Genomic DNA, 129447 nt, shown 5'->3' with positions numbered 1-129447 from the left:
AGAGATGCTTATAGCAAAATAAGTGTGGGACTGATAATCTGGAGTCTAAATTAGAAAGCACTCCTTAATGCAAATATTTTCTGGTTAGAAATAGTCTATCCATTCATCCAAGTGCAAGAACTGTGACTGACTTCACAGTAAGACTTATACCTCTATGAAATCATATATATAAGTCAGTAATTAAAGGATTCATGGAAGAAGCACTTCCCATTGTAAACCAGAGACTGAATTTGGGGAACTACTCCCGAACACCCTTGTCGAGACAGAAAAAAAAATGCATCCAGATAACTTATTTCTAATATGCTTGCTGTAGATAATCTGGTGGTAAACATATAGTTAAAATTTCAGAGCTCAAACCAAGCAAATCCAAAGCAATGTACAGGCAAGAGGTTTTGATTAGAGTAGCACTATGGCTAAGAGTTGACTTCACTAGTAACACCGTGTGAATCACTATGAGAGAAAGAGGACAGGCAGAAGAGAACAGGAGGCCAGCTGAAACCATCCCAGGAAGGAGCTCTACATTACAGAGTGAATCTAATAAAAGGATGAGTGGATATTCGCAGATCTTCCAGAAGATCTCTGCGTATTAGCGCTCCAGAAGGGAGGCTGGAAGTTATAGCTTTGACATGGCATTTGACATTTGCCAGGAGAGACCAATAAAGGCACTGCAAGAAGCAAAGGATACTTCTCTTCCATAACACACCTACAAGGCACATGGTCTAAGAACAGAGACGTTTTTTGCATAGCCCTATTTATAAGTCAGGGTTCATCAAATTATCACTTGAAGAATGGAAAAGATACTAGCGAGAAGCTGCGTGACAAAGTTCACTGTCCCACACATGAATCCTTCTGCTTCAGTCTCACCAAAGACCACTGAGGGGAAACTGAGCTTCCTAAATCATCACGGGAGGCTACACGCAGATGCACTATTTCTCATGTCCTCCAGGATGATGGGACCAAATCAATCATCACTAAAGGCACAGAAGCCTTGTACAGTGCCTTGGATTCAGCAGTGCTGTACTGCACTGGAGTATTGGAAAACTGCTGCTGCTTTCTTGGTTTTTTTTCTGAAACACAGTCCTGGGCAAGATTCACTGACAATAATAATAATAATGCATATTCCGTGATGAGTGGCTTTTGGGATGAGACACAGCTCATAAGTGTTTCTGCAGGCAGCACAGCGTCAGGAGCCCTGCTATTTACAGACTTTTTGCAGGCTTGAATAATCATGGGGCTTCCCACCAGGAACTGTGGGATTCCCGTGTCGCAGCACAAAGTGCAGTGGCTGGTGCCACTGGGCGCTGCTAGACACTCGCCTGTGCCAAATGCGGATGCGGGGAGAGCCAGGAGATAGGAATTAACTCCAGCCATTTATTACTACGCAACAGCTACCACCACTCAGCATGCCTTGAACGGGTGCTCGGAAGTGGGAACTGGAGAGGGTCCCTGGGATGGGACCGGCTCTGCTGGGTCCAGCCAGTGCTGGCTGGATCCTTGAGGGACATGCAGGCAATGCGAACCCTGTGCGACAGGCTCACCACAAACCAAAGCCACCCTCAGGCTGGTGAGATGGGGTAGTAACTGATGGTCGTGGACACCTTAGCAAACAGACCAAACTGCACCAAGCTGTGCAAGACGTCAGTCCAGCCCAGCCCAAAGGCTTATGATAAACAGTTGTATAGCGTGTGCGCTAATTAATTTCAGGGGAGATTTGAAGAAGAAAAATTACAGTGTTGCTTGAACTATGCATCTTGTGTCATTGAAGTCCCTTGCAGTATACATTACGGGCTCTCACCAAGGGAGAATAATATTTCATTTGCTTATGGTGCATTTAAACAACGAATATAGTTACTTGTATTAAAATTTTCTCTTTTAACTATAAGTATTTGAAGTTTAAGCATTATTGCACCAAATACATTTGTCACTGATGGGAGGCTGTCACCATAAAAAAAATTAATTACTAATAAACTACTACAAAGAGAAGGTTATCATATCTAAACCAAGCCTGAAAACATACATGTATCCAAAAAAGCATCTTTAGAATTTGCTGCCTTTAGTGGTACCAAGAGTTGAAATTTCCAAACTCGTCTCTTTGCACGACCCGTAAAGCGTAAAAGCAGCAGCATGTTCTGGCTTTGCTGTTATTGCATTACTATCTCAACAGAATTTCATAAAGAGACACTTTTGCCCTTGTTAAAATTGACAGTATCCTCAAAACATGAAACAGAAAAAAATAAAGGAATACATGGCAAGATATTAAAATCAGCAGCTCTTCAGTACTGGAATAAGTGTCGCTGAAAGATTTTCTTCCCCAGTGACTGAACAAAGTCTCGGCAAATTCATAAAATGTGAAGCAGTCCAATTACTTGAGCAATTAGAACATCTGAAAAATACCTTCTGAGGTTTTTAAGTTAGAGGAAAGGAGTGGGTACTCCTTCCTTTTTTTAATAATTTAAATGCAGACAGGTACCAGTGAAGGTTCTACAGCAAATAAATCACAAATATGAAATATTGACTTCCCACATTTTTAAATGAGTTCCATTCTTTATCAGAAGTGCTTGGCACAAATTAGTATCAAATTAATTTTCTTTTTTACTGACATTATATCACTCAGTACCTTAAGAATATAAAAATCAAGTATTTGGATAATGTATGTTAAAGCAGGTAATTATTTTGGTAAGTGTATATACAGATTCTGTTTGCAAGAAAGAAGTATGAAGTAGTGTAAAACTATATATGATTGCAAAATGACCTATTTTAATAACTTTAATGCAATAATAATCAACTTCTCCAAATGAAAAGGGCAAAAAGATGGAGGACAAAAAAAGATTAAGATTGATTGTATAAATCAGTGAATATCCAACTATGCCTTAAATCATGATTGAAATGACTATGGCTTCAAAACAGAATAATTGAGTACCACAGTTTCCAATCTATGAAAAACCTTTGCCTATAAAAAAGGGCTTTTTCCTCATACAGAATTTGACATGGGCATATTTCTTGCAGCAGAGCTTTTAAAACACTAACTGTTGAAATGCTAAAGATAGGATACAGACACGTACACATACACCTGAATATATGCAGGTACATTTTGCCTGGCTCGCAGCTCCCCAGTTACTCTTTGAAACGGAAAAAGTATGTAGGCTGGGGATGAGCAAACCGCATCCCCCACCTCGCACGCAGGCAGCCCAGGCAGCCTCTCACCTGCAGGCTGTAAAACACAGCCCAGGGAGCCCGCCGCGGCCCAGGAACGAAGGCTCGGGTGCACGGGTAGCACAACAGCCTGCGCGCCGGCTGCGGTGTGCTGCAGGGAGCCACGGCCTCGCCCAAGGCTGCCCGCTCTGGTCGGGTTTGCATCACACACCTGGGGAAAACAGGTTGGACAAAGCCAGAGAGAAACTAGTCAAAACAAGCCATCTACCGCAACCTCTTGTGCCTTCCACCCGGCTGAGCAGTTTCAAGTCATGGCTTGAGTTGAAATTGAGTTGAAAACAAACTCACAAGTTGAGCTATGTGCCCTGGCTCCTGGTGCACTGAAAGGTCATCTTAGAGGTGCAGTGCTGTGATGCCATCGGCTTTTCCCAACTTATTTAAGTGGCAGTAAAACACGAGGGAGAAACAAATCCTTCTGGTTTGGATCCTGAAACAAAAAATCGGTGTCCTAATGTCGTATATCAACCTGCTTTTGTTTCACGTGTGCACAGACCAGCTTTCCAGTCGTAGGACTAACTGTTGAAAGTACTAAGAAGGTAGAGAGTAAAAGTTAATATCCTGATTTTCTTTTTTCAGATCAACAAGATATTAATTCCTTACAATATATTCCACCATGCAGTTTACAGAACAAGTACTGATGATTAGAGTGTTTCATAAAACAGTCTGAACATGGGGTTTTGGGAAAAACAGTAGAAGTTGCCATTTCCAACTGGGAGACAGCTCATTAAAAGGCATGAGATCAGCTCAAATTCTGCCAAGAGGGAGAAACAAGAAGGCAAAAAGATCCCAAGGTAGGCTGTTACTGGTATGGGTTATTTGCCTTGCTTTAAATTTAAGACATATTTAACAAAGAGGATGTTTTCAGCTGCTCTTCGGAGACTTTAAAAGGAAATCTACTCTGCTTTCTGTAATTTTTCCTTGGGTTTAATTGCTCAGGACTCCTGGGTTCTGCTGTGATAGCAGTCATTAAATCAGTGGATGATGCACACCGACATCTCAATGTTTATTTACCTACCTCTGAACTTCGCATGGTCTTCCTAGTTTTTTTAGTGGGCGTTAATTATTTGATTGTAAAGTACAGTGGGACACCTGTGCCTGAAAAATGCCTCCTGTGCCATTTGATTGCCTTTTAAGTAAATTCTCCCGAGCCTCCCCAGTGTGGCAGCTAAATGGAAAGTTAAATGGAAAGGCAATCCTAAATTCACTCAAGGATGTTCAATGTACTGAACCTACCCTTCCTTAGCTGCTGGTAACTGGCTTGTCTCACCGAGCAGTGCTCTACAGCCTTGGCCCTGTCGCCAGCCCGTGCAGACAGTCCTTGCTTATTGGGGCGGGGGGATACAGACACCTTCTCACAGTGGATATCTGCATGGAGGTGTTTTTTACCTTGCTGCATGGAGGTGCTTTTTACCCAAACTTGCTCCCTGTGAGCCTGATTCAACACCAATTAAAGCAATAGGAACCTTTGCATTGACCATGATTAGGAGGTGCAGCAGGCTTGGGCTGCTTGGGTTTGGGTTGTCAATAGGTTCTCAAAGCTTCACCGGCAATGCTGGACTATCAAGTGCTGTACCTGTGTAGGGATTTTCTGGCTGTCAGCGTGGGATGACACAGAAGAGAGGAGTTTTGCTTAAGTTTCGCTTTGAAATGTCACTGAGATAAGAGGAAATATCTGCAATCTTGAATTAAAGACTTTCTAGGCTCACTGCCTGAAGATCATATGCATTTATGATCATAATGTATAGATATACCTAACTATTCCCTTAACAGCGTTAAGTTTCATGGCTGTTGTTTTACAAAACCTGCTGTTCAAAGTAGTCTGAAATTATTAAGTCAGGAGTTTAAGGGCAGCTTCTCTCAGAAAAAAAACCAAACCCAGCAACACAGACAAATCTACTGGAGAAAACCAGAAACAATTAAGAGAGGTCTTAAGAAAGATTAATTCAGTGTAATTGCCTTGTCAGAAAGAGGAAGGGAATGTCATGTTCATGTCATTTTCTTTTCCCCTAAATCAAGAAATGGAATTAAGTGAAACTGATGCAATCACGGCTCCAATTTGGCCATGATCTTGCGGCTGTGCCAAACAGTGACAGCTGTAATCTCCGCCATGCATACGGCCACAGCACAGCGCAGGGAGTGCGGGAGGCAGCTCGGAGGAGCCCTGTATTACAGCTCTCTTCAAAGAAAATACCTTCATTTTCCCTCTTGTCCACTTGTCCCTTTCTTTCTTTTCCATTTTGTGTACACTAAGCATTTTGCATGGTAGTGTTATATTCTATAATGTGTCAGAAAATATGCACAAATACAGTAAATGCACACAGTATATGGCAGTTTTGTTTGCCATTTGCCTGGATTCATCCGCTAGTTAAAATTAAGATAAAGTTCATATTAAATTGAAGGGCAAAAGATGCTTTCTGAACACCGCTGGCATCCCAAATTCAAGGCACAAAGGAACATATTGTGGAGAGAGGAGGGCAAGGAGGTGGTCTTGGCAGCCAAGGGGACGAAGCGGTGTTTTGTGCGGTGGGGTGAACAGAGGCCCACAAGCTGCGGGAAGATGGTCTGGGGAATTCTGCACAGCCAGAAGTCATTATTAGGAAGCAAGTAATAACTGATGAGACACTTCATCAAAGACAGTGGAGAGTGGTATGGGATAAAATTGCCGACGATTGCTCAACAGAAACCATGAAATAGTCAAGTCTGCCTTCAAAATGGCAATCCGGCTACCCAAGAAAGACAGGCAATACTTGTTGGGAAGTTCACTCTAAGAAAAAGGAAACCAACATCCTGCCCAAGGCAAACACAGAGACCACAGAAGTAGTGCTCTTCTTCTCTTGGGGCTGAGCCTCGTGATGTAACTCAGATCATACGGCCTTCCAAACTTAATAAGCCATTCATTTGTAATGGTGCACACCAGCATTAGCATCACAGCCTCACGTGACACGTAACAAATTTTAGGACTTTTGGGGCATTTGGAGGCTACTGAAAGAAAATAATTTCTGAATTAGGAACAGGATCGTGGACAGGCAATGGCTCTGCAAGTGAGGCAAGTCACCTAGCAAGTGTGACGTGGGCTGAGGGATTCAGTTTTGATGCTCCAACTTGTATGTAGGCAGAAACCTGTGCAGTCAGGGTGGCCTCATTGCAGCAGAAGGAGGACCTGTCCTCCGAGGAAGTAAACCTGACCAAATCATTCAGGAGGGCAACATGGTAACAACTAATGGGAAAGAAGAAGAACAAAGTAAGCATTGGTTTAGCACAAAATCACGCCTGAAGACAAATTTAATCAAGACACCACAGACATGACAAGAAGAACGTCTTTGGTTTCCTATTCATCAGCTCTTGATGACTTGGTAATAAATAAGATTTGGGATTTCTGAAGTAGCTCACGCTATTTAGCTTAATAAGGAAAGAGTGATCATTTGATCATAGGCTGTAAATATCTATCTACATGGAAACAGGAATCTGATCAGTAAAGGCTCTTCAAACAAAGAAGTCCAACGGACTAGCTGAAGCTATAAACTCAAACTAAAAACGACATGAAAAATCTGAAATGTGAGGATAGATAACCATTACCAAGCTGTGCTAATGTTGGATTTCCTGTTTCTGGCAATCCATTAGAAGGCTGTACCAATGGCTATGGTGGATTTCCTACTTCTGACAATCTTAAAATTGAAAAGAAAAGCTGTGTTTGGGGTTTTTCTTGAGTGGGTTTCCCCCCAAAAGACATGGTTCTAACACGGTTTTTGGGAAGGTGGATTGTGTTGTAGAGATGCTCACCCTACATCATCACAATTCCATGTGGTTTATAATGTGCAAATCCCTCTGTTGTGCAAACTCATCCGTTCAAGGTGCTTAACAGGGTCTGTCACAGGTTAAAGGGGTAAATTTCTGTCGGAACTGCTTCTAGGATGCCCTCACTAAGGCACCCTCATTAAATATAGCTCCCTTTGAAGTCACAAATGGGTGTGAGAAAGACCCAGAACTATGCAGACCATCGCTAGTAAAATTACGATGTTCTGCAGAGATTTTTCTCAAGTATATATAAACAGAAAGAAACTTAAATCGTTCAAAAGACAAAGGGGAAGGTCTGCAGTTGAAATTAACTTTCACATCCATCGAATCTGTGGATGTAAACCTGGTAGTTTACACTAACCAAGAATTGCTCCCAAATTCTCACCTGTCACAAATAGATAGGCTGGGCTAACAAGAGAATAGATGAAGTTGGACAAAGGGTGAAGGGAAGGCTAAAAGCTTGATAATTGGTGTTTTAGAAAAAGAAGAAAAGTTTCAGCAGAGACTAGCCAGTAGCTTAATCCAGTCCCAGTATGAGTGAATACATCTCTAGCCTCCTGCAGTGAGTAATGTGGATGATGCAGTGGCACAGTAAGATGGACTAATAGCACTGCCCGGTCGTGCAAAGTGTGAACATGTCTGGGATCTGCCTTAATTTGCAAAATATCAGGACAGAGATCCAATAAAAAGGAGAAGTTTTCTGCCCTTATGCTCCCTCCCCATCCGAGGCACGTAGAAACACATTGCTACAGAGTCTAGAGCCCAAGGGTTTGGGCAAACGTGCATGACCGTCACTGGCATATGAAGTATATGTCCACATATAAGAATAGACTACCTTGTAGGACTACCAAGACATGGAGTGCACTCCTTGGGTTATTTCTACACCTTATTTTTGCAGCTTTTCAGAACAGTACCAGAGTTTGGCTTCTTTTCTTATGACTAGAATACATAGCCCTCTTCTTAATATGGATTTGGTCAAAAGCAAACCACTCTTGTTTTTTTGGGAAAGGGATTTCACATCTGAATTTTAGGCATACTGGTCTGAAATGTCACATTGAAGTCACTTTCCATGAGATTTGCTTCCAGACTTGAGACATTATTGATTGCGCAGCAAGGTTCAAAATCAAATTAAATGCACTGATTTGCTCCCAGAAAAATCGTGTACAAAAGAAACTGTTTCTCTAAGTGAGTGTCCTAAAATTAAAACAAAACAAAACAAACTCCCATTGCTTAATAAAAACTCTTCGTATCTGACAGAGTCTTTGTCTCTTTAGAGAGAATTATTTTTAGCTTTGATTGTGAAGAATACTAGTGGAACAGCTCTCATGTGAGTCACAGCAGGTAAGCAGCAATGCTAAAAATGTAGCTAGGATTTTGCTAGGTTGCTGGGACAATAGCAAAGGTGATGTGTCACCTAGGAAGATAAAAATTATGCACTTTTTACAAATTCAGACAAAAATGTGATAGCAGTCAGATTTTGAGAAGGAACATTTCCACCCATTGTATCAAACTGAAGCTAATTTTCTACTCTAGTACAGTCTGATATATTTTGGGATATTTTCTTACCGATCTTTTTTCTCCTCTCCTAGGAATATAACAAACCAGTCAGCTTACAGCATTATTCATCAGCAGCCAAGAAGAGAACAGGGAATAAGACATTTTTACCAGCTCCATTTGCAAAACTCATACTAATCAAAATCAAGCACTGTGGTACTTTCAAGCAGCCATGGCTGCTGAACCCTGGAGCTTTAACTTGTCATTTAAACAGTGGGGTTACTGTTTGTGTAAGCAGTCCTGTCTCAGCTCTCTGTAATTTGGGAAAACAAAAATGTGAAGTCAAACTCCCCTTTTATTTCCCTTATTCTGTCTCAATTAGAAGGGCTGTGATTCCCAGGGTGAGACCCTGCTGAGCAATACCGTCATGGTATTTGCTTTTCATTCAGCACAATTAATAGATGGTTTGCAGCAATCCATGGTGGTGAGGGTGAGTCCCCCCCCTCACTGCCCAAAACCTTGTCCCAGGCACCAACCCTGTATCTGGGAGCAGAGTGTGGGTCCTGAGCCCTTAAAGCATGCTGGTGTTAGGGTCAGAGCAATACCTCCCTAGGGATATGGAACCTCTGCCCTGGCTGCCACAAAATCCCGGCTGGAAGGAGCTCTGGTGGGAAAGGGGTCAGCTGGGGAGGGTTCCCACTGTGGGCAAGGGACAGAGTCTCGTTTGGAGGAGGCCTCGGTAGGAGAGCATGCCTTTGGGAGCTGAGCATACGTATCAAGAGAAAGAAAGGTTTATCAATGAACACGTGTGGGGTAGCTGGAGAAGGGCGGTTCAAAGTGGACACAGAGGAACGGGTGGATGAGGTGGGATGACATAGCTGTGACAGATAAAGAGGAAGGGGAAAATGCACGCGGCTTGTGCGTACAACCAGCCCAAGCCCTTGGTGTTTATCTGCCTTTGAGTCCCAGCTCCTTTGAGCTGTACCCTCAGCTGGGGTAATGCAACGCACCCAGGCAGAAGTCAATTAAACTTCCCTACACCAGCAGGGACTCTCTTTTTCGCTTTGGAAGGCACGCTCCCCAGGGCCTAAATTGAACTTTAATCTACAATTGAGCAGCACTATAGGGGTTCTGCTCTCAACTGGCGTATCTGGGAATTACTGCAATGTAAACAATAATTTAATAACATTAATGTAAGCCTGTTGTTAGATTGCAGAGTCACATATTGCCGTTTAACATTCCTGGCGTAAGGTTGCTTATGCACAGTCATGAAGAGGGTTTAATTGGGAGGGCTGGAGAGCTACGAAGGGGTTACTCTGACGTTTCTTCTGAGAGTAATATGGGTTACACTGTCTACAACCCAATAGATCCATATGGAGGATTCTGCATTGAAATTGGCTATTATTCAAGACTCTTCAGAGAATTTCCCTGCTTTGCTTTTTAAATATGGACACAAGAGAAAAGGAAAAATATGTCTGAAAAATTTCACTGTTGTCACTTATGGGAGTATTTTTTCTTTCATTTTGCTATTGCTGCACACTATTTTCCTCCTTTGTAAAGTAGTTTTAAAATACACAGGCTAAAAAGGGCAGAGAGTGTATTTTTATTAAGTATTACTAGTTACTGCAGAGAACTTATGATTTGGATAAATTTCGCAGGTGAAACCTTGACCTCACAGCGGTCAGTAATAACTCTCCGCTGACTTTGTGGGGCTGTGTGGAGGGAAAACAATTCGATGGCGTGATATTGTTGGTGTGTCCTCTTTTCCAGAGCTACTATTTCAACACAACCCACATTGAGCAAAAATCTAAGCAAACCTTACCTTGACTTTTGGTCTTACACTTGAAGGTCACAAGTCTCAGTTTTGTTTAATCTGCACATGAACCTACTTCTAAAAACAGTGGACTCTTCCCACAAGCTCGTCTGGTGTCTTCTCTCTGATGTCCAGGAAACAAGCCTCCCCACTACTGTCATACTATCTTAGGAAGGAGGTTTTGTAAGATACTGAGAGTGAAAAGCCATACATGACTTTGTTAATTAAAAAAAAATCTTACACTGTGTCTATAAATAAAAAAAACCCCAAGAAGGTAGCATAGGTCATCCTCATGCCAAGAGATACTGAAGGGCTGTTGAAATCAGAGGACTCCAGAGGGCACCAAAGCTATCATACTGTAAAACTGATGGATGTCAGGATTATGTACATTGACCTTTTGCTTACCTGTTATGATGACTTTCTGTTGTCACCTATCACAGTGTTGCAGATATTCCCAAATTTGAGTAACAAACTAGTAATTCATGCTGAACTGCAAGGACTGCAGCAGTAATCAGTAAGATTCTATTTCCACACTTGGCCTGTTTTGCATTAAAGTCATTTTGCATTGATGTAATTTCTGTGGCAAGTTAATTACTTTTTTTCTTTTTCTAATGAGTTAGTTCAACTAGCTTGGTAAATTATATGTGTGCGTTCCAAATTCTGCTTATTTACAGCACTGAACGGACAACTCCATAAATGTCTAGCTTAATTTTGTGGTGAGTTATGGTTGGTGGAGACCACCCATGTTGTCCTTTATTAGCCTCGACTCAAAAGCTGTGACAGTGATTGCTGTAAGGCTCTAAAGATTGAGCAGGATGTCTTAAAAACACAACAGTGGCAATAAGAAATGTAAGTATTTTTGATGCCTGGAGACCAGATAGTCTGTGCAGGCACTGAATCGTGTTATGTACATTTGTAATATTTAGAATCGTAGAACCATAGAATAGTTTGGGTTGGAAGGGACCTCTACAGGTCATCTAGTCCAACCCCCCTGCCGTGGGCAGGGACATCTTCAACTAGATCAGGTTGCTCAGAGCCCCGTCCAACCTGACCTTGGATGTTTCCAGGGATGGGGCATCCACCACCTCTCTGGGCAACCTGGGCCAGTGCTTCACCACCCTCAGCGTAACAAATTTCTTCCTCATATCTAGCCTAAATCTACCCCCCTTTAGTTTAAAGCCATTCCCCCTTGTCCTGTCACAACAGGACCTGCTAAAAAGTTTGCCACCATCTTTTTTATAAGCCCCCTTTAAGTACTGATAGGCTGCAATAAGGTCTCCCCGAAGCCTTCTCTTCTCCAGGCTGAACAACCCCAACTCTCTCAGCTTTTCTTCATAGGAGAGGTGTTCCATCCCCCTGATCATCTTTGTGCCCCTCTTCTGGACCCGCTCCAACAGGTCCGTGTCTTTCCTGTGCTGAGGGCTCCAGAGCTGGACGCAGTACTCCAGGTGGGGTCTCACCAGAGCAGAGTAGAGGGGCAGAATCACCTCCCTCGACCTACTGGCCATGCTGCTTTTGGCGCAGCCCAGGATACGGTTGGCCTTCTGGGCTGCAAGCACACGTTGCTGGCTCATGTCCAGCTTTTCATCCCCCAGTACCCCCAAGTCCTTCTTGGCAGGGCTGCTCTCAATCCCTTCATCCCCCAGCCTGTATTGATACTGGGGGTTGCCCCGACCCAGGTGCAGGACCTTGCACTTGGCCTTGTTAAACCTCATGAGGTTCACACAGGCCCACTTCTCGAGCTTGTCCAGGTCCCTCTGGATGGCATCCTGTCCCGCTGGCGTGTCAACCGCACCACTCAGCTTGGTGTCATCTGCAAACTTGCTGAGGGTGCACTCGATCCCACTGTCTATGTCATTGATGAAGATATTAAACAGTACCGGTCCCAAGACGGACCCCTGCGGGACGCCACTCGCCACTGATCTCCATTCGGACATTGAGCTGTTGACTACTACCCTCTGGATGCGACCATCTAACCAATTCCTCACCCACCAGACAGTCCACCCATCAAATCCATACCTCTCCAGTTTAGAGAGAAGGATGTTGTGGGGAACTGTGTCAAAGGCCTTACAGAGGTCCAGAGAGACGACACCTGTAGCCCTTCCCGTGTCCACTGACGTAGTCACTCCATCACAGAAGGCCAGGAGGTTAGTCAGGCAGGACTTGCCCTTGGTGAAGCCATGCTGGCTGTCTCGAATCACCTCCCCGTCCTCCATGTGCCTTAGCATAGCTTCCAGGAGGATCTGTTCCATGATCTTCCCAGGCACAGATGTGAGACTGACTGGCCTGTAGTTCCCCGGGTCTTCCTTTTTTCCCTTTTTAAAAATGGGGGTTATGTTTCCCCTTTTCCAGTCAGTGGGAGCTTCACCAGACTGCCACAATTTCTCAAATATGATGGATAGTGGCTTAGCAACTTCACCCGCCAGTTCCTTCAGGACCCGCGGATGGATCTCGTCGGGTCCCATGGACTTGTGCACCTTCAGGTGCCTTAGATGGTCTCGAACCTGATGTTCTCCCACAGTGGGTGGCTCTTCATTGTCCCTGCCTTTGCCTTCTGCAGCTTGGGCGGTGAGGCTCAAGCACTTGCCAGTGAAGACCGAGGCAAAAAAGTCATTGAGTACCTCTGCCTTCTCCGTATCCCGGGTAACCAGGTCTCCCATTTCATTCCAGAGAGGGCCCACATTTTCCCTCATCTTCCTTTTATCCCCGGCGTACCTGTAGAATCTTTTCTTGATACCCTTGATGTCCCTGGCCAGATTTAATTCTATCAGGGCTTTAGCTTTCCTAACCTGATTCCTGGCTGCTCAGACAATTTCTCTGTATTCCTCCCAGGCTACCTGTCCTTGCTTCCACCCTCTGGAGGCTTCCTTTCTGTGTTTGAGTTTGTCCAGGAGCTCCTTGTTCATCCATGCAGGCCTCCTGGCATTTTTGCCGGACTTCCTCTTTGTTGGGATGCATTGCTCCTGAGCTTGAGGGAGGTGATCCTTGAATTAATATTCAAGCTTTCTTGGGCCCCTCTTCCCTCCAGGGCTTTGTCCCATGGCACTCTACCAAGCAGTTCCCTGAAGAGGCCAAAGTCTGCTCTCCTGAAGTCCAGGGGAGTGAGCTTGCTGTGCACCCTCCTCGGTGCCCTAAGGATCTTGAAATCCACCATTTCATGGTCACCGCAGCCCAGGCTGCCCTTGAGCTTCACATTCCCCACCAGCCCCTCTTTGTTGGTGAGAACAAGGTCCAGCATACAAGGTCCAGCATGGCACCTCTCCTTTTTGGCTCCTCTAACACTTGGAGAAGGAAGTTATCATTGATGCATTCCAGGAACCTCCCAGATTGCTTATGCCCTGCCGTGTTGTCCCTCCAACAGATGTCAGGGTGGTTGAAGTCCCCCATGAGGACCAGGGCTTGTGAGCGTGAGGCTGCTCCTATCTGTCTATAGAGGACCTCATCCGCTCGGTCTTCCTGGTCAGGTGGCCTGTAGCAGACCCCCACCGTAATGTCACCCGTCCCTGCCTTCCTTTTAATTCTGACCCATAAGCTCTCGGTGGGCTCCTCATCCCTCCCCAGGCAGAGCTCCATGCACTCCAGCTGGTCATTGACATAGAGGGCGACAGCCCCTCCTCGTCTCCCCTGCCTGTCCTTCCTAAAGAGCCTGTATCCCTCCATCCCAACACTCCAGTCATAGGAGCCACCCCACCACGTCTCCGTGATGCCAATAAGGTCACAGCCCTGCAGGCGTGCGCATGTCTCTGACTCCTCTTGTTTATTCCCCATGCTACGTGCATTTGCATAGAGGCATTTAAGTTGGGCCCCCGCTGAAGCTGTCTTACTGGCTGGAGTTCCTTTGTGCTGCTCTTCAGGCGTGCTCCTGCTGACCTGTGTTCCTTCTCCAGGCTCTGGGCATCTATTGCTGGCCCTGGCATCAGATTTCTCTCTGTGCATCCTGTTGGCTGCAGGAAACTTAAGACTACAGAAAACTTGACTTTAACTCCTAGTAGGTCACTGCTCCCCAAAACTGCAGCATTAATTTGTACTGCTAATAGTGAATAACTCATTGAAGACAGTAAGTATTAACAGTGGAAATGTTTGAGTGGGGGCTGGGTAACAACCCACAGCAATGGTCATAGTCTTTGCAAAGAACTTGCCTATTTACTATGTTAAAAATATGTGAATGCCTCATTTCTTATGCTCTCTTCCTAAGCATCTACTATTGTCCAGAGCTAGAGACAGGGTATTAGGCTAGGCAGACCTTTGGTCTGACTCACGTATGTGTGCTTACACACAAGCACCAAAGACACACAAACCATTCCTCCCTGCTTCCCGCTTGCACATCCCTCGCTCCCTTCCCACCTTGTTTACAACCCCCTCACACTCACTAGCTCTCGCTCCCCCCAAGTATACACGCCTTTGATGGAGTAAACGGTTAACTGTGGTTAGAAAATTGTCTTTCGAGAGGTTTTCCCATCCAAGAAGGGGGCAACTAGACTAGGAGCTTACAGTCAACAGTGAACAGGACATCGAGGAGCTTGACAAGATACCAAGCAGACCAGAAGTCAGGCGTAATAATCCCGAGAGTCTACGCATGCTACGTGACGAGTGAATAAAACTGAAGTCAGTGTGAGCGAGAAGTCAGGATCTGAAGCCACAGGGCTACGAAAGGGACCGCATCAGGGGGAGGCTGGGGGGACGAGGCAGGGCCGGAGCAGGGCAGGAGCAGGAGCCAGGCCAGTGGTTCAGGCGCAGATGCAGTTAGGTGCCAGGCCGAGCAGCAGCACGCTGGGGCAGTCACCCCAACTGGCAGCTGAGCAAGCAGCCTAAAAGCAAAACCCCCAGGCAGCCCTCAGAAACCTCACTGTACACTGTTCACCTGGACAAGGCTTGACAGAGGCTGGTGGCTTTTATGTAGAGGGAGCCTGTCTCCCACCAGCTCCAAGGGCAAGTTTGTTGTCTGTAGAGGGAAAGGGGGCAGGAGGCTGGTAACAGCCCTCTAAGCCCAGCCCTGCTCTCACAGCCCAGCATACCCCCTGGAGAAGAGCCCATCAACACCATTAGCCATCCCAGATAGCACCATTAGCTGTCTGGGGAGTGACAATTCTCCTGCTGCCCACCCCCTGCTCTGAATATAAAGGTGGTCATATAACCTTCACCATCTTCTTCTATCTCAGCAGAGCTTTGACAAGGGAAATCAATCTTTCTCTGGCTATCACTGGACAGTCCCTGCCCCGCAAGCAAAGGGGGCAGAGGAATCCAGCTCCCCATTTATCTTGACCTTCCCTGCAGCCACTGAACAGGAGGAGTGCTTCTCCTCAGAGCATGTAGCTTACATCATGGAGAGGTTTGCAAACAGGAGTTTGGCAACACCAATCCAACAGCCCCTGGTGAAGGTAGAAGTGCCTTCAGCACAGAGGAGACAATTCCACTGCTCTCTGTCCCAGCAAGAAGAGCAGCAGAGAGAAGGGGTATCCAGAGAACAAAGCTGAGGAGTGCCTTGTACGCAGGCACCAGGGCTTTGACTGTGTCTAGTCCCATCTCCTCTGAGGGGCCAAAGGAAAAATATCACGGTATAAATGCTTTGCCCACTCATCAGTTGAAAAGGGCAATGTGAGCTGAATAGCTAGGAAGACTCTGGAAAGAAGACCAGGAAAAAAATTGATATCATTGTGCTCTTCAAAAAGAGCCAGAATCTCATCGCTCCTGTCTTGTGTGATAGGTGTTAGTAGTAGATCTATAGCCACGCTGTCCTGCACAAGCCTCTGAAAGTCAGTCTCTTTTTCCTAATGTAGCAAGTCTCCTAAGAAAGATGAAAATGCAGTAACTTGTATCTAGCTCCAAACCTGCTATCCTACTGCAAGCAAGACAAGCATTACTCTGCAAGAGCTAGAATGGTGCCTCTGCACACGTAGACAAAACTCAGCAATGTTAGAGACCAAACACCTCAATTTTGCTACACCTCTGAGTCATAATCCTTAATGAGGCACAGGCTGTGTAGCTGCAGATCCCTGAGCTGCCATTAAGGAAAATAAACATTGCTCTGTGAGAAGCAGAGCTGAGGAAGCTTGGTTTTCTGCGGTCTTGCATCCTACAACCCTACTCTCTGCTCTTCACACAATATGCCCTTCTTCCTTCCTTATGGCCCCTGCGATTCACCCTTTCCCTCTTATTTCTCCAACCCTCCTCACATCTACTAATTGCTGAATCCCATGGATGTGCACATCCTACCTTCAACCTCTTCCCATGTGCCCACGTACTGTCTAAGTCAGAGGCAGTTTCTGTTGTGGCCAGTCCCAAGCCACGGATGCGCTGATTGCGTGGGCAGGATGCATCTGCCGACTGACTGCTCCACAGGTCAAACAAAACCAGTGACTGCCAGTGCAGACTGCAATCTTTCCCAAAGGGGAACACACATGGGAACTTCACTATCTCTGTGTCTTCAACTCATCCCTCAAATGTGGATGAAACTGGTCAGTATTGAGGGGGGAAGTGACAGACAGTGTGATCTCATGAGCTTTAGGAGACCTGTCTGGAAAGCACAAGAGGTTTTGCAGTTTTGGTCATGCAGCTGCGCGATGCCAAGGCCCAAGCCTGCATCTAGCCAATCTCTCTGGCTTTCTTTTGCCTGCCTTCTTTAAAGCTTCTGTGTCCATATCAAAACCCCTAGACCTCTGAGGCTGTGGTTGCACTGTCACTAGCAGCACTGCTTTACGCTGGCTTAGTACTCCCCAGTAGAGTTGCGCTCATCCACCTCTTGTAATGTCTGTCCTCTTGTAACAGCCCCTCAGGCAGGGCTGACTCAAGTGTCTGTGCAGTTGTGTGAGGGACTGAACCTGGAAGCTGATCTGACTGCAGCAAAAAAACAAAAGGCAAAATGGGGTAGGCACAAGCAGCCCGGGAGCAACAGAGTACGTGGCAGTAATTGCTTAAGCCAGCACCACTGCCAAGGAGTTGTTCATCAGATATGCCCTGAATGCAGGAAGGCGCCCAATACTCAGAGCTCAGGGAGGTAAAAGCTGGCCTAATACTGGCATCGGTCATTTGCCCAAAATAAGAAAGGATGAGCTGCAAGCATCCCTGCCCTCCTACAAGTCCCTTGGCTGTGACAGGCAGGGGGCAAAGCAGCACGATGCAGAAGCAGCTGTCTGAGCCCATCTGCCCCCTCTGTATGCAACGATAGCAAAGGGAAAGAAACAACACTACCACATCTCAGTGACTGAAAAGATATATGAAAATTCAGCATGTTAGTTGTTCTAATGCAAACTCTGTATTCTCCCTTAGGGGAGAGAAAAGTGGCTGCATGCCTGCCTGTTTTTCCACCCAGGGTTTTGTGCACAGAGGCAAGCAAGCAAGCAACAAGACACTGCAGAGCCTTCGTTAGCGTTGTGTTGTGCCCAAGCCAATAAGCCTGACTGAGAGACTGAGGTTGACCTTAGGCTTATTGCTGCAGCTCAGAGCATGAGTGAACTCAGCTCACATCAGTCTGCAAAAAAGGCTGCATGGACACACTCAGGCTAGAGAGCTTGACTTGCAGAGCAGCTGCAATCACTGCTTAAAATGGAGGTGATTATCCTCAACCAGATGAAAAAAAAATAAACCAAGGAACCAACAAAAAATTCCACAAAAAGCCCAGGGACATCTTAAAACATCTGTTGGGAAGCGGTGAGGAAACCAAATGCACACAGCATGTCCATCACCAAGCAAAAGTTACTCCTCTGTGGAGGTTTGTAACAGAAATAAGTCTGCTCTGAATGAAGTATGAATGGAAATGAGTGTGTGAAAACACCAGAAAAAACAGCAAAACAAAGGTTAAAAGGGTAGCCTCTACCAAGGACAAACTGACAGCAATAATATACTAACAAAGGTGGTGTTTATGCCAAGACCAGAAGACCTGTGCTCAGATAAAACCACAGCTGGGATGGTTTGTCAACAGCAGATCCCACAGGAGGAAGGCAACAAATTTACAGGATGTTGCATAGGCCATTCCTCTTGGCGGTACCTCTAAGATACCCCAAACAGGAAGCACAGACAAAGCACATGCCAACGTTCATGGAGGAATAAGCAAAATTCTGAGGCAAAAGGGTCATACCGTAACTGTTGGCTTCCAACGGGTATAAAAGGCCTGTCCAAACCCAGTTTGCAATCACCAATGAAGAGGCACTGCTAGCCTCTGTCTCCTGTTCTTCACGTTACACGCAAGTGGTCCTTGGCCAGACCACTTGAGCGCACGCATCTACCTCACTGTGCATGACTGTAACAGGGTATGAGTGTAGTGGGTGAAATCTGGCCAAGAATGAGTGTGAGTGAAATCAGTTTTGTTTAGTATAAAATCCCTTACATTTCCCTAAGACCTCACTTTGAGGTCTACACTGGTTTCCTACACCTGAAGGTGTAAAGACAAACAAATAAAAAGGTTCATAACTCTCAGCCCTGATCTATTCACCAGCTAGTCCCCTCGCTCATACTTCTATGCTCTCCTAAATGATTTCACTTACCAGCTGATCTTTATGTTAGCACTTCTCTTTATCTATATCTGGAGCATCTGAAGAGGTGGAAAGGGTTTAAAAATGGAATGCGTTTAAAAGTTGGCATCTTTCCAAGTCCATCTCTTTCATCTCCCAGGTCTTCTCTTCCTCTTCCTTCTGCTGCTTTACTGGAAAGGGTGAGCCATGTCCCATGTTCCTCATTCTCCTCCCTAATCTCAACTATAGACCACTGTGTTTGGGAACCGTCACAGTGATGAGGTAAACGATAATTTTCTCCTAAGAGTTTCTCATTTCTGCTTTCATCTGGTGACAGCAGCAAAAAACAGAGCTGCAAGAAGCCAGATTTCCATCAAGATGACTGAAGCATCAGGCTGTGACCTGTCAAATCCCTCTGAAACCTTCTTTTAATTGCCTTTCAAAACAAGCACTTCCTGCAGAGTCCCTTCTTATGTTCAGTGCCTACTCTGTTTTGACCTGAGTCTTCCTAATGCTTAATGTAATCTCCAATACCCCGTGATAATTATATACAAGACACTAACCCCATTTCTTGGGTTATCGGTCATTTTTCTCCACTTAACAGGTACAGAGTAATCCTAGATTCAGTGGCTCTTCCCTGTTCTGCAGGAAGTTGACATTCAGGGTCATTAGAGAACAACTACCATCTTGCTGGGCATCTTACCATCTTTTAATGTGAGGCGTGAAAGGGCTTTTACTATGAAGCGGTTAAAGCAGAGACATGGCCTAGCTGGAGTGGGACAAAGGCATTTAGCCAGCGTCAGAACTGACTGAGCCGAAGTGGAAGATCTCCCCACCTAGGACCCACTGTGCTGTGCCCAGCTGCTCACCAGAGCAACCCACAGCTCCCCGGGCTCTCCACTGTTCTTCCCCTCTCTCCTCGCACCTTAGGGCGATCCAGAATTAACCACCTCTTTCCTCTTTTTGAAAGAACTGTGCTGTCTCCCCATTCCTCCCCGTCCTCTTGAAGACCTCCACAACCAGCTTGAGACCCTGCACAGTTTCCTGCCCTCTTATCTGTACACCTAAGCTAAGGGTTTTTCTTGTTGCCCGGTGGAGTACAATAGCGAGAAGCCGAGCCAAAGTCTAGGCAGAAAATCACCTATGTGAATCCTCATTTGTATGCCTGCTGGGGGATTTTAAGCTTTATATCTGTGCTGCAGCTTCTTGTAAATAAAAATAGTGGGAGCAGGGAAAAAGCCTCTCGATTTGATCCCACCTTTTTCACAGACTTGCTTTGTGACTCGAACCCATCATCTGTGCCCCCCTTTACCTACTGGTAAGAAGACACAAATAATATGTGCGCTATGCGGTTTGCAGCCAGCATGAGCTTGCAGAAGTGTGAGCAGTCTGGTTAAGGAAAAGGTTGTGTAAGTGCAAACTTACGGTTCACAGTAGTCAGCGAGAATTGGTTTACGGCTTTACTTGCCTGGTACTTTGTAGAAACAAGTTCTGGCTTTGAAAATTGCTGTCTCTGCTCAGTAAAAGTGGAGTATTTCTATCACAACAATGATAGGCCTTCCAGAAAGAATGGCAACTTTCACATTTCATCTTCAGCATTTATGTGTGCATGATAGTACATCACTTCAGAAGAAAATGTTGATACGTATCATTAAATAAGGGTACAGCCAGGGCTCAACTTGGCCAAGGCATTAAAGCTAATGCCTCCACCAGCTGAATGCAGTTCTACCTACTTTCATCTGAACCTGTGTAAATTATGGAATAGTTCAGCTCTACAATAGTGTTACTGAGTTCTCATAATCCATATTACCACTCTGGACCACAGAGTCATCTGTGGTAGCTATCGTACTTCTGGCTAAACAGAGATCTTTTTCCCTCCCATATTATTCATGTTATATGGAAGGAAAAAAATAACTTTGCACTTCTCAGTGCAAAAAAAAAAAATTTTCAGAAGGTGAGAACTCCTCTGAGCCACAAAAGACAGAATCATCTTTTCAGCACTCACATTTCTGGAATAATAGGAAGAATAAATTATTTCTTGCAACTGTTTTATACCATGTGTTAGCAAACCCACGCAAAAGGAAGTTGCTTATTCAAAATACAAGACACATGATGTAGGCTTGCTGATACATTGAGAGGCATGTCTTCTATGTGTGAGGGGTTGTTTTTTGTTTCATTTTTTTAGCTGCCGAGTAACGTTTGGATGCTAAATGGCAGAGGTCTGGACAGAGTGTTTTCTGCAGCTGAGTTGTTGATAGCTTTGCTATTGTAGAAATCACAGTTGATCTGCAGCAAATCTGTACAGCCAGTGACTTAGAAGAGCCAGAACACGAACATGCTTTGCCTCATTCCTCTGCATGTGCTACGAAGAGCAACAAGGTGTCCCACATGACTTTGCAACCCATCTGAGATTTCTCTCATTGGACACTCACACATGTTCTTTCTCAATACTTTTTATTTTAAAGGCTTCTTCACTCTTTAGGAAGGAAAAAAAAAAGTACCTGGACAGGATCGCTACAAGGACTTTCATTTCTAGCAAAACTAACATGCATCTATTTCCCTTTCTCCCCCACTTCTTTTTGCCACTTACTTGAACACATTGGTGCGTGCATGCTGTATTTTACTTAAAATAAACCCAAACCTTTCAGTTATTTTTTGTACCACCTTGACACATTTTAGCATCAGCCAATGGCCTGGTCTGAAACCACTGATTTATACAATTTGGCCGTTTCATGGTTCGGACATTAAGACTACTTGGCTGCATGAGTACTTGGCTGCCCCAGCTCTCATCAGCATCACAGGAAACTTTCCCTTAGACCAGCTGGGTTTCATTTGTGATCGATTGAACTGGCACCTCATTATTCTCTTACCACAGAAAAACCATTCTTCTTTGTATAATTATATTCTCTGTAGAGAAGATGAGCATGTTTTCAGGTAAGAAAAATTAAGAGAGAACCATTATATAATCTCAGAGTGTTTTCTCCATTAAAGACAATTTTGTCTTCTTTAAAATGCATCAGGAAGTAATTAAAGCCTAGAAAATGAGCATCTTTGGCATGGGGCAGGGGGACTAGTCTTATCATTTAGATTTAAAAAAAACATCGACAGAGCAGAGGCAAATCATATGTGGTATTGCTGCCTATTATGGAAAACCAGAGACATTTCTGCAAGCCTCAAGATCCTGCTGAGCTGGATAATGCCAAGCAACAGAGACATCAGGCAGGAACTTTCAGACCCAGCAGGATCGGCCGCTCTGCTGTCCTATATAGTCAGGGGGTTGAAACGCTAGGACTGCTTTCTTCCCTTCTGGAAAAGGAAAAAGCTGTGTTGTCACATTTGCCAACATGTGAATGCGAACCATAAAACTCCACACTGTAAGTGCTCTTACGGATTGATGATGGCCTCTGTGGTATGCACCCTGTTCTGACAGCTATTTATTCTCCAGAGCTGTCTCAAAACTGATGAAAAGAAGTCAAATGTGAAACAACGGTAAAATGTTTCTGCAAAGTTTTAAGACTCTTGCATAAAGGATTCCTGAAGCACAATGCCCTCAAAACCTAGGGTTCTCAGAAGAAATCCTTCTAGCCTTCTAAAACTGCTTCTATGGGAGAAGGGAAGAAAAAAAGACATATTTAAAATATCCTTGAATGGAAATTCTGCCAACCCTCAGCTAGGGTCCAAGAGCAAAACCATGTGAATGAGATACTAATGGGACTTAGGTGCCCAAATGTAGGAGTCACCTGTGACCACAGGACTTACCTTCCACAGTCCCACCTCGCTTTTGCCCACCTGCAAGGCACAGCACCTCTCTCTTTTCTGGGTGTACCAGTGTCACAGAGAGATCTGTCCTGGGTAGATTTGTGGGAATTCTTAGGATGGACACCTAGGAATTACTAGGAATTAGGAAAGCATCCCAGTTCCCCCTTCAACCCAGCCCATTGCCTCCTCCCAGATGGTCACCGGCTGCCCTGGCAACTCTCGTTCAGCTCCAAAGCTGCAGTTTTCCGTCTAACGCAGCATCATACCCTGCAGCACTCCAGGTAGGTCTGCTGCATTACCCTTGGCTGGGGAAAACAGCCGTCTTCCCAAGGCGGCTGTCAGGGTAGCGTGCGATCGTGTAACCGTGATGAAGGAGTGTTGAGCTTTGCTATAATACTGTTATGTCTCTCATCATGCTTATCCTTAAAACAAAACAAAACAAACCGCCTAAAGTCTTGTGCACTGTAAGGTCAGATCAATAGATCCTTTCTTTTTGTTTTGCCTTTGCCCTGAGGTGGGATGTTCAGAGCTTGTGTGCCATTTCTTCATCCACCTCAGACACCACCGTTCCCAACATTTCTTGGAAATAAGCATGCTGAGCAACTTCTAATTTGCTTTCATCTGAGAAATGATAGTCTTCTGCTCCCATTCCCACTAGTCACCCTGCTTTTTCCTTGTTTGTATTCCTCACTGGTTCTGCTGAGAACAAAAGCAAAATATTCATTTCATTTTGGTGACAAACTGGCTGCATTTATTTCCATCCTGCCCTCACCACGTGACAGCCCCACTTCTTCACTTTCCTGACGTCTGAAGTTTTTTATATTGTTTTTGCTGGGGTTTGGTTGTTAGGTTTTTTTACTGTTTCTATTAATGTCCTCTGCAACATCTATCTCAGCTTGATTCTTGGCAATTTTTACTTTCTTCCTGCACTTTGTTAATCTCAAGCCATCAGTCTTGCCGTAGGCTGGCTGTTTACTCTTAATGTCTATCCTGTGGCTGTTATTCTCCTCTGGTGACCTTAGCCTTTTCCTAAACATCTTTCCCCATTTACTCGGATCCAAACTCCACATTGTCATTAAATCAAAGATGCAAAAACTTTCAAAGCCCACTCTTCAATTAAGCTTTTAAGCACACCACAACAGCCAACTTCACAAAGATTGGCCCTTTAAAATCAAAAGCATTGTTTATATGCCTGTTATCGCTTTCATTTAGTTTGAAGAAATCACTTCATCCAAAGTTAATTTCTAAAACCAGCGCATTATATATTTTTTTACCAAATCAAAATTTTAATGTATCCACACATTTAATTTGTTCAGTGGCTGTGTGGGAAAGAAAAGGTCGATTTTCACTTCCCAGAATATCTGGATCCTACTATAATAACCAGCATGTACTTTAATCTGGCAGGTTAACAACAGTTCTTAGTAGTATTAATCCAGAAACTGCTAGAGAGACCATTAGCTGCATCCAGGTCTAAACCTGGTGATAATTATCCCTTGAGCCTTCTCTAGTGAAGTCCCAAAAGTTATTCTGACACTTTCCTGCATCCCTAGGGTAACTTTGCTTCATGCATAGCATAATCTCTCGCTTCTGTACTTTCTGCCCTATTGCAGAGTATATATTACCTTCCTGTGCTCACTTTGGAAAGCAATGACAGCACCTACATAGACAGCAGCATCCTAGTTGTTCTTTTTTCAAGCAACCCTAATTCCTGCCTCACATACAGAGATTTTTTTCAGGTTCAGGTCAGACCCTTGCCAGGCCTATGAGGGCATCTTCTGAGGGTCACTGAGACTGGAAACAGTCCTGCTTGCTCAAGATTCATGTTTTGGTCAGCCTCTGAAGGTGGAACAGAGGGACAGAAAGGTTACTGTAGGATGGTAGGAACAGAAACAATTCCACCTTTGGTCTGTAGTCCTCTTGTAATGAACTGTAGTGAAAAAAAGGGGTTTACTATCTGTGAGTTTTGCAAAGATGTAAAGATTCTTGTTGCACATCATAAGCATTCTAAAGAGATTTTCTACACTGTTATAATTGTGCTGGTATTTGCTGAAAAAAAAAAAAAAAATCTGGGCTAGATAAAGCTCTGAATAATGGCTCTAACCCTCATCTGAAACTGAACTGTTTCTCTCTTCACTTTACAACTGCTTTTCTTTGAGTGTTCTCTATGGTTTTGCATATTAGATTTAAGTTCCTCTAGTTCTCATTGCATACAAGCTTTGCTGATTTCTTATCATATTAGTACAACTACATCAGTTCCATAACTGCTTTGGGAAGAAAAACCAAAAATCACTGTGACTGCAAGCACTCACAGAGCTGCTGGAGGAAAGTCTCCTTGTCAGACTTATTTTTGTTTCTGGGCATCCCACAGTTTTTGCCCTGGATACATCTGGAGTCACAGAGCTCTTAAGAGGCAGCACTGAAATTTAAGAATTCAAACCAAAATTTGTTAAAATGATAACCTGCAGTGTGGCTTGGGAACCCATCTGTTTCTGACTGCTCTTTACTCCTGCCATCATGCTGGCGTGTTACGTGCCCAAGATTAGCCTCGTTAGAAAGCATGAGCACCAGTCAACACCTGAAAATTTATGTTTGGACCTGGACATGTCACAGAAATTACTTCTAAATGCTTTCAGTACTGAATGGCTCAAGTCTACCTTTCCTTGAGCTGAAGAGCGTCTCACTCCCCACAGAGTTGTGCTGAAATGAGTAGAGTACTGAACGAGTAAGGCACTTTTTAGAGTAAGAGAAATGAGGACAGTGGGGGGATGGATGTTGGGGGCCTCTCTCCTCCAGCACTGTTTGATCAGTCATACTTCAATACTGAAAATACCCTCCCATCACTGATTTTCATATGGTTAAATACTTGTCCACATACCCTAATTATATCACTCTCCTTGTAGGCACTTCTTTCTGAATGGAAATACAAGATTTCCTGCAGTAGACAACCCCTGAGCTAGCATGCTTGTTGGATGTAAACAACAAAAGTCACCCTTTTTTCTCCCACCAGACTTTTTTCTAGAAGAAGGAAAGGTGGTGGTTTTTATGTTTCCCTTGTAAAACCAGCAGCAGATTACAAGCCTGCGAGCCAGGGAGAGCCCCGAGTGACTTGTCAGTATCACAGAGCGGTACCTGCCTCACTTGCGTGACTGCCCACGTGGCGGGGTTGGCTCTCCGGTGGGATGTCCCATCCTGACACAGGTGACAGTCCCAGCCTTGCTTCAGGACACACTTAACTCAGCAGAGAGAGCAGGGTAGTGAAGCCCTGTAACAGCCACAGGTCATGCAGCTTTATCAGACGTAGGTCAGAAGAGCCTGCAAGACGGGAAGAGGGTTCGGAGGAACAGGATGTGAAAGACGGATTGAGTGCTGCCTTGTGCCAGGAGAGAGATTAGTGAAACCTTTCTGCCTGGTCAAGGAAATCCACTGCTCCCCTGCAACAGGTTCAAGCCAATATCCTCTGCTACCCAGGATGCAGGACACCACCCTAGCCATAAAACCTCCTTGTTCTTCTTGGGCACCTCCAAAGGGGGCCCTCCCCAAAATTCAGCTAGCCACAGGACCTGATTGTCAGATAATTTTGCTCATTTTTTACAGATGGCAAAGTGGATTTATGTAATTGGGATCCACAATGTCTCTGTAGAAAATAAGGCTTTCAACCCTATGGACGTATGAACGCTGCACGTTTCAGTGCAGTATAGATGTATACAACCTATTTTTACACTAGATAATGTGCCCACTCACAGCACAGAGACTTGCACAGGCTGGTATACCCCGCTTTCCACAAGAAGTTAGCTTGTGCTGCGCTCTGTGCCTCCAGGGTGTTAGATGTCTTCTGGCATGAGCTGCTTGGGTATGACCAGATCACACTGCAGTGGGCAGCGAAGACTCACTAGCTGAACCTTTTTTTCCCCTCGCTTTTTTTCTCTCTCCGACCCTTTCTGTGAACTATCAATGAAAAGTGACACACAACACACAGTCCTTGCAGAGGAACAGACTTTGCAAACACAGGTCCCCCAGCATCAGCTGGAACATCCACTCCAAAATACTTAAAGCAACATTTTTGTTAAGTATGCAATAAAGCAAAAGTGTTAGGAATAAATGTTGTTATAAAGCCAATAAGCATCCTAGTCACCTGCTCAGTATCATTCCCTCTGCAGCATATGACCCCTCGCCCCTTCGCTTCTGCCCAGTTTTGAATTTATATGTATCCACACACTCAGAGAAGCACAAAGTTTAGCTTTGGATCAAAATCATGAGTTCAGACCCAAAATTTTTCATAAAGATTCACTGGCAAGAGGAAGAGCTCAAGCCCTGAATTCAGGATTCAGAGCTGCATTTGGCTCTGGCCAAGGCATGAGACGGGGTTTGATTTTTGCTGTTCTTGTCCTCATCCAACTTGCAAGTCAGGCCAACCTCACTGTTGTTCAGGATTCCCGACCAATTTGCATGTATGCCACTATTTTATTTCGAAAGTCTCAGTACTGCACACAAAAATCCTAATTTAGGGATGTGGGAAATGACATATAGACAGATTAAGTGGCTGTTTCTGCCATAGTTTCACTGTGTGGTCTTGAACAGGACTGTGTCTCAACCTCTTCAAAAATCTCTGTTTTGTTTACATGACAATGCTTCATCCCTTCCAAATCTTCATCTGATTTCAGGAGACTGAAGCAGCCCAGATAAAATGTTACTAAGTGGAAAAAAACCTGCAGCACGAAAAAAAACCCCAAACCACCAAAAAAGAAACATCAATTTCATGACTACACAAGATAGCATCTAATGACCACAAATGCTATCAGACACTCTGCTTTACACGTGATGTCAGATTAGTGTTCTTGCTTAATAAGAGTCGTAAGCCACTGAAACTTAACAGAACAATCAAAATTATCTCCTATTCTGGGGACATTCATCAGCAAATATGTAAATGGAAATACTTTGGGCAGTATGAGGCTGCTCATACTTGTTCGGAGCAAAGGGCTGACTAACTAACTCATGTCTCTGTGAAGGGCCAGCAGCAGGAGACTGCATCTGAGTGATTCGGCAGCTGCTGAATATGGGCAGAGCAAGTAATACACTTCCTCCATGGTGTGTTTGGTTTTACATAGCCCTGTCATATCTTCTCTCTCTAGCTGTCTCTATCAGACTGAACTGTCCCTGTCTTTTTCATTTCTACGCACACAGCAATTGCTCCACAGCTCTCACCAGCTTTGCCACCTTTTTCTCTGTCTTTTCTGGTTCTTCTTACATCTTCCCTGAGATGACATGAGCAGGGCAACATGAACCTTTCAAGATGATAGCGCATTTTGGGTCTACAGAATGGCAAAACATCCCGCTTTATTCCCTCGTTTCTTTTCTGCTGGTTTTTAATTACCAATTTACCTTTTTGACAACTGCTGTGAGTTTAGCTGAAACTTTGAGGAACACTAAGATAGTTTTCCTCAGTGGTAATTCTTCCGGACCCACCACTGTGCAAGTGAAGTTATGTGCACTAAAATTAAGTCTACTCCTCTGCACTTGATAACATTGACTGTCATCCGCTATTTTATTCTCAAGCTATCCAGTACCATGAGATCTTTCTGTAATTCTTCACAATCAGTTTTGATTTTGATTACTCCAAGTCACTGAATGTTGTGGGCAAATTTTGTCACCTCCAATGAAAATAATTTTTCACGCCACTCATGAGTATATTGAGCTGCCCTGTGGTCACCACACATCCCTGTATGACCTTGAGTGGTGACCTTGCCCTGTCGTGCAGACTGACAGATATTCCTGCCCTTAGTTTCTTGTCTTTAAACTAGTTGCTAATCTTTACAACAGCCTTCACCCTTATGACAACTTGGTTTATTTAAGGAAGAGACTTCACCACAAGCTTGAGGAATCCAAGTACACTGTGTCTACTGGATCAGCTTCATCTACGTGTTTGCTGATTCTCGCAAAAAAAAAATAACAACAGATTTATGAGCCATGGTTTCCAAGCTGTGCCGACTCTTCTCCATTATTTTGCATTTCTCCATATGTCTACTAATTCTCTTCTTTATAGTGCCTTTCACAAATGCCCCTCAAATGAAAATCAGATTTATGAGTATGTAGTTCCTTGGGTTCTTCTAGGGACCTTTTCAGAAGTGGGCATCACATGTCCCACTTCCTCTAACCTCGAGGCTAATTTAAGCAAAGCCAATTTAAGCAGTGGGTTATTCGCCACAGTTAATAGTTTGGCAATTTCATATCAGAGCTGCTCTGAAACTCCTGCGTGAGTGCCATCTGGTCCTGTTGATCTGTTGTTATCCATTTTATTGGTTTGCTTTAAAAAGGCTTTTAATGTCACTTCACTTTGAGACTTGCCCAATTAAAGTTTTCAGTATGGCAACTCCGCTGAACTCCTAAATTGGAATGAACGCCAATGCAAATAATCCGTTTGGCTTTGCTGCTATTGCTTTGCCTTTCTTTTACACTTTGATCATTTATCAGCTGTGCTGAGTTTCTGCCAGTGACCTTCTGTTTCTGACATGTTTGAAAATTTTCTTATTATTAGTTACTTAGCCTTTAGTGGGCTGCTACCAAGAACCTTTTTATTACCTGTTGCTTTGTTATGGTTTTACATTTCCTTTCCCAGAATGTGTATTCTCTTCTATTTTTCTCATTTGTACCTTCCCCTCTATTCTGCAAGATATCTTTTTTCTTCTGGTTTCCTTTACTTTGCTCTTTACCTGTGCCAACTTTGAAAGTCTTTTTTCAACACATAATATAACCCTACTCTGAATTTTCAATATGTCTTTAAATGCGTCCATGACATCTGCAAGCATTTTACTTTTTTAACTGTTAATTTCTAAGAAGTTTTCTCATTTGTACATTTTTGTCCTTTCTGAAGCTCTACACTGTGGTCTTTGTGGGGTTTTTTTGTTCCTGTGGACTTGCTGAATTTGGGTGCGCTGTGGTCACCGTGCTAAAATGCTTGGGTGATACCTGCGTCCACAGCAATGTTCTTCTCATGGCTCAGGCCAAAACCAGGCACTGTTTTTCCTCAGTTGTGTTCTCTGCCTAGCTGCTGCAACAAGCAGTTATTTATGGCATCTGCAAATATAAACTCTGCCTCATACTTTCTCATAACATTTACCCAGGCTGCAGGACATCACCAAGACCTCCAATCTCCTTTGTTTTCTGCCATTTCATGCTTTCTCATTACCCTTCCCATTTCTCAGTCAAGGTCACCACCCTGGTCAGGTGGCTGAGAGCATCCCTCTGTTCGCTATTCTTCCCTTTTAGGAACAGTATTTCAAATCGCAGGGATTCTCCATTACCTGTATGCCACAGATGACTTATTTACCTGGTTTGACTCCAAGCTTTTTTTAAACACAGAGTAGCGCAACGTAATCTGCAATTCCTTTATCAGTCACAGCCTACAACTATGCTATCCCGTGGCTCAGCTTATTTTCCGAGTTTCTGGTACGTGCGTTGCATCGATATCATCATTTAAAAGTCAACCCATTTTAATTTTTAGCCTCTACCCATTTAAATTTTGGACTTCCAGCTTTTATAGAAAAGCCAGCACATATCTGTTCTTGGCTTTGATGATCAAGGTTTGGGTTTTTTTATTCATGACTGCTCCTTGCTGTCTCCCTCATTAAATTAATCAGCTTCAGCCCTATCTTTTTTTGTTGCTGTTGTTATTTTTCCCAAGTAGGGATGAAATTGAGCACTGTATATGGTCAGGAAAGATCCTAAAGTAAATCAAGAGAGCTACAGGATGTTTGCTCACTGATGTCTAAAAAAAGCTGGAGAGCGCGCTGCCAGTCCCTGGTTCCTGCAGTGTGAGCTGTTACAGTTTTGTGCTATTACTTATTAATTAGTAGCACAGAACTGGGCAAAATTAGTCACATCGAGAAGCAAACCAAGCAGGATAGCTTTTAAAATGCTCATGCTGTACCCTCAAAATGGACTACTAATGAAAAACAGCTAACAAAGTATAAACGTATCCCCGATGTCTGGGCTCCCAGCAGCAGAGCCTAAGAAAACCTGCAGCTGCGTGACAGGGACACAAGCAGAGCCAGCGAGCTGATGGCTTGACAGGTCGTCGTGCTAAACAGGAGTCACAGTGCTTGCTCTGTCAGAAAATCTCCCGGAAGTTGGGTCACCAAAAAGTAAAAAAGATTCAACATTCAAGAAACCCCATTAAACACCAGAGACATGATCACACAGCACTTGCTATCCTGCCAGATCTCATTGCCCCAGGGTAGAAACATATTATTTACCCTTACATGACAAAGCCTACAGATTTTAACAGATTACTTTCACTACGGCAGCAGGAACTAGCTTTGTTCACCATCTGTCGCATCTCCGCCTGTGTGTCAGCCTGCTGCAAGCCATCATGAACGTGTTATCATCATTATTCACCTTTCACGTAAGAACAGCAGCGATGACCCTCCCACTGACCAGCAGCCCACTACGATGGGGGCTGTATAAACACAAAATTATAATGCCCTCCCCCCCAAAAGTCTGCGAACTGTGAGAAGTGCAGGCCTTTTTATGGGTCAGTGTACTGCAAGCATATAACGCTCTTTAAATTATCTAGCTTGCTAGCTAGCCTTGACCACATTCAGCGTGGGATGCAAAAGGCCCTGAGAAACTCGTTGAGCGCTCAGGGTGGTTGGACCACATGAGTGCTGCTGTGGTTATTCTGCTCCGGAGGAGCAGCACCAGCTAGCTCAGAGCTGGCCTTGGTGTGGTTACATTGCACCCAGCTGAGTGCACACGGACTCTCCAGCCAGGTGACGCTCGATGGTCATATACAGAAGGGGGATGAGAGAGGGTCAGCAAACACGACTGACAGTCGTCTCGGCAGACCAACGATCTACTTGTTGTCCAGTTCATTTTTGGCAAAAGAGACTTTGCAGAACATGGGACGGATTCCTATATATTTGCTGGGAACTGTTCCTCATTGTGAGGAGACGTATGGGGGAAAACACATGAAAGGATGTGTTTTTACAAACTACTGAGATTAGATAAAGTCCACCAGCAAGTATCACGACTTAAAAAAATCCATTAAAAAACTCAAAAGGTGGAAATAAGACAGTTTTCTATGGAGAGAGAAGAGCTGAACCTGCACCTTAACACTTTTTTTGCCCTCCAGTAATGAAGCGATTCCTCCTTCAGGGTCAGACACTTGTGTGAGCTCCACAGCTTGTGAAATTATTGTCTTTTATAGGGTAAAAAAAGACAGAGGAGGAAGAGGGAGGAGGGGGAAGAAATAAAGGAGCTGTGCTGAGGTCTTCTCATCCCACCCATCCATGATAGAAATACCTCTGTGAAGAAAAAAACACTCCCTGGGAGGATCCCGGCACAGAGCTCTTCTGGTGTCGTGTTGCCCACAGCACAGTCATGGTTTCGGGTATGGAGGGACAGGCTGGACCTTTCCATCAGAAAAGGACATGAGAAATCTGCTAAGGGACCTCCTGGAGACCTTGAGAAGCAGCACTTGCTCCAGGCTTTTGGGCTGCCCTCTCTTCCGTGGTGAAATTTCAACACCAGAGAGGGACTCTCCCAGGTCCGGCACTGAGCGGGTGTTTTAATGGTAGGAAGGTATTTCACTTCCCTTCCCAAACCACCCTCCTCCCAAGTGCCTTGTAAAGAGACTCCTTTGCATCTTCTGTTTTATGGCCAGACTTGAGTACAGCTAATTTAGTCTTCCAGTTATTATTTCTCATTAGTTTTTAATTCAAGAGAAGCAGCTTACAGTCTGTTAAATGCTTTACTCGCTGCCTTGCTGAGACTCTCATCTGATCTACTGATGGGTTGTGAAGACTTTCTTACTGATTTTCCTTTGCCCTTTTATTGTATTACTCTAGTAAAATAGTAAAAAGATTAACTGCGATCAAGTGGCTAACACAATAAACGTGCTAGCAGAGGAAAGAGAAGCCTGGCTAGAATAAGACAAAGCAGTTCCGGAGCCACCAAAGGAGCTGGTTGAGGCACCGTTACGGCTATTAGCACTTAACTTTTGATACTCCATCAATGACAGGCGGGAGACACCACGAAGCCTGGAAGAGGACAAAACACAGAAGAGGAAAAGAGAGAAGCCAGGGACTGGCCAAAGCTTCACTTTACTGTAAGGAGTGATGAAAGCCTGGAAAAATGTTACAACCCTTTAAAGATACAAAAATCAGGAGGCTGACAATAAAAAAAAAGCATATACATTTTTAAATCTCAGAGTTTTGTATCATAGCTGTGGTTGTGGAGGGAGTGTAAACCAAAAGTTTCTTAATACCTGGGTGAGTCAATACTGCCGACACCGAGGGACAAGGTAACCTCACGTTCGCTATGTGCCTGGGGAGAGGTGGGCTACCGGGCTGTTTCTTTACCTCTGAGACACCAGTGTAACCATCTCCTGTTGCTTAGTGAAGTCCTTTCCCATGCAGACCCTGCACAGAGAACACGGTCAGTCTATAAATTGATTCCCAGTTCTATTTTTTTTTTCATTAAAATCTCCCCAAACACCACACAGCTCTTGTTCCATGCAGAACACAAAGGAAAAGGCAAGGGGACATCCCATTTGGGACAAAGGAGACAAATCTGGGGCAATTAAAATAGACACCTTCCTCCACCTGGAAGCCTAGGCAGCTAAAGCATACCAGCAAAGCTGGAATCAGGGAAAAGAGACTTTTAGAGGGAGGCAAATAAAAAATAAAGCGGCATACTGCAATTATTGAACTATCTGAGCAAATAATATTGTTTTTCCCAGACTAATTAGTATTCTGTTCACCTCAAGTAGCAGTAAAAAAACCCCAACTCTGACATCCCCTCCACTTCAAGCTCCGTTTGGCTATTTATAGCATCTCCGTTTTCAAGAGTGCACCAATTACAACAGTTCTGCCAGGGCCTTCGTATTTCAGCAAAGCCCCGAAGAAGGGAGGCTGGCCAAAACGGAGCGTCACAAATCCTGCATCTTTTGCTCTGCTTGGCCTCGTTAGTGGCGGGTGTATTTCATACTGGTCCTTTTCTGAGATGAAGGATGCTTTGTCCAAAACCTGCAATGCAAAGGAGAAGAAGACCTGTCCACTTTGTTTTGGCTCAGACCCTGCTCTCCAGCTCTTGCTGTCCGTAGCTAAGCCCATCTGAAGGCTGCCAAGCGCAGCTGGTGGGAAGCCACGCCAAGGCAGCTGCTCTAGAAATCTCCTCGCCTCCCCGTTTTGCTTTTCACTTCCTTGCACGATCCCCCCAGCGCAGCCCCAGAGATGGTGCGTGGGGCCAGGGCAGCTGCTGTGAGGCAGTGGTTGAAGCTTCTTTGTTAAAATAAAACTAAAGAGAGCTCTGAGAAAGGCGGGAATTTCTTTCTTATCCATATCCCCAGGCCAAGAGCTGGAAAGTGTCTCAAGAACGTAACTGAAACAGTACAGAGTTTTATGAATGAAAGCATGGTGTATGGCTTCGTTCTATGAGCATCCTTGTTCCTCAGAGAAAAGCAGCAGATATTGATTAGGGGCAGTAACAGTTTCCAAGAAGAAGCATAACTTCTGCTTTTTCTGACTTTTGCATGTTTAGAACTGAATTCTGTAACTCAAAGGCAATGAGCCTTGCTGTAGGACTGTGTGATTTGGGGTATATTCACTTTTTTTGTAATGTTCCTTTTTGCTAGGGTGGGAAACGTGGACATGAACACCTACACTCTGCAGACCTGTGAAAACCAGTTGCTCAGCAGCACCGTGTCCTGCACACCTTGGGGGACAAAAAGGATTGCAACAACAGTATTGTGACGATGAGGACAACTGCTGTTTCCCTCCTACTTACAGGGCCCAGAGCACCCCCAAAACCTGACTGTGAGCATTGTAGTTCATCTTCTTTTTAAAGTCAGTTTTGGGGCTAGCATCCCAGTCTTCACACCAGGAGGCAGCTCTCCCAGGGAACCTTAGTAGTATGAAAACCTGTAAAGATCACCACAAAATATGCAGCAGCAGTTCTGCAGATGTAATATTTGGCAACAGACTTTTTTAACATTTCAGCTCACTTCAGCCCAGAAAAATCGTATTCCTTTCACCAAATAATTGTTGATTTGATAGAGATTCTTATGCTCACTTCATTCAGCATTTTGTGTGCTATTCATTTTAGAAAGACATTCTTCTGCTCTTGGCAGATGGAGAATCCTGTAGCCGAACAGTTCTGGATGTTATCCCAGGCCTTTTTTTCTCCCTTTCTCATTCCTCTTCTTTCCTGCATCTTCCCCAGATTGAAGCAGGCTTTGCACAGATTTGGAGGATTTTTAATTTCACAGTGTGTTTGAAAAATAAGAGTGACTCAGGGGATACAAAACATATGAAATGAAGCGATGACTCCAACTATAAAATTCTGAAAGCCAATGCTGCCTTATGCAGCGCCTGCATTAATTTGGTTCAACAAGTTACCGGTGTTTTCTGTATTCTAGCTATTCCTACAGATGCCTTCCTATCACAGTTCCCAAGAAAGAGCATAAGTAAATGCATAAATTTTCAATTATTTCCTCTTCTGCATTTCCTGAGATGTCCTGTTGTCCCCCATCTCTTACCTTCACCCCAGTAATGGCTAACAAGACTACCCCTGGGCTCAGAGCTAAGCCTGCAGACAAGGGTTTGCCAGACTTCAGTCTCTAGTCTGGTGTTAATTTAGAGACGTGTAGAACACACTGCAGACACACAGGGGCAGTGAATTTAAAATAACTGCTGTAGTTTTAGTCTTGCTACAGTGACAATGGCTCTAACTTCTTCGTTTAATATCTTTTGCATTAGGAGCCAGCTTCTCATCTCTTGCAGAGGGACATGTCTGTAAGGCACTCAGTGGAAAGAGTCTGAATTATCCCGACTAAGCAGCTATGCCTGTATTTTATGGATCAGAGAAACAGCATTTTCTTCAGCTATTTCCCCCCCTGTTTTGTTTCTGTAAATTTCCTTCTGGCAAACATTCCCTCTGCCCACATTTTTAGAGCAACTGAATATCTCACACACACACACATATTATTGAATGTACCTGTGCCCATCTCAAATTTCCCAAGATCATTTCCTGCGACATTCCTTCTGCATGTTTGTATTCCATGTGCATTGTAACATTTAAAAAGAAAAAAAAGTAAGAAACCGTTTACCCATCACCCCCACATACCTCACTTAATGCCCTTCTCACTCAGTTCACTGAATATTGTCTTCAAACTTCCTAAAGATGAGGGACAAACAATTTTTTTGTCCAGTTAACTGACTCTGAAACTAACAGCTTTTGCTGTCACCTTTTGTTACAGAGAAAAGCCATGGCAAATCAACCCATCTAGAAAAAAAAATAAAACAAAATGGGGGGGAATGTCCCAGAAGGACAAAGAGCCAAGAAAATACCTTTTACTTGAACACATGATTTTTAGCAATGTGTTACTGCCGTTCAGGAGCTCTGGCTGGAGAGCCGTCACTGAGGGCCTGCATTGTGCAAAGGCTGATGACCCAGCAGTGTCCATGTAATGCTCCTCCAGTGTCTCAGTGTCTTCTCCCTGCCTTGAATGTCATCTATTTCTCCAGCCCCGCGAGGGGAAGTCCCACAAGCTGACCACAGGCATCAAACTGAATACCAGAAGCCTCCCAAAAGTTCCTTTAGTGACGATCAATTCTTCGCCCCTCATAGTGGTTGACCAGATCTGACTGCAGGCTGAGTTTTGACTATCTTGCTTGCATGACATGACTGTAATGTTGTCCTTAGCCATTAAAAATCATACTGCGCAGATATTGAAAACCATCCTATCAGCACACGCAATACACTCTGCAGGGGCTGTGTGGTTACCACCAGAAACCTCCTCCTCCTACCTTCCACATCCCCCAAAATTCCTAAAAATAAAAGGTTTGTCAAGTGAAATGAGTACTCTGATACCCTTTTGCAGGTAGGCACTCCCACACACCTGCGCAGTTTCCCCCTTCAGAAACAGGCTTCCTCTGAAAGGACGTTCCCAGGTGCCCCACAGCCCGGGACAGCCAAAGCCCCAGCCTGTGCTTTCCTTCTTTTCCTTGTTCCCTTATTTTCTCCCACAGGATAAATTCCTTTCCTTTTCCTCTATCTTGTCCATTACGAATGCACTGTCATGAAGCCATGGTACGAACAGCAAGGGATGGCTATTGCATGTGACTGGTCCCCTGTCCTGGGCCCTCTGTGCCTTTCTGGAGTTGCACCAGGAGGTAGAAGAAAGGACAGAAGGAAAAGAAAGAAAAAGCAATGATTTGGAAGTTACCGGTGAGCACCATCTGAGGAAGAACAGGGAAATGCAGACAAGCATGTCGCTCTTTGGACGCATACTTGTTAAGTACATTGCAGTGGGAGCCCTGCCTAAATGCCTACAAAAGCTGGACAGGAGAGAGAGGACCTGGGAGGAGGTCACCACCAGGGCAAGCAATCACTAGGCATTGTGAGGACAAAAAAAATAATACCCGCATGTTTTTCTCTCTATTTTTAAACCTTGTATTCAGTATTCTGTAATTTAAAAAAGAGGGTGTGCTACAACATAAGGCCATTGGCTGGCAGTGTGTGCCAGACACACGCTGCCGCTGGGCTTTAAGTGTCGAGGATGGCTTCAGTTGTGTCTGACTTACTAGCCAGAAGAGTCACAGTAAGGAAGAGTTGTGGAGTTGTAGGAAACATATTGGTAACATATGCTTCTTAAAACAAGATATCGTTTACCGAAGAAGCCTATTCAGGAATCCAGCCAAAACCTGGCAGTCAAAGATGAATAAAAGGGCCTGTCCTGGTTTCGGCAGGGATAGAGTTAATTTCCTTCCTAATAGCTGGTACAGTGCTGTGTGTTGGATTTAGGATGAGAACAATGTTGATAACACACCGATGGTTTAGTTGTTGCTGAGCAGTGCTTACACTAGTCAAGGGCTTTCCAGCTTCCCATGCTCTACCGACTGAGAAGGCTGGAGGTGCACAAGAAGCCGGGAGGGGGCACAGCCAGGACAGCTGACCCAAACTGGCCCCAGGGACATTCCATACCATGTGACGTCATGCTCAGTACATAAACTGGGGGAAAGCTGGCCGGGGGGGCCACTGCTTGGGGACTGGCTGGGCATCGGTCGGCAGGTGGTGAGCAATTGCATCATGCATCACTTGCTTTGTATATTCTTATTATTACTATTATTAGTAGCAGTATTTTATTTTATTTCAATTATTAAACTGTTTTTATCTCAACCCATGAGTTTTCTCACTTTCACTCTTCCAATTCTCTCCCCCATCCCACCGGGGGCTGGGAAGTGAGCGAGTGGCTGTGTGGTGCTCAGTTGCCAACTGAGGTTAAACCACGACAGGGCACATGACCTGACTCCCCATGCGCAGCCGTGGTGTGCTGGTGCAGAACAGAGAGAATAATTGGTTCGGTTATAGAAAGCCAGTGTGGGTCCAAGACTGGGGAAAGGGTGTGTAGGAAATAAGTTGCAGCTATTTTAAACTTAATGCTTGGTTCCCCACTTGCTGAGCAGTATGCTGGTGAAAACGACCTTACTCCTGCTGCATGCTGCCCACTGAGAAGCACAGCAGGGAAACCTTTGAAACCAAATAATTGTTTCCTTGAGCTCAACGTTTCATGTCAAAAAGCAGCAACTTTAAAAACATTATATAACCCTCCTGTTTATTCCTGCCTTTTAAATTTCTCCAGGCATCTTCATCTGCAGCTACTCCATTGATTTTAATGCTGGGAAAAGGTGTCAGAAGAATTGTTCTAGAGAATGACATCCCTTATACGATGGGGGAGCGGTACCTGTGTAGCCTTCTGTCATGGTTTAAGCTCAGTCAGCAACTGAGGACCACACAGCCGCTCGCTCACTCTCCCCCCACCCCCAGTGGGATGGGGGAGAGAATTAGAAGAGTAGAAGTGAGAAAAACTCATGGGTTGAGATAAAAACAGTTTAATAATTGAAATAAAACAATAATAATAATGTAATAATAATAATAATAATACACAAAGCAAGTGATGCACGATGCAGTTGCTCACCACCCGCCGACCGATGCCCAGCCAGTCCCCGAGCAGCGGCCCCCCCGGCCAGCTTTCCCCCAGTTTATGTACTGAGCGTGACGTCACATGGTATGGAATGTCCCTGGGGCCAGTTTGGGTCAGCTGTCCTGGCTGTGACCCTCCCGGCTTCTTGTGCACCTCCAGCCTTCTCAGTCGGTAGAGCATGGGAAGCTGGAAAGCCCTTGACTAGTGTAAGCACTGCTCAGCCACAACTAAAACATGGGTGTGTTATCAACATTGTTCTCACCCTAAATCCAAAACACAGCACTGTACCAGCTACTAGGAAGGAAATTAACTCTATCCCTGCCGAAACCAGGACAGGTATCCACCCCTTATTCTATACCATCTACGTCATGCCCAAGTCCCACACCTTCAAATATGTTTCCATTAGTCACCACCCCTTTTCCTGTTTTTTTATATATATATATATATATACACACACAGATACCATTCCCTCAGTCTATGGGCCATCCCTCTAAAATGTTCGGTGAGTTCATTTAGTCCATGACTTTGGGCTCCATCTGTCATAATAATCTTCCAGGGCAGGAAAGATGGAGGTGGTATGTGGTGTTGCATTGTTTCATGTTGAAGTCAGTTCTGGTACCATCATCACTGTGCTTTGCTTGGTTTCATCAAAGCTTATTCTTCATTAATCTGGGTGATTCTTATTGTAATATCATTAGTATGGCATATAATATTATGTAGCACTTAATATCACATAATTCAGATCATTGGCTATTCTCACCCAAAATCAAATCCCCTTGAGGTACACATCGGACTTCCCCATCCTTCCGCATCACCCACGTCCTTGAGCAAAAGCAATCCCACAGATGGGTTTGCCTTTGCCTGAGGCAGGAATAACCCAGACTGTCTTGCCCAGCATATTTTTCATGTGCCCTACAGGGACTTTATTCCCATCTACAGTACGTAAAAGCTTTGACTGGGCAGGGCCTGCTCGATTGGCAGATCCCCTCGTGTTGACTAACCAGGTGGCCTTTGCTAAACGTGTGTCCCAATATTTGAATGTCCCACCACCCATTGCTCTCAGTGTAGTCTTTAACAGTCCATTGTATCATTCAATTTTCCCAAAGGCTGGTGCATGATAGGGGATGTGATGTACCCACTCAGTGCCGTGCTCTTTGGCCCAGGTGTCTATGAGGTTGTTTCGGAAATGAGTCCCATTGTCTGACTCAATTCTTTCTGGGGTGCCATGTCGCCATAGGACTTGCTTTTCAAGGCCCAGGATAGTGTTCCAGGTGGTGGCATGGGGCACGGGATGTGTTTCCAGCCATCCACTGGTTGCTTCCACCATTGTGAGCATGTGGCGCTTGCCTTGGCGGGTTTGTGGGAGTGTGATAGAATCAATCTGCCAGGCCTCCCCATATTTATATTTCAACCATCATCCTCCATAGCAGAGGGGCTTTAACCGCTTGGCTTGCTTGATCGCAGCGCATGTTTCACCTTCATGGATAACCTGTGCAATAGTGTCCGTGGTCAAGTCTGCCCCTTGATCACGAGCCCATCTCTATGTTGCATCTCTTCCTTGATGGCCTGAGGTGTCATGGGCCCACTGAGCTATAAATAATTCACCCTTATATTGCCAGCCCAGATCCACCTGAACCACTTCAACCTTAGCAGCCTGATCCACCTGATGATTGTTTTGATGTTCTTCAGCGGCCCGACTATTGGGTACGTGAGCATCTATGTGACGGACTTTTACAACCAGGTTCTTTACCCAGGCAGCAATATCTTGCCACAGTGCAGCAGCCCAGATGGGTTTGCCTCTGCGCTGCCAGTTGCTCCGCTTCCATTGCTGCAACCACCCCCACAGGGCATTTGCCACCATCCATGAGTCAGTGCAGAGATAGAGCACTGGCCACTTTTCTCGGTCAGCAATGTCTAAAGCCAGCTGGATGGCCTTTACTTCTGCAAACTGGCTCGATTCACCTTCTCCTTCAGCAGTTTCTACAACTTGTCGCATGGGACTCCGTACAGCAGCTTTCCACCTCCGATGCTTTCCCACAAGACAACAGGACCCATCAGTGAACAGAGCACATTGCTTCTCATTTACTGGTAGTTTATTATACAGTGGGGCCTCCTCAGCACGCGACACCTCCTCCTCTGGCGATATTCCAAAATCTTTGCCTTCTGGCCAGGCCACGATCACTTCCAAGATTCCTGGGCGACTGGGGTTTCCTATTCGAGCCCGTTGTGTGATCAGTGCGACCCACTTACTCCACGTAGCATCAGTTACATGATGTGTACAGGGGACCCTCCCTTAGAACATCCAGCCCAGCACCAGCAGTCGGGGTGCCAGGAGGAGCTGTGCTTCAGCGCCGATCACTTCCGAAGCAGCTCGAACCCCTTCATATGCTGCTAATATCTCTTCTTCAGTTGGAGTATAGCGGGCCTCGGATCCTCTATGTCCCCGACTCCAAAACCCTAGGGGTCGACCTCGAGTCTGCCCTGGTGCTTTCTGCCAGAGGCTCCAGGTAGGGCCGTTCTCCCCGGCTGCGGTGTAGAGCACATTTTTTACATCTTGCCCTGCCCGGACTGGCCCCAGGGCTACTGCATGAACTATCTCCTCTTTAATTTGTTCAAAAGCTTGCTCGTTGCCCCATTTGAAATCGTTCTTCTTCCGGGTCACTTGATAGAGAGGGCTTACAATCAGACTGTAATTTGGAATATGCATTCTCCAAAAACCCACAACACCTAAGAAAGCTTGTGTTTCCTTTTTGCTAGTTGGTAGAGACATGGCTGTTATTTTGTTGATGACATCCATTGGGATCTGACAACGCCCATCTTGCCATTTTATTCCTAAAAACTGGATCTCCTGTGCAGGTCCCTTGACTTTACTCTGGTTTATGGCAAAACTGGCCTTCAGCAGGATTTGGACTATTTTCTTCCCTTTTCCAAAAACTTCTCCTGCTGTGTTGCCCCACACGATGATGTCATCAATGTATTGCAGGTGTTCTGGAGCTCCACCCTGTTCCAGTGCAGTCTGGATCACTCCATGGCAAATGGTGGGGCTGTGTTTCCGCCCCTGGGGCAGTTGGTTCCAGGTGGACTGGACGCCCCTCCAAGGGAAAGCAAACTGTGGCCTGCACTCTGCTGCCAAAGGGATTGAGAAAAACACATTAGCGATATCAATGGTGGCATACCACTTGGCTGCCTTTGACTCCAGTTCGTATTGAAGTTCTAGCATGTCTGGCACGGCAGCACTCAGCGGTGGCGTGACTTCATTCGGGCCACGATAGTCTACTGTTAGTCTTCACTCTCCATTAGACTTTCACACTGGCCATATGGGACTGTGAAAGGGTGAGCGAGTCTTGTTGATCACTCCTTGGCTTTCCAGTCATCAAATCAGCTCATGAATGGGAATCAGGGAGTCTCAGTTGGTGCGATATTGCCACCTGTGCACCGTTGTGGTAGTGATTGGCACCTGTTGGTCTTCGACCTTCAGCAACCCCACAACAGAGGGGTCCTCTGAGAGACCAGGCAAGGTAGACAGCTGTTTAATTTCTGTCGTCTCCAAGGCAGCTATACCAAAAGCCCACCCGTACCCTTTCGAGTCCTTGAAATACCCTCTCCGGAGGCAGTCTATGCCAAGGATGCACGGAGCCTCTGGGCCAGTTGCAATGGGGTGCTTCTGCCACCCATTCCCAGTTAGGCTCACTTCAGCCTCCAATACAGTTAGCTGTTGGGATCCCCCCGACACTCCAGAAATAGAGATGGGTTCTGCCCCTTTATAGCTTGATGGCATTAGGGTACACTGTGCACCGGTGTCCACTAGAGCCTTGTACTCCTGCGGGTCTGATGTGCCAGGCCACCGACTCCACACAGTCCAGTAAACCTGGTTGTCCCTTTCCTCCCCCTGGCTGGAGGCAGGGCCCCTCTAGTCCTCGTCATAGTATTTGTTTCTCATTTCCTGTACATATGAGTCAGAACTCTCTTCATTAAGATCAGAAGTAAGATTGGCCCTTCTGCTCTGTCTGGGGAACTGCCCGCTGGAAGCTGGAGCAGCAATTTTCCTGGAAGAACCCCCTTGTGTGGTTGTTTTTCCTTGCAACTCACATACCCGTGCCTCTAGGGCTGAGGTAGGTTTTCCATCCCACTTCCTCATGACCTCTCCGTGGTCACACAGGTAAAACCACAGGGTGCCCCGTGGTGTGTACCCTTTATATCCTCTCTCTTGAGCAAAAGAACGCTGACTCCTAATCGCCGAGATACTGGTCCGTACATGTGGGGAGTAGGACCTATCCTCTCCGAGTTGCTGGACCTCCCGGGACAGTTTCTCCACAGCCGAGACGAGGGAGGAAGAGAGACTTTCTTCGTATTGCCGGAGTTGACCAGCCAATTCATCCACCGTTTGTCCCTCTCCATCTTTCCAGGTCATCACTGCCAATGAGTTGGCATATGACGATGGTGCGCTCCGTATAAACTTCCACCACATGGGTCGTGTGCACTTGGCTTCATCTGGACCTTTGAATAGCTGCTCATTGTTCAGGTCACCATAAATCACCTCCAGCATGGCTAATTCCCTCAGGTACCGGATACCTCTCTCCATGGTGGTCCACTTGCCTGGGTGACATATAACATCTTCCTTGAAGGGATACCTTTCTTTCACGCTTGACAGGAGTTGCCGCCAGATGCTGAGGACTCGTGTCCTTTTTCCAATTGCTTTGTCAATGCCCCCTTCCCTAGAAAGGGATCCCAGCTGCTTTTTTACCCTCTAATTCCAGGCTACTGGCCCCATTATCCCAGCATCGGAGCAGCCAGGTGACAATATGCTCGCCTGGATGACGGCTGAAATCTTTTTGCATATCTCGCAGCTCACTCAGGGATAGGGATTGGGTGGTTACTGCCTCGTTTATGAGTTCTGCCTCTTCTTCCTCCCCAGGCAGTTGCTGGCCCTCCTCCTCCTGTTCTTGTGATGGCCCTACTCCAGGGTAGCCTGCCTCATCCACTTCTTCCTCGGGCTCCCTCTTAGAAGAAGCTTCTTCCTCCCTTACTAAACGAGCCGACTTCCACTTCCAAGATTTCTTCTTGTGTACAGGGGCGACTGATACCGGCACGGGTTGGTTCTTTGGTTCAGCCGCAGGGCCTGTTGCCGGGGTTGGAGTGGCCGCAGGGCCTGTCATTCTATTGTCAGATCCAGAGACCTTCTCTTCCCCTTGAGGGTACTGAATAGTGTTGAACAGGGCTCGGTAGGCACGGGCCAGGCCCCAGCACGTTGCAGTGATCTGTGTCCCTCTGGAGCTGCCAGGGTGACAGCATACTTCTTCCAAATATTCTACTAACTTTTCAGGATTCTGCACTTGTTCAGGGGTGAAGTTCCAAAACACTGGGGGTGCCCACTGGCCTAGGTACTTGCCCGTGCTATCCCACACACCCTCCCACCCATAACTATCCAGCCTTGGGGCAGATCTCTGGATGATATTCTTAAATTGCTTATTAACCTTAGACAAAACCGAAACAATATTCCCAAGAGATAGCAATAGAAGTATCTTAACTACCCAAGGATGTTCAAGACACTGAAAAGTTACTGTAATGAAGGAGGAAACACCATAGAAGAAGGTAGCGGCGCTGCCATTCTGTATTTCCTCCGTAGAAAAACTCTCAGAGGAAGAACTGTAGTTGCTAGTTGTCTCCACAAAGTGGTATCCGAAGTACAGTAATGGCTTCAGCACAACATTCAGATACCAACTTACGCCCAAGGTCAGTGTGTTAAAAATAAACCTCCCAAGCGGAACATCACCAATCACTGCAGGCCACAGCAAACTGCAAAAACCAACACTAATCTCTAACATATACAGCAAAAAAAGAGCACGATGCAGATTAGACAAATCAATATCAAGAGCAGAGGAACCAACATTGTGTCCCACAGCTGTTAACAGATATAAATTCCTTAATGCTCTCTGGTTAACCTGTTATTATCTCAAACCCTTCACGCCCCACGTTGGGCACTAAAAAGGACTGTTGTGGTTTAACCTCAGTCGGCAACTGAGCACCATGCAGCCGCTCGCTCACTCCCCCTCCGCCCTGGTGGGATGGGGGAGAGAATTGGAAGAGTGAAAGTGAGAAAAACTTGTGGGTTGAGATAAAAACAGTTTAATAATTGAAATAAAGTAATAATAATAGCAATAATAATAATAATGTAATAATAATAATAATAATAATAAAATAATAGTAATATACAAAGCAAGTGATGCACGATGCAATTCCTCACCACCCGCCAACCGATGCCCAGCCAGTCCCCGAGCAGCGGCCCCCCCAGCCAGCTTTCCCCAGTTTATGTACAGAGCATGACGTCACATGGTATGGAATGTCCCTGTGGCCGGTTTGGGTCAGCTGTCCTGGCTGTGCCCCCTCCCAGCTTCTTGTGCCCCTCCAGCCTTCTCAGTCAGCAGAGCATGGGAAGCTGGAAAGCCCTTGACTAGTGTAAGCACTGCTCAGCAACAACTAAACCATCGGTGTGTTATCAACATTGTTCTCATCCTAAATCCAACACACAGCACTGTACCAGCTACTAGGAAGGAAATTAACTGTATCCCTGCCGAAACCAGGACACCTTTCTTTCAGTGCATGATCAATGAGCTTCCCCAAAGACAGATGAGAACCACCAGGGCTAATGAGGGTGGCTCACTCCCTCTGCTCACACACTCCTTAACTTCTTGCCTGAGATTAAAAAGAAGAATCACACAGAAACTCTGATAAACGGGGTTTTTTCATGCTGCCTTGTTTGCTGATGGCTAAATGGACATCAGCTGCTGGAGCTTGCTGTTGTTCCAGGGAGCCAGACCATGGGTTTGCTTTTGGCTCTCAGGGCAGCCCTAGGTTTTTTTTTCCGATGACAGCGTGGGAACTTTCTGGGAGCCGCTTGAAATGCACATAGCTTCCACTTCACCTTGCTAAATATTTTAGTAATGGGAAGGAGTATCAACAAATAGCTCATTCTCACATTTTTTAGAATCTTCTCAGTTACTTCTTCAAAGATTCCTGTACCTGATCAGTCAGTCTTGATCTTTCGTTGCTTAGACCAGCATGCATTGAAACAAGTCAGTTATGTGGGAACACCACCAAAGCTGTGCCTTTGCCTGGAGCTGAGGTTATGGACGCTCATGCAGACTTTTGTGACCAAGTCACTAGAGAAATTGTCTCCTATGGAAAACAAGGAAGTGCTGCTATTGAATCAGAAATTAGGAAATGTTTTTGAAAGGGTAATTTGATTTTCCATTTTGAGTTTTGACATTCGTTTTTTTTTAAAAAAAGTACTGCAAAAGTCTCTCCTGATATATATTTTTTAATCTTAGAAGTACAGTTACCTTTTGTTTTGGTTATCGCTTACCAGGGCTGAAGCTGAATTTGTAAGAATAGGATACAACATTTGATATCAGCTTATAGTTGCAGTACATTTGAAAGACCAGCTGCCCAATATGCACCACATACGCACACATGATCAGTTCACATTTTAAAGTACATGTGAAATGTAATGTATATGTTTCACAATTATTTTGCACATTGCATAGTTCTTTAACATGCTTTGCATTGTATTAACAGGACCTGGATAATAGTCATGTCTGACTTGACAAAAGGTAACTGGTTCAGTATTAAAATTACCTAGACAGTATTTTACAGTAAGCATACTTACCCACTTTCTGCTTGGTAGCGAGAACATTTGTTTTTCCAGAGAAAATTTTTCTTTATGGAAATAATAACATTTCCTATCAAATGCTTTGAGTTACAAGTTTCATTTCATAGAAATGTGCACATACTGAAAATAAACACATTAAAATGAATACAAGTGTTAAGGTGAATATGGCAAGAATCAAGAGTCATCTAGAGACCCGCACACAGACACCATCCTAGGAAATACGAGTGGCAGTTACACAAGTGACTTAAAGCTTACAGAACTTTGTAGAGAATAATACAGGTTTTGTACCTCTCCTTAACCAGCCAAAAGCCGCAGGGATGTAGTGAGCAATCAGTAAATGTCATAGGCATTTCTGGTGGTGGCAAACTTCGTTTTGTTTCATTTAGTTAGCTCTCCTCCTAAAGAAAAATAATTTTGTAGATTAAAATACCTCAACAGTATTAAAATATAGCTCAGCATTCCGGCCTCGCTAAATCCAATGGCAGATTTCCAAGCCAGATTATAATAGGACCGATATTTCATTTCCAGATAGAAAATAAAATCCATCCAGCCTTTAGCGAGCTAAAAGCACCTCTGCTTTGAGTCAGACGTTTTCAGGGACCTAGAAGATAAAAAAAAAAAAAGACCTTAGGTGAATACTAGTGCATCAGACTTGTGCCGTGTGGCAAAGCGATGAACAAAGTCTGTTATGTCCGGGCTGTGTCTGAGGCTGGGGCTTGGACTGCCGTAAACTCTGCTCATTCACATCCGCTGGCGAGGCTCCCGCGGCATCGGGGCGCTGCAGGGGCATCCCGCGGGGGAAGAGGAGGGGAGCACGTCCCTGCGCAAACGGCCCGATGACACCCCCTCCTCCGGAGGCGCCATGTTTTTAGGAAGATGCTAGCAGATAGTGGGAAAATGCGGAGATAAGCAAAGAAAGATCAGAGGAGTAGGCAGGGATTGATGAGGAGAGACGAAAGCACTAGATACCTAGCTTGGCTAAGTAAAGATGTAAAAGTCTGCAGCTATTTAAAGTATGGGCTTGGCAGTGAGGGAGGGGAATTGCCCGTTTTACCCCAAAGGATGGAGCATAAGCAGTGTCAGCTAATCATAACCAGAGCGAAACCCAGCGAAGCGTGGTGCAGGCTCCTCGGGGAAGTTTTTGGAAATACCGTTCTTAAGGAGTTATGCAAAGCAGGTCTAGGCACGGCATTGGGCATCGCACCTTTGGCAGCTTCAGTGGCCACCGGGGAACTCAAGGGGAGAAGGGTGGACTTGGGAGGGGACGGGAGCATAAGCAGAAGCAGTCTAGATGAAGCCTTCGCATTTCCTACTTAGCAGCCATCCGTGGTTTTCTGCATCTTTATGGTTTACTCTGAGTGCCAACACACGGGCAGGGCTTTTAAAGAAAAAATAAAACAAGAAAAAAAAGGTTTGGCCACACTGAGGAGAAGACGTGTTATTAAAATACCACCAGAGGCCACAGAAAAAGGCGTTTCAAAGCTACCCAGGCTGTCCCCTTGTAAAAGCTGCCAGGTTTTTGCAGCGCTGCCTCTGCAACTGTGACCAAGGCACTGCTGGCAAGCGGAGCCTCTGAAGCTCGTTGTGGGCAACTTGGCAGCGACGGGCGGTTTCTGGCAGGTGAACAAAACTCTTGCGGTTGGCAGGCCCGTATCAAGACTCTGGAAGTAGAGGATATAAAAAGAAGACTGTTTTCGGATCAACCAGAGACACGGGGCTGCGCTTGCAGACGAGCCTCCAGTCGCCCGGCAGTGCGGGAGAGCTGTTTCCCCAAGGCGCTTGGCAGGGGACGCCGGCAGGAGCGGGCTGAGACATCCGCTCTTCATGGAGTCAGGACAAGGTCATCAAGGGTTATTACTAGAAAAAAAGAAAACCGACATGGCTCTTCCAAAGTAGCTGATGTGCTGTGAAACTAGTTATGAAAGTACTCTTCATTTTATGTACGACTTGGCAACAAAAGCTTTTACTTTAATCCTCTCATTTCAAAGCGCCTGGGGTAAAAAACAAGCTGTCCTGAGAAAAGCTTCAGTTTAAACAGATTTTATGTCAGCTCCATCAGGTATTTAGGTCCAGTTAATTTTTTATAAGGTAAGAAAATTTCCAGTAACACCTGGATTCCCTTTTTCCTCCCGCAGGCACACTCTGCCCACTCTGTGTTCTCATAGTAGAAGTTCAGAGCAGGTTGAAAAAAAATCACCTGCAGACTTGTGGGGGCGGAGGCAATCTTTGGTCAGCAAAAAAAAAAAAATGTTTTTATAAATGGCAGCCTTTCCCCCAGATGAACTCTGAATCGGTTGGTGGTAGTCCCCATCCTCAGCTGGCTCAAGAACTGTTCCTGAGCACTGCAGGGTGCTCATTTCCCCATGAGAAGGATATATCATTACCACTACATCATTTATCAGACAGACATCATAGGAGAGGCTTGGATTTTCATCACTGAGTAAAGCAGACCATTATTAGGCTTCCGGACAGACCCAGCACCCCAGTCTTTTTTCATCTGCTGTCCTTTTTGACCAAGTGAGGCACTTAGGTTATTATAGTTGTGAGAAGAAACGGAGACCATCATCAGACGACTTTGATGTCAGCTGATTTGTTAACAAGACCACACAAAGTCCTGCTTTCATGGAGAAATCATCAAGTCTTCCCGCTAGCCGTGCTAAATCCCCTCTAGCCAGCATCCCAGCACCTCCCAGGAGGCCTGTTCTTTGGGTCACAAAAACTTGTTCAACCTCCATCAAACTCCTTTTCACATACTCATATGCATATACTTACACATCCCATCCCCCGAATAATGTACAGCTAAAAAAAGTCTACCCAAAGCATTAGATTCCTCAGCATTTGTCTTAACTAAGCCCATCATGTGGACCAAAACCAGTTTGCCCAGTAAACTCTGGATAACAGTGTTTGAATTCAGAGTCAGCAAGGTATTCAGTCTGTAACAACACTCTGAAGACAAAAGGTCTAAGCTCTCCTCTGATCTTCCCTCTTAATGAGCACATGCATCAAGAGGCAGAGCGGTGGCCCATGCTACCTGCCAGACTGATTGCTGCTGCTAATGAACAGCCCTGATTAAAAGCTGTTCTTTTCTGTCCATAATAGTATTCTGAAGGAAGTTCTTCTAGTAAATTAGATCTTGAGCAAAATGATCATTAGAGGGTGTAGGTCGTTAAAGCATATTGGAAAGCTGCTAAAATGGGGGTAGAGTTGAAAGTACTTTTAATTAATTTAGGATCAAACAGTCCCTGGGATGTCAAAGTGATCTGTCACTATCCCCCCAAAAATTACACCTCCAAGAAATGGGTGAGAGAGGCATCAGGATTTATCAAATAACAAGTGGCAGGAGGTGATTAGCTGTTCCACTTCTAAAGAAGAGGCAGCGGAGAGCAGCATGCACACTCACACCAGTGTGCAGAAGGTGTGCAAGCACTGACAGCTGGGCTGCCTCCGCTCAGGTTACCACGGGCTTCTTGCTTCAAAGCCTGCAAGTAACATTCGGGGTGCCAGAAGGCTCCCAGGGGCTGGCTGGGGCTCGCAGCACTTACCAGCCCTTTGGATCGGCAAGAGCAATACAAAATAAGAGACTTGAAATGGTAATGAGCTGCAGACCTGACACTATCTGTAGGTACAGCATAGATCTAAGAAATGTGGACAGCAGCACCGGGGAGTCATTCAAAACAAATTCAAAGCTTTAGGAAACAGTTGGCATGGGAGGTTGTCGTGGTTTAACCTCAGCCGGCAACTGAGCACCACACAGCCGCTCGCTCACTCCCCCTCCACCCCGGTGGGATTGGGGAGAGAATTGGAAGAGCACAAGTGAGAAAAACTCGTGGGTTGAGATAAAAACAGTTTAATAATTGAAATATAATAATAATAATAATAATGTAATAATAATAATAATAATAATAATAATAATAATAATAATAATAATAATAATACACAAAGCAAGTGATGCACAATGCAATTGCTCACCACCTGCCGACCGATGCCCAGCCAGTCCCCGAGCAGCGGCCCCCCCGGCCAGCTTTCCCCAGTTTATGTACTGAGCATGACGTCACTTGGTATGGAATGTCCCTGTGGCCAGTTTGGGTCAGCTGTCCTGGCTGTGCCCCCTCCCGGCTTCTTGTGCCCCTCCAGCCTTCTCAGTTGGCAGAGCATGGGAAGCTGGAAAGTCCTTGACTGGTGTAAGCACTACTTAGCAACAACTAAAACATTGGTGTGTTATCAGCATTGTTCTCATCCTAAATCCAAAACACAGCACGTACCAGCTACTAGGAAGGAAATTAACTCTATCCCTGCCAAAACCAGGACAGAGGTACCGCTACGGAGTTGAAAACCATCAGGGAAACAGGAGAGAGCTGCAGGAGAGGACCACTCCTGTCCCAGACCACCCAGGGCAAGCTCTCCATGCCGGAGTTGTTGCAGCTGCACCTTTCCATGGGCTGCACAGGCAGGCAAGGTCACTGCTGCCTAGGAGGAGGTGCCATTCTACTGCCCGTAAGCGCTGATGTAGCTGAGCTTTTCCCCATGGGAAGTGCTTCATGTGGAAAGAGCAAGGGAGACTTTGAGACAGGAAAGGAACAGCCGAGAGCTGCTGGTTAGCAAGTACCAGGAGGCTTCAGTGCCAGGCTCACCCTGAGGAATGCAATAAAACCAGAAGAGGGGCCAGGGGGCAATTTGTGAGGCTTGGTGCAAAAGCTGGGTTGAGGCACTATGACAGCGTGCCACAAGGGTTTCAGGATGCCGAGGCACGCAGCTGAGAAAGGGCCTTTTGCTTGCAAGGGAGCCAGGTGAAGGGGATGTTTAATGAACTCCATGGTTGTGCAAAGGAGAGAGAATGGAAAAGTAGGAGCTAAAACTGACCTTTCATTCCTCAATATAGCCAACACAATCCCATCTTCTCCACACTGGTACAAGGGGCGGGGGGTGAGATGAGTTGGTACAGACTCCAGAAAATAAGCTCCTCATCCATTATGTATGTTTGAGATCTGAGGGAAAGGTGATTAAAATGCCTAGATTTTTAAAGATTTGAAGAAAGTAGCTAATCTTGGATTGCAAGATAGCCTCTGGGTTACACTGGAAGAGGCTGGGAGCCTGCCTGAGTTGTTAGCACAGCGTTATGTTAAGGAATGAGAAAATAGTAACGTCTGTCCCAGTGCAAGGCAGGGAGTGCCCCTATCCTGTGGTCCTTTACCCAGGTAACAGATCAATCATTCCGGTTTTACAGAACAGAGGGAATTTACTTGCCTTGCAGTAATTATTTGGATAGGTTACTAAGTTCCCTGTCATGGCTAGATAATTGCAGGAAGCATCTGAGACCTTAAGAACCGCATCTATAAAACCAGATGCTTAGTTAATGAGGTCTTCAAGAAACCCAGCTAACAGTAATTAAACAGATAACAAGTTTAACATTTAAGAGCACCAATTACTAATTTCTTTCCTTAGAATTATTAGTAAATTAGAAATTGCCATTGCTTTGCTCTGTGGATGTTTTTTAACTCAAAATGACACCTGGGGGGGGGAAAAAGCAGCTCACAAAGCCTTTGCTTGTCTCAGTTTTCAGTGCAGATGCAAAGCAGGGAAAGGAGGGAGGACAAGTAAACATCACCAAATTTGAAGTAGAGTGATGAGTACCTGGACACGGAGAGGAGTATGTGGAGAAGATCGAATAAGAAACTGCAGGAAAGTATTACAGAATTACAGTAGATTGGGTGGTGGTGACTCAAGGAGAGCAAGATCTAAGTGCTCCTTATGGGAATTACCAGTGGCTGACAACAAATGCATCCTCAACAGGCAAAGGTGGTGGCACAAGGAGAGAAGTCAGGGACTCCTCTGAGGCCAGAGTAGCAGGGAGGACAAACTCTGCGATACGCAGCAGGGCACTTGCTTGGTGTCAGGGTTTCAATTCCCTGCCCCAACATACACGCTTCCCACGTTGTCTCAGGTAACTCTCACCTTCTCTGACTCAGAGAGCAGCTGTGGAAAGAGGACATGGTCCTTTCCCAGCTCACAGGATGGTACAACATTTCTGGGACACCCACATACCTTGGTAAAGCAGGATGGTGGGCATGGGAGAGCAGGAGTATAAAAACTAAGATTTAAATTCAAAATACTTCAACATTACAAGAATGAAGAACAGCGTTAACACTGCTCCATATTGACAGATCAAAGCAAAATCCAGGAAACACTATTTTCAATTTTTTTCCCCGTTACTATGACACTATCTAATATTGTTGGTACACCACTGGCGTGTTATTATATCATTGGGGGCTATGACTGGAGAAGGTAATGAACCTGAAGAATTTCATGAATGAGGGCAAGGTTGTGCTGAACAATGGGTTGGCTTTTTTTTCTACCAAGTTTCCCATAAAGGATGAGACACCTGCCTGGGAGAAGGAAGCAAACACAGGTCCCACGGCCCCCAGGATCCCTCATCATCTTTCCTGCTTTGGGTAGCACGAGTCCCAGCTGGCCAGAGCCAGGGTAGTGTTGACAAGAAAGTCCAGCAATTTTGCAGAGCCTCAAACAGGGAGCAGGTAGGTCAGTCAGATGAAGAGGAGAGGAGTTTGTTGTGCAGGCTGGTTTAGTTCTTGGCCTTCCTAACAGAGACAGCAACCAGTGCCAACCACGGGGCAGGGAGCAGACCAAGGTGAACATTGGCCAAGCAGGACCAAGGGCTATTTACTTTCAGTTTTCTTTTTTCAATTAAGAACATAAGGTATGCTAAATGGATGACATGAAATACGTACAAAATAGCATTTTTGTAGAAAGGCAGATGTTAAGACTAAACAAGGAGAAGGAGGGCTGTAAACTTATTCTAACATCGAACAACTCATTGTTTGGTGGGGACAGAGTTGTTTCTATGAAAGCATCTTGGAGAACCAGAAAAGACTGTACCTTGCTACTACTGGTAATAAAATATTGAGAAAAACCCCTTTGGTGGAGCAGTCTGCCTGTAGTTGTCTTCCCCTGCGTCATCGGCGGAAGTTCCTGCTGTACAAGCATGGGGGAGCAAGGCTGCAGAACATTAACACCTTCAGCTGGTATTGCTAAATACCCTGGCAGAGCAACACTCCACATCCCCTTCTCTGTCTTTTAACTGTTTCCAGCCATGCATCCAGCTCCTCACCTGGCACTGCAGCAAAGCAAGGGCTAAGCTGCCCTCCTCCGTCTCCTCCAGGGCCCGTTCTGGCTACCAGGAGTACCCTGTGTGCTCGGGCATGCCACCCACCCTACCCACACTGCGGTTTGCTGAGAGGATGGGGGCTGCTGCCCGCAGGCTGTTCTTACAGGGGAGACCTTCCACACAAGGGACACAGCTGTGGCTCCTGCTGCTCTGGCCACTGGAGCAAACGCCACAACCTGGCATCATGCCTGCCAGCTCCCGTTGCTTTCTCTGATCCTTACTCGAAACGTACTCTCCCCTACTGCAAATCTAGACCACTGGCACTGTCATCAAGCGCTCCACAGCTGCGCATGTTGCCCTGTCCTAGAGGCTACATGGCCACCACCAGCTGGTTGTCTAAAGCAAAAATTTGACCCCAAGCCCCAACAAATACAGGAGTCATTCTCCATACCACTTCAGTGACGCTAAGCGTAGACAGCTACAGCTATTGACCAGCACAGAGGAACACGGAGCCACACAAGCTCCCACAGTAGGTGAAAAACAGCAGAAAATTTAACTGGAGAGAGCTCAAGCAGGTGGGCAGAAAACCTGACCCAGGACAGCTTGTGGATGGGATACCACTATTAAAGCGCTTATGCTTAAAATACTGCCTGTGGTACTGTATCGATCAGTTTAAAGTGAGAATTGTCTGGTGTTGATGATGCTCTGCAGCACAGCAGGTCCAGGTGCTAGCACCCAGCCACAGTCACTATAACTCAGTTATACTTATCAGCTCCCCAGGTTCTTTGTGCCGTGGATAATTCTGCCCCACATTGCTTTAAAACTGCTGGGCTTCAGTTTCCCATGTTATTGTTTAGCCCATTCCTGGCTCCTGGCTCAAGCATGGGACTAAACACCCCCATCACCTCAGAGCACATGAGAGCTCAACAAGGTGAGGAGAGCCCTTGCTCCAGTCCCAAGGTTGGTATGAAACAGCACCTGAACCACTTGCATGTGCTTGAGTGGGCAGTGAAAGCATAGCAGAGATTTCTGTTCACTGGGCATCATCTGGGCAGCGTTATTGTAGCACCTGAGCAGAACTTGCTGGCTGCAGCCGCAACACTTCCGAGAGGCAGCACCGGAGGTACCTTCCACAGGCGTGCGTAGGCATTGGCAAGACGATGCACATTGTGACAGTTTCTGGCTACTCTGTCTTCCCTTCCTGAGGCTTATAAACAATTTCCCCAGGCTGATCCCATGGTTCTGAGGCGGGAGTAAGAGCCTTCAAGAAAAAGATGAAGAAAACCCCAGTCATTTAGTAATGCAGTAAGACTAAAATCAATTTATAATCGTTGAGGTCATGAATGAATGGCTTGAATTATGAGTCACTTAATTTTAAAATAGAAACCACCTTACACTTCTTCTTTCTCAGACTTTCCTTGGCCTTTTGCAAGCCCACACAGTCTTTGTGGCAGCTAATTAAAATGGCACTTTGGGATGCAAAAAGTATAAAAGGACTTTCTAAAAGCCAACTTCTGTCTTGCTCCCCAGTATCCTCATGCTACGCTGCAGCTCCTGTACTCAGGACAGCACACAGGACCGTACTGTGTCCTCAAAGTCAGCGCTTTAGGATAAGGTCCATTAATTGCTGAACCACAACCTGAACTTCTTGACTACACAGCACCCTCGAGATGTGCGTTCCTGGACTGCCACAGTAGGCACCAGCCGAGTATCGGGATTTCCCCCGTGGGCCGAAGCTTTAGACAGCTAAGTGCATGCTTTGTACATCAAGGTCATATTTGATAGATAGACTCACATAAGTGAGCTTTCTCAAAGGGGGGGGAGGGACCTTTTACTTTAATTTATCCTGGTTTTCTGCATCTCTATTATAATGACAATTTGCTATTTTTAGATTAATTTTGTATAGTCTTGGGCAATTTCCTTATTCAGCTAGTTAGAGCCCTTTGATATTTTTGCCCCCTCTGCTCTCTAGGACTGGCAGGAGACCTCCAAAGGACATGAAGACTTTATCAGTGTCAGATCAACACAATTAACCTGTTCTTCTAATGATAACTCTGGAGGGTAAACTCTGGGCCAGGTCAGTAACGGTTCTCCCACACACCCCAGATTTAATGCATTTAATTTATCACTTGCACAGTGATATGCAAGCGATATGCATTCACCATAGATTAATGAAAGTTAAACAATAAACAAATTGCAGTAAGAGTACCCAACCTGGTCTACAGCCGAACTCTTTTTCTTCTGAAACACAAGGGCCTCCAGTGCTTTAAGAAAATTTGCTGCATATGACATGAAGGGACAAATGTCTACGTCTGCATGCATGTACATGCACGTTATTGAGGTACCTGAGCACCCCAGAATCGTTAGTACAGTTATGAGACGCAAAGTGTACTCATTTTGTCACGAGCGGTGTTCCCCAGGGCTCAGTTTTGGGGCCGGTCTTGTTTAATATCTTTATCGATGATCTGGATGAGGGGATTGAGTGCACCCTCAGTAAATTTGCAGACGACACCAAGTTGGGTGGGAGTGTTGATCTGCTCGAGGGTAGGAAGGCTCTGCAGAGGGACCTGGACAGGCTGGATCGATGGGCCCAGGCCAATTGTATGAGGTTCAACAAGGCCAAGTGCCGGGTCCTGCACTTCGGCCACAACAACCCCATGCAGCACTACAGGCTTGGGGAAGAGTGGCTGGAAAGCTGCCCGGCAGAAAAGGACCTGAGGGTGCTGGTCGACAGCCAGCTGAACATGAGCCGGCAGTGTGCCCAGGTGGCCAAGAAGGCCAATGGCATCCTGGCCTGTGTCAGAAATAGTGTGGCCAGCAGGAGTAGGGAAGTGATCGTGCCCCTGTACTCGGCACTGGTGAGGCCGCACCTTGAATACTGTGTTCAGTTTTGGGCCCCTCACTACAAGAAGGACGCTGAGGTGCTGGAGCGTGTCCAGAGAAGGGCAACGAGGCCTGTGAGGGGTCTGGAGAACAAGTCTTATGAGGAGCGGCTGAGGGAACTGGGGTTGTTTAGTCTGGAGAAAAGGAGGCTGAGGGGAGACCTCATCGCTCTCTACAACTACCTGAAAGGAGGTTGTAGTGAGGTGGGTGTTGGTCTCTTCTCCCAAGTAACTAGCGATAGGACGAGAGGAAATGGCCTCAAGTTGCGCCAGGGGAGGTTTAGATTGGATGTAAGGAAAAATTTCTTCACCGAAAGGGTTGTCAAGCATTGGAACAGGCTGCCCAGGGAAGTGGTTGAGTCCCCATCCCTGGAGGTATTTAAAAGACGAGTAGATGAGGCACTTAGGGACATGGTTTAGTGGGTGGTGGTGTTGGGTCGACGGTTGGACTCGATGATCTTAGAGGTCTTTTCCAACCTCAATGATTCTATGATTCTATGATTCTATGATTTCACAGAAAACCCGAGGTTACAGTACAGCAAGAGAAGGTTCAAATACAAACCTCCGTTAGCCACCTAATATGGGTAATAACAAGAAGGGCACAGCAGCACAGAACACTCCTTTCCAGCAAGGTGGTCCAGCCTGGCCCAAAACCCGTGCCAGCACAGCTGTCCTTAGTTTGCTCCTCAAGTGAGGTAGATCAAAGCCTGTGGAGGCAAGCATCTCGGCCCCAACAGACCCGAGGGGGACATCCCAGGGCTGACCAGCTCTGGTCTCTGCTCTACAGCCCAGAGAAATGCTCTCTTTGAATTCACCAGGCCCAGGGGACACCTCAGGAGCACGTTAATGATGGCAGAGGGACTCGACCCTGCGTGGGAGAAACCAAACCCGGGCCACAGCTCTGCAATGCCCAGAGGGAGAGCTGGAGGCTCATTTGCTCTTCCCCCCTTTCTTCTGGCAGGGGAGCGTAACCCACCGTGGCTCCTTCTGTCCATCTGTCTGTCCTGCCTCCGGCACTGTGGGGTCTGAGCCCTGCACAGATGCAGTGAGTTGTCCGTCTAGTCGGTGGCTCAGCTAAAGCCTCTCTCCACATCACCAGCAGATTGAACTCACCTTTCCACGGCTTTTTCTCACCCGTTTCCTCTTCCAGAGCGTGACTAATGCCTCCCAACCTGCTGCCCGCTGATGGACATCTCAGTCAACAGGAATCAAGCAGAGGGTCCTCATCTGCCTTTTCAGCAGTCGAGCAGAAAAGCAAACCAAACCTCAAGAGCTGCCTAAGTTCCCGGTGGAGGTCAGTATCCTGCCAGCAAGGGCAGGTGGACCTGCAGTGGGTGGGTGTACGGACAGCCTAAGCCCCACGCCAGCATGGACAGATGTGGCCCAGCACAAGGAAGGATGGGAGAGGGATGCCGCTGGGGGACAGCCCCCCAATATGTCCTGCAGCGTGCACAGAGCCTGAGGGCTTGCGGCGAATCTACACAGCCATGCCACCAAACCCAAAGAGTGGGGACCTGTTCAGCACCTCCTGTCCCAGAGCAGACAGCGAACACGTACCCAGCTCCATCCTGCCTACCTGAGGAGTGATCACTGACCCTTCCCGAGTCCCTGGCAGTGACGCTGCTGTGATGAACCCTCCAAATGTCTCTGGAAGTAATATAAAGGGATGGAGTAAATCCTGACCACAGGTGGCAGATTTAAGTGCCATAACAGTGATAGGGGGTTTAGGGGGGCTTTTGTTCTTTCACGGGCTGAAGAGAGGAGGATAATGTCTGAACAGCTGAACTATGAAATCACCAAAGGTGAGCAAAGCCAGGATTTCCTTGAGAAAAGGGGCATCAGACTTGCTCACGGGCTCCAAAATAAAGAGGGTGAGGAATGGTACCCCGAGTGTACTCTGACACCACGAATCCGTCCCACTGACTGCCACGTTTGCTTGCCTGCTTGCAAAGCCCTCATCTGTGATGTTCAAATGTCTTGCACAGAAGAGAGTTTACCCCATAGCTCTTCTTTAAGACACAGAAATATTATTCCCTGTCTACAGACACAGAAATATGTCTACAGACACAGAAGCAAGGAGGCACAGAGACAACACTGACTGCCTAAGATCACACAACTCTTACCTTCACAAAACCACCAGAGTAGGGCACAACGTCTCTGTTCGGGAAGGAGCAGGAGGATGCTGAAGAGCCTCCCATCGCACCTGGGATGCTGTGTGGTGGCACAGCTGTGCACCTCTGGTAACAGTGTTTGGCCGCGCACCAGACACCCTCTTCTCACCAGCCCGTGGGCACCTGGGGCAGGGTGAGCAAGGGAGAGAGGAGATTGTGGTCTGAGTGCTGGGTCAAGATGAGGTGGAAGAGGGAGAAGAGTCAACAGAAACGTGCAACAGAGCTGAAAAAAGAAAAGGTGGAAAAATACGTGAGGGATAAAATAAGGAAGAAAAGAAGTAGGAGGTGGGGGGTAGGAGAGGGAGCTTCTTCCAAAACCTGACTGACTGCTTCAGGCTGCGGCAGCAAGGAGGGTAGGAGCTGCTCTGGCAAAGCAAGAGCGTGTCACTGAATTAGCCGTTACCGGTAAACATCAAATAAGTATCTGTCACTGATAAATAAATTAATAAAAGTTTTTAAAAGCAGGTTCCCTTTATGAGGAAGCTTTAAAATCCTTGCTCCTCTGAAAGTTGCTGGCAGGTCTGTGCTCCCACACCAGGCTCAGCTAAGACGCAGACCCTGCAGACACGCTTACATACGTGCTCAGCTTTATGGCGGGGAAGAGCCATTAACTTCTCTGGGGAAAACTCACCAGCTTCCGTTCAAGTACCATGTTTTTGTAAGACTTTGGGAGGGAAGAGGGAAAGGGTAGGTGGGGATGACCTGGGGTAGGTGGGAATGACCTGGACATACCATTTTTACCATGGAGAGAAAAACCCCACCGTCCCCACCTCACTTAGGAAGAGTCGCCCAGCAGGGCTGCTCAGAGGGGAGCGGCGGCAGCACTGCCACCAAGCGCCGAGCCCGGCCACGCTGCCTTCGCTCTGCGGCGTGACCAAGGTATTGCCAGCCCGGGTACAAGTGCAGCGCTACCATGACGGACCAGGAAAATGCAAACTAACTCCTCTGCTACATTTTCCAAAGCCATTAAATACACCACAATAAAGGTGATTTTCTTTTGAACACTAGAAACAATGCTCAGACTTTTTTTTTCTTTTAAAACTGCCTTTTTTTTGCTTTTTTTTTTCTCCATTGCATTTTTGTCTGGTTAACACTGTGGAGATTTTCTTTTATATTTTCAGAGTGCCATGCCCCTGTTTCAAAAGGTTATTCCCACCCACTTCCAACAGCTCTGGGTTTCCGGGTAGGCACCTCTTGGGGTTATCCACAACCCTCCATCTCAGGCAATGAGGAGCACCCCTCACCTTGGGGAGGGGCAGTGCTGAGCAGCCCAGTATCTGGGGGGCTTCAGGGGGGCTCTGAGAAGGGGGGAGCAGAGAGGGAGAAGCTCCCCAGGCTCTCCCTGGGGCACCGGGACCAAACCAGTGAATCCATTCGCCTGCCGGGTGCCTCGCAGGGGCTGGTTAGCCCAGGTTTGGCCACCATCAGAGCACTTTGCTGTGGCAAAGGTTAAGTCAAACATTTCCTACTTAGCTAATAAATCGGCGGCTGCATTATTTCTTAGCTATTGCATCATTATTATTTCATGCCTTACTCTGCTCTGCAGGAAGCCATTTAAGAGGCAATAAAACAATCCCTGGGGAGCACAGGGGTAAGTCAGCTCCACCCAGGCTCTCTCACAATATTCCCAAAGGCAGGGCCTGGGGGACAAGTCACCCCCCTCCTCTAGGGTCACCCCAAAATCACCACGTCCCCAGTCCCAAGGGAAAGGCAGGAACAACCCACTTCTTAACCCCATTTGTCTGCTTATACGAAGCAAGGGTCTCATTATCCATCTTTATATGAAATGCCAGAATTACTGCAGAAAGAGCGTTTATGCTGAGAGTTGACCCCCTGGCCCAAGGCCTCCCAGCAAGCTAGTGAGTTGTTAAGGGCTCAGCCAGGTGTTGAGAATAGTCTTTATCCACCTGAGTCTCAGGTGAGCAGGTGAGCCTGCTTGGGCACAGGCCGAGAAATGCTAGCTACTTTGGGGAGCTCGGGGCAGATGCCCTGCTGCTAGGGCTGGGCTGGGGGAAGGACTTTGAGGAAGCTCTGGCTCGTACCCCCACAAGCGGCTGGAGGGTGAGGGACAGGGACAGACTGTCTGCTGGGTTTCCTCCTGGGCACCTCCCAGGAAAGTGTGCGACAGCTCCTCAGCTTGCTCCAGAGGAGGAAAACAAGCCCCTCAGAGATGCTTTGAGGATAAGATCCCAAGCAATTTCTTAAATTTCTGTGATGGATTTGTTTAAAGACCTTTGTAGCCATGCTGACTATTTTGGCTGCAATAAACAAACATCTCTCGCTCCTCCTGGTGGGAGGGCAGTTTCTGATAAATTTTCTGACTTCAAAGCACAGCACGTCTAGATGCCCATTCTCACACGTGCTGCTCATCTGTGTGGGTTGATTTCAGCCCCGGTGATGAAGGGAGCAAGGAGGTGGGGAAGGGTCTTAGGTGAGTGAAAGCCAAGAAAGGGCTCTGGCGTGAGGTCAGGTAGCAGGTTGCACAGCTCAGCAGCACCGCTCTGGCTGAAGCCTGGGGCAGCTGGTGTGATGTGTCGGTGCTCACCAGCACCAGGATGCTGCGGTCAGTCCCTCCTTGCTCTCCTTCCACCCCCTTGTCCCTGCCCTTTCGTGCCTGCGCTGCTCCTGGCAGCGTGGCGGCTCAGGGAACTGATCCAGCTGAAAAGCAATCCCATTTTTCGGTAGTTGTGGTTTCCGGCAGGATCAGCTCCTTGAAACAGCTCACCATGGGCTTCCTTGCCAGCTGAAGGCAGGGCTCTGGGGGTGAGGGGCAGGGTTTGGTGGGGCCACAGCAGCCCTGCACTGGATCCACCTTTGCTGCAGTGTAGCTGCATCCTCAGCTGCTTTGAACCATATGCATTTAACTAGCAGAGCGCTTGGAAAGTTCACCACACACCTGAAAACCTCATCTCTCCCTGCCCACGCCACCCCAACCCCTCAGAGGAATGTACAGCCTGTTGCAGCCAGTGCTGCTGAACCGGCTGCTTGCTCAGAAGCTGCAAGAGCCTGAATTGTGCCAGTGAGGTAAAAAAGCCAAAGTCAGTGACCTCTAAAAGTGGGCCTTAGATAATTTTGCCATTTTTGCTCTTACTGACAAGGGCATGTGTTCTTTTGTAGTACTAATTTAGCAAAACTTCATTTAAATATTAAACACAAAACTTAACCTTTACTAGCATTAGTAATGTTTTTTTGCACTCAGGCAGGCTTGCTGGATCAACAGCACAGCTTAAAAACCCCAGCTGTAGGAGCCCAGGCTGAAGACACCCGAGTGGGTTAGTGCCGTATCATCACCCTCAGCACCTGGGACCCCGCCGTGAAACTCTGGACGCTGGGTACCAGTGAAGGGGAGCGTTAAATTCCTCCCCGGCTTCCCTGCAGTTAAGGTATTGCTGAAAGCAGCAGATTTAATTGCCTTTGTCTTAGCAGGCGCAGCTAACGAGAATTATGAATAATGCCATGGCTTTCCAGCCCTCCTGAAGCCATTCACCGGACCTGACTCGTAATTCAGCTCAATTCAAAAGGCTGCCAATGCTGTGTGTTACCCTTCTGTTCATTTTTTACACATCTTTGCTTATTGTTCAAGCAAGTCTTTGGAATAAAAGGGGGGCGACGGAGTGTGGAGGTGGTGGCAGCTTTTATTATTTCCTTAAAATTCCTCTTGGTTATGTGGCCTGCAACAATCTTCTGTTGTGTTTGAAACTAACCTTTACTTACCAGATGAAAACAGGAAAAAAAAATCCACCATGTTTCTATGACAGGCCTAACCAGCCTGCTCCATGGAGAGGGCTTGGCTTTGGGCAGCCACAGTCCATGGCTGGGACAGGACCGTGAGGTCTCCAGCTCCTTTCATCCGCAGCAGCGCTCCTGGGGCACAAATAGGACGAGCAGAGCTCAAAGGCAGAATGTGGCCTTTCTGTAGCAGTTAAACTCCCTGTTCAGAAGCTGAGTTACATCCAAAAATACTCCCCGGAGTCACACCTACCTCCTATGTCTTTTCCTCCTTGCATTTTGTTCCCCTTCGCTGCCTGGTCCTGTCACAGCTCCCATGTCCTGCCAGCTTCACTGCCTCCCCCCGCTTCAGACCACTCAGATGATGAGCAATGCGATGGCTCAGTCCCTATGCCTAGACGGCAGCATTCAAACCCGCAAAGGAGGCAGCAAGAACAGCATTTGTCACCCAACTCTCAGCTCTCCGGGCTGCCAGCTGGCTCAGGGAAAGACCTGACTGCCCTGGTGACCTCCTGTGCATGCATGAGATGCTCCTTTTTTCAGGAGACATTCCTTTGTTTGGGACACGTGAGAGCTGTGTGTCTCGCGCCGGCCACACAGATCCCCCAGAGGCTGGCATGCCCCCACGGACCCCCCCAGATCGTATTGCTGGCATGGGGGGCGGGTGGGACTGGCCGATGGAGAGAGCACGTGGCAACCCCCTCTGCTGCAAGAGGCACCGGCTGGAGGGTCTGCTAGATTTCCTCAGGGGGAGGTACCACTCTTCCAAAATCTCTCCTCACTTTGCACGTGCTCCAATTCTTCTCCTAAGCAAACTGCAAAGGACAAGAAGAGTATGAAAGGGCCTCTGCTCATGACAGGAGGGAGACCCAGCTGGTGCGGTGCCCCATCTTTGAGGACACAGGGCTATGAAGAGGACAGCAGCTTCAGCACGTCCCCCTTAAACATTCGAATCGCCTTTTCAGCCCCTTACCCTGGTATTCTGTCTCTGTTCCCCAGAGCCAACAGCTGCCAGGGAAAATTAGGCCATGCTCCCTTCTCCTCCGCACTCACTTCAGCCGTCAGCTGGAGAAGCCAGCCAGGCTGGCTCAACACATATCTCTTCCAAAGGCTGTGGTGACAGGCTGCTGCCATAAATCAGGCACAGGCTGGAGCGTGGGCTGGTAGAGAAGGGCACTGTCACTGTGCTGTCAGGCAACGGCGACAGCAGCGCCTGCAGGGGCAGCACCCGCTTTGGAGAGGGAGCGTTTCAGGAGGACCCTGGGGTTAGGAAGGTTGAAATTTTCTGGTTGGGTTTGTGCTGATGATACTATTCCTGAAGAACACATAGAAAGCGACTTTCTAATATGTACGCATGAGAAGTATGAGAAAGAAGTATGAGCAGTATGAGAAACAAACAGGATGAACTGGAAGCATTGGTCAGCTCCCAGAGCTACGATATCATTGGTATTAGTGAGACTTGCTGGAATGAGTCCCACGATTGGAGTGCTGGGATGGAGGGCTACAGGCTGTTCAAGAGGGATAGGCAGGGCAGGCGAGGTGGAGGCGTCGCACTATACGTAAGGGAGAGGTGCAATTGTACAGCCCTTCCAGTTAGCGATGATGTGGTTGAGAGCCTCTGGGTGAGGATTAGGGGGATGGAAAACAAAGGAGATGTTGTAGTGGGTGTCTACTACCAATTGCCCAGCCAGGATGTAAGCACTGATGAGTTAATCTATAGGCAATTAGGAGAAATTTCTGGATCGGTAGCCCTTGTCCTTATGGGAGATTTCAACTTCCCAGACATCAACTGGGAATATCATACTGCTGAGATGAGCAGGTCTTGGAAATTCTTGAAGTTTGTAGGAGTTAACTTCTTGTCACAGGTACTCAGCGAGCCAACTAGGAAAGATGCCCTCCTAGACTTGTTATTTTTGAATAGAGAAGGACTCGGGGGGGATGTGATGGTAGGTGGCTGTCTTGGCCACAGTGATCATGAAACGGTTGAGTTTAAAAATTTCAGTGTAATGAGAAAAAAGGACAGCAGAATTGCTGCCCTGGACTTCAGGAGAGCAAACTTTAAGCTATTCAGGGAGCTATTTAGCAGAGTACCCCTGGAATCTGCTTTTGAGGGCTGTCAGTCTTTAAGAACCATCTTTTAGAAGCACAGGAGCAGGCAATTCCACTGTGTCATAAGTCAAGCAAACGGAGCAGAAGACCAGCTTGGCTGAACAGGGAACTTCGCGTGGAGCTCAAGAGGAAAAAGAAATTGTATGATCTCTGGAAGCGAGGTCAGCCTTTGCAGGAAGATTACAGAGCCGTGGTTTGTATATGCAGGGAGAAGACACGAAAGGCCAGAGCTCAATTAGAGTTGAAACTGGCCAGTGTTGTTTCAGATAACAAGAAGGGCTTTTTAAAGTATGTTAATAGCAAGAGGAGGTCTAAAGAAAACATTGGACCAATACTTGTAGAAGATGGTCATCTGAGTAATAGGGATGAAGAAAAAGTGGAGGCATTCAATGCATTTTTTGCCTCAGTCTTTAGTCATATTGATAGACCTTGGTCTGCATGGTCCCCTGAGTTGGAGGACCATGAGTATAGGAAGTGACTCTCCATTTGTGGACACTGAAATTGTAAGGGACCAGCTGTATCAGCTGAATGTTCAGAAGTCCGTGGGGCCTGATGGGATTCATCCCAGAGTACTGAAGGAGCTAGTGGATGTTATGGCAGGACCCCTCTCGATCATCTACCGAAGGTCTTGGGAGCCTGGGAAGGTCCCTGCTGACTGGAAGCTAGCCAATGTTATTCCGATCTACAAGAATGGCGTGAGGGAAGACCCAGGGAACTACAGACCTGTTAGTCTAACCTCAGCTCCTGGAAAAATTATGGAGAAGATTATACTGGGTACTATTGAAAGGCCTTTAAAGAATAATGCAGTCATCAGGCACAGTCAACATGGGTTCACAAAGGGAAAGTCCTGTTTAACTAATTTGATATCCTTCTATGATAAGATCGTCTGCCTAGTGGGTGAATGGAAGGTGGTGGATGGAGTTGTTCTGGATTTTAGTAAGGCTTTTGATACTGTCCCTCACAGCATCCTTCTGGACGAGTTGTCCAGCTGTGGGATGAGCGGGTTCATGGTGCGCTGGGTGAAGAACTGGCTGAAGCTCAAAGGGTTGTAGCGAATGGGGCTACATGTGGCTGGTGGCCGGTGACCAGCAGTGTTCCAAAGGGTTCAATTCTAGGGCCAGTTCTGTTCAATATATTTATTAACGATGTGGATGCAGGAGTTGAATGCACCATTAGCAAGTTTGCTGATGATACCAAACTGGGAGGTGCTGTTGACTCTCTTGAGGGACAAGAGGCCTTGCAGAGGGATCTAGATAGGTTGGAGCATTGGGCAATGATTAATGGGATGAAGTTTAACAAGTCGAAATGCTGGATTCTGTACCTAGTATGGAGTAACACTGGGCACAAGTATAAATTGGGAGAGGAGTGGCTGGAGAGCAGCCCTGCAGAAAGGGATCTGGGGGTGCTGGTCGACAGCAGGCTCAATAGGAGTCAGCAGCGTGCCCTGGCAGCCAAGAGGGCAAACTGCACCCTGGGGTGCATCAAACACAGCATAACCAGCCGGTCAAAAGCGGTGATTATCCCGCTGTATTCAGCGTTGGTGCGGCCTCCCCTGGAGTACTGTGTGCAGGTCTGGGCCCCACAATTTAAGAAGGACATGAAGGTCCTTGAATGCGTCCAGAGGAGGGCAACAAAGCTGGTGAAGGGGCTGGAAGGAATGTCCTGTGAGGAGCGGCTAAGGGCTTTGGGCTTGTCTAGTTTGGAGAAAAGGAGGCTGAGGGGCGACCTCATTGCTCTGTACAGCTTCCTGAGGAGGGGAAGTGGAGAGGGAGGTGCTGAGCTCTTCTCCCTGGTATCCAGTGGCAGGACGCATGGGAACGGTTCAAAACTGCGCCGGGGAGGTTTAGACTGGACATTAGGAAGCATTTCTTTACCAAGAGGGTGGTCAAACACTGGAACAGGCTTCCTAGAGAGGTGGTCGATGCCCCAAGCCTGTCAGTGTTTAAGAGGCATTTGGACAATGCCCCTAACAACGTGCTTTAACTTGGTCAGCCCTGAATTGGTCAGGCAGTTGGACTAGATGATCGTTGTAGGGCCCTTCCAACTGAAATAGTCTGTTCTCTTCTAATATTTTGTACTCTCCCGCGATGATGGATGTAGTCAGACCATTAGCAGGGAGACACCTTGATCATTCAAGAGCGCACCTACACCTGGGGTTAGAATTAACAAAGTGGCTGGATTAGCCATGTAAATAAAATTGAATAAATCAAGGCTCACAAGACAGGATCACAAAGGCACGTAGCTGTCGTCATACCTCTCCTCTTGGCCTGCCGTTGGGGAGACTATTCAGGAGACCTAACCCAGCAGCAGCTAGCAAGCTAGTCCCCCTTCTGACGCTGGCCTGAGATTTACTGCCCATTCTTACCACATAATTTACAACCAGTGAAACCTCAATAACTACAAACAGAGGCTATTTAAATACCTCAAATCCCCAGAGGAATCCAGCGTGTTTTACCTAACCTTATTCCTCACAGTGAGGTTTTGAAATGTCCCGGCACAAGCAGGATTAAATACTTTCCTTCTGGGTTTTAGGCATTCTTCACAATAATTATTTGAAATTACCCAGAGCCGCGGGAACTGGGGGCAACTGGCAGTTAATAGCAAGGCGCTGCATCGGGGAGTGAGATTTCCTTGTGCGGGATTCCTGGGAGGAAAGCTCCGGCCAGCCGGCCGGCTGCAGAGGCTACTGCCCTGTGCTGCAGCTCCCAGAGGTGGAAGGCAAGCAGAGGAGAGGCAACACGCAGCAGGACAGGCACAAGGCTCAGCTCCATGTAACTCACAGGAGGCATTTGCGAGAGGGGGGCAAATGCTTGCACGCAAATCCCACAGTTATCATCTCCGGTAAAGCCGGGCACTCCCACTTAACTGGGGAAAGAGAAACATCACCAAGGAAAAAAAAACCCAACATTTAGGAAAGGAAATGTATTTTATTGAAAAAAAAATTACATTTCACTTATACACCATGAAAATACTGAGTTGTGTGTTATTTTCATAAGAAGAGGTTAAGACTTTCACAAGAAAACCACATTCTTTATTACAGCGTTACTCCACGAGATGAGGCTCTGGTGGCATCTGCAATGGGCGTTTATTCACTAAACAGTAGAGCAGGACTAAATGTGCTTTGGGCAAAAACCCTAAATATTGGCCTCTTCCAGATGCTACTCCCTGTTGAAGACACAGCACTCATTTGGTCAATATTGAATTATTTCTGAATTAGAGACAAATCTCAAATTTTCTCTACTCACTTAGATCTTAGGCAAATTCACAGCTATCCCTCCCCTCCATTTTTAACAATCTTGATTTGTATTTCCCATTCAGCCAGCTAAAAGCATATTGAAACGGCATATAGGCTGTCACCCTCCCATCTTCCAGCAAGAAAACAATACTGAAAGGGATACATTACACTAGCAATCGCTAACAGCAAGTGACAAGATCACTGGATGGTGCTAAATTCTCCAGCGTTTCCTTCCATCATCGCATCTCCAGCAGCAAGCCCTGCAGTTTTCTTCCCTAGCAAGGCACGTATTCACGTATTGCGCGTATTAGGCACATGAATACATGTGCTGTACTAAATGCAGGCCACAGGACAGGAGTACCTGTCTGCAGGTGGTATCCCAACGCCATTTGTCACAGGCGTATCACAAGAAGCGTGCTGTGCTCCAAGCCAGCTGTGACAGGCTGTATCACATCGCTTGGCAAGGCATCTTCTGAAAATCCCTTATGAACTAGCGACGTTTGGTGTGGGAAGATTTAAAAATCTGTAGGCAAAAATAAATACTAATGCCGCTTAAGTACCCAGGTAACTTCCCTTATTGATTGATTTACTTACTTACTTACGTGATTTCTTCCTTACTGAAAGGGGATGGGAAGGAAAAGAGCCAGACCTGGACAATTCTGACACCGTGCAAGTGCTGTGAAAGTGGACTTCTCCACCTGGATCTTCCTACTGTGTTCCCTAGTTAGGTAACTGCTTTATTCTATGCTGTTTTCTACCCTGCTAGGCACAAGCATCACATAAGTCATTAAGAACAGTCACACAAAAGCTTTTAGTACTATAATGATTTTGCGATACAGGGGATGGGCTGGATTGAGAACACCAAACTCGTATTACTAAATCTGCAGCTCTTCTTTCAAGTATTTAGCTGACAAAGGCTTCTTTTCTTTACCACTAACAGTGCAGCTTTGCAATTAGGTTCTGCTTACCCAGCATCTCACTGCCAGGAAAAGAGGCAACCCCATTCTCCCCCATTTTGTCCAGCTGCATCTTCCCAACCCCTCCCTAGCAGCAGCACAAGCGCTTATCTGTTCCCCAGATGAGAAGGTTAAAGGAAATAAAGGAGATGAAAACTTCAGGGGTTTTGGCTGGATAAATTCCCCATTGGTTTTAGCTCCTGGACTTCACTCGTTATGGGGACGGGCACGTACCAGGGCCAGCACAAGTGATGGGAGAGGAAGGTTAGGGCGCAGTTTTATTGTGTAGCTGAGCTGGACAAGTTAGATCTATCATAGCAGCCGGTAATTCTCCACCTTTCTTTCCCAAAGAACATGAGCCTAGCCTAAATCATCCGAATAAGTCACTTTTAGCGTCTCCCGTTCTCCATGGCCTATAGATGAAGTCTAGGGAAATTACATGGCTAAACTAGGTTCCTCAAAGAGGGAGGAGAATGAATACCGTGCCGCCTTACGCCACAGCCAGGAAAGCGGTGAGCTGTTCATCACGTGCTTTAAAGCGCACAGGGAGTTGTGCTAAACCAGAGCTTTGGTACAGCGCTCCGAAAAGAACAGCCCAACAACTTCACACAGACCTCATCTCCCACTTGCTCAGAATAACTCCTCCACATTTCCCCCAAGGGAGGGTGCAGGCAAAACAGTCGCTCTGCCACCACCACGGATACGTTGCACCCACAGATTCCCAGGGGAGGAAAAGCCAGGCACAGCGAAGCATGCAGAACATAGCTGTTCCCTTCCGTAGCCTCTCTCCTCGACAATGCATTATTAATCTCGGTGACATTTTTCTTGTTAACTCAGCAAAGCAGAAGTACTTCTCTCTTAACATATCCAGAACTCGGGAACTCTTGAGAAAAAAAACTTCTGATAAATTCTCCCCTACTTTTTGCAGTAGCGATTTATTCAGAAGTGTGGTGAGGATGCTGCCAAGTTTCTTAAAAGAGACATAATAAATGATGCTCAGTTTTTCCAGATCACCAACTGTTGCGGCAGAAGCACAACATTCAGCGGAGGGCCATACTCCGCAAAGCGGTTTATGTTGCAGACCTTTACACTTTCTAGAGAGCCCCCAAATGACAACCAAAAAAAGAAATATATATGGACGGTTGTGCTTTAGCCCTGGCCTCCCAGCCATAAGAAACAAAGACTCAAGTAAGTACAGCAAGATGAAAAAACCGTGCTCCGATTTGCAAACGTGCTAACAGCTTGCCTTTTGACTGAATGGGATTTTGTTGGTAACTCAACTCTTCTGAAAGCTAATATATTTACAAATTTAAATTCAGATCACCACCCTACTAAAATTCTTCACGTTATTACAACTGACAAATTACGGGGAAGAAAAAAATCTTTACTTTCTCCCATTTAGGCCACTCATCTATCTGTTGCATGCATTCAGCACAAGCTATGAAGTTAGCTCGGCCAGGTTCATAAAATGTGAACGAGCTAGTTTTGTTCCAGTCTCTTGGCTCGTCCATTTATATGTTGCTATGAAGCACTTGTAAGATCCCCCCGTCTTATTTAATTAAATAAACAAATCCCTCACCTGTTTTTAACCTACCCTAGATGCATTTGATATTTTATTCCAATGCAAAATCTAAATTTCAGGCTTATGCCACAACTTACCCGATGTTATAATGGATAAGGTAGCAATATTTAGGGTTTTCTTTTTAAACAATGGTATCTACCGTCCTATTGCCTCTCTCTACAATCAAGCGTACAAGCCTTGCTGCAGAAAGAATACAACTCGTAACCGCCAACCAGAAAAATACACAAACACTACAAAAGCCTACAATTTCATTAGAAATTAAATCATTTGCTATTACACAGAACTTCATTGTTTTCCTGGCATAAAAGTCATTTAATTACTACATACGCCTTGAGGACAATCATTAAGATGTGTAAACATATAACGGGTCCACCTAGTCAGTACAAAGCACCACACAAACTTTAAGTACATAGAAAGTTTGCTCATAAATATTTCTTTGTTTAACAATTCAGCACTAAAAAAATATTACTTAAAAAGGCATCTTTTATTAAGTTATTCAGTTTGTCCAGGGCTGGTGGGGTTGTACTATCCCTACTGTATTACAGCCACCTGACCCTCTTTCCAAACCATTTTACTTTTCTGGAAGAAAAGGCTATGTGTGGCTGGGACCCGAAGCTTCAGCACAATCTATAAAAATATAATTCTTTAAGACCTTCTGCTCACATCCTGAAGGCCTACACAGCCAGCCCCCAAATTGTGTTTCCCACCCCCACCACATTGCAAATAAAGCTTCAACGCGCGCGCGCACACACACACACACACACACACAGAGTACATATATTACGCTCTTCTACACACAGATTTTTCTAAATAGCAATGCAACCACAAGGGCAATAGGTAAGGAGTACATGTGATTTCAGTGGCAACATATGGCACAGCCTTCTCATATTGCTGGTTTTCTCTATCTGAATGATGTGCTGCCTTATTCACTGCTCTGCCAATTGTGGATTTATTACTATTGTTTGCGCTGTGGAGGCACTAAGTCAGGAACACATGCTTATTTAGGAGCATACTTAGGAGCACCCCATTTGCCTCGAGGTCCATTGCTGCTGGAGCAGTAAAAGCACCAAACTGGTGGCGCTGGGGCTGTCACCTGGCACTGGTTTCCTGGTGAAGCAGACGGGAGCTTTCCTAGGCTGTTGAAAGCCAAACCGCATTCTTCCCTTCTGGAAAATGTGAGAACTCCTGAAAAAGTGTGCTGACAATAGCAGCTCCCTTGCATTCTGCATTCAACGCCCTTCGCCGGGCGCTTAGGGCACACTCCTCCAGTTTCTGATTGAACCTCGTGGATTTACCTTAAATCTGCTCCTGCATGCATGTATAAACTCGCCGTTTACTCATTTATTTAAAAGAGAAGAGCTATTTTCAGGGCTGTGATTGAACATCTCAAAGCTTAGTCTCCGTGGTTGATACGTGTCTTTAATGGACGTGTTTTAGAAAGGTACAAAACTGTTCAGCAGTAGGCTCTCACTTACCAGAAGCAAACGTCTTTCATGAAGAACAGCTCTCTGAATAATCTTATCCTGTGATTCTAATAGGAGTTGAACGACTAGTCAATGAGCCAATGAGGCTGCAATGGGATGTAAAAGAAGGGGTTGTGTTTCCATTTATGAAGAAATATTTTGGTCTCAGAGCAACAAAAATTTGTAACACGCACGTCTCAGCTTCTAAAAGTACTCTTTAAACGGGCAAGGACCTTTACTCAGGAGAGGTCGTTTTCTTTAGTATAAATATAAGCCAAAATTCTCCAGTGGGCATAAGCATAATGACGTAGCGCCTTCTCCAATAACCAGTGCTCTCATTAAACTGGATACCTGCTCTCTTCCTCCTGCAAAACACTACCATAGCAGAAACACTGCGGAGTGCTGACAGAAGCACTTGTTCTGACATGCAGGAACAATTGTTTCCTACTGTATAGTCTTGTATGCTCCAACCTACGCACTAAGATAAAAATTACTCTGTGAAGGGGAGCGCAGCTAAACGCTGCACAAGAAACAGACCTCAAAATGAGTTGTGGTTCTTATTCCAAGCCCCTCTTCTCACCTTGTATGCAGGAATAAAGAGCACAACACAGAGAGGTCCTACACATGAAAGTAAGAGGCATACAAGAGCAGTGGTGCAGAATGCCAGCAGTTGTCTTCCCATGAAACTTCTTTAAAAAAAAAAAAAATTAAGACAACAAGGGTGTTACTCACTTCCACGTACCTACTATCTTACAATGAGACGATTACAGCACACAAACATGAGCTCTTCCATTAATTACCCTTTCTCTATACTAGGATATAACTAAGGAAACCTTTAATTACATCCACTTTATTCAGCACGGCTATCAAACTGTTCTTGTTCTGTTTAATTCTGAAACGATTAACATATTCAAAAATAGGATCTAACAATTTGTGTGTGCACAGTATATTAAATGTAGATGCTTTTATTACAGTCTTCCTTGCCACATATTTTAAAGTAAATCAATACAATCACCATAACAGTCTCAGACAACAAATTAACACCATCCAATCAAGACACAGTTAAGATACTCAAAAAGGCAGTATGAGTAGCCGGAAACCTTGGTCCTCTGATTCTTTTGTATAACACATTGATCATAGATTTCTCCCGCTTATGATAAAAATCAGCAAACAAACATTAACGTTAACAATTCATACTACAGATTTCTTAAACGTGTATATCAAGAGTGAATAGCATTGATTTTAGCACAATGTCTTTATGCACGTCTCCCAAAGAGGTACATGGGAATTTTAAGCATGTAGAGACTAATCTGGGACCAGAATAGATGAGATCATTTGTAAACAACTTTTGATCTCTCCTGCACGATGGCTCCGCAAATGAGTGCACTCGCAGTAATCAAAATGGCTGACCACATATGCTGCAAAGTTCATTCCAGAAAAAAGGGATCCAACACAAATTACTTCCGGCAAGCGAAAAGAAAGAATGGTGGGGAAGTCGACTGGACACAAACACAAAGCATTCACCGCTCCCATGCGTATATGTACTTCAGCGTTAGAAGCGTCCTTCACTGCTAACTTCACACGTACACATGGGAGGGAATACATGTGGCAGTGAAGTTAGCAGTCCCTAACTGGTGAATGCTGGACTGGTGGGTTACAGACACCTTTCAGGCTGTTAGGATGGTCACGGAAAATTATCCGTTAGTTATTGAATCCACTCTCTGGGCTAAAGTGCTTGTCCTTCTGTAATCAATTGGGACCTGAACTAGTTTAGACTAACCATTTTTCTTTACCTAAGGATCTGCAAGTGGATCAGACAACCGTGATAAGTCTCCTCTGAGCCCTTAAATAAATAGTGGGCAGCTGTCTAATACTGAGACACTTTCCAGCTGCACCAGAAAGACAGTAGGAACTCCTGCATATAATATCTGTATCTATTTCTGAGGAGAGGAGGGAATAAAGATTGGACAGGACTGTGCTGAGTCTTTGAATTTTGTTCTGCAAACATGATGAAAAAGTGCTGTGTAACTCTGAACAAATAAAAATGCAGCCAAGTATTAAGTATGTATACCTTGACATTTAAAAATACCTGTTAGCCTGTTGTGACTACAAAACGTTAGCTACAGAATATATTTACAGATAATTTCTGATGTTTGTTCCTGGCAAGAGATGTTAAGCCCAATTCTTCACTGAAGACATAAACCTGACCTAATTTAGATCAGGTCAGTGAGAGTTCAAAACAGGTATCACATGAGCAACTCCCAGGGACTTAAGCAGAAAAAGCTAGCAGCCCATTGCTACATACATCCAGCTACTGCACAATATGAACTTTTGCAAACTGAGCACATTAGTATCATTATCTTTTTTTTTTTTTTTTTTTAACATGGATATGTCACAAATTCTAAGGAAGCTGTGAATTACTGAACTGATCCATTCTTTGAAGCAGTGGCAAAAGATCACACCTGACAGGTATAAGCTGCTACCACTTTCTCTTTTATGGCAAGATCATGGTTCATTATGATTTACAGATAAAACTTTGTTTGCAAGGTAGCTTTAAGTTCCCTAAATTCCAAGCTTCTTTATTTCAGAGAAAACCAGCCCTTGCCTTTCTCTCAATTCCCTTGTGAAAGTTCATTTTTTTTAGTGGCAAAAAAATTGTGCTGTCTCACACTTACTATAAGGGCTTTTCAGTAGTACATGCTTACAACAGGTAGGGTTTCTTTGACAGCAGATTTTGACAGTGCATACTTCCTGCTGCTTAAAAAGAAATTAAAAGGCCAATTTTGAGATTGTCTCTCCTGTTGATCCCCTGATGTGAAGAACTCAAGAACCCCAACTTTGCACTGCACTAGTGCAGGGATGGCCACCATATGGCTCTCAATTCGGTGCCATGCAGCCCCCGAGCCAGGCCATGTTACGTGACTGGCAATGAATCCACAGCCCTGGTTATAGGAGACAGTGTACCAGGAGCCACTTCCAGACCCACCTAAGATCTGTGCTGGAGCCATGGGACCGCAGAAATCAAATGTCATTTACTGCATGTGAACTGCTCCTGGGATTCATCTAATTCTTGGCAATCTGAGGGACACAGTAGAGGTCTCAAAGCTTGGATTTCTGTATGTGACCAATAGGAGCTGCAAAACTGGATACAGCTGGGTGAGGGTGTCAAGCATAATGCCGCAAAGTCGACCATGATATGTATAGGCAGGGAAGTTCAGTATGTTGATCCCTTCTTCCCAAGAGGATGGTAGGGATTATACACTTCCACATGAAATAATCTAATTTTAAAAGATAAATAAACTCATAGTTATGTTTGGAATATGGCACGCAACACTTCTTTAATCAATGCCAGAAACCGTTAAAATCCTTTTGTGTTCAACTGTTGAGATGCATCACCAGCTACAGTATTTAAATATCTTTGCTGAAAGCAACTATCTCAAAAAAGGCAATTGTATACCTGGCACAACTGCCCAAGCAAAAAGCAGCTTATCTAAAAAGGGAGCAAATTATTAATACTGAGCTGTTTCCAAGCCTATCTAGAAGTTTGTGCCTCAGGAAGAAGAAAAAAAAATTTGCATCAATTTAACAATACAGCGCTGCAAAGAAAGGCAATTCATTGTACTTCACAGAATCACAGAACGGTTGGCCTCTGGAGATCATCTAGTCCAACCCCACTGTGCCAGCAGGGTCAAGTACAGCAGGTTGCTCCGGGCCTTGTTCAGTCAGGTTTTGAATATCTCCAAGGACGGAGACTCCACAACCTCTCTGGGCAACCTGTGCCAGTGCTCGGTCACCCTCACAGTGAATTATGTTTTTTATGGAATTTCCTGTATTTCAATTTGTGCCCACTGCCTGTTATCCCTTTGCTGGGCACCAGTGAGAAGAGCCTGGCTCCTTCTTCTTCACTGCTTCCCATCAGATATTTATACGGACTGTTAAGATAGTTCATGTCTTTTTACATGTTGGATATCAGCCATGAGCTCATCTCTATTACTGACTGCTAATTTTAGCAACTGTTCACATCACCAAAATTATTATTGCTAGAAAGTTATTTCATGGCAGTGGTTACTAAAAACTGTGGCAGTAGAGTCACGTTTTGTAGGTCATTTCTGTTTTTTTTTTCCCCTTAAAATTCTCAAGTCATATGAATTTTTTTTCTCATTTTTAATGACAAATGCACGAGAGGAAATAAAATTATTATTAGTTGTTGAGAGTGAAAGCCCGAAGTTTGCCTCTTACATTTACTGCAAAACATGTTCATCTCTCAAATTTCATTTGCTTCAGAGATACTGAAAATGAGGGATTTCAGAAATGTATTAATTATGAAATCTTACTCTATTAAAAAAAAAATCTATTCAGCTAAAAATTCACTTTAAGGATAAATTACTCTTCTACTAGGTGAAAGCAATTAACTTTTACAATGGCAGAAAATCCACAAAAATGGTGGGATAAGTGAAGACTTCAGTGGCCAAAGCAATCTCCAAACCGGCTCTTCTGGGGACTCCCAAGCTATGCAAGTGACACTATCAGTTAGGCAGGCGTGATGAGGAAGATGCAGAAGAGGTATCTGGGAGATACCCAAGAGTGAGTTTCCTGAGCATACTCAGGTAATCAAGAAAAACTCAGCCCTTTCTTCTAATGCAAATTTGCTTCATGTCACTGCAAGCAGAAATGCAATTTTAATCTCCCTATGCCATCTGAGACAAATAAAGCTCATCAACTGAATTTGGATTTAACAACACACTAGACCTCAACTTGGGAGAAGCAAAACCTCAGTCCCATACAGAAATCATACGGAAGTACGAGTGGCCAGTTCCTGTCAGCATATCTGCCCTACTGGTACAATATGTGGCTGTGATGTATACGACGCTGAAACTACTAAGAATCCCATTTTGAAGCCTTATGAAGCAGAATTTTGAAATAAAGATGCATTAATAATAATGCATTGCTGTCATCTCTAATCAGTGTAGGCTGCAGAGACTTACATTATGAACAATTAATTTTGTATGTTACACTGCATTTGGTAAACATACTAAAACTAAAAATACTACTTTTACCACATTGCTTCATTGATAAGCCTGCCAATAGTGCTCACTGTTGCTAACTGGAAGTACCCTACGTAGTTTGTAAATACATCCACCCATGAAAAGCAAACTAGGGTAGCCAGCTTTCAGGGTAAGAGCTGCTTTCTCTTTTGTCCTTACAGAATGTTTGTCCTTAGTTAAAAACTAAAGAAAGAATCAAACCTGGCCTCGGAGGTAGAACTACAAACTTCTAATCAGTGCTACTGAATAAAGATATTATCTTATTAATGAAGATGTTTCTGGAGCAGCTTTTGGAAGAAAATCATGTGGGCACCCACAAACATTAGAAATAAGCAGCCAGTACTTGCAAAAACTGAAACTGTGTAGCTGTTCATATTCAAGAAACAGGAGCAGTTATCAGTAACATGAATGACACCTCAAGGTCACTTCAGAGTACTTAAATGCCAAACATCTTCAAAGTACTCCTACACAAAACCAGAACTTTGTGTGCAGTTTTAATCCTGCTTAGTTTCATAGCAGCTGAGATGATACTGAATACCAGAGTAGGTAACCAGATACCTCCAGGAAAAGGGAGGATGGAGCCAGCTCCACTGGCACTAGATGCCATCTTGAAATATATTTTCCAGTCAGTCAAGCATTCCATTAGCAAATTCACATCTAAAGTCTTTGGCAAGGCAGGAACACTGTACTCTCTTGCCCTGGGTAATTACACAGACTAAGTGAATTTGACAGCCATTTTGATACCTGGTAATATGCTTCAATGCACACTAACTGTTTTGTTTTTAAAACCGAGCAAGGCCAGCACATATGTTTGAGAGTGGATATCTGCCTATGCTGGGCACTATTTCATGAAAGTCAGGTTTCTGTCACAGATCTAAGGCAAATATTACAATTTACAGGAAAGAAATGAGGACATCAATACATTGTGCGTTATTGGAGACGTACAGCCTTTATAACACGGTGGCTTTCACTATGATCTCTGGGTTTTCTATGTCCTTTTTGCTTTGGACCATTCTCAGTTCCAGCTGGGCTGAGTTTGGTTTGTTTCCTTCTCCAGCTTGTGCTACAAAGATGACATCAGAATGTCATTAAAAACAGCAGTAGAAAAAGAAACAAGTTACATTGTTCCGTTACCCCACCTTTTTTTTCAAACCTCCTCCCCCCTCCCCAATCTCCCTTACTGCCCCCTGCTAAAGACTTCCAAGGTGGAAGATCCAGGTCAGCACTGTGATTTCTTATCACCCCTGTTCTGCATCTCTCTCCAGGAAAGAAACACAGCTTTGCTGTTATTAGAAAGTGACAACAGACATGCTCCAAGAACCCACAGATCCCATCTGGATATCCTTAGGAACTGAAGGACATGGGAACTCCAAGGGGAGAGAAGCTGAAAAAAAAAAAAAAAAAAAAATCGCTCCTCACATGGCCAATACAGCAAAGAGACAGTTTATCATTAGCTGATAAACCCCTCTCAATACTAAACACATGCACTCAAAGGGAAAGTGAGTGAGCTACACTTAAAACAGAAGCTCTCTTGCACGTCAAACTCAGCATTTCCTCAAGTTCTTCCGCCACTGTTTTGCAAAGCAGTCAAACGAGTCAGCATGACTGGAGTCTCACGAGAAGCTGAACAGTGACACCTTCAGTTGGGTGTTGTCAAAAATAGGCTTGGAGGGCACAGTAAGGAACGTGCACTGACAAGACTACCAAGCTCTCACTCTGTAAATTCTCTGGCTGCTTCTGCACTGAGGGCTGCCTTTAGTCAGGAAACCCAGAAAGCTCTTTGAATGTTTCTTCTGATGCAAATCCAGACAGAACAAGGGAACACGGTTTGAATGAATTACCTTTTGCACTCTTAATGGTCCTTTGCAGAACATGTTGCATGGCTGACACAGTCTTTTCACATGCGACCTGCATTAACATAATATATTCAGGTTGTAAAATTTCAGCTGCCTAGTTTAATATTATTATTTCAAAAACACTGCTATTAAGAGGCAAACATGACTGACAAGATGCAAACAGGATGACAACTATGTAATGTAGAGTTTGGGAAAAAAAAATCTTAGACTCTCTTAATTCTCCTGAAACAGGTATTAGAAACCATACACCCATATTGAGGACTCCATGTGCTTAAGAGAAAGAAACAGAAAAATAGATCTGATAAATGATATTCAGTGATTATTATGAAGTGAGGGTAAAAAATATAACTACAAACATGCATGTAGTCTCCCTCTCTCAAGTGAGAACAACATCTTATTTGGCAAAATTACAAAATCCATGTAACTGAAATGCGACCGTCCAAAGTTGTACAAGCTAAAATGTTTTGGCAAAAGGGAAATTCTGCTTTCCTCTAAGGTGAGGAAAAAAAGCCAAAACAGAAGAGAGTCTTTAAATAATGTCATAGATTAAAAGTAATTTAAAAAAAAAAAGAAACATAGTCTAAACTTGCAGAGAGACGAATAACTTCTCCCACACCTTCAAATTGTTTGGATGCTTATGTGTCCATGCCAAAAGCATAGCAGCGAACAAGTCTCCTGTTCCAACAAAGACAGCATCCACTTTAGGAGACTCCACTCGAATTCTTTGTGTCATCTTGGTACCATCTGCTTTAGCTACAACACAGATAGACAATTAAGTAACAGACCCAGCAATTAATACAATAGCATTTACTATAATTTAAAAGTGATCACCAGATTTGAATTCCTTTGTTGTTTGGAACATAAAGATGCTAAGGAGTATTGTAAACTTTGTACCAGCTCTTAAAAGGTGCAACCTTTTAAAACTTTGCCAAGTTGGGATAGGATTTACAACTTTTATACCATACATACTTCACTTAAGAGGGAGCAGGTAGCTAGCACCTTCATTTTCATGAAGGATTGAGAGCCACCTATTTTCATTTAGACAGCAGCAGCAGCTTGCTCAGGAAACCACGTTTATGGAGACTGCTGAATCCTAGATGGGGCATCCCAAACCATAATCTAGGATATCTCTGGGTTGTATGGATGCACAAGAGCAGCTGTAGACATCAGCAGAGAATATCTGATCCATGTGCCATATTGTTATCACCATTGGAATGACCAGACTTATTCCAGACCTGGCATGTACTGAGTGCTAAGACCCACCGACTGATTCTTAGTGGAATCTGTTTTAAATATCAAGACTTTTTCTGTCTCTCAGCAGTCCAGAATGTGATGCCCACATTTAGATCCCTTAGATGAACAAGAAAACGAGATCATATACCATCCCACCTAAATATGCCCTTCTCAGGTACAAACATCCTGCGACAGTCCAAACACACAGTGAATCTTGGTGACGGTATAGAAGGGGATATAAAGAAGAAGTGGAAGGACATTTTACAACCTATCGGGGAGGAACAATCTGCTAACAGCACAGTGTAACTTTTCATAAAAGCATTCAAAACGTTCAAAGTTCCCGTTTTATACCACTACTACTTGTCAGGGCCACTACTAGGGGCTTTAACAGCCCTGATCAACCTCACCTAGGACATTCTCCACCCATGCACACTCTGCCCACTTGCCCAGGAGCTGCATGGAAGCTCAGGCCTGGGTGCAAGCATCCTTGCCTGAGCCATGCTGTAGGTGTACCTGTGTACAGCCCTGCTGTCCTGACTTACTGATTGGATTTTCCAGATTAATCTCAGACCTGGCTTGTCTCACCTTTCTCTGATGATCACTGGACTGTCAATGGGACCTGTCCGCCATCACCACGCCTGTTCTGCTCACTTTATTCAGATACTGTTGGGCCTGTGCCCTGTTGGTGAGGGCAGTGCTCTGCTCTGCCTGTGCTCCCAGCTTGTCTTCCCTCATGGGCAGCCCCATTCTTACCGCTCTCTCTGATACTACTGCAGGAGAAGAAGTTCACTTAGGGATCTAAGCTCCTTCCATGCACTACAGATGGGTCTGATGAAACTGCTTCTTAAAAAAGTAACTGAAAGCACGGAACAGGTTAAAAGAAAGCACAGTTTAATGAAGGAGTTCATGACTTACTTTTTCTGTGGCTTCCCAGAGCAATTAGGTAGTCGTTTCCTAGAGGCGCCTGTAGATCTGAGCTTGTGATCACCACAGTCTCTGGTCCCATGGCATGGAGCATATCCATTACCTTTCCATGTGCAAAAAGGCAGGAATCAGTGACTGCAATGTGTGTTGATTAAACCTTGCATCATTCATAGTACTGAGGACTTTTGACAAGCACCTTATTTTGTAAAGAGAAAAAACAGTTTCTACTCAAAGAATTCACTTTAATTAGGGGAATTCATTTGAAATAGGGGAATCAAAACATCCGTATTTAAACATACACACTTGTTAAAACATACAAGCATCTCTGTTTGTATTATCTTTGGATGCTCCTCTGAAAAGAATACTCTGTTTCAGCTGTGATCAGAATTTTTGTCTGCATCATGTTGTCAGAACATATTATCAAAAGAATAAGAGAACAAATATACAGACACATGCACCTGAGCTGGCATCTTGAAACACTTGCTAGAAAGCCAATAACTCCAGGTCATGAAGTCTTATTTAGCTACTACTTTAAGAGTTAGCAAAGATGAAGAGTTAAAGAGCTAAATCAGAGGCACAAGTGTGTCCATCTCAATCTTCTTTTCTCATTCTGTTTCAAACCCCAAATTACACCTGTAAATTATGTACCTTTGCAGGTGTATTTCCACTCTGTGTGTTCCTCACTTAAACTCATTAATACTCTACTTGTGACATCACAATTGGTTGCTACAGAAGTGATTTTGATTTCACAGAAGAATTACTTCAATAATGAGTTTAGCATAAAACACAGATAAAATATTAATTCTCCCAGAAGAGTTTAACTAAAAATTCTCTCAGGCTAGCTATGACTCACGAGCAGGTGAACGATAAGGATTTATTTCTGCTATTTTTTAATTCTCTATTGCTTTTCTTTCTTGTCTAAGCCTCCAAGTTTCTTCAACTGTCAGAACTCTTGCACAGGCATCGGTTGGGTTTTAAAAAAGCAGTAAATCCACCAGCATATGCTAACATAATCAACCTGTGAAGTAACATTAAACTCAATTTCATTTCTCAGTCACAATTCACCAAGAACCTAGTCACCAGTATTTCTAGTTGTAGGACTTAGTCCCTTCTACATTAATATTATGTCATATTTAGTTTTATGTTAGAAGGCTATACTGTCATCACCAGTCTTGCTAAAGAAATGAATGAAAGCATGTCACCATGGAAATTGATGTCAGAATTCCTACCACCTCCAAACGGGACAAATTCCAGCATGGATTATTACTCAGAAGGATAGACTTATATATGACATACAGCTGGGGAGACAGACAGATTAAAATATAATATCCTGCAAGCAACTATTTAAAAAAATGTTTCCATTCTTAAGTATAATTCCATCTCTTTAGAAGAGATATTTTAAAACCCATCACAAATAAAAGCTATCACATGAATCAAAGACTGTCAGAAAACTAACTTGTAAAATTGTTTAGCACATGCAACTCGTGTTTGCAGCTGAAATACGCAAACCTAAAACTAATGGCTGCTCAGCTAACAGTGTTGTTCTCAAGACTGTGGTTCCACTGGTGAGGATGAGAATAGAAGAACTGAGTTGTAGTTAGCAGCTAGTGGCATGAAGCACAGTTCATCACCCTCGCCCAGCACAGTTGGGTAATGTAAAACTGGGGCGGGGGGGAATTAAAAGAGCTGAGATCTTTGGAGCTGCTTCCTGCCGTGAGGAGATGGTAATCAACCCAAGTTGCGTGACATTGCTGGAGGAAGAAAACAACAAACATTTGGGCTGACAGACCCCAGCTACTCTCCAGGGTGCCATTGCAGCTGCTGTTTGTTTAAAGATTTTGTGTTCCTTTGAAGTTCAAAACCAAACTGGAAGAAATAACATCAGTCCATTATGAAAGCACTTGACTAGTCAACTAAACAAAGAGCTCAGCCCTTCTCAGGACAGCAATAAAATCATATTCCTATTTTGTCCTTCATCACTAAGCCCTGCAGCTTTTTATTTTCTTCAGTTTGTGTAAAAGGGTAAATCCTTACACCTCAGTGCAGTATATTTGCGGACCATCTATCATCTCTGTATGGCAATGACAGCAGCTATCAATGCTGTGGATTCGTCTCTTTCACCAGGAAGTACCCGAAGGCCATCACTCCTAGTCTGGTTTCTCATCTATGCAATCTATCCTTTTGCAACGCAGGTCTCGCCCCCTTTGAATCAATTTAAGGAAGAGAAACAGAGCACCAGCCAACACTGTCAGGAAGAGATTCAGAGTGTATTCAATCAATCCTTGTAAGAGCTTGCTAGCAAGCTCTCTTCCTTGCAGTCTGTATGGGAGAATGAGAAACAGCTGTCCTCTAACACTCAGCATTGCTGTTGCACGACTCACATGTGGACAGCAGAGGGAGCGACTCACACAAGTTTCTCACGCCCAGGGTCACCCAGGGTTTTCACCCCAACCAGTGCATTTCCACAGCGCTGACAGCGTGTGGTTACTTGCCACGTGTGCTGCTGCTACGCTTCTTACACTGCAGGAAAACAAGCTCACAGAGATCTACTCGTTACCACTGTAATGCCTTTATCTGTAGTTCTTTCAGGAAGTTTCTTCAGAAGTCTGACACTAGAACAGAAAGTGTTTTGTGCCTGGAGTGCGCAAGCTTTAATGATAAATGGAGAGAGGATTGAGGCCAAAGTGACTTCAAGGTTGAAGACAAATGGCAAACTGCAGCATTGCAGGCAGGAATACAGCAAGAGATCTTACACATCCTACCCCTTGCCTACTTACCTCTAAAGCTTCTTTTTCTGTGCGAATCTTCCTGCCCGTGAGTAACCTGAGAATGAAATAGAAATATTAAAAGAGCACAAGTTCTTCAAGCAATGACTGCTTTGTTTACTCTTTGAAAGGAGGAAAGCTTGGACCGCACCATACAGGCCTGAATGGCTTGTAGCTACATGGTCTGCTGTACCAGACCACTGTCTTTAAAAGTTATGTGCACAGATACACAGTGCTTCCAAAGTGGACTCACACCAGTCCTAACCTGCCTCCTGTAGAGATCCCTGTATAATAAAATTCCCTCACAAGTGTCTTCTCTCCATCTCCCATGTAGCTGCTCCCTCCCCTTAGGGGGACAGCCTGTGATGTATCACAACAGATAATCTCCTGACCAAAGAAAGAGTCACAGCTATGTAGACAGGACGGGCAGGAGGCATTTAAATTCTTAACTCCTATGAGACATTGCCATGGCGGTATTTCTGAATCTAATTTTGGGGGTTTAAGTCAAACTATTTCAGTTTTGATATTCTGACATATAATAAAAATTTTCCTAGGAATGGGTAAGGATGGGGAAGGGAAGAGAGGTATTTTTTCAGCCTGCCCTAGATACAGGCCTCTGGAGACAACAAGAAATAATCATGAAAATGAGAGACCGGAGAAAACAAAAGAAATCTTTTCCTCACATAACTCCCAAATTTTTTATCGGTTTTAATATGGAAGGTTAGAGGTTCGCTGAAAAGCACCACTTGAAAGTAACAGCTAAAAACCAAAACCCAACACATACATACATACGGCACTGTATTGAGACAAATAAAAGAACGGGTATCAGTCTCCCCTGCTTTTATCCACAAGTTTATTTGGCTATAAAAGGAACTAAGTACTTACTCAGCTTCAAACTGGTTAGGAGTAATTATATCAGCAACAGGTACAACTTTGTCCCTGTAGACTGGGAGGAGATCCTCGGGCACATACTAGGGGAGAAGAAACAGTACCAAATGTTGACAGCAGCATCTGAGACGTGGGACTGCAACTCTCCTTCCCTCAACTACCATTCGTGCTGTCACTGAGTAACCCGACAGCTCCCAGTGTACTGTTATGCAGCAGTAGCTAAAGCGGCAATGCATCCTCCAGCTGGTGACAGCACAACCAACAGCCCTTCTTTCACGGGAGGCGATGGGAAGCACTGCTAAGCAGACAGGCCTAAACTGGCTCATTAAAAGGAAGTGGTGCCTGGACAAAGAACTTTCGGGTTCCCTCTCACCAAGGTGACAGAGCAGCATGAAGAAATACAGTGTCCCAACATGGAGGACCCTTTCTCATGTCCTTACCTCCAAAAGAAACTACTTTGTTGTTGTACCAACAGTACAGAGGCCCTTTGCTGCGGCAGCATGTGCCCACATTAACTGCGTTGCATCATGGGGCTTAGGAACAAGTAACACCCAGGCTATGCGTTATTTTGCCTCCTTCTTTCAGTGCAGTACTTCTAGGGTGTGCTGTACATCAATATGTGTGAACGGGAATCAGATTTGTAATTTGTTCGGTACAACTTAATCTATAAAGCAGTTCCGATAGGGACATTAAAAATATTTTGCTTGTGTTGCACCTAAGTCTAACAATGGGTATGCAAATAGTCAAATAGTCAAATCTATGCAGTCTAATGCTAGCATACTTCACTGCCTGCAGAATCAGCTCTTCAAGTAATGAGAGCCAATATGCTCCCCTTCCCGCCTGTCTGTTCCGTCTCTATCCCATCTTCATTATGGCCCATCAGCAAAGGAAGATTGGTTGTCTAAGCAGGTGACATACACTAAGACGTAACAGGAGCCCACCAGCCTGTACGTCTTCAGACTCAAAGCTGAAAAGCATCAGCTGTTTTGGCACACTGGAGCTCAGCTAGGAGTTTGGGTCAGATGGGTACAGGGCTCACCTCTCCTTCCTGAGTCCTGCTGTAACTCAGTTTAACAAAACCTTTAATAAAAGTTCATTGTTTACTAGTAGCTGATATTCTTTGGCAGAACCCCATTTGCTAAATGAGGATTAATACCCCCTTTGCCTGTGTTTTATTTTCTCTGTTAGTCTCATAAGCTAGGCAGGGCAGGGTGCATTTATACGTGTGCCCATGTGTTACTGTCTCCCACTCCAATTGTATCAGCAACAGGTACAACCCCTCCACAGTGCTGACCCCTAGGTGCTATCAGAACACCCGTCATACTGATACTGAGCTCACTCATGTAGCCACGGTAAAGTGATGATGTCACAGGGACTCTGCCTTTAGACAGAAATGCAAAACTAGGTCACGTCTAAACCGAGGCGTTTTAAATAATGATTTTATTACTTTTTATGGCAGGAATGAGTTGGTGGGTTGTATGTTAAATCTTCTCCTCTTCTTCCACCCACCTTATCTTCCACCCAAAAGACATAGGTAGGCCCATGGTTATGACTTCTCCCAAGAGCTAAAGCTTTGCAAGGTGACTCTACAGCTGCTAGATCTCTGCCTTGTCAGAAAAAGCCAAGGACAATAAATATTGCAATAGACGTAAAATGAAAGAATAGAACACAAAAGCAATGGCAAATTTATTACTAAGTGCTACTTCATGTGATATTTTATGAGCAGATAAACTGTAAAAAGGTACAAGGACAAAGAGAAATTCATAGTGCATGACTAGTTAAGGCAGAAGAAAACACAAAATATCATTATTGCTGATGTCTTCCCACATTGCATTTTTACTGAAATTATTTGCTAGTTTTGATCAAAAAGGAATGTTTCTTTGTCGGTATGCAGTCTGGTATTGGCACACAGAACCTTTCTGTCACTGATCACAGCCCAATGCCTAACAGCTGTTGGTTTTCACACAAAATAAGTCATCTTCATTTAGGTTCAAGTGGTATGTCAATTCACACAACCACTGACAATGCCAGCCAGGCTACCAGCCAAAACAGAGCTCTTGACAGAAGTTGAGGGAACTTCAGTGAGACAAGGAAGGGGAGCGGGAGGATATCTTCCTGCGGACAGGGTCTGCATTCCACCTGTTGTCTCAGCAGAGAGTCAGAAATAATCCCAGGGCTATGCAGCCATCATTCTTCCCAGACACTAAACGCATTCAAATACAGGAAATTAAAGTACAAGTTTACTTGATGCTGGGATCCAAAGCCATGCTTAGGTAAAATAGCTTAGTTTTGTTGTTTAAAAATTAATGAATCTTTATACATCTTTATATAGCAAATATTCATTATACAGAGAATCCAAACAGCTAAGTACTAACCATAGAGCCTTCTCCATTCCATTTGTCACCCATCACTGGATCGCATACTGTAACAGAATAAATCTAGCTTTAGAAATGGGGTACAGTTGCAGAGACCCTGGTGGGAGGGAAAAGTTTTAGGTAACAGTAGTGGCTATGTAACAGCACTGAGCACCCGATAGCTTATACACTCTCACAGCTCTTGCAGCACACTCAACCTGAAATTTATAACTGGTGGCTGTCAATTCTGAAAGAGTAGGCCATGTGTCTTAAACAATTGTCAGAGGGTTGTAGTCACCCTCTCCTACCTGCTTCCATGTTGTTCTGTCTAAAGGTGATGAGGATGAGAGGGTCTGACTGCTGGGAGTAAAAGGGCTTTTGTTATGGAAAACGCAAAGAGCCTTCACTCCCTAACCCAAAACTCTGGGACAGTAGTATGGTGGGGAAGAAACATGGGAGAAGCTAATAGCTGTGAAGAGTGTCCTATTTTTACTTTAGCGTAAAAAGATACATGCCAAATGTACACACCAAAATGCTGTGTGTACACATTAAAAAAATGTGTATTTTAATGAAACAAGAAGAAAATCCATGCCAAAGCACATAAACTCATACTTGGTGTAATAATATTAACACACATTTAGCACAGGTTCTGAATCATCAGCAGTTTTAACAACATATTCCAAGTGCCCTCAGTTTCAAAGTGAGGATGGAAACAGCCTAGCCTTGTATTTTAAAAAGGAACATTGTTTATTGTATTAAAAGAGCTTTCAGCAAGATAAAAAAGAAATACAAATCCAAAGGTATCAAATCAATGTCCAATCAGTATTTAAGGAAGTTTCTATGAGTAAAAAGAAGGTAGTTTGTTTTACATTTTAGAAGTATTTTCCTTACATTATAATCTGTTTATTAAATGTAAAGGATGTTAGAATCCTAGCTGTGTTCTCACCATCTGACCACTTCCTTCCTGTTCTACACAGCTAGATGTTTCTTTCTGCTCATACTCCAACGGAGTTTTTAGCTTTCACTTACTAGTACAAGGCTCTGGAGAACCTGACAATGCAACAGCGTTAAAAATGGCTAAAAAGCAACAAAGCCCGAGCTCATGAAGGTATCTCTGCTACATTTTTCTAAATGAGAACTGTGCTTTGTTAATTTTAAGTCAGATATCACACTCCGCAGTGTTACACCTTGCAAATCCTGCGACCCATTCCAGGCGTTTCCTGACCACACGGTTTATTGAACCTGAAGATGACAAGCTCAAACCATCATTCACAGTTTTTTATCCCGCTAAATCCCCACTGACTTAGCCCTGTCACTCTAAACGTTTTGCTCAATTCAAGCCTACACTGGTTATGTTCAAAAGTCCCAAAACACTCAAGAGACTCAGAAAGGAAAGAGGAGAATCTTTTCTCACAGGTTTAAGCCTGACACGACACGTTAGTGACAGCAGTTGCTAGAGTCTGTTGCTCTTTGAGTGCTCCTAGGTAATCTTAGCAGAGGGCACCAGACTTAAAAAAGCCTTGGAGTTTAAGCTAAATCATGAAGCTTATAAGGCACGGTAAGAGACTTCTTCTGGGATGTAATGTGAAACCATGGCAGGGCAACATGGGAGAGTCTATCCTGCTTTTGAGTGACTTGGAAATCAAGGAGAGGCTTCAGCTATCGGCACTTACAACCTGTGCCTCTGAACTACAAACAGCAGCAGCTGGCTGGGATTTTACAAGTTTTTCTTGTAAGGCAATCAGTCCTCAAGGCACATTCTCCTTTGGACAGCATAATACAAGAAACATACTGAAAGGCATGAAATCAGACAGATGAAAAACCAACTCCCTCAACACTTAAGCAATGCTGAAACGAAACTTCCCTGTAGCCTCAGCTGGTCCCAGCCAGATCAGAGTACAAGATGGTTGTGAAATGCTGGGTAACATCAGAACAGCATTGTCATCCTAAAACGTGAAAATGATGGGCATATACAATGATGAAGCAGAAAGGATTATAATACACATCCTTACCATATACTAGGTTAGAATTCTGTTGCTTCAACTCCTGGACAATATCCACCACCATTGCAAGAAATGATGTGTCTCTTGTATAACCTTTGGGAAAAAAAGACACTTCTGAAGTCTATTCTCATGAACGCTTCTTTTTTTTTTTTAATTTTGGATAGGAATGCTGCACACTTCTCATTCTTTGGAACAATGCATTTTAAGAACAAAGGCATTTTAGTATTTCACTCAGGAATAACAGGTGGAAGACAAATTCAGACAGTGCTTGCACAACTACAAATATAACCTTAAAAATCCATTTACTAACTATGTTGGATATGAAGGGCTCATACAACTTCCAAATGCTTGAACATATATACAAAAAGGTCAGGCTGAAAGGAAAAAACATTCCTTTTCTTCAAAACAGCAGTCCAAATCAATACTATTTATCATGTAGTAAATAAGAAGTATTTTAAATTCCATATACTTTTCTCATACTCTGGTTTGAAGCAGGTTTTTTGTTATTATTAATGTTGGTGCTGATACAGTCCAACACATTAATGCAATGGAGAATTAATCTTGAATATTTTAGAGCAATGGCCAATATACCAATAAAATTCCTATTTTTAGGCTTAGCAGTGAAATAAGCTGGAAATAAGTTTTATTATCTCTCAAGGCCCTAATCACAATGCTAGCACCACAATATTCTTATTAATTTCTTGATTTTATAGATGTTTCTTTATTTATATATTTATTTTATGTATTAACTTTATTTACAACATTTATTAATTAATAATTTGATTTTCATTGATTTTAGTTCATTTAATAGCATTATTTTTAGCAAGGTAGCTTCTTCAAAACTTCAGCTTGGAAATATCCACTCTACTAAAATATTTAAAAATACATTTTGGAGATTTTTTTTTTTAAATCGCAAAAATCGATCAATTCTTAGATGTTGCAGAGAAATGGAAAAAGCTTCCAAGACTTTTGGCCAAAATGCTTTGTCTTATGTCTATGAAATGCTGATAATCAGCCAAAAAAGCCAAGCAAAGATTTTTGTTTAAAATAACCTGTGCTGGTAGACTGGCTGAAAAAAAATAGAGAGTATGATTAACATTATTGACAGAGGCGTTTCAAAAAAATTACACTGAATTGGAGTTTATCTCTTACCTTGAGTGTTTTACTGTAAATGAAACAAATATATGAAGATCTACAAGTAACTAACAGTCACAGAAATTAACGAAGTGTTGTTTTGTATAATCAGCCTGAAGATAATCATTTCCATCTCAGCCAAGATATCTACAGTCACCAGACATATAATTACAGTCAAATCCCACCTGCTGACAAATTAATTTGTTTTCAGTGTTTGAATAATCATATCCAGGTTGTTGGAGGTACAAGGTACAGTTGTGCACTATAGTGAATGGCTGTTCCTGTTTGAAGAGAAAAATCTGTCTTTTGGCCCTGAATGAAAAAAACTGAATTCAAGTTCAGCCACAGCACAACTGAACACTAAAACACTGAGAGTGTTATTAGATCTTAAGAAATTAGTGCCATTTCTACCCATGCCTTCTTTTTGTCCATACTGAAAATGGCTACACCGAATGAGATTTTTAAACAAACATGAACAATACACTGACCCATCTACCCACAAATCCTATTTTAAAAGGCATATTAATAAATATTCCTTTTTTTTTCCCAAAATTTCTTTTTGCTGAAGATTTCTATTTTTCCTTCTACAATTTTTAATCTCTTACATCTGTTTTGCCAGTACAAGACAGTGATAGGAATGGAGTTGGGGTCTCTTCCAAGAGTTGAAAGTAAAATAAAATAGGAACATTTCAGCTAAAAGAATACTCAAACATTATTTACAAGTTTTCCATTGTAACATGTCCTGAAAACTCCTAAAATACAGTGTGCTTTTCCTGGAAATGTCCTCTGTGTGAGTTCTTTCAAGGAAAGAAAGGGTGTTTGTGTATTTCTCAATCACAAAGAACTCTTTTATGCTGAAATTAATTTCTTAACCTTAGTTCAGTCTATTTTCTGTTTAGTCTCCTTTACTGTGGAGATATTTCCTGAAAAAGAACTGACAACAACTCTTTAGACATGCCACACCCTTCAAGCCAGAATGACTGCTTTGGGGTTATAATCCATAAGCTTAAAGTTTCCAGTTTTGGAAGCCATGAAATCAATCAAAGCTGGCAATATATTTCTGTTTACCTTTAAAAAGTGACTGTTCACTGCTATAAAAAAACTGATACTGTAATCTAAACCAGATACATAGCTCTTACTGAGGTGAAACCCGATCAGTAATCTACATTTGAGAAGCAGGAATTGGATGAGAAGCAGTTTTTAATAAAAACTGCACATAGAATCTCTCCTTTCTACAAAGCATTCTGCAGAAAGTTATCTTTGCCTGTATTTATAAGCACTTTGCACAGGAAAACACTGCACAGTCACTATGTCCTGCAGAACTGTATCCACTCAGAGGACCTACACAGTAACAAGAGCAAAAAATCAAGAGATATGACAGAGTCAAAACCAAAATCCAACCCTGCTTATACTTTGCTCTGTATCCAAAGCACTACCCCTTAAAGATCAAGTAGAAAAAACAAGGACAGACAACTGTGTATAAAATGATGCTATAGTACTGCAGAGTGCCAGTACTGCAAATTTAGGAGAAAGGGTTAAACTGATGTCTCCATAATAAATTTAAAAATAATAGTCTGACATTCCTCATCCTTTTTTCAGTAGAGGCACTCCCAAAACATTAATTAAGCCTGTACATGACTGGCCTGTACAAGTCTGTAAGCTATACAAGGGGATCAATTTACCCACCCAATTGCAACCTTCAGGCTGGAGAACACTGGCTGTTTCAAACTAAACAGCATGAGCAGTTGAGACTGTAATATACAAATGAAATTGCAGGAGGAATCAAAGGAGGGAAAATGTAATTGCTTGGTTTGGAATAAGGAGGGATATGGTTTATTTTTCTTTACTTTTGTTTACATCTCATGGGAACTCTAAGGAACAAGCTCTTCTTACCTGTGAGTACATAATCATACCGGTTGACCTTGTTCAGCTTAAGTCCTTCATACAGTTCATGAAGTTCATCTGAATTTAACACCTGACCCTTCCAGTGGGCATAACCTGCAAAGTAAATGCCAGATCATTTTTCAAGAGCTAATTTTTCTATTTAGGATCACACAGATTATACACTTGGAGGGACCGTATCAGATATTAGCACCAGAAAGCATTTCCACCTCCTCTTCTGTAAAACGTTGTTGCCAAATGAAAGCTGCTGGCAGCAGAACATTTAACGTGCTCAACTTCTTCTCAGCACCTCTGTATCCCAAAGGAACTGAAGTGACTACACTGGAGTTTGAGACTGTCCATTTATCAGCAAATCGAGCAGAGCACACACAAGCTCCTGCAAGTTTTCCCATGGAACCTATACAACTATCCCTTTCCCGTGTGGAGGGGGACAAACGTTTGTTTTAGACTTCACTGGAGGAGGGTGTTAGTATAATCTATTTTTGTTATTTTATACTATAAAAAAAAGAAAAATAAAAAGATTGACAGCTAGATGACGAGCTTAAACAGGCTTGTGGATCTGTCTAGACACAGGCATGCAGCACTGCCGCACCTATCAGATATGGTGTTCACTGGGACCTGCATGTAACGAATAGAGTGACCGCAGCAGAACATTGTCATGGATGCTGTTTAAACGTACAATGTCATCTGACAGATTTTCTTCCAAAAATAGCACAGTTTTAATGCTGAGGATCCTGGAAGAGGCAAATGAGTATCAGAAAGACACTATAAAGAGACAAATAATATCCATACACTCTTATCCTTGAATGATCTCTAAGAATTACAAGCCAATATTCTTGGCTGAGAAGCAGATGGAAGGTGAAGTTACTTGGGAGAAGCTGAACTGATTTCAGCAAACAATGGACCAAGCTTCATGGCAGCCAATTTCAAGGAAAAAAAAAACAATCTTCCTTGACAGACTCTAAACATTTTGTTGAAAAATTTAAATGCACCTTGCACCTTGTCATCAAAGCCTGCCCATCTAGATGGCAGCCATCACTCCCTTGTATGGGGTTTCCTCCAGGATATTAGATGAAGCACCCACAATTTAACTCTTCCAACCTCCATAAATTCAGAGTTTGTTAAAAAGCTTATCTTTTTATTAACTGGGCTTAGGAAAAGTGAAATGTTGAATGAGGTATCTTCTTCCACACCACCCCCGTATGAAGACAATGGTATTTTGTTTATTTTCACTTCTGCTCTTGGGAGTTAGAAAATTCTGTGACAAAAACTGTTGGCTTTGATTATCACTCTAAACTGTGTTATTAGAGTAACTGCCAAAAAGTGCCTGGAGCCTAGGATAAGCACATTTTTCAGTTTTCCTTCTTATGAATGCAAATACACCCACAGTAGGGTGAGCAGATGGATCATTTTGTTCTCCTCAGCTCACAAAGGCCTAGCCTCTAAAACACGACTTGCTGCCAGCTGGCTGGGGGACTGACTCACACCAGCCACTACAATTCTCTCCCTAGCAAATGCTTTTTAAAAAGTCTCTGTGAAGAAACGGACAAAGTGAGGGATTCCCATATATGTTAGGGCTGTAGTTCCACTGCTGAACATAGTGATACTCAAAACGGCAATGCCTAACACCTAGACACAGGTATATGAGGAACCCTTGACTACAACTAACTCAAGTATTTGGCTTATTTAACACATATGCAGATGTTCGTTCTGTCACATCTGCAGCTTCAGAGAGAAATAATCTGCCCTCTCCTCTTCTCTGAATCTCTACTTCTATTAGCACTGCAAAGCCAGTCCATACAGGGACCCAACAGAGTCCTTTTTATTCCATTGTGCCCATCAATGAAACCGAGTGCAGTTTTCACCCAGAATCAAGGTCAGCTGGCAAAAGAGCAGTCATTCATCTTACACATGGCCACAAAAATAACTATGATAGATTGTCCAGACAATCTAGATACTCTCGGGAGCCATTCCTACAGAGGGACCCTGCACATTCACTATTTAACTAAAAGTTCACCTTCCTATGTCAAGCTGTCTTAAACAGTCAATGCACAGGGTCCATGTCACACTGATCCTCCACTGAGGGAGGAAAATAAATACGGAAACAAAATGTTGGCTAGCAGCCCAGCTTAGCTCAGGAATTGGTAAGTTACCCACATGGGGCAGGGACATTGTCCGAACTCTGTAGCAATGACTTCCAAGGGTATCTAGAGGATTCTTTTTACCACCTGGTAATACATGTAATACAACCTAAAGTCTAATCACAAGATAGCTGGAAGAAAAAAAAAAAAGCTCTAGGGAAGCTCTCAGGGAAGCCCCAGCTATTCAGACAGAAGAAAAAGGGCAATGCCTTCGCTGGATCTGCAGAGAACTGTGATTTCACTAGGAGTTGAATTATGTTCAAGTAAGAAGAAACAAACAAAATCAAAACTGGCAGCAAGATGGAAACCACCCTAAGCCCTTTCCCCAGGGTGACTTCATGTAACATGATGAACAAGGAGCAAATCCCATGACCCTGCATTTAACCTGCTCTCCTGGTGGAATATACAACCAAAAAGCAGCTTCTGTAGAGGAACAGAAGAAAAAGCCAGTTACTCATGTTCAAAAAGGGTTTCTCTAACTGAAGGATGGATACCTTGGGGTCCCAGGAAGAGGGAGAGGGACTATCTTGAAAGGGGAAAGGCAAAAAACCCAGATAGATACTGTGTGGTCAAAAACCTACTGCATAGCCCTGAACCCAAAGCTAGTTAGCAGGGAACGCAAACAGCAAGCTTAAACATGTGAGGTCCAATTGGCTTTAGGGAAAAGCATGAGTGGTTAGAGTTAAGGACGATAACGAGGACTCGCTGTCTTCCTTAGCTAGACATAAGAACTCAGCTGACAACGAGCACATTTGAAGACCCAGAGCTGCCTTGCAAGACCTAAAAGAAAGTCAGCTTCCTAGAAATGTTATCCTTATGCCTACACCACTAAATATGAATATCTGAAAAAGAGCAAGAGAAAACTTAAAATCTTCTGTTTAACTGTCCACTTACTGTAACTCCTACTCTGCAGTAGTATTTCCACTGTGGCACTCAACACTATGTAAGTTCCAAGTCTCACAGTACCTGGCTATTTGCACACGTTATACAAGAACCACAGCCAAGAAAACTGAAGAATGAGTTTCAAGTTTGTACTTGGCAAAACAACTAAATCCCTTTGGAGACTACAGAGCTGGTTATGCATAGCAGCTGGATCAAATTATTACTCCTTTATCTTGGATGAGATACTTGGTGAGAACTTGGCTTGTATCTTCCACAGAGGAAGAAAGCTAAGTCTTCCTAGTTTTTGTTACAAAACCACCAAATAATTCCCCTCAGTACTGGACTGAGAGAGCAGAGAGAACGCTGCAAATCATGATACAGCTCTCCAAAACCGCACTTGGCTCAGACTGACTGCATTAGTCTCCCAGATCAGTAATAATTTTAAACACGTAGATGAACATAAACATTTAAACATCTTTATACCCCTTCTGCTTATCTGTGTTATGGCCTTTTATTACAATTAAATGTTATATATTTGCTTTTAAGCAGATAAGGGAATGAAAAACAGGTAAGATATGATGCCTCTTGTCACTTATCCCTCTAAAATGATGAACATATTCATTAGTCTCCAAGGAAGTGTCTTGGTTCATCTGTACGAAAAAGGAAAAAAAAACAAAACCACAACCAAGAGAGGCAGCTAATACTGCACCCAAGATGAATTTACATACTTTTCTTTCTTGCCTTCTTCCACTGGTACATTTTTTTTCTCCTTTGGAATGTATTTATAAGCCTCTTAATTACTTTCAAAAACAAGGAAAAAAGAAAAGATTAAAAATCTCAGGCATACCAGAAGAAAAAAACAAAACAAAACAAAACAAAAAGCAAGCTACCATTTAAGTATAGCAAAGCATGTAAGATTTCTTCGTTTTCCAACCCAGAACATTCTGTTCTGAGGTTTGAGTTCCTCCTGTGGTGCTCCCTGCAAAACTATTCCAAGTGGCTTCAGTAACCAAGTATTTTACATGGGAAAAAGGAAGAAAGGTCTAGTGTTTAAGGCACATGATGGGCAGGCAGTCTGGTCCCAGCTGTGCCACAAAATTCACATGCAAACTCTGGCAAACAACCTGGTCTAAACATGACTTCAGCTACCAGGAGGCCTTCAACAAAACCAGAAATACAGTAACAAATTCTCCACTGGATTTTTTACAGCCTGTCAGTGTGGGAGTAAAATACTACCAGTGTTAGGCATGAGTGGAGATCTTTTCTTTTTGTCCCACACTGCACAGGTGTGAATGACTGCATATGGGCGGTAGACTAGGAAGAATCACATGAACAAGACATAATTATAATTTCTCATGTATTAGACCTACCAGCCAACCCAACCACCCACTACACACCCACTAAGTGGAAGTCCAAAAGTGCTTTGCTTAAAAATAAAAAGAAGAGGAACAGGAAAAAAAACAGGCTATTTGTTCTGGAGCAGTTTCAAAGGTAGGATTTGGATGGCGAAGTAAGCACATTATATGCTTACCATTAACCTACAAATTAAAAATAAAAATGCAAATCACTGAGGAATTAAAAATGCACCCCAAAATATCAACGATACAATAAAAAAAAAATCTAGATTTTTATTTTTGCACATCAGCTGATGAGATCCTTGTGCAAACAATACAGTAAAATAGAATAAAAAGCACAGCATCTTTATAGGTTGCATGACAGCTTCTTTTATTTGTACATGAAGCATGATACCATTCAAGGGTGAGTCACTCTAATCATAGAAGTTCCTCACCAAGCAACATGACAAACTGTTCTCCCAGGGGGACTGATTTAAAGCACATATTCCGAATTTCAGGATTATCAGAGACTAAAGAAAGCTGAATTTTCTGAGCAGGAGTCAGCAGAAATAGGCCCCTGGTTTCTTACTAATTTAAAGACAGGGCAAAAAAAAGGCAATAATGATTCACCAAAGAAAGCCTGTTAGTCATAAATTCTCTCTGCGCTTTATCTTTTGCTGACACGGCCAGTTTAAAGACAGGGATGGGGAAAGAATGAATGCCATATCTGAAACCTCACACACTTTACTACCTGTGCCCCCTCTGGTATGTCACATTCTTTTAGAAACTGGAGTTCACAGATTTTGAAGCAAAAATTTGCCCTTCAGCTTTAATGATCACAGAAAGGGTTCTCGTAAGATCTTGTTCTTGTAGGAAAATCAAGTTATCTTCACCAGTTCCTCCAGCACGTGATTCCTGTGTGTTGTGGCACTGCTCCAGACACAAGCCACAGCAGTTTCTGTTCATTAATCCCTGCAGTGGCACAGACTGCACGTACGTTGATTTGCAGGTACTAGTGCAAGTTTGTGTGCAGGCATGTGTAAATGTTCAAACTTGGAAAAGTCTTTGTATGAGGACACCACATGTTCCTACATGCCTCTCTCAAAGAGGAGGTGCAAAGCCACTGGGCTTAGAATCTATCCTTCAATTTAAGAAAGGGTAGAAAGGATTTCATGGATAAACTGCAGCGTTAGAGAACTAGACCCGTCATAAAAGGGAATATGTGCCCTTCCTTTCTTTTCCATTCCTTCCTCTTTCAGCCAAATGACCAATACTTCTAAATACATTCTCCTTTTACTCACACTTGGCAAGGGCCAAACACTTACTGTACTGTGATTTTTTTCTGAAAGCTCTGCTTCCCAAAGTCATGAGGTTGCGCACCAATCTTTGGGATTTTTTTTTTTTTTTTTTTTAAACATTTACTAAGACAATCAAGATGACAGAAAAAACTTGATAACATGACTCCTAAACATGAGGAGACAAAATAAAAGTTCCAAATATTTTAAAGACTTGTGATCTTTGAGACATTTTTGGTTCTGGGATGTTCATTTAGGCCTTCGTGGCGGGGGGGTGGGGGGGCAAGGTGGGAATCACTAATTTGTTGTTCCTTCTACTATCTTCATTGTCTGCCAAACCTTTAATGAAGCACTAGTAACCTTTCTCCAGCTGTGATACTATTAAAAAAAAAAATAAAATAAAATCTTCCCTCTTCTCCTCTTTTCTGTTTTAAGAATCTGGTCATCCTATTGGTAATGTAATTTTCCTACCTTCAGAAACATTCAGTTTATGGTCCAATAAAAACTCTATTAAGCTCTTTTAATGTCCTATAAAGCTGGTATCATCTTGAAACTGAAAGCCGACAAACGACAGGTGCTCATCCATTCTGAGTGCCGAGTTATTTCACGTGAAAAAATTCCTTCATTTCTGGAAGATTACAACAGTTTTACCCAGCTGTCAAAAACTAAACAACGGAAAATCCCAAACTCCAAAACTAAATACATTAAGAAACATAAGTCACATCTAAACATCTCTTGAAAACATGACAGAACCTTCGTACTGTGCCAAAGGGTACAAGCAGAATAAGCTTTTTGCCTGAGCCAGCAAAGACCCCCACTCCATGTTTAATTATTACCTCTTTTGTGCCTTTCCTCAACAAGCAGAGATGGCTTTCTAGCTACCCTTGAAACATTAATTTCTTCTTCCCAGGGTGACACTAAATTCCTTCCATGATAGGAACATCTTACAGCCTTTTGAAAGCTGCATGGAGCTCAACATAGTAAGAGAGGACAGAGGCCTCCTGGTCTGCTCTCTGTTCCAAAAATTTAGCATTTTATTAATAGAGCTGTACCCGTGAGATACTAGGAAAGTATCTCAACTTTTGCCTTTTTTTTTTTTGTCAGAAAATTTTTGCTCTTTTACAAGATGTTAAAGTCAGAATTTGTTCTTTGTTTATTTTTTAAGACACCCTTAGAAATTCTTTATCTAGAGCAGATCTCCCCTCAAGCAACCTGCCACCACCATGACAGTAGACGTGTCTCTTGATTCAAAAATAGCAAGTCACTTGGAGCTCCTTTATGGGTGAAAGGTATTGCTAAAATAAACATAAATTTCAGCTTTCTTTTGAAAAATAAAGTCCTCTAGCACTGTGAGCGTTAGGAAGTCTGAAAGGATGATGAGAGTGCATCATGGTTGCACTCATCATCTAAGCCATCATTTGGCTTAGAACCCAAATGTATTAGCACCCCACCCCTTCCTCCCTCCAGAATGTAATTTTAGCGTAATTGCTAGCCTTCTGGGTGGGCACATAACGAGATGAAACACTGCATCTAGCTCAGTATTCTTCTGATGTTTGGGTTGGTAATATGATGATGAGTGTCATAGGGCCCTACTGCACAGAAAATAGTACTGAAGACTCTCCCATTCACAGGCCTGCCCATAGATGGCCGTTGTGGTTTAACCCGGCAGGCAGCTAAACACCACACAGCTGTTTGCTCACTCCCCTGCAGTGGGATGGGGAGAGAATCGGCAGGGGGGGAAGGTAAAACTTGTGGGCTGAGATAAAGACAGTTTAATAGGACACAAAAGAAAGGGAAAATAATAATATGATAAAAGAATATACAAAGCAAGTGATGCACAATGCAATTGCTCACCACCCGCTGACCGATACACAGCCAGTTCCCGAGCAGCAGACCCCCAGCCAGCTTTTCCCCTAGTTTATATGCTGAGCATGACATCACATGGTGTGGAATATCCCTTTGGTCAGCTGGGGTCAGCTGTCCCAGCCGTGTCCCCTCCCAACTTCTTGTGCACGCCCAGCTTGCTTGCTGGTGGGGTGGTGCGAGAAGCAGAAAAGGCCTTGACTCTGTGTAAGCACTGCTCAGCAGTACGAAAACATCCCTGTGTTATCAACATTATTCTCATCCTCAAACCAAAACACAGCACTATACCAGCTACTGGAAAGAAAATTAACTCTATACCAGCCGAAACCAGGACAGCCATATTTGTGTTATTTCACTGAGTTAGTTAGATTACTGCCTAACAAAAGAAACTCACACTCTGAAGTAGCAGAACAGGACATTACCATGTTATATCATGTCCTAATCCCAAATTCAGGCTTCTGTGAGACTTGAATCAAAACATGAAAATTACATTTCTGTCCTATATCCTGAAAATGTGAGTAAAAACATAAGACCGATCTCCCTTCCACTGTCATGTGATGAGGTGAGCCACATGTCGAGTAGAGCCGAGTGACTGTGGAGTGGTATCTGACGACACATGTAAAATTTTACCTGTGTGGTTTGAAAACTGGACAGAGTTCACTGTATCAACTTCAAATCCCAAAACCTGTAACAGAACACAGGAATATTTCTCTTACTAACACAGCTTTGTCAATATGTTGTCAATATCACAAAACACAAGACAGGATTCTTATTTCCCAGTGTTTATTTAAAAATCTTGAGCACTCTTTTAAAGTGAAAGCTGAGTCAACATACATGCAACATAAACAAACAATGCAGTACTTTACTACAGCAGTGGAAATGGAACAAAAGTGACACTGGCAACAGCACCAGAAAAACAGAGCTCTGGATCCTCAGGCTAGAGGTCATCTGGGGATAAGGATGGAGAGGCTGGTCCAGCAGCAATCACTGAAGCCCTGAAGAAAGCCTTGGCTAGTCTTTCTTGGCAAGAAAAGCAGTCTAAATTTCAAGGTACTAAATTAATGCAAAATATAGAGGGAGAATGCTGTTCATATTCCAGAAAGGCAATCTTTCTAAAAGGAGGACAGAAGAATCTTAAAAGGGATCAACCTTATGAGCCATACTTCAATTTCAGAAGCAGTTTTTACAAATAAAAGAGAATAGAAAGAAATCACGGAGAATTAATTTGGGGCATGATTAGGCAATCAAAGGGCGAGAGCTCTTAAAAACCACAAAGTAAAAAAAGCCTAAAGCATGCTCCAAAAGCCACCTGCTACCTTGCATTACCAGCAATCCAAATATTAAAATATCCAAGAATTTGCTAGTGCAATCAACAAACACACTCTTGTTGCCCAAAAAGAGAGAAATATTATGAAAATAAGAGCATCGAATCAGGAGAAAACTAATGAGGATTTTTAACCTGACAATACCTGCTTAATACTGACAGGCATTGCTGCTCAAGCCATTTTTAGACACTTTTATCTGCCACGAAAGAAATTCTAATGCTACAGTGACATAACAGTCTGACATTTAATATTTGTTTCCACATCCTACTTGCTCTGAGTAAGAATTCTCCTCAAAAGACGAGCTGCTATATATGGCTCCGTGAATCATACTGGGAGATAATAGTAATGATGCATCGCTGTTCATGATCCACTTTCAGGCAATTTGCTGGGGAGGGGGGAGTGAACAAACGAAGCTTTTGCCAGTCACGTTTTTCACCAAGACACACGCCTCTCCCTTTTCATCACGAAGGCAACCCATTCACATATAATAAAAACCTCTGGGTGTATGGTGCCAGACACAAGGTTTTTCCTGTGCATGTACTTTCTCTTGCACATGAAAGCCATTAAGTGATAAGCCCTTTATTTCAAACCCTGGGCTGTTACAAGATGGAGGTACGTGCTGCAACAGGTAGCTCCTTCTGCCTGCAGGCACTGCATTTTCGTCATTTTACAGCTCAGAGTCCACATAGGTCTTCGCAGAACAAGTCTCTTCTTTCAATATATAATAAAGGTTTCTGTTCATTCCTGACCAGAAAGCAAAGTAATCTTACGTTAATGACAGACAGAATGGTGGGTTGTCTCAGCCTGATCAAGTTAAAATTAACCTCAGCTCCTACTCTCACCCCAGTTTCTTTTCTCACCTTGGTGGATTTTATTTTAAAGACCCAGGAATGAAAGGGGCGAGATCATGGCAATACTGTTATGACCTTAACCTCGACGTTTGCACATGCTCTTCAAAGAAATAAATGAGAATACTGCTTCTAACGAGACTGTCATCCCATATTCAATTCCCCTCCCTGCAATGAACAGACCTAAGAAGTTCTAATTTCCTTCAAACATCTTGGCAACAATTGTGAATTAATCCACTTCTGTGCAATATTTAGATCACATCTCTCCAACTATTAAACACCTGACACTACAGAACACACTATGATTTACTAGCTAATCAGGTTTACACCTAGTGCTTCAGGGAAGAAGAGCATGCACAACTGCTTGTAGGGAGGGCTGTTTTATAATACGGATAAGCACTGCACCAGCTGATGGTCACCAGAAAGAGCAGTCCTTCTTTATTGTCTCCACCAGCACTAGCTATCATTTGATTTCTCAACAAGCTTTTCTGTAGGATTAGGGATTTTTGGTTTGTTTTGGCCAGTTTATCTGCTTCAACCAGCAGAAGGGAAAATACAAGGGAGGCCACGTCTAACCTGACACCTAGCTGCCTCCGAGAGCTTAGCTGTACACTTGGTAAAAGAGAGTTAAAGAAAGTGCTTTTGAATAGTCAAGGAAAGTCACAGACAGCTCAAATTCAGCAGAGGAGCTTTCTCATCAGTGCAAAACAGGCTAAATAGCCTTTAAAGGTCTCCCTAACAATCACTTAATGGTGTTAGTCTACTCTGTCAGAGTTTCAAATTTGCCCTAAAGTTTTGTTTTGAATAAACGTACATGACTAATCTAACACACCTAATTACGCAGTTCTCTAGTTCTGATTCAACCCTCAAAATAAGCCACGGTTGCTCTACTTCAAGGAATTTCCTTTTACAAAGATTCTTATCAAAACAGAGAGAGTAATTAAAAGACAAAGTGTCATTTAAAAACCAAGGTACAATTAAAACCCCTAATTAGTACTACCTTTGGAATGAGAGCAACAGATGTTGAGGTCTAGGCCTTAGTATAAAGTATTAAAATAATCAAAAAGAATGTTGAAGTCATGTTAAGCCAGTACGTGTTTGCTACCAAGGCAAACCGCATTGAAAGTCTCATGGAATTTAATCATCAGAAGGTGACCTGAAAACAGGGTATATTGAAGTGCTAAAAGCAGCTTTTGACAGCAATCATCTCTTCTATGGCTACAAAGAAAACTGCGTCTTAATTTTGGTTTGCGTAGTTCATTTCAACAACCTGATCATTTAAAGTGGATAAGGAAATGTTAGCTTCCTCCTTCAATGAGCGATTAAAAAACAGTACTAGTAACTATCATCCTTGCATATCTCAAGGACCATACATATCAGAAAGTTTCCGATTCACTGAATGATGAATACTTTCCCTGATGACAAAGGGAGCTGTGTTCAAAAGATGTCTTGTTACATCTTCTTTATATATACTCGTATTTTTAATTTCTTGGGCAGAGCTAACTAAAAGCACTGATTTTGAGGGGTTTTTTAATTTAATTAAAAATTTCTACCCAAACCAGAGGTTAAATAAATCTTAAGTGAAAGTTAACTACCTAATTAGAAATACATGATTTTTGTACGTACAGACCTAGAAAATTGAGATCAGAGCAAACGTATTGAATCAGATAAATCATACCGAAAAAAATGATATTTGCACACAAAAGTACTAAGTATCACCTGAAATTATGCATTTAGTTGGATATCAACAATTTTTCCAATGTCATAAACCAGTAAGAATCAACCTTTCCTTCAGAAAATGACTAGAAAGTACAAATTCAAAACAGGACTAAACTCAATTATTTATATTAAGTTTCTTGCTTGTTGATGTGAAACACATTTAAATAACTTATTTTAAGTCACGGATTTAAAATCACTCTGGTTACTGATGTTTTTTCTACATACAGAAACAAACCTCTCCATGTTTCTGAAGCAAGTACGTACATATATGCCAGTTAAATTGTCACCTCAACACCTTTCCTTATTTTGTGAGCAATCAAAATGCTGTGATTCATTAAAGACATTAGTTTTGTGGCGTTCAGTCAACAGAGAACAAATTCAAGCTGGTAATGGTTTATCATGGTTCACTGAAGTCCGCAGCTGTCTCTAGGCTTAGCTCAAAAAATACAGCAGAAGCCACAAGTAGCACTTTGCCAGGTCCACCGGTGGGACAAAGGCCTTTATTGAGATATTGACAGTTTCACCTTATACCCGTTGATGCACCACTTTCCCTTTGCTTCCTGAATTTCTTTGCATATCAGTCTGCTACATTAGCAAAATGACCCAACTTTGGGTGTTAAAACTGTCATTTTTCTGTGTGTGTATGCATGTATGTGTTCCTTGCACCTCTGTGTAAGTAAACTGAAGGAACTCACTCCACTTGGATTTTGCCTACGTCAGAACTAACGCCTTCAGATCCTATTTGATTAGTGTGAGGACTGACCTTACTAAGAAATGCACAATAATACTTAATTTATTGCTTCTCTATACCAGCTTGTAAAATAGTCTATACCTGTGTAACTTCCCCTGCTCCCTATAGAAAGGGTCCTGTGGTGACACTCCTGCCTCTGGTTTTGGAAATGCAGGTTATGGCAGATACTCTGCAAGTGTCCAGGGCTCCAGCTGCCAGGGACACACATCATCTACGTTACCATTATCCCCTGTTTTGGATGATCTGATCTCTTACAGGCCCTCCAGTAGGGAACAATTCCTAGTTTCCACGCTCTCCCTCTGCTGTCATTCTGTATCACTGCCCACAGAACTGCAAATCCTGGGCAAATCTAAACCCATAGCCAGTTTGGGTAAGGATGGTAAGCGCTCTTCAAAGGAAAACGGTAACTGAGTTCATCCTAAATCTCTCAGCCTCCAGTCTAAGCACATGTCAAACAACGTTCTTAAGACTCAAACTAAGGTTGCCTATATCACATCATATAGTGACATTTACTGTGATTGAAGGAAAATGGGCAATTCCAACATATTCTTTAAGTATCTTCAAGCAAAAGAGGCAGAACTGTTACATTTCTAAAAATAAATCACAAAACATCAAAACCAGAGGAGTTTTGTATTTGGAAGGCATGGCTGGCAGGTCTGAATGACACATTTCAGAAAAATATTTGGAAGATTAAATCAAAAGACACACACTGGAGCAGAATGCGTTTGAAGAAACAGCTAGCACGAAACACATACTCCAACATTATGCATGAGATCAAATTGGGCTTAGTTCTTCCTCAGTGCAGAAAGTGCTACCCCAGCCTTGCAAAGAGAAGGTACATCACCCATGTAGGCACCTAGTCTACAGAACTATTAAAATGCCCATCTTCGAACTAGCAAGTGCTCAAGAGAAAAACCACACAAGAAAGGAAGAGACTTCAAAATACATGGATAACCTCAAAAGGTGTTGGCTCTTTTTGGAAAACTGGACCAAAAGCCTAGTTTTCCTAAAAGCATGGAAGTAATTTAAACTTCTATCAAGCCACCAAGCCACAAATAAGAAGCCAAAAAAATGGATCTCCTTCGGGATTCGAATTTTACAAATGATACCAATTGTTTTACTAGTAGAACAACCTGAAGACCTAGACAGACAGAAAATGTCTTCGGTTATATAGGTTATATATATAGCTAGATCTCCGTTCTGGTTCACCTCTAAAAATGCAACCTTTTGGACTTTGCCACTGTGTTAAAGCATGAATTAGAGCTTTGTTTAAAATTTACATTCTCTCTTCCTCTCCCTCCTAGAAAACATTTCAATCATACATATACTGAAACATGCTATTTCTTCACTGCAAAGAACAAGTACCTAAGATTGTCAGAAATGAAAGATTACAAACATAAATTTCCTTCAAGAGGACAGCCTAAGTTGTGCCTGTTATGTAAAGGGGGGGATTGTAAAACAACAAGAGAAACAAAACTATTCCACATTATGGAAGGTTGTGAGTATAGCAACAGAGAAATTAACAGGAAGATTTTCAAGCAAATGCAACATCTCAAATTCAGTTTTAATGATTGCTAAGCTTTATGTTTATATTTGTGTAATCTACATTATGTTCCAATGGTCTGGAGACGAAAGTACTCCTTTCTACCTCCTAATCCTATTTGTTATTTGATTGTTAACACCACTTGAGACTGAAAACAGTTAACTTCAAAGATTAGCTCTGCCTCAGAGTAAACATTAATATAAATTCTCATTTAATAATTTTGTTTACGCTGAGAAACGCTTAGAGAAATGTGAAAAGCCATTGCTGAACTGCTTCTGTTTAAAATTTGTATTGCAGCTTTACTATGCTTCTGCAGGGAAAAAAGTAAATTTTCAGAAGTATCACACACTTTATAGTACTCAAGAAGTTCTCCTTTTTCCTTGCTTGTATTCACTTTGGGGGAAAAAAGTTTCAAAAAAAAAGATACCTTAAATCTCCTAAGTGTGTGAGAAAAACTGTCACTTGAATTACATGAACTTCTGAAATGAACTACGTTTTATTGCTTTCCTGGGTACTAAACATTAGAAACAAACAAACCAAACAATTTCCATTGCATTATATGTACATATTTAGAGAAAGAGAAGTTTAGAGGGGGCTGAGAGAGATGCTGTGGAATCGCCGTCCTTGGAGGTTTTCAAGACCCAAGAGGACAAAGCCCTGAGCAACCTGGGCTGAACTTAGTGCTGACCCAGCTTTGAGCAGGAGGCTGGACTGGGGACCTCCCGAGGTCCCTTCCAGCCTGAGTCACTCCATCATTCGATGATACTGCTACACACAAAAAGCTCAGCTTTACCTGTCATAGAACTCCATGTGTAAAATTACACAAAATATCATCACCTGCTACCCATCCTAAAAGTTCTGGTTATAAGGATAAAAACCAGTGGTATGGTATGTTTACACTATTAACTATGCCAGCTTTGTCAGTAAAGGTAGCATGTCCTTTGCTGTTAAACGATCAGTGTACCAATTTAACTAGCATGTTTGAGTTTGTACTTAATTTAGACAACCTTAGAGAACAATGACCTAGTTCTGCAAGAATGAAATTCAATTAAAAATACCTCTCTATTCTGCAACATAGTTGGTACATATTTCCCTCTTTGGGCACAGGGTTTATGCCTCCGGTGGCATTTCATTTTAAGGTTTGAAACTAAAACCACAAAGCAGTACTGCAGCTCAAGTTAGAGGAAAAATCTGGAACAATGAGTGAAAGGCAGAGTAAGGGGTAGGGGTGGGGGAAAGCACTGTGAGGAAGAAAAAAAAAAGACTGTATAAAAACGGACTTTGTAAACCGCATACATGTTTCTTCCGTAATATTTATGTCCCCTGATACACATTCACAGGTTGCTATCTGTATTTCATGAAACAAAGCCGAGACTTCCATCCAAACTCTGCAGTTCCTTCAAAGTTCTTAATTTTGGAAAATGTTAGTTTTACCATACCAGAACACATCAAAACCAATTTCCCCAAGTGAGCCCACAAACCAAATGGTTTGTAAACCGCAAATCCAGGGAAAATATCAGAGGTTGAAGTTGCAAATCAAGCTCAGCCAATCATTCATACAAATTCTTTTATTGTGAACACAAGGTACCTGATTTCTTGTATGCATAATTAGAGCTTCACATTCAGATCTGAGCTATAAATGTGCCACAGGTGAAAATCTCGCTATATAATTTGTTTGTTCACATCTCTAAAAGGTGAGTTTATCTCCAAGGAAAATGCAGTTTGACAAGAAAACGGCACTGGCTAAGAAGAAAGAAGAAACACGATTCTGCTAACCAGGAGAAGAAAACCTTTGAGACTCCACTTTTGAAAGCAGGATTTGACTTTCATGCGTCTAGTTCTCCCCAAAATAAATGCAGCATTGTATTATAACATTTAACTTCCTTGCACTTCAACTCTTCTGCTTTGTAGCAAGATATTTACTTTATAAGTAAAGTTTATAGAAAAAGGATGACTCTGTTTTAATTAATATTCAAATGATGAACCATCCAAGCCAAGTATGTCCTGTGCTTTGTGCCAATGGATGGTAACAGGCTGATGAATTAGACAAAGTAGCAGTAAATATTAAGAATAGTGAGAAGAAGGTTAACACAGACTAAACAAGTGAACCAAAACCATCCAGATAGAGCCTAAAAAGGCAGCACGGTGAATTTTGCACAGGATTCCAAATCAAGGATTCAGGTACGTAAACTCAACTGTGCTACTGATTTGTTTTCCTTTAGTGGGCAAGATCAACACACAGGAATATTTTTAGAAACAACCACTAATTTCAGCTGCTTTCCTACTCAATGACTAAATTGTGATGCCTAGGAATGATTCACAAACTCATGAAATCCAGGCAGATCTCACTGCTTTCACTTAGAAGGGATGGTCAGGCTTGCCTTTATTGCAAGCTGGCTCAGACTCTGACCTACGCTCCACTAAAATCTCTTGCCTGAGTTTAGAGCGATTGTCCCTGCAGAGAAAACATGTCCTTGCAGAGAGGCTGAGAAGCAAGGAACCATGACAGATATTAGGATGTTGTTTTAAACCAGTTCTAAAACAGTCTATTACCCTCATACCTTTTAGTGTATGCACTCATCCTCCTGGTAAAAATAAGCAGTTAGTGCTACTAACTGCTTACTAACTACTAACTAAGGATTTCTCAGCTAACTGCACTCTTGATCAAGATGTGTAAGTTCTAAAGCACAAGATCATCACAGTCTGACTTCCAGATCATTTTGTATTTCCAAACCCTTTCTAACCATTGTGCTGTCATTTAAAGAAGTAGAAGGAAGGTATCCGGAGAACGTGGTCTATCATCCTGCTATCTTAAACATAGCAGTACTACATATTTCAGTGACAGAAGTTGTAAAAAATAAATGCTGTTTTGAATACTGCACATTTGCCTCCTTAAAGCATTAAAAATATAAGTCTTCATAGAGCCCTGTGAACTGGACAAGTGTTATGCTCATGTGAAACCATATTATCAGTAAACAGTGACAAAGACAGGACACCATCACTCTGCATTGTGCTTAAACTAGTATCACCTGAACTCAGATGTAAAAGTCAATGTCCTGTTCCTCACACACACAGTAAGAATACAGTTAGGAACAAGACACTGGTCCTTCCCCAGCTGCCAAAGTACAGCTTAGGGAATTTATGCTGTGCAGAATCAGTTATACTGCATTACATGTACTCTATCTGTGTGCTGCCATGATCTGTACCGTACTGTATAATACGTATGGTCTTGTACTTTGTTTTTCGGAACACAGACCGTGCCACCTGCTGCTGCAACAACTACAACAGACTCAAACCCCCTCTTTTTTTCTCCACAAATTAATGGCTTTTTATGGAAGCCTTCCAATATGCTCAAAACAAAATGTAGTATTTAATTTTCAAAAGTTAATGGAAGCACATGACAAGCCTAGGGGCTCTACAGAAAGGAAAAAAAAGTCATCAGTTTCAACGGCCAGTCAAGCTTTCCAAGTAATGAGGAAGTGCTTTGATTTATATCATTTAAAGCACACAGTAGCATTTTAAAAAACAGAAATGAATATTTAAGAGCAAATCCTACATGTCTAATATATACACACAAAATACAAACACACACAAAATTTTCTATTAAGCTTAAGAACATGTGAAGTTTATCCCAACACAAACATCTTAACTGTGACTATGAATTTCAATTTCAATTAACATACTTAATAATTGCCTAATTACAGCCTTACTTCTCTGCCTCCACAAACACCGTTAACATAAGGAAATTCAGTAACAAGGTGACTTGGCATAAGGCACTGGAATAAATGAATCTGGGCCAAAAAAAGAAGCTAAAAGCAGACAGGTATGCTAACAGAGCGTATCCGGTGCCCCATGCAAGGGGAAAGCATCTCAAAAGTATTAACCAGTAGCCCACCAGAACCACGATGTATGTACTGAAAGCAAAACAGTTGCCCTGCTCAGGACTGCACAAGGCACATTGATTAACTTCAGAGGGCCTTTATCCGAGAGTACATGACAGCAACACAAAACCAATTGAAGGCTTGAAGAGCCCCACTATATGATCATATTTTCTTCCAGAGGACCTCCCCCTCCTCATGCAAATTTAGATCACAGCTGGCTTTATTGCTATTAACAGGACACACATATGATAGGCCCTACATCAACAGGAAAATTACTCTCGTAGCCATGTTAACACTGACAGATGCATCAGTCAAAGGACAGTTTTATAGCATAATGACATATATAAACAAAGGGGGTTACAGAGACTTAAACAGACACAATTTATGAAGAATTTTCAAGAAATCTTGTGGCAAGTCCTCAAACTGCTGACTTTTAGCAGAGCACATGTACAATCCACAAACTGAATTAGCCAGTAATACCTATATTTGTCTATGAAAATCACCATATCACATAAACCAAAACCATTCCACCCCTTCCAGTCTTTTTAGATATATTAAAAATGAGCTTAATTGAAAGTCATTAACAGAGTTAACTTTAATGTCGCAGTTAAAACTACCCTGTCAAACAAGATAATTGAGGGGTTTTTTTGGGGGGTTGCTAAGCAATGGCAGCAATACTTTCCAATAAGAAAGTCTCTGTATCAGGCCATGAAACACTCTATGTATCCATTGTATTACAAGTGGTTTGCATGTATGTGCTGATGTTTACGTACTACAGGCTGGAACTTCACCTTACCCAGACATCACTGTAGTTCCAGTGAACATCATTGCTCCGCTGTATTCCTCTGGACATAGAACAGAAACGTATTTAAAAAGGCTGAATTTCTGTAATCAAATTAATTTGGAGGGGGAGAAAGAGAAAGGATTTCCCAGTTGCGGCTTGCACATCTCACTGTGTGCCAGCTCTTTCACTTGATTGCATCTCCTTCCATTTGATACTGAAACAAAAAACATACATTGTACTGGGTGTAGAAAGTTAGAACACAAATTTGGTTTGAGAAAAGGAACTTGGGAAAAAGAAAAGGCATGTCCTGGCAATTAGTGAAGCAGGCACAATTGCTGGCGTGGGTTGACAAATCAAATGGAAACTGCTGTTGACTAACCCAATCTCTTTTTTCTCTTTCTGAGCTTTTAATAAACTAAGTAGATAATGAGAACTCTGTACGTATAATATAGCTGTATTTTAGTGCAGCATTTGACAACGCACTGCAAAGAAAAATCATTACAATATTGGAGCTATTGTGCCAGGATAGAAATAGAAGAGCAAATAAACTAGCTTAGGAACAGGGATGCTGGAGATATTGTTGGCAACTCATTAATCCGGAGTCAGGTACCAAATAGGCCACTTCAAATTCTGAGGTTAGAAACAGACAATTACAAAACAGACAATAAAAAAATACAGCAGATAGCTTTTTTTTTCCTCAAGGTTATTTCACCAGTGCCAAAGACAGACACAGGAAAGGCTATAACAGATATAAAAGAATAGTATTTGGATAGTATCTGATACTTGTTAAAAATGAGAGAACTTTATACTCTTTAAAAAAAAACCTACAAAATACACTATATGAAGACCATATAAATAATACACACACACCCCTCCCCCCCCCCCCCAAAAAAAAAAATCAAGAATATACAAACAAACTACCTGGTTAGAACTGTTCACCCTCACACTAAAAAAAAAAAAAAAAAAAAAAAAAATCCCTGAAAAACCACAAACCATGCCTTTCCCTACCTGAACCTACCTTTCACCTCAATTTCTTGTACTCTCAAGTCAAACTCCGTGCATCTCTTGAACTTTTTTCTTTCCTTACCAACTTAGCTTTCCAGTTACAAAAGAACATACATGAGAGGCAGCTAGGTGTGGAGGAGTCTGGGATATTTTATATACGCTGCAGCCACATTTATTTAATGCTTCATCGCTGCTCTGTGGCCACAAGTTCTCAGGTCCAACAACAACTAGCCCCACATCGGCAAAAACAAGACAAGATGATCACCTCAGGTAGCCTAATGCCTGTTTCTTGAGTGACACTCCCTTTTCACCTCTGATCAACTGCATACCAATTTTCAGGATTTACAAGCTGACTTCAGCACTGCACACCACTGAGGACATACCAAAGACTGGAGCAGAAAACAAATGCCTCTCTCTTCTGCCAGAGCAGACTGCAATTTTTGTCAAAGCGCTCTGGCAAAATTGGTACTTACTGAGAATTTGCAGATGGGCTGATCTAGCTGTAACGTCGTGACCATCTGAACAGAAAAGACTACAACAGCCTGAGACTGCAGTGAATTTGTTCTGAAATAGTTTATTTCTTGATTTTTCTGGAAAGGCTCGCAATATAAGTACATATCTGAAACATAATCAGGCCAAATTCAAGATAAGGATAATAGTGCCTTAAAGATGCTCCTCCCAATAAGCCTTGGAGAAGCATTCTCCAAGCTTCTTCAGAGCAAATACCACCAGGTCACTCAGTTTTACTTTCTACCCTGACAGACTGATTGGTATGCATTGCTAACTATTCAATGCAGGATACTAAGATGACATAAAATACATGCCTTTATCAAAATTCCCTCTAAGCTGTTTTGTTCAGCGCTAAGAAATTCCTTGTTCTACATCATCAGCATTTTTTCATAGGCTACTTAAACAAAGAGCCCCTTGTGTCTGCAAGACGCACACACTCATCGCCATTACTCCATGCATTACACCAGTTCAGTTCAGGATCAACCCAACTGCAGAGTCAAAAGATTTGTGGTATAGCTGCTCTGTTAACCTTCCTATGGCAGGAGGTCATTCCTTCCATCTGGGGTGGGATCAAGTGATGGATCTGCAAGACACTCATTTGTAAGGGCTAAGGTAATGAAAGACAAGGAAACAACAGCTTCTGTTTTCCCCTTCATTCTTCCCACTAAAGGACAAACAAAAAAAAAAGGAGAATGAGGTGATGCTGTGGGTGTCTGACTGCCTTCCACCCAAGAAATACGTTTCCCTCCCCCATCCTGAGACTCTGTTTACTGTTAGGTAAGAGTGACTTTAGATAACAATTTCAGATGGAGAAGTTGCAGTTCATATATTCTTTTGAAGAGTTATAAAATCTGCAGGTTCACTGCAAATTTCAGATTCATCATCTTCATGCTGCTTCCTTCTACACTTGGATGTAATTTGACAAAAACGCCACACTTGTCACTGCAAACTCCTGCCAACGGGAATCATGCACAGGGCTACACAAGGAAGTTTACAAATACTGATTAGGAGAGGCAAACATATATGGCAGCAATAGGTCCAACAGGCATGGACTTAATCTCGTTTATTTCAGTGAATGAAATGGGGGGAGAGAATCCCACAACACATTCTTTTTCCTCTGATTTTTACTTTCTTTTTATTTTTAATCCTGCTGTTCATGTTTTGGATAGCTAGTTCTCTAACCGCCAGTCCATTAGCAAGGCATAGCAAGCACATTATGTACATCTAAGGTGGAGTTATCCTACAAGATACTTGTTTTATCCAGCACATATGCTTTATTTGGCCTTCTTAGGTAGACTATGAATGGATCCCACTCTCCTACCAAGGCTTTAACTGTTAAACTGCAAGATAACAGATGCTTGTAAAAACGGAACAGGAAACAACTCCCTGAAAGAGGCGCCATGTTACGTAAAGATCACACCAAGGCCACCACAGGGAAAGAATAAAGCTTCTAGAGAACAGTTAAATGTCTCACCAATTCCTTCAGAGCAAGCAGATGAGAGCGTACTTTAAGGAATGTTTCCTTCAGCGGATGCCAGGCGCAGGAGCCTGGGGCTTGCTCCAGCTCTGGCTCCTCAGTTATGCCAAAGGAGCTGTCCGTGGGGCTGTGTAAGCAACTGGATCAGGAAATGGACTCACAAGATAAATAAACATTTTCTTCTTTTCCCTCTTTGTCAAGTTATTTATAACCTGGATGGCTTCTCAGAGCAGTTTACCACATGGCCTCACAAAATGACTTTCCCTGAAGAGTTGAAGTGGACAGCAAAATAGTGCAGGTGGAAGAACCAGCTGGTGGTGGTAAGCAAAGAGCAAGAGTTTGTGGTGGTAAGCAAAGAGCCAGAAAGTAGCTGGCTTTGCTACTGAAGCCAGCAGATCGTGAAACTACAGCCTAGAGGATAGGTGACAATATAAAATCTCTCAAATTTAAACACTAAGCTGCCATATTTTTGTTTGGTTGTTGTATGAATGAGCAGAGGCACAATGTTACTTCCACTAACTACAGTGAGAACGGAAACAACCATCCCCAATATAAAGATACCAGCAATATTTGACTACAAAAGGAATGAGCTGCGACACAGGTTGTAGCTTGTGCTGGTCCACAAACAGCAACAACAAATAATTAATGTGCTGCAGGAAATACCATCCCTGCTGGCCTCAGTTTTAACCATTTTTTAAACATTTTTTTCCATTTCTGTTAGCAGCTCAGAGTGTCTAATGGTTTCCACAGGCAATGTGGTGCCCACCCCTATGAGACAGGGGCTGTATTCTGCCAGAAAAGCGAGAGTAACCACAGTGAAGAGCTGGACAGATGGAAAAAGTTTTCCTTCAGCCTAAACTTGTTCAGTAGTAGTCATCACCCAAAACAAATGATGTAAAATACATGATGATACACAGATTTCTAAAAATACATATATATTTTAATTGATTAGATTTAGGCCAAACTTCACTAAATACATTACCATAAACTCCAGCATATAATTCTGCAAAAACAGTATCAAATTTCAAGAATTTAGCCAACTTTTTTTTTCTGTTATAACTTATTTTCTTCTTTCCTCTTCCAGAAGATGGAGACAGAATTAGTGTGTACAGGAGCTATGAACACAGTAAAATTCAGAAATAAAACAAATAATTTAGCGTTAACAATAAATAAATAGAGAACTATTAAGGGGAGTATGAAAGAAAAGATACTTGGCTTTATTAGCTAGCAATCTGCCAAGTTAAGTAAGAGAAAAAACGTTGCCTTATTCTGATATTGTGGGACAGACCAGCGCTTAACACTTCTTCGGCAGTTTCAAGTGTGATGACCTAACGAATGCTATTCTTGAAGATTGCCATGGATTCCTCCCTTCAACTTATTTATGTCATCGATAGCTGTGTCATCCTTGCTTGAGATTTCCACACAGATCCTCTTCTGAGAGGTAAAACATGACTGGACCCCACAGCAGGGAGAAGGGGAACAGCTGTGATCAGACTGGAAAGGTTGTGCTGGTCAAGAAAACCATTTCATTCTGTTTTCAGAAACCACTGCATCTACAGATGAGAAAGTGGCTCTCCAGCTTTTGCTTTGCCACAGGGGAGACTCTTCACCATTTTTCAGTATGTGCTCTAGCACCTCTTCAATCCCACACATCCCTCCGCCAAGAGGTGCTTTGCATTCCCAAGAGAGCAAAGTTGAATCACCACGGAAGGATTTCTACTCAGCCCAAACTAGTCCATATACATAGGATGACAGAAGGTGAAGTGAGGTTTGTTTTTTTGGTGGGGGTTTTTTTTTGTTTGTTCTGTTTTGGTTTTTTAGATGAACCACGTAAGAGGTTTTGGTATCACAATTCTCTCTCCTGCTCTATGGATAATTGTTCCAGATGTTAAGGAACTGGAGCTCAGAGGTGTGACAGATGAATTAGCATCAACAAATACAAGCCCTGAACAAAGGCTTGAAAAAATTCGGGTAGCTCAGCATAGCCAAATTTCAGTTCAGTAATACTTTTTTGCTATGACAAGTTACCCCACTGCTGCCAAGCCACAAGATGATGAACTAGTCTGGCTTCTGTTGGGGCACGTATTATCTATCAACATTGATCTGCTTGGCATGTTTCAAATTTTATCCTCATCAATTATTTTTTTTCCTCTGTAGATTACTATACAGCTGCATACTCACACATAGTAATTTCAGAAGAATGGACACTTTATGTACCAGGACTAATGTCCAACTTCTCACATTAACCTTGCTTCAACTCAAGCCTGTTTTCCACACAACACAAGCAACTGAAGTGGAACTTCCACTTGCATCTTTTCAGCCTAAGAGGCTAAAAATACCTGCCTGGCATGTGTTCAGTCAGCCATGGATAATGCTGTATTCCTTATTTAAAATGACTAAATATGCTCTTCAAGGAAAGGTGACCATCATTTTGGATATAAATAGAAAAAATGAAAAGAGACAACAATTTACAAAAAAGGATATTTTAGAGAAGTATCAGTAGCTTTGTATGTCACCTATTTTTCTCAGGTGTACCTTTGTATCATCCTCATACATACAAGTAAGATTCATTTTATTATTTCAAATTATACTTTTAGTTTTTAATTTATTTCAGTACATTTTAATATAGAAATTAACTTTAACTTGAAGCTCACTTTTTTTCAGAAATCTCATCAATATTGACTCTGTTGTCTGTCCTTTTTTGTTTATACAGGAAAAATATTCTCTCTACTGTTTCATTTGGAGCAGAAATAAGACATTATAACTGCAAGAATTAAAAAAAAATCAAAAAAATCTAAGGCTTAAAGATAGAACATAAGGCCATTTCCCAATAAACAAAAATGCCTTAAGCAAGTAAACGCTTGCTACTGAGTCTCTGAGTACATGATATTCTCCATACAAACAGTGCAAATCCACCTTTAGGCAAGGTTTTCCAGTCCTTTGGCAAGATTTGCAATTTCTTGACAAATCAATTTTTTTTCCAAAGAAAGTGGGTGAATCAGGATAAGGCAGTTTTGCTTGCTCTGAAGTCAAACTTTTGCATGTACTTGTAGACACCAAATGGGATCCTCCTTAACCTTTCTACTTTGCTGTGATGTGTTAGAGCAAAAGATTACATTTATGTCCGGAAAAAAGCTACTATTTCTTCACTACAGCACACGCTACAGTGTCCATATTATATCAAATATCAAGCTATGCATCTGCAGAGTTCCAATTTTCACAATGTACCATGAAAAAGTTAGCAAATTATTATAAAAATATTTATCATCTCATTTTTAAAAAGTTTAAAATGGCAACTGGTCAACTGGCCATACACACACTGCAAAATAAACTTTAATGCATCTTAAAATGCTTTTTTCAGCTTTTCCACTGTAATATACAATCAACCTCTGGGAACATCCCTCAACATTTCTGTATTTTCATGACTGTATTTTCATGACAAAAGCAATTTAACAAGTTGCCACAATTAAGTGATTTGTAGGAACAGTTACGGATACTACTATCACACACTTACTCGACCTCAGATGATGACCGTTCAGTCAGCCCCACTCTCTGTTTATTAGAGACTCTGCTCAGTCTTGCAATTTAGAGTCCATAGCACATCAGCAGTCCTAGCTGCACTTCTTTTAGGCAGGTTGAAATTAGTCTACTTTTTCAAATTGGTCATTTTGCATTAGTAGTTGAAAAGGATTTCTGTAAAAAGTTTGTAAAGAAATTTGGGATCTCTTAGTTTACAGTGCTACACAAACATAAACTACTACTGTTAAGTGAGATCCCAGTATTTTTCCCAGTTCTTTGCCTCAGTCTAGTCTGTCTTCAAGCAGTTAAGAGCTGAAAGAGTGACCACCACCCCTATTTTATTTCATTTCGTTTCAAGGAGGTTTCCACTTTCTTGTCCTCTCTCAGACCTGTCCTACTCCCCTTCCAGTTTACCATACAGGTCGAGAGTCCATCTCCTACAATCTTCTCAGAAGTTCAAAGTTCTCACAGTACATCAGAGCTCCTAGAGGGCCAGAGCCATCCTTTCTTCATAGGTGGGTTAATCTGGACAAGCACTTCTGGAAAGTTCTGGTAAAGCCTTTTCCTAGAAATCCAGACTGCCAGGAACCACCTTGTTAGGACCTTTTGGATTACAAGTCTTTTTCAGGGCCTCACCTTGCACATGGTATTCACCGTACTTCTGCAACTACATATACTGACATCCACATAACAAGAAAATGCTGTTTACATAACTATGAATAAGCCTTCCCAGAGGGGTTGGGAGTTTTGGGGTTTTTTTAAACTCATCTGTCCATTGTTTACCTTTTTTACGAGAACAAAAACAGAGGCAAGGAAGAAAACCATGCTTCCGCAAGCTTCATTTGAAGTATGAATCTAGAGCCACAATTCTTGTTTCAGGTATGTAATTTAGGACAATCTTTGAGTATTGCAAGGAGAAAATACATTATTTTATCTTTGTATTTATTTTTTGTTTAAGGGTTAGGCTTTTTCAGCCTTTGATCTGTAACAAAAATAAGGGCTAGTCAGTAGGAACATTTCTTTCGATTGATTCATCCTTCTTCTACTTCTATTGTGTTAATTATATGAGTCAGGTTTTGAAAAACAGAACAGTCATCTTAAATAAGAGACGCTCTATATCTATCTTTCTTTCTGTACAATACTTAATCCTTTTGAAGACACTGTTCAACAAAAGAAAGAAAAGAAAAAAAAGAAGCCTTAAACTTTTTTGCTAGGGCAGCAGATAATCATTGAAGATAGGTTGATAATCATTTTGGTCTCAGCATATGAAAGCAAATTATACCCTTGGCCTTGAACAATGCAGTTCAAGACTATCCTTAGACACCAAAGAAATTACCGTCTGTGCTGACCAAAGTTGTTTTCCCATCTTTTTTATAATTAAGAAGGAGCTAAAAGTGTAGGCTTACTGTTTCTTTTGCAGAAGAGAATCGCTGAGGACTACTGTAAGAATGAGAATCACCTGCCCTTATTAATACCTGAACAGACAACTATTTCCATTCAGCAGGAAAAAAAAAAAGAAATAAAGTAATTGAACAGATTTCAAAAGGCCATCTTGTCCTGTATTGTAGAAGCTGTTTATGGTGGTGTCCTCCAATTCAGAACAGACAATTTCGTTCTCCAGACCCAAATAATTAATGGTATTTGTCCATGCTTTTAGCTCCATCTTCAAGGCAAGCAGATATAAAAGGAAGTCAAGAATTAAATACTCAAAACAGAGACAAGATTTTCTCAAATTCTATGAGTGTTAGGGCAGACAAGAAAAAAAAAAACCACCAAAACACCACACTACATAATCATGTCCCATTAGCATTATCAAACAAGGTAAGAACAGAAAGTACAAAACTCTCTGGATCTCATTGTTACCTGTACATAAGCAAAGATCAACAGTTTCTGGCTCGCAGACAGGAGTCTAACCTAATCCAGTGGCAACAAAATGCTAATGTCCAGTACCCAGGTGAAATCGGCTGGGACTTTCTCCTGTCCCTTACTTGTACTTTCAAACCTCTTTCTTGGAAACTCATAGAGGTCCAAAGGACTGAACATACAGACCAAAATACTCATTCACAAGAGCTGATATTATGATGGGTGTAGTATAAGAATCTTAAATTCGCCTGCCTACCAAAATTTTCCTGATGGTCAGAATTAAGTACCTCTGCAGAACAGAAATGAGCTTGCTCTTGTGTATTCACTCTGTGGTTTGAGGAGGACTGTAACTCTCTGCTTGCCAGTACTGCACCCTTTACTTATTGCCACATTCTACCTACCTAGAAGGTGGGGCAGGAAAGGTAAGTTAAAATTGTTATTTAAAATTAACAAGTAAGGGATCCCTCTAAGGAAGCAAATACATATGATAAAAGTAATGTTGAATGGCATGGTGAAAACATACATTTTTATACCATAAAAACTATGACAACTCTTAGTCAAGTAGGAGAAACATTCTTTGGTGTTTTAAAACAACTTACCTAACTGAGAGTGGCAACTCCCTAAGTTAATGTACACCCTACCACTCTTCCTCTCTTAAAGGCTGGACAATCCTAAACCAACTCTTGATACCAAAAGCTGCTCAGGTTACATGACTGTGAAATAACTTATGACTATTTTAGAAATAATTCAGAACCACCTTCAGAACTTTTACAGCGATAGTAAAACCATCCAAGTAAAAACTATTTACACTCTTGACAAGGCAGAATTCAAAGTACAGCAGAGGACAGTTCACTTCCTGGCATTTTACTACCTGGAAAATCCAGGTGTGCATTCCCTCTAAGACCTATTAGTTAATCTAGAACCTCAAACTACTTAAAACAAATGTATTTTAACCTGAAATGGTATAAAGGGTTCTAGACGTGTTTGCTATATAGAAAGCATTTACCACATACTTCCCAGAGAGAGTATTTCCACACACCTACTTTCAAAATACTTTTAAAATACTTTAGCTTTCAGTGTAATGGAAGCCTGACAAAGCAAAACCAACTGGTTAAAAAAAGACACTAAGAGTTCTCTGACATGCATAGTGCTACACTGGCTATTGCTAATAAATAATAATGTCATAGACTTCCACCAAAGATCAAGTCATTCAGACATGACTGATGTTTTTGCAGAAGTCTGCAAACAGCAGGTGAAACCACGGCTGGTTTTCTATTTGGATGCTGCTGTCCAAATGCAGATTCCTGAACTGTTCTGCCATGATTTCAGCCCATCAGACCTCACATGCACACACACGCATATCTACATACATCTTGCCTTGCAAACTCAATACTGATGAACTCAGAAGGAAGCCTCATTTAACAATTATTGGTTCAGAAGACCAAAGTAAAAAAGCAAATGGGAAATAACATAAGCATGCCAGATTTGCACACATCCTCAAGATCAGCATCAAGTTTTATTTTTATATATATATATATATAAAAAAAAATAAAGAGACTCAGGTTTATAATTCCTTACCTTGTTTCAAGAAAACATAAAAAAGGAAAGTTTCACTTGGTGGCAACTTGCTACATCTAATGTTCTAGCAAAACCTGAGTTTAAATAACTTTCTAGCAAGCACAGCTTCATTAAGTGTTGCCCACACAGGATTTTCAAGTGCAGCCTGTACTGATAGGAGTTCGGCTATTCCCCAACTATCTTTTTTCCCCCCACCCCAGCAACTTCTTGTTACGCTATACACTGAGGAACATTACACAGTGTCAGTGTGATAGCCTCCTAAACAGAATCCAGCTACAATAGGACTTTTTAACTACAGTAGTATTTTATAGTGTCATAGTCAAGGAACTAAAGACACTTTACAGGAACCAATTTCCCAAGTCATATGAGACACCCATACAGAGGCTCATATGCCACAGAAAGGCTGAGTTACAGAAGAGTAAAGAGAACCTTTGACACAGAATTCAAATGAAGACAACAGTTTAAGAGACTGGAGATTTCTGGAATAAGTACTACTGTGTGCCCTTCTGCTACCACAAGAATAGCTGGGGGAGGTGGGGAGGGGCCCACAATTTAGATATCATTCTGTCAGGAAAGGAGGGACAGTTGGCCTGCAGATCATGACAGCCTTTCAGGCATGGGTCTCCACATACACAGATTTTTCCACAATACGTGGATTTCATATGTACATTGCCCTTCACCATATACTAGTTTTCAAGAGACTCGGTTACATTATAATTGGATGGTGATAAGGGGGTGTGATGTTAGCTCGTTGCAGGCCTGGTCTCAAGTGCATCATTTATCAGAGTATACCATCTCTCGTGTCTAGTCAAGTGAGATTACACCATCGTTTGTTAAACATGTACCAAGATAACCAATGTCACAACACACTGTGTTCTGGCAATGAGATTCTTAGACAGCAAGCTTCGTACAGCCACACATGTGTCAAGGAACAAAGACCTCTTGATGGTAAGGCCCCAAATTAGCCCCTTACAATACAGACACTTCACAAGAGAGAACAGCGAGATGTACAAAGGCTCACCCCAACGCACACCGATGTTTTCCCACCATCAGCTAGACCTTAACAAGCAACTCTGAAGTCAGCACATGACAGCCATGAAGGCCAAGATCAAATTATACCCTCAAGCCCCGGGCCATGTAAGCTAGTTTCTCTGGCCCAGCCTTGTACAGTCATTAAGTGACCCTTATACTCTACTACAGCTTCCCTAGATCCTCAGAAATCGAGGGGTGGGGGTTTACCCAGCTCCACCACCCACGAGGACTAGAGGGGCTTAGCTTTGTACCACCATAAGGCCACCAGTCCACCAAGCCCAGCTCCCCCTGCCCAGCGCGGGACACCCAAACCCAAGCTGCGTACGCCTGTTAACAGCAGGGCGGACGCCCTCAAGCAGGAGCACCCGGCCGATGCCGGAGCACATGCCTCGGCGACAGGCGCCCGCAGAGCACCGCAGTATGAAGCCGAGCAAACCCACCAGAAGCACTCCCCTCAGCCCCCACCCTTTTAAGCCCGCTCGCCGCACCACAGCCTCAAGCCAGCAGGGAGAAGACATTATGTTAGCGGGAGCCGCGGGCCGTACCGTGCGGCGCGGAGCCGGCGAGAGGCGCAGCCGCACCGGCCCCGGCTCGCCGGGGTGCGCGGAGAACCGGTACGGTCACTGCCCCCGGCTACCCCCGCCCCAGCCCCGCGCTCTGGCACCTGAGAAGGCGGAGAGGGCGCCCGAGCGGGCTGCTCTCGGCCGTCCCCTGACCTTAGCCCCGCCTGGCAGGAGGCGCCCACCCGCCCGCCCGGGCGCCGGAGCCCGCCGGGCAGCCCTGCCGTCACACCACCTGCCCGGCTCCCCTCGCCGCCTCGCAGAGGAACAGCGGCGGGGCGGGCGGCGGCTGAGGGCCCGTCCGCGCCCGCTCACCTGCAGGGGGAAGGTGGCCGCCTTGTTGCCCACGTAGCCGCGGACGACGTGGCTCTGGATGGAGAGCACCCGGCACTCGCGCTCCGGCTCCATGGCTGCGCCGCCCGCCCGCGCCGGGCCGAGGTGGCGGCGCCGGGAGCAGGAGCGGGGGGCGGAGCGCGGAGGGCCTCACGCGCTCGCCCTCCCCTCCTGTCACACACACCCTCCGTCCCCCAGCGCGCCGGAGGCGGGGAGCGCGCGGGCTCGCCGCCGCGCGGAGGCCGTCAGGCAATCGGCGCGGACACCTAATGGCCGCCTTAGGTCTCACTGCCCGGGGGAGGCAGCCGCCGCGGCGGGGCGGGGGGGGCGCGGCGCCCACCGGCGGCACCCCCTTCCCCCTCCCGGCGCTCTCACTGCAGGTCCCGCCGCGGCTTCCGCCGCCCCCCCCCCGCCGTCACGCGGCACGTGCCGTCACGCGCCTCAACGGCCGCCCCTCCCGCACTCGGCGGTGCGGCGGGCGCCGTTGCTGGACCAGGCGCCGTCCCGTAGGGAGAGCGGCCCCACCGCCCGCGGCTACTCAGCTAAGCTCTCCCGCCCCCGGCCGGCCGGGCCGCCGCCTCAGCCCTCTGGTGGGCACGGTGCCGCGTCCCCTCGCCCACCTTTCGCAGCGGGAAGGCTGTGCCCCTCACCCCGGTACTGGTGCGCCCGCCAAGCCCCGCGCTGAGGCCCTCGCTGACATCCGCAGAGGCAATGCTCCAATGTCACCCACCCCTCCCCAGCACGGGGCCCCCGGTACCGCTGCTGCCTTGCATGTGCTGGCGCTCCCACGCACCAGGCCCCATGCCCCTTCCAAGTACTACGTACCCACGGCCCGCACACATGGACCCCCCTTCACCCGCTCTCACACGTCACACCGGCTGCCACCGTTGCCCCTCTCCTGCCCTCACTGCACAACACCACGGCACCTGATACCTCAAGCACACTTCCAGTGCCCATAGGTATGTCCAAACGTTGGCCAGTACACACAGCGTCAGACACCCAACCCTCCGCGCCACTCATCCTGTGCACTAACCGCCATTTGCTGTCCACGCTCCCCCGTGCCACGGTGCTAGCCACACCTGCCCCTCCATGTGCTGGAAAGCCAAGAGCAGCGCACACATCCCGACAGTGCTACAGCTTCCCTTCCTCAAGTGTCCAGAAAGCCCTGCAAAGCCACGGACGCCACAGGCAGCCCCACGCAATGCCCTGCAGTGGCATGCCGCCCCGAGCTGCAGGCGCCCTGACAGAGCACCGCCCTCACAGTCAGGTTTCGAAGTGAGTGCAATTGCATGTTATTGACACAAAAAAAAAACCCTGCGGAGGGCTGCCAAAGAGTAAAAGAAGATGTGTTGGCTGGCAAGTGCTACAATACATCAAGACTGCTGAGATAGGACTTCATAACGTGTGTGGGAATTTCATCTTCCACTGGCCATTTGTCATTATTGACTGTCACAGGTTCAGTCAAAGATCCTTCCACAACAAGAAGCCACACCCGATGCCTCTTGTTCTTCTTAGTGGATAGCTTTAAATTGACTCTTGAAATAGTGTGATTATTTCTCAGCAACATGAAAGCGTATTTTCCTCATCATAAGTAATCTGTTGGAAAATGAGGGAACGTACTGTTCTCTTTTCTGTCGCCACTCCAGTTGCAAAACTTAGGGCTTGTTCTAGGCTGGCCTTACTACTAGCAGTTTCTCCATCACCTATAAATGTAGGTCTTTTCTTGAATTGTAGAAATTGGTGCATGTCCTTGGAGTATGAATCAACAATGAATGATCTGCACCATGTATGCCGGGAATGATCTGCACCATGTATGCTCCAGATCCAGCAGTCTGGGAAAACATTACAAAACAGCATTTCACGTGAGGAGGTTATCTTGAGTGGACACAGGTCTGGATGGCAGGGTAAGCCAGAATTATTAGACAGAATTATTAGACAGAGGTATATATTGGGATGTGATCTTCCTCAGTTTCTGGTCACCCGTCTCCATTCTCCACCTCCAAGCTCCTTGCCTGCTTTCCTCCACTGAGTCACTTGCCACATCCCTCAACCTGCAGGGTCCCAAGTCCTAATTTTCCTCCTCTCGCCATCTTAGTATTCTTAGAGCCAAAGCTGCTTGCCAGGTCTGTTACCTCTTTTGTATTCCTCGCATTTTGTGCCAGTCTTCCCTCTTATTTTTCCTCTGACTTGAGCTATTCTGTTTCCCTCCCCAATAACTCCCATCATCTATCCCCAGCAACTCCACCATCTTTTCCTTCTTTCTTTCCATATTTCTCAGGTCCATGTCCTTGACTATCTAGTCTCAGTTTCCAGTGATCACTCTTAACAGTGTCATTTTGTCTCACCTTCCTCTCCTGCTTCGAACTCCTTGACGCATTCCCACTTGCACTCTTCCCACCAACACATGTCTTGCTCTGGTCCAAATCAGGCAACCTGATCAAGGTTGACGTTTTCTGAACTCAGAAGGGAGGAAAAGGCAAGGCTCCCTGCTTCTATTTGCAGTGCTAAGACCAGACAGGATACAGTCCAGCCTGGCAGCTGCAGGTCAAATCTACTTTAAAGAAGACAAAACTTTGAAGAATTTAAAGTAAATCTTAGCAGAGCATAGACAATGACTTTTTTTTTTCCCCTTCCTCACAACGGCTAACAGAACCGGGTTACATTTGGGGCTGCTTTTCATAAGTTGAGCAAAATGCACATTCTTGACATGAAATCATTGTCTTCCCCCAAATAAGAAGTCCAGGGTTCCAGAGCTTAAGATGTCATCATCTTTCAAAAGACAGGTTGCAAAAAAAGGGGGGGGGGATATTATGTATCTTCTGCAAGACTCATTTCCAGACATGACTCAATTGTTCTAGCTTATATTCTTTCCCTCTGCCCTCTCTCCTCTTATCCCGAAATGAACCTGAGACAGAAAATGTCTCTGAAAACACTCAAGGGCTGGCAAATTTATAAACAACTAAAAATAAGGTCTCACATGGAAAAGGCTAGGCAACCGTAGAGAAGTTTCCAGTCCTGTTTATGTTTGACACTCATCATAATAAGCGAGTACAGAATGCGCACACTACAAAGAAAAACGTACACATGCAGTAAGCCATATGCCACATCCATGCGCCGCTCCCGTGATGCACGTCCGAAGAGGACAGCCTGTTCTGTAATACATGCCTGTACAAGATACACACTGCAAGCAGTTAACATGAAACCTGCTTACAACTTGTTCATTCAGCCTGAAGTCCAACCACTGTTTTTCATTTAATAGCAATTGCTGCATGTGTCCTTTGCTTTTCAAGGGAGTGGCTACTGCGTATTATTTGGAACAGAAGGCATCTGTGCCTCCATTTTGCTGCTCTTAAAGCCTCCACAAACACAATGCAATAGATGCTGAAGTGCTATTATCCTGTGTTTTTCCGTATCTCTTGATACACTGAAGAATAAAGTTTCTTTGGCCTTCCTCTAGCTTGGAGGGCAATTGCTGGAATACAGATGTTGTCATTTTTCCTGCTTTTCCTCTGTTCCTCAGCAACAGGGCTTAACGCTCCACTTTGACCTTGGAAGCATATGATACATACATACTGGCATATGCTCCTTTTGGAGATGACTCAAGAAGATCTATCTTGTGGATTGCACAGCGTTGTCAGGTGAGGCTGGGCCTCAGTTAAGACAGTTGTGCAGTGACATTAATGGTTTGTCTCTGTAGTGCCTACACCAACTGTGTCTTTCCCTTCCTGATAATGATACACTGTCCAAGGAAGATGCCAGGAAGTGTTCTGGCATTTACAGCTGTTCTTTCTGAAAATTGCCCAAGCACGTCCGACATTCTCACTGGAGCAAGTTCCTTCCCCAATAAGGAAAGCACACCTTATATGTTTATTAATGCCTGCCCTTAAGTTTTGTACAGCCACTACTCCTGCACCTAGTAGACCACATAGGCAAAGCGAGGAATAGGCTCAAGGAAGTCTCACGTTGCAGACCACAGCTGATACACCTGAGCGAGGAAACTACAGCATGGGTAGCAATCATAGAATCATATAATTGTTTAGGTTGGAAAAGACTTTTAAGATCATCAAGTCCAACCGTTAACTTAGCACTGCCAAGTCCACCACTAAACCATGTCCCTAAGCACCACGTCTACACGTCTTTTAAATACCTCCAGGGATGGGGACTCAACCACTTCCCTGGGCAGCCTGTTCCAATGCTTGACAACCCTTTCGGTGAAGAAATTTTTCCTCATATCCAATCTAAACCTCCCCTGGCACAACTTGATGCCGTTTCCTCTTGTCCTATCATTTGTTACTTGGGAGAAGAGACCGACACCCACCTCTCTGCTACAACCTCCTTTCAGGTAGTTGTAGAGAGCGATAAGGTCTGCAAAAGCGATAATGCTGAGGCCCTTTGTAGGAAGGCAGGGAGGGTGCAAACGCAGAGCTCTGCCTTCCTCTGCAGCTGCTGGGAGTGAGAGTATTTGTTACAGGGGAACACATGCTGTTTCTCCAAGCAAGTGGAGAAACCCATTCTATGCAGGATTGCTACCTTCTTCCTAATATTCTGAAAGGTCCAACAAAGGCAAGTACTCCTAGCAATCTTTATGCTTGCCCCAGAGGAACATCTGAAGCCTCCCTTTATACTCTAAGCTGTAAAAATTGAAGTCTTTTTCATGGACTAAGGAGAAGAACCTGCATACACAACCAAAAGTAAGCAAGGGGGTGACTCAACAGTAGCAAGTCCCAACATTTTTCAAAACGTGGGGGAACCTAGATGTCTGTACACCAAAAAAGTTGCCACAAGCAAAACAAAGGCCAAAAAACAATTCTACTTCCCCTCCAGAAAGCAGCTCATCTAAATGTGAGCATCCAGTTTCTAAGCAGTTTTTTTAGACTTTGCCCTATTTGTTCTTTAAGAAGTCAGGCCCCTTCCTCATAAAAAAGAGTGTGTGTCTCAGAAAAAAGTGAAGCTAGACTTTTCATAGTCATCATGCATTCTGCTATGCTATCCCTCTCAAGCCTATTCTGTTTGAAAAAAATTAACGCCCAGGTGCTCCTCCAAATCTGGGGGTTACTAGGACTATTCAAAGAGCAAATAACCATTCAATGTTTGACAAAGGGTTTCATAAGCATTCAATGTTTGACAAAGGGCTTCATGAGGAAAAAAGAAAAAGGCAGGGCAGGTTAGATCAAATGTAGGCAATAGAGAAGCTCTCCTAGGCTTCCTACTACAGCTGCTGCTGTAGTACTACTGGGATGATACCTTCTCAAGCTCCTGACCTTGTCACTGGACTGTGCATGGAGTTTTATGATTTATATTGTAAGGTATCCTGACCTCTCAGACCAGTGCTCCTTGGTCAGAGCAGAATATTTTCTGGAAATCATGAATTTTGAGTAGAAGATTATCATAATTTGATCAAGAGAGAGGATAGTCAGAAAGACCACAGTTTATCAACAACTGGCAATGTTTCTTCCATAAATGTTCCTTGTTCCTCCTATGCTCTCCTTCTCCAACTCCCCTAAATCCTTCTCACATCTCCCCCACTCCTCTGCTCGGCCTGTCAGTGCACCAAAAAGCAATACACCCCGTGGCAGACCTGAGGCAGTAATACACGTGACAGTTGGCCAGCCAGCAATCCAGAAAGATAAACATCTTTCTTTATCTACCCTCTTTGCTCCCGGGCAGACAGGACAAACGTCTATATGGGCCATTTGTTGCACAGGCTGCTGCCTTCCTAGCTCTGTGTTGTTACCCTTTGGAATTCCAGCTCGCTATGCATGAAGAAATCATGAGATTACAGTGAATAACAAGCTTAACATGGGTCAACAATGTCACAATATTGCAATAAAGCTGATCACCTTTTGGACTGCATAAACAACAGTATAGTCTGCAAGACATATGGAGTAATCTTTGCAGCATATTCAGCACTGGTAGGGTCTCTGGTGGAGTACTGCCAAGTTTTTGGAATGGCATTTCATTCAAAATGAAACAATGCAACAATGTGAGAGGCCGTAAGAAGGATCCAAGGCTCAGGGGACACAACCTAGGAGGAAGTGGTTTCTTTAGCTTAATGAAAGCTCAATTATAATATCAGCCTACAAATACATAAAACACACAGCTATGAAGGAGCAGAAGGGAATAAACTGATGTCCATAATGGAGGGCTTACCGCCATTATGCAAAGGATTATGAAAAGCACAGGAAGAGATTGCTTTGGAAGATTGAAGAGGTTTTTATCTTCAGTTTGTTTGTTTTTCATAACTAGTGGAAGAAATGTTTTTCTAAACATCGATAGCTGTATTTAAGTTTGTCTTGGAATGGGGGACAGACTGCGTTAACTACTAAGATCTCCTGAAGTCCAGATTTTCTATATAAGCACAATAGAAAAGATATGGGGCTGCCAAGAATATGACACACTCGGCTTGATAAAAGATGCATAAAGAGAGGGTCTCAAATCAGATTTTGTAAATTGTATATGGATTCTCTAAATCATCATAGGCATAGACAGAAACTAAAAGGTCAAGGTTATGTAAAAGTCATATGAATAGCCTCTCCTTTTCTCAACAAGTCTTCAAGGTGGCAGAATTGGACCAGCAGAGAGTAATAATTGCACATTCCCCAATCAGAAGACCATCTGTATTTAAGATACTGATTTTTGCTGGTCAGTTGAATGTTTGCTAAGACAGATTGTAAAGTACCAATTTATGATTGTAATAGTAGTAATAAAGTATTAGCAGCATTTGATGTAGGAGGGGGGTGTTACTCTTGTTTCACACCAAATTTTCACTTGGCCTGTATTAAAATTATTAACTTTGTCAGGAATTGTCAATAATGGCAGAGAAGGAGCCATTTTCTCAGCAAAAGAAAGCAGATTATTGAAAACTGATCTTGCCATCAAAGCTGTTCTGCATGGGGGAATTAGAAAGGCCATTCTAAACCCTTTGACAGGCAGGTGGGGCTGCTGTCTCTAGTACAAAAAGAGCACCCATCGGTGCTGTTACCGAAAACCTAGTGTGAAATAGAACTGCAAACTAGCAAGGTTGACATGCTCTCAGCTTTGGTGAAAAAACAGCCTGAAGAAAAATTGTTGGGCTTAAATCAATATTGACTCCACTAACGATTATCATGCAGAGCACGGTACTTATAGATGCCCAACTTCTTTAAACAGAATGGAGAGAAAGTCTTCATAACAGGCAGTAAATAATGAAAGTGGTATGTGTAATTCTGTACTCCAGATCCAATGATGCAGACTGCAGGGTGCTCTCTTCTCTTATGGCCTTTGAAACTTGCAGAACAAGGACCTATACAATCTTTCCCACACCCCAGAGTAGCCTGGCGTTGTGGCCATTTAAAAAAAAAGAAAAGTCATTTTATATATTTAAGAGATGACATGATCAGAAGACTAACAGTGGGCTGTCCATTCTTTTACACCTCTGACTTGAACCTGCTCTCTATCACTGACTTCCCAAAGCTCCATATATTCTGAGCATTTTTGCAAAATGGGGCCCCAGGGAGGAGATCATGCAATGTGTCAGCCTCCAAATGTCAGGTCCAGTCTTGCAATCTTCACGTCAATTGTTTTACTGAAGTAAATGGAACTGCTCCTACAAAAAACACGCAAGGGGTGGGGTGTCAAGCTGAGAGACAGGCCAGGGATAACAAAGTTCTTTTTAAAATGCTGCATCACTGTCACAAGTTGT

At 43.7% G+C, this 129447-nt stretch overlaps 1 protein-coding gene across 1 annotated transcript; it reads right to left on the bottom strand.

Annotated features, from left to right (window-relative positions):
- Positions 1-67090: 67090 nt before the first annotated feature.
- Positions 67091-122143, bottom strand: PDXK (pyridoxal kinase). Its single transcript, XM_076354849.1, has 11 exons — positions 121749-122143; positions 99669-99723; positions 91515-91619; positions 88497-88580; positions 86506-86552; positions 84128-84213; positions 83255-83300; positions 80469-80580; positions 78937-79073; positions 78306-78372; positions 67091-77527 (listed from the first exon to the last, which is right to left on the bottom strand). The coding sequence occupies exons 1-11, from the start codon at positions 121839-121841 to the stop codon at positions 77415-77417; spliced, it is 945 nt and encodes a 314-aa protein (XP_076210964.1). The 5' UTR covers positions 121842-122143; the 3' UTR covers positions 67091-77414.
- Positions 122144-129447: the final 7304 nt, after the last annotated feature.

The sequence above is a fragment of the Aptenodytes patagonicus genome, chromosome 1 (assembly GCF_965638725.1).
Source record: "Aptenodytes patagonicus chromosome 1, bAptPat1.pri.cur, whole genome shotgun sequence".
Classification (NCBI taxonomy): Eukaryota; Metazoa; Chordata; class Aves; order Sphenisciformes; family Spheniscidae; genus Aptenodytes; species Aptenodytes patagonicus.
This window is presented reverse-complemented; position numbering and strand designations above follow the sequence as displayed.

What these genes read in the sequence shown, in the direction of transcription:
- PDXK (XM_076354849.1), bottom strand. Translation starts at nt 121,841, where the DNA reads ATGGAGCCGGAGCGCGAGTGCCGGGTGCTCTCCATCCAGAGCCACGTC. An exon ending in CGGCCACCTTCCCCCTGCAG is followed by an intron (nt 99,724 to 121,748) that starts GTGAGCGGGCGC and finishes GTTCTGTTACAG; the next exon opens with GTTTTGGGATTTGAAGTTGA. An exon ending in GAATTCTAACCTAGTATATG is followed by an intron (nt 86,553 to 88,496) that starts GTAAGGATGTGT and finishes ATTCTGTTACAG; the next exon opens with TATGCGATCCAGTGATGGGT.